This window comes from Dendrobates tinctorius, unplaced genomic scaffold, assembly GCF_039654945.1.
Source record: "Dendrobates tinctorius isolate UK_male_01 unplaced genomic scaffold, ASM3965494v1 ptg000158l, whole genome shotgun sequence".
In the NCBI taxonomy this organism is placed as follows: domain Eukaryota; kingdom Metazoa; phylum Chordata; class Amphibia; order Anura; family Dendrobatidae; genus Dendrobates; species Dendrobates tinctorius.
The window spans coordinates 25,114,547-25,258,725 of NW_027361825.1; the positions used below are offsets into that span (position 1 = coordinate 25,114,547).

The 144,179-nt window shown below is 44.0% G+C and overlaps 1 protein-coding gene and 1 long non-coding RNA gene across 4 annotated transcripts; one reads left to right on the top strand and one right to left on the bottom strand.

The window, feature by feature from the left end:
* The first annotated feature begins 6,288 nt into the window (after positions 1-6,288).
* LOC141051983 (uncharacterized) lies at positions 6,289-36,350 on the top strand. Of its 2 annotated transcripts, none has more exons than XR_012220722.1 (5): positions 6,289-6,341; positions 10,151-10,244; positions 34,603-34,841; positions 35,120-35,178; positions 35,594-36,350. It is a non-coding gene; the product is annotated as an uncharacterized lncRNA (long non-coding RNA). The 2 variants fall into 2 exon arrangements; XR_012220723.1 differs by lacking the exon at positions 6,289-6,341 and adding an exon at positions 8,527-8,681.
* On the bottom strand, positions 11,573-101,868 carry TMEM91 (transmembrane protein 91). 2 transcript variants are annotated; one of them, XM_073549141.1, is made up of 4 exons: positions 101,758-101,868; positions 34,464-35,136; positions 15,038-15,181; positions 11,573-12,117 (listed from the first exon to the last, which is right to left on the bottom strand). In XM_073549141.1, exons 2-4 carry the CDS (start codon positions 34,848-34,850, stop codon positions 11,959-11,961), a joined length of 690 nt encoding a protein of 229 aa, XP_073405242.1. In that variant the 5' UTR covers positions 34,851-35,136; positions 101,758-101,868; the 3' UTR covers positions 11,573-11,958. The 2 variants fall into 2 exon arrangements, with proteins under 2 accessions (XP_073405242.1, XP_073405243.1); XM_073549142.1 differs by having other exon boundaries at positions 101,735-101,815.
* Positions 101,869-144,179: the final 42,311 nt, after the last annotated feature.

Consider the following 144,179-nt stretch of genomic DNA (forward strand, 5'->3'; position numbering starts at 1 on the left):
TTGGAATCACTGAAACTTGGTGGGACAATACACATGATTGGAATACAAGACTAGAAGGATACAACTTATTTGCAAGAAACAGACTTGATAAACGAGGAGGGGGTGTCGCATTGTATGTTAGAAACACGTATATCTGCACAGAGATTTAAGCTTCAGAGACTGGGAGTTCTGTGGAAACTGTTTGGGTAAGAATACAAGGACAGAACAATGGAAAGGACACCATTGTAGGCATTTACTACAGGCCGCCTGTGCAAGCTGAAGCTATGGATGAACTCTTTATGCATCAAATGGCCAAGTTCTCCAAAAAATATGACATAGTTGTCATGGGAGATTTCAACTATCCAGACATTTGTTGGGAATCTCTCTCAGGCAAAACTAACAGGTCAAGGAAATTCTTATCCTCTCTTGCTGACAACTTTATCTTCCAAAAGGTAAGGGAGAAAACAAGGGGAACTGCTACCTTGGATCTAATCCTTATAAACAGGGAGGAAATGGTTGAGGAGGTAAAAGTGGCTGGGACCCTAGGAGGTAGCGACCATGCTATTTTAGAATTTTGGATAACTAGAGGCGGAAGACCTGTGAAGACTCAGACGTCAAGGTTAGATTTCAGAAAGGCAGATTTTAAGGGATTCAGAAAGAGAATTGGAGGGATCCAATGGCTGGATATCCTTAAAGACAAAAATGTCCAGGAAGGATGGGAAATCTTGAAAAATGAAATTCTCAAAGCACAGTTGTTAACAATTCCGAAAAGAGGGAAGAATAGGAAGCAGTTAAGGAAACCAGGATGGATGAACACAGAACTTAAGCACATGCTAAAAAGGAAGAAAAAAATGTTTATAAAATGGAAAGAGGGAGGCATATCTAAAGAAGAATATAATGCTGTCTGCAGAACCTGCAGGGCACAAATCAGATTATCTAAAGCTGAAAATGAATTGAGGCTTGCAAGAGATGTCAAAAGCAATAATAAAGGATTTTGGGGATATGTCAAAAGTAAAAGAAAAGTCAAAGATGCTATAGGATTTTTACAGGATGAAAATGATGAAATGGTAAGACAGGATGTTGAGAAGGCTGAACTTTTAAATTCCTATTTTGCATCTGTTTTCTCTCAGAAAGGAAATGTAACATCAACTGTTATTCACTGTCCTATTAAGGGAATAGAAGAATCCAGGATATCTATAAACAGAAAGATAGTGAGGAAACACTTAGCTAGCCTAAATGAATTCAAGTCTCCAGGTCCAGATGAATTACATCCCAGAGTACTGAAGGAGATAGCAGAAGAAATTTTTGAACCCCTCTCTATAATCTTTGAAAATTCTTGGAGAACAGGAGAAGTGCCAGAAGACTGGAGAAGAGCAAATGTTGTTCCTATCTTCAAAAAGGGGAAGAAGGTGGACCCAGGTAACTATAGGCCGGTGAGTCTGACTTCTATACCAGGAAAGATCTTTGAACAAATTATTAAACAACATGTATGTCAATACCTGGATAAGAATGAAGTGATTAAACAGAGTCAGCATGGGTTTGTAACTAATAAGTCATGTCAGACTAACTTAATTTCCTTCTATGACGGTATCACTGATTGGGTGGATCAAGGAAATGCTGTAGATATAGTATATCTTGACTTCAGCAAAGCATTTGACAAAGTCTCTCATACAATCCTTATTGAAAAAATGATTAAGTATGGAATGGACAAGGCAACTGTTAGGTGGATTCATAACTGGCTTAGTGATCGGACCCAAAGAGTGGTCGTAAATGGCTGCACATCCAGTTGGAAGAATGTCTCAAGTGGGGTACCACAGGGCTCTGTCCTGGGCCCTGTTTTGTTCAACATCTTTATCAACGATTTAGATGAAGGAATTGAAGGTAAACTGATTAAATTTGCTGATGACACAAAGCTAGGAGGGATAGCTAATACTAGAGAAGAGAGAGAGAGGATTCAAAAAGATTTAAATAAACTGGAGAAGTGGGCAGCAACTAACAGAATGGTTTTTAACAGGGAGAAATGCAAAGTACTACATCTGGGCAATAAAAATGGAAAAAGCATATATAGAATGGGAGGAATAGGGCTAAGTGACAGCACATGTGAAAAAGACTTGGGTATACTAATAGATCACAGACTGAATATGAGTCAACAGTGTGATGCAGCAGCAAAAAAGGCAAATGCAATTCTAGGATGTATTAACAGAAGCATACAGTCTAGATCACGTGAAGTCATTATTTCCCTCTACTCCTCTTTGGTCAGACCTCATCTGGAATATTGTGTCCAGTTTTGGGCACCACATTTTAAAAAAGACATCAACAAACTGGAGCAAGTTCAGAAAAGAGCGACCAGAATGGTGACCGGTCTGCAAACCCTGTCTTATGAGGAAAGGTTGCAGGATTTGGGAATGTTTAGTTTGCAAAAGAGAAGACTGAGAGGAGACTTAATAGCTGTCTACAAATATCTAAAGGGCTGTCACATTGTAGAAGGATCAACTTTATTCTCATTTGCACAAGGAAAGACTAGAAGCAATGGGATGAAACTGAATGGGAGGAGACACAGATTAGATATTAGAAAAAACTTTTTGACAGTTAGAGTGATCAATGAGTGGAACAGGCTGCCACGAGAAGTGGTGAGTTCTCCTTCAATGGAAGTCTTCAAACAGAGGCTGGACAGACATCTGACTGGGATGATTTAGCGAATCCTGCTTTGAGCAGGGGGTTGGACCAGATGGCCCAGGAGGTCCCTTCCAACTCTACGATTCTATGATTCTATGATTCTATGTGTGATGGCTACTGTATATGGGCACTGGACTATGGGATTCAGGATGTGTGATGGGTATATGGGCCCTGGACTATGGGATTCAGGATGTGTGATGGGTATATGGACACTGGACTATGGGATGGAGGATATTTATGATGGGTATATGGGCACGGTACTATAGGATGGAGGATGTGTGATGGGTATATGGGCACTGGACTGTGGGATGGAGGATGTGTGATGGGTATATGGGCACTGGACTGTGGGATAGAGAATGTGTGGGTATATGGGCACGGGACTATGGGATGGAGGATATGTATGATGGGTATATGAGCACTGGACTATGGGATGGAGGATGTGTGATGGGTATATGGGCATGGGACTATGGGATGGAGGATGCGTGATGGGAATATGGGCACTGGGCTATGGTATAGAGGATGGGTATATGGGCATGGGACTATGGGATGGAGGAGGATATGTATGATGGGTATATGGACACTGCACTATGGGATAGAGGATGTGTGATGGGTATATGGGCACTGGACTATGGGATGGAGGATGTGTGATGGGTATATGGACACTGGACTATGGGATGATGTGTGATGGGTATATGGGCACTAGACTATGGGATGGAGGATATGTATGATGGGTATATGGGCATGGGCCTATGGGATGGAGGATGTGTATGATTGGTATATGGGCACGGGACTGTGGGATGGAGAATGTGTGATGGGTATATGGGCACTGGACTATCTAATATATCTATTTCATAGGCACATCTTCTTGACCACAACAGATTAAACTGCCTGTGTTGCCCATAGCAACCAATCACTAAGCATTTTTCATTTCACCAGAGCTGTTTAAAAGATGTAAGCTAAGATGTGATTGGTTGCTATATATATATGAGCAACAGTTTTCCGGCCCTTTAACACCTCAGCAGACACTGACCGGATGGGAAAAATCTAGCATCCCCAGGAACATACGCTCCCAACCATTGTCTGCCCCCCATAAAGGAGCAGAGATCACATGACAGAAATGAATCATCCCCTCCTCTATTACTGCCAGGCTCCATTGTTACTGGCGTACAAAATCCCATCATCAGCGGCCGCACGCAGAGCCGCACTGCCAGGTTACATAACAGCATATCTCCAGGAACTCCCTGCTCAGTGCCACCCGGCTTGGGACTATGGGATGGAGGATGTGTGATGGGTAAATGGGCACAGGACTATGGGATAGAAGATGTGTGATGGGTATATGGGCACTGGACTATGGGATAGATGATGTGTGATGGCTACTGTATATGGGCACTGGACTATAGGATGGAGGATGTGTGATGGGTATATGGGCACTGGACTGTGGGATGAAGGATGTGTGATGGTTATATGGGCACTGGACTGTGGGATAGAGAATGTGTGGGTATATGGGCACGGGACTATGGGATGGAGGATACATATGATGGGTATATGGGCATGGGACTATGGATAGAGGATGTGTGATGGGTACATGAGCACTGGACTATGGGATGGAGGATGTGTGATGGGTATATGGGCATGGGACTAAGGGATGGAGGATGCGTGATGGGAATATGGGCACTGGGCTATGGTATAGAGGATGCGTGATGGGTATATGGGCACGGGACTATGGGATGGAGGAGGATATGTATGATGGGTATATGGACACTGCACTATGGGATAGAGGACGTGTGATGGGTATATAGGCACTGGACTATGGGATGGAGGATGTGTGATGGGTATATGGACACTGGACTATGGGATGATGTGTGATGGGTATATGGGCACTAGACTATGGGATGGAGGATGTGTGATGGGTATATGGGCATGGGACTATGGGATGGAGGATTTGTATGATGGGTATATGGACACTGGACTATGGGATAGAGGATGTGTGATTGGTATATGGGCACAGGACTGTGGGATGGAGGATGTGTGATGGGTATATGGGCACTGGACTATGGGATAAAGGATGTATGATGGGTATATGGACACGGGACTATGGGATGGAGGATATGTATGATGGATATATGGACACTGGACTATGGTATGGAGGATATGTATGATGTGTATATGGGCAATGGACTATGGGATGGAGGATGTGTGATGGTACATGGGCACTGGACTATGGGATAGAAGATGTGTGATGGGTATATGGGCATGGAACTATGGGATGGAGGATATGTATGATGGGTATATGGGCATAGGACTATGAGATGGAGGATGTGTGATAGGTATACGGGCACTGGTCTATGGATGGAGGATATGTATGATGGGTATATGGGCACTGGACTATGGGATGGAGGATAATCATTATAATTTGTTATACTGTAACTAACCACAGTTAGTTACTATGCGCGGACAACAGCGGGCTCTTCAGCTAGTAATATATAGATAGATAAATAGATAATAGATAGAAAATAGAAAAGAAGGCAGCACTTCATATGTCTTAGGTGAAAATAAGGTGGATTTTATTCAGACCCATGTGGGTCTGAATAAAATCCACCGTTTTTTCACCTAAGACATATGAAGTGCTGCCTTCTTTTCTCTTTTTTATGGACTTGGGCAAGTATTGGATGAACTCCTGGGAAGGCATGTGCACCTGCTTATGTGATTTTTGTGCTGTTCCACTTTTTTCTATTAGATAGATACATGGATAGATAGGTAATAGACAGATAGATAGATAACAGATAAATAGATAATAGATAGATGGATAATAGATAGACAATCTATATATATATATATAAAATTACCTTGTAATATCTTCACATCCTGTTCCGTCCAGATGTGTACGGATCCCAGAATTCCAAACGGTGGACAGGGCGGGACTGGGACTAAAATTCAGCCCTGGCATTTGAAGTTACACAGGCCCACTAGTCACATGGTGACTATATAATATTTTTGTACAGTTGTAGTTTACAAGAAGTGAGAGGAGATTAACACGACTATATAACATGTAGTCAGAGCTGTGCCCAGGATTTCAGCTCAGTCCTATTTATTGCTTTTAGTTGCAGTACTCCTCCCTCCCAAAGCTCTGTCCCCTTTTGTACGCACGGTGACAGAATTCTTGGCAGAACTGCTATCCATTGGGCAACCAGACCCCCTGGTCATAGCTGCCCCTATCATACCTCCAAACTTTTGAAGAAGGGAAAGAGGGACAAAGACTGCGTCGCGGCTCTGTTCCATACATCTCGTACACGCGGCTCTGTTCCGTACACCTCATACACACACAGCTCCTCTCCATACACCTCGCACACACACGGCTCCACTCCGTACACCTCGTACACACACGGCTCCGCTCCGTACACCTCATACACACACAGCTCTGCTACATCTACCCTGTAAACCCCTCCTGACCCCACACATACTTACCTCATCCAGCACCATGACAACAGCACAGCAGAGTCTTGCAGACACCAAGAGGCAAGGCTGAGCACACAGGACCTGTGATGAGATCACAGGAGGGGCGGAGTCAGGGGTCACATGATCAGGGGTCTGGACAAAGGCTCCTGATCATGTGACCCCTGACTCCTCCCCTCCTGTGACCTCATCACAGGTCCTACGAACAGAGAAGAGAGCAGGCAAGCGATGCTGTGAGTGGCTGGGGGGGTCTGATGCTACATTGAGGATGGGGTGTGTGAGGGGGGGCTTGGCGGCTTATCTCCCTGCATTGCGGGTGGGTTGGAAACTATAACTGCCGTGCCCACAGAGGGCCGGCGGCAGGAGCAACAGCCAGGCCAGTGGCCGCATCAGCTGGCAAGTGGCCAGATGATCGGGCGCTGCCGTCTTCGTCCCACTTGACAGCGGCCCAGCGGGAAAATGCCCGGTTGTTTATATTACCAATCCGGGCCTGGCGGTGGAAGTTCACCGACCGCCATATTGGGACACCCAAGTGATGGGTGTCTCAACATGGAAACTGCTGGTGGTACCAGCCTCTTGCACGTTACCACCAGCGGAACACCAACACACACACGCTCTGTATATGCCATACACAACACACACACATTGTATACGCCGTATGCAGCCTCTTGCGCTGTACCACAAGTGGAACACCATTGCAAACACACCGCCGCCAGGATCAGCCGAATGATTCACTGACCGCTGCCATCTTTGTACAGGAGGAGGACATGAGCAGTTTTAATGTGACCACCACTATCTGTCTGCGCAAAGATGGCGGCGGTCTGATTTACTGCGCCTGCGCGAATTCCGTGCAGGCACAGTGAATCATTCGGCTGATCCCGGCGGCCAATGCGAGACGTGTCTACAGGCAGAGGAAGACGGTCACATTAAAGGGGTTTTCCCATGAACAAAAGTTCATTTTAAACATTGTCTGTGTCTGACCGTGTACGGAGCATACCACATCTCCTGGGCAGGGGAGGAAGCAAAAGACAATACTGACATTACAGCAGGGGATCACAGAGGATTCATTTTGTGAGGTAAAATATTTCACTGACTGTTTTTAAACAATATTTTACCTCACAAAATGTATCCTCTGCGATCTCCTGCTGTAATGTCAGTGAAGGAGAGAGACAGCAGACAAGGGGGATTGCACATGGGGTAGACAGGTCAAAGAAGAGAGCACAGAAGGGAGAAGTCAGCACATGGGGAAAGAGAGAGTGGATAGGTGGGTGAGCACATGGCGGGGGGAGATTCTCAACGCTGCAAAGCCTGTCCCCATCGTGACATTACTGCCCTCCCAATGCAATAGTATCTGGCCTCCATCTAGTAGATAGATAATGCATAATAGATAGATAATAGATAGATAGATGATAGATAGATGATAATACATAGATAGATAGATAGATAGATAGATGATAGATAGATAATAGATAGATGATAATACATAGATAGATGATAGATAGATAATAGATAGATAATAGATAGATAGATGATAGATAGATAGATAGATAGATAGATAGATAGATAGATAGATAATAAGAGTAACATTTCACATTCCAGCAATAGTTTTTGTTGTGCCTTCACAGATGAACCAGTGAACAGTTATCCTGATAATTATCCTTTCCAGCACAGTTATGTGACTGCACCACGGCTGTACCCCACTGCTGCACCTGACAACCCGGCAGTTACTTTTTTTCCAGGACCCCTAAAAACCAGTAAATACCCAGACTGGGCCCCAATGCCTATAAGTATTCTCCTGCACGTCCCCAGCCTGCAGTGTTCTGCTCTGTTGCACTGTGTGCTACAATTACCGAGCTCTGTACTGAGAATTATGGGTCAGCGCAGAGCAAATCACCGACATTGTAGATGCATTTCCATATAGGAGGTTGTGCTGGCGGTGGTCGCAGGCTGCTTATTACCACTCAGGTTCCAGAGATCTGAGTGTTTTTGTGTGATAAACCCTTTTAAGTTATAACTGCTCTGGTGTGACGTGGAGGAACATTCTCATTTAATTTTTTCCTGCCTGAATGGGTTAATTGACAGCTATAAATGTGAGCGCCATCCATCAGGTAGATGGGAAGTGTTCACCCATTATCGCCCCAGCCTACTCCAAAAGTGTGGAAGCTGTAGACGTCTCATAGACTGTGACCCATGACATTTCTTCTGCATGGCCTGACAAGTCTACTGACGCTTCCTACATAAATACAGCACAAACAATGGGAAGACAGAAAATACATTAAAGAGGACCTGTCACTTGTCAAGAATATGTATTTTTTTTAACCCGGTGTAAACGCCGCTGTTCTCCTGAATCTGGCAATGTTGTTCCTGCACCTCTCCTTTCCTGAGATATGACCTCATCTTCCCTGTCTATAATTCTAGTGCTTTTATCCAAGTGGGCGTGACCTTCAAATCTCTCCTGCAGGCGCCTCACACCCACTAATAAGAGTTGCCTTACATATAAGCCCGTATCTTAGGAATCGAGAGGCGCAGGAACAAAAGAAAAACATTCAGGAGAACAGCGGTATTTACACCAGGTAAATAAAATACATATTTTTAACAAGTGACAGGTTCTCTTTAAATGTGCATATAATGTTTAGTATGTGGTCAGTTAATCTGCTTTACTCCTGTTCAAAACTGCTTTTAGCATGGACCTCCAGCCTTGGCTAAAAGAAAGTAAACATGCACTTATGGGGGGTCCTAGTACCCATCAACTCTCACACTCTGTGGTGTGGGTAGTTGGAACTATAGAGTAAGAAAAGGGCTGTCATCTTTCCTGACAGGTATCTCCTGACCTAGACTAAATATTCTGGAGCACCTTTTTGCATAAATTGTGCCTTTCCTCTGTTATTTCTTAGAAAACTAGCGAGGAAATTGACAATTGGGTGTTACCATTTGTCCTTTTCAAAGAGGTGTGTCCTAGAATGTGGTAATTGCAGCACTGCTTGGACAGTGTGAACCTATATTGGGCTGACAACCTCCCTGCTGGTAAAACCCAGAAGACAATTAATTTATAGATTTCCAGGAAGAATAACAGAGGAACTGCACAACACAGGTCAACATGATAGAAGAGTTGACAGAACCTTTACAAATGCTTATTTTTTTTCTGCAGTTAGTCACCACTAGGGGGCTCACATTGTACACATTTATGTAGATCTTCAATGAGAGCGGTATGCATTTGTATACAGTGAGCTCCCCCTAGTGGTGAATGCAAGCAGAAAAAAAATCTGATTTAATGAGATGTTTATAACCTGATAAGCACAACATTTTAGTGAAGAATTACAGGAGCGACACTCTTGTGCATCGGGCGTTGGCTATATGTGATGTTGCGGCTGAACTGCAATACCGAATACAGACTGTTGACCAGATTGGCGCTATTTCTTAAAGAAAACATAAATTCTGTGCAGATGAATATTGATACGGCCACCTATATCAGTCACTGACGGCTGGAGGGTAGGGGGGCACTACTGCCCTGCGCTCACTGCACTAATGCCGATTAAGCATTTTGTCATCCAGATAATCAGGGACAAACCGCGGATTGTTCGTTATATCTACTCAAGGGCACGGGGAGAATGGAAAGTGTTAGTAAGATGTCTCTGTGCGAGTTCATTATCCTTGAAAGTGTCATGCTAAGATGCCGGCAGGAAGGACACGTCAGACCGGAGGCTCGGATAGCAATGTCATCAGTCTGCGGAATGTCGTAAAATATTAATATCGGTTCAGTAATTAGCACAATGTATCGTGTACAATGTATGAAATGTTCCGAGTGTTCAGAATGCCGGCAAAGAAATCCAACAGTACATGGCACTGTCAGGGGCCAAGAGAAATAAGGGGTCCATTCTCACCCATGGGCCGCCAGGTACGCAACCCGCCAGCTAAAGATACAGGGACCTATTCATAGGTAATAAGGGGCAAAACTGGCTCCTAATACTGGTTCCCTTTATTTCACAAAAAAATGTACGGTAAATATTTAGGTCCAATTAATGTTCTGTTTTCTTCCCTGTAGATCCACTGAATATACGTCATGGGCCTGCAAAGCTGCATTAAAGGGTTATTACTATTTTACAAAGTGTAATCGCTGGGATTTGCCATCACTTAAGGTAATATGTCACCAGAAAACCTATTTGTTAAATTAATGTTTTTTGTCAAATGTATTTTTTTAAAATGTTTGGTAATTTTTTTTTAGTTTTCCACATCACTATTTATAATTTAAAGAAAAATTCACACAAGGCATTAGAATTTAAGAGTTTTCAGCAGTCTTATTATCATCACAGACAGGATTACAATGGCTGATAACACCTCTATATACAGTAGATAATACAGGATCCACCATTCACAATAGGTGATGTCACAGCTCACCTCCTCCTGTACAATGACAGATAACACCTCTAAGTACAGAAGATAACACAGGATCCACCATCCACAATAGGTGGTGTCACAGTTCACCTCCTCCTGTACAATGACTGATAACACCTGTATATACAGTAGATAACACGGGATCCACCATTCCCAATAGGTGATGTCACAGCTCACATTCTCCTCCTGTACAATGACAGATAACACCTCTATATACAGTAGATAACACAGAATCCACCATTCATAATAGGTGATGTCACAGCTCACCTCCTCCTGTATAATGACTAATAAGACCACTATATACAGTAGATAACACATAATCCACCATTCATAATAGGTGATGTCACAGCTCACCTCCTCCTGTATAATGACTGATAAGACCTCTATATACAGTAGATAACACAGGATCGACCATTTACAATAGGTGATGTCACAACTCACCTCCTTCTCCTGTGCAATTACTGATAACACCTCCATATACAACAGATAACACAGGATCCACCATTCACAACAGGTGATATCACAGCTCACCTCCTCCTATACAATGACAATTGCCTCGATGAGTGCATGCTCATTAAATACTGTTCAGTCTGAGTCAGTCTATTACTGCCTTTGTCCATGCTCGCAGCATAAGGTAGGAGTCTAATATTAGGCCTAGTGGCTACTGAGTAAATTACAAATTTTTAACATTTATTTTTAATACAGTCATATGAAAAAATGGAACAAAAGTACAAAATCTGATGTAAAGAATATTTTTTTTCTGATGACACATTCCCTTTGATGATTGCTGTAGGATCAGTCTCTGGGCCACCCACCAATCATGAAGGGGCAGCAGCGCCAAACCAACAGTGCAATAGCGCTACTCCTGCCCATGGGCTGTGTCCGGTATTGCAGTTCATTCAAGTGAAAGGAGCAGAGTTGCAATACCAGACATATCCTATCGACAAAGGTGGCGCTGTTTTTTTTAAAGATTTTTTTGTTTATCTAATCCCTTTGATTTTGTACAATCTCTGATAACTCAGTATTTTAATCAGCTACTTACAAGAAGAAACACAAATAAAGCTCTTCCCAATTTTTGTTTTTCTGGAAGATATGAATTTAATAAGGTTATTCCTGTACACATAGTGAAATAACATAGAAATTATCAGGCAGCAATGTCATTATCATCCAACTTACAATCATTGCAAAATAATGAAATAATATGTTTAATCCCGCTCCTTCCTAGTGGTCAATTTCCAGGTGATCGGGTCTCGTGAATGAACGGACATGTCTGGACATGATCCGATACAGGACAGGATAAATAAGACAAGGATGGTCCGCCTGGGTCATGAATGATGAAAGTGCGTCCAATGGAACACTCTGTGTATGAGCCCCAATGGGCATCCAGTGTAGGCGATCGGTGGTCCGTTCCTACAGATGGTTTTATGTAGAGCAGCGATGTTCTTAGGGAAATATGTCCTAGGTTGGTGCTCTGTTAGACAGATATGCAATGAGGGCCACCACCGCACCCACGTAGGTGCAAATGCCAAGGAAGATAGACAGAACGGCCAGCAGAAAAGTTTGTCTGGAAGCCACACTTGCCCCATGGTAGTCACCTTGAGCTGAGGCCTTGTTGGTCTGTAGAGAAAGGTGAGAATCCATTACTAGAATGTAAAGTAATGACAGAAAAAGTGTTCATAGTACCCCAAGTACATCGACAAAATTTGGTTTTCAATGAACACACCATTTTCAGTCCATACCCCATCAAACTTCTAACTTCCATATCTCTACCATGCCTCTTACATACCTCCTTCACACCTCTACCATGTCTCTTACACACCTCCTTCACACCTCTACCATGTCTCTTACACACCTCCTTCAGACCTCCATCATGCCTCTTTCACACCTCCTTCACACCTCCAGCATGCCTCTTACACACCTCCTTCAGACCTCCAACCATACTTCCTTCACACCTCCACCATACCTCTTACACACCTCCTTTACATTTCTACCAAGCCTCCAACAAACCCCCTTCACCCCTCTGCCATGACTCTTACAGACCTCCTTCACCCCTCTATCATACCTCTTACACACCTTCTTCACACCACTACTGTGCCTCATACACAGCTCCTCTCTCATTCACACCTCTACCACGCCTCCTTCACACCACCTTTACACCTCTAAAATGACTCTTACACATCTCCTTCACACCTCTACCAAGGCTTTTACAAACCTCTTTCATATCTCTACCAAGCCTCTTACACACCTCTAGCACGCCTCTTACCTCCTTTACACCTTTACCAAGCCTCTTACACAGGTCTACCACACCTGTTACCCCCTTCACACCTCTACCACGCCTGTTACCGCCTTCAGCCTTTGCACCTCTACTACGCCTGTTACTTCTATCACACCTCTACCAAGCCTCTTACACACCTCTACCACGCCTGTTACCTACTCTACACTTCTACCAAGCCTCTTACACACGTCTACCACGCCTGTTACCTCCTTCACACCTCTACCATGCCTGTTACCGCCTTCAGCTTTCGCACCTCTTCTACGCCTGTTACCTCTATCACACCTCTACTAAGCCTCTTACACACTTCTACCATGCCTGTTACCTACTCTACACTTCTACCAAGCCTCTTACACACGTCTACCACGCCTGTTACCTCCTTCACACCTCTACCATGCCTGTTACCGCCTTCAGCTTTCGCACCTCTTCTACGCCTGTTACCTCTATCACACCTCTACTAAGCCTCTTACACACCTCTACCATGCCTGTTACCTACTCTACACTTCTACCAAGCCTCTTACACACGTCTACCACGCCTGTTACCTCCACACCTCTACCACGCCTGTTACCTCCTTTACACCTCCACCAAGCCTCTTACACAACTCTACCATGCCTATTACCTCCTTCACACCTCTACCACGCCTGTTACCGCCTTCACACCTCTAGCATGCCTGTTAACCTCTATCAGACCTCTACCAAGCCTCTTACACACCTTTACGACGCCTGTTACCTCCTTCACACCTCTACGACGCCTGTTACCTCCTTCACACCTCTACCACGCCTGTTACTTCCTTAAACATCTCTCAAGTCTCTTACACACCTCCTTCACATCTTTACCACACCTGTTACCTCCTTCACCACCTCTACCACGCCTCATACACACCTCCTCCATGCCCCTACCGGCCCCCTGAATTTGCATTTGTGCACACACCAAAAACCTTGCAGCACCATGGAGATTTGCCAGCTCCTCTTTCTAAAGAATTTCTTATCATGATCTATCAAGATTTCTTTCATATCCTTTACGGGATGAAGGTAGCCATAGCTTAAGTAGCTACTGACCTAATGCTCGTTGGGCCGATTACTCCATACACATGCACTCTCAGTTTGTTAGAGCATGCATGTGTTCTGAATGGAGAGACAATGGAATTTTGAAAGGACTGGGTATGAAAGATTCAACATGTCTGATCCTTCTTTCTCGACATTATCTGACAGGTGTGAGTTGGTGAGGCCGTCATGCACAATAGAGTTGGCAGGTCCTCCTGAAATTAGTGTGTTTAGCCACATACGGACCATGAAATACGCCCGTGTGACCCTGATCTTAGTCAGGTGGATGATTGGTCATATAAACGCTATCCTATGGCAATAGGAGCCTAAAGATCATCACAAGGAAAGTTATGAAGCGCTGAATGTAGATGATAGCTACTCATATAACGTAAAACGGCACTATAAAATCAACTTATGCTTTCAAGACCATTCCCTCTCATTATATTTTTATGCATAGATGTACATAGCCTTCCAGAATCCCCCCTGGCTACAGCGTGGGCGACATTCATTATGTATGTGGTGAACTACCGCCTGGTCCATAGCGTGCAGGATGAAGTGAGTTTACTCAGCGGGAAGAAAATTTTAAGCGCAGCCTTTGACCTTGAAAGAGAATCATCGGCTGAAGTCACGATAAACATATAGGCAGCAATTATTGCCATGAAAACCGGCTTTGTGGGCAGTCATGGAGTTGTATGGCTTTTTTCACAGTCTTCTCTGTGTGTCCTGATATTTTGAAAATTCCTATGAATTTGGAAAACCGCGGAGGGTGTAAAAAGTTTGAACATTTCTTGGTCTATGGCCACCAAGAGCTTTCCTATATGTAAACCATGTACCTTTCGCATAGCCTTGGCGAGGACAGATCATATGGGGTGGTCCTACATTGGAAATCCAACCCAAAAGTCATGAGCAGCTTAGGATGGACCTATAATGATGGGGTCACTATTTCTAACCAATTTGGGGGTCTCCATAGCTCCAAAAACTGCAATGTTATTGAAGGCCCCAATGGTCAAGTGGAGAAGAGGAAATCTGTGCCAGGCTCTTGGAGGATGTCGGGGTCCTGCTATAGACCCCTACTCCTGGGAATGTGCACAAGCTTAGGAAAGCACCAAGCCATTGTTTTCTTTACCCCAAACCTTTTATATTTCTTTCTTGTTTTTCTCTTATTCCACATTTTCCAGATCAAACAGCAGTAACAAAAAAATCACTATCATCGGTTCTTACCTTTTGTGATAGGAAGAAAGCAGCAATGCCCAGGGGCCAGAAACAGCACAACATGGAGAAGACAGCGAGTCCCAGGTAATCCTGGGGCAGGAGCAGAGAGAAGTGACTCTCACTGTCTGTGTCGCTGTCACTGGATGAATCGTTCTGTGAAGATAGACAGGGAAGATGACCAGACACATATAATAACAGAATATCCACTTATGTGCACACAACCTAACGGATATCTCAAGGCATATATATAACGAAACGGCAAAAATTGCAATTAAATGGGTTTATTGTTCATATCCCTTGCAGTCTAGGGGTTAATGGCGATATCACTGGTGGCGTAAAGTGAAGGAGTCAATAGTCCTTCCCTTGTTGGTCTAGTGTAGTGAAAAAAAGTAATATAGTCATCTCTTGTGGCCTCGGTTACAAAGTGGGTTAATTTTTATATCCCTGGTGGTCTAGGTTGGTGAAGGGGTTGAAGAAATCCCTGGGAAAACTTCCTGGTGGTATAAAGTAGTAAACGGGTTAATGGTTTGTATTTTGGTGGTCTAGGGTAGCGAAGAGGTTAATGTAATCATCTCTAAGCTCATAATGAGTTTAATGTTTATATCCCTGGTTGTCTAGGGTGGTGAAGGAGTTGATGTAGTGAATACGTTAATATTCCCATTCTTGTTCGTGTAGGATAGTGAAAGGGTTACTCTAGTCACCTTTGGTGGTTTACACTGTTGATTATATCTCTGGTGGTCTAGGGTGGTGAAGGAGTTAATGTAGTTATCCCTGCTGGTATAAAGTAGTGAATACATTAATATTCCCAGCCTTGTTCTTCATGGGTAGTGAAAGGGATTTTTCTAGTCACCATTGGTGGTTTACACTGTTGATTATATCCCTGGTGGTCTAGGGTGGTGATTAATGGAAAAAGTCCTGGTGGAATAATGTAGTAAACGCGTAACTGGTACCTCCCTTGGTGGATAGTAATGGGGATAATGTAATAATTTCTTGTGGCCTAGTATGTCATGGGGTTAATGTTTATATCCATGGAGGTCTATGAAGATGATAATGGGATTTATCTTTCGTTGTATAAAGAAGTAACCTAACTTGGTGGTCTAGGTTAGTACTGGGATAATGTAGTCATCTCTGGTGGTCTGGTGAAGAATTTCATCTTTATTTCCCTGGTGGGCTAAGGGGTGAAGGAGTTAATAGTGCCCTATATCAATGATGGGATTATTAATAAAATTCTGGTGGTCTAGGGTAACAAAGGACGGAGTGGGGGTGAACCATAAAACCCCCAGAATTTGGCAAATATCCCTCTTTTGCTGGGAGAAAGGAATGGAGGTGGGATTCTTGGTCCTACTTGTTTGTTTTCTTGGAGATATACCCCACATGTCATACTGAATGGTGAACATATGTTCTACCTCTGCGCTGTGCTTGCTATATAAGTCTCGAGTCTACAGCAGCGAGGATAATCCCCCCGATGGCATCTATGCACCACAATACCTGACAGCTGTGCTCGCTGACTGACGCCCTCTCACCGTAATTAAATGATTGATTCGTTTCATTAGTTTCATTCCTGACTAAGTGAGAAAATTAAAATACCGTGTGAAGGGTTTCATTCTGGGCTTCTGATGCCCAATAGGCTTTTAAATGTATGGCCAGCCCGGCAGGGATTTTACATAAACCATTCTACAGATCAATATTATTTGATTAGTCGGCCATTGATAAACACTCATGATGCCAGAAGATGAACTAGCAGGTGATCAGGTATTGGATCCTGCATTTAATTTACTGCTTTTTTTTGTAGCATAAGACAAACGAATGATCAGATAGTCAAAAGCCGTGAACTGAATTGCTGCCCAGCATTGGCAACTAGATTACGACTGTGGCCACTTACCACAGAAAGATACATGGGTGCATATAACTAAGTGTTAGAAAGGCATATGTGGCCAGCGCACACTGTTATAGGGCATTTGTGGCCATGATGGAGGCATTTCAGCATTCATAGGAAAATAAGGGCAATAATAAACAATACAAAAAATGTGCATGGCGTACTCGGAGCATGGCATGGGGCCCTGCACATCAACCAGTAGGGTTGCTTCTTTCTTTTATTACTCCAAGAAAGACACGGCAATTCTTCAATGATTTATGAATCAATTGCCTTAGCTTATTTATGTGAAAAGGCTGCTGAAGACAGACATACACACAATAATGGTAATTACACCCTTGTGCACTCAAAGTACTAAGTACATTACAGAACAGCATCTCGTCAACAGTTTCCCTATTAGCAACCTTTATTTGTAAAACTTCCTAGAGATGATGAAACTGATCCTGATAGACCTTACTGACTATATGGGTTGCGAGCTCTGAAGTATGTACTATGTACAGTATTACTGGCTTATTTCTGTGGAGGAGAAAACTGCAATTTTTAACTCCCAAAAGTGGCTGTCACTGTTTAGAAAATGTCAGCCATTGGTCCGACTAATTATCTAAACTATGTAAATCTTTACGAGCACTAAGAACTATAATACTGCCCTCTACGGACAGAACTATCAACACGTTGGAGAATTTTGTCATTTAAGGAAAGTCATCTTTTGCAATTATGGTATTTGAAAACTTATGTGTTAAGAATTTTTCATTCTTATCATCCCCTCCACCTGGTCTACAACGGTGAATGATCAATCGTGGAGCCTGAGGCATGTTGCATACAAAACTCCTCGGCACATTTTTTTTAAGATATGGGATTTGCTAACAAAAAAAAGTTAAAAGCGGCTCGTTTGTTAAGGAATATACTATAGAATTCACTTTGAAAAAGGCGACATCCATCCAAGCCTGATAATATGAAAGGCGGGCCCAACACCTAAATAACACGGGCTCGATGCTTTACAGACCCATCCTCATAGGACAGTATTCAGATAGTGAAGAGGGAGGTAAGTAGCTGCCAGTCACCACTTATGTCATGGAGGAACAGAGAATCCCTGCTTCCCCCACATCTGCTGCCGGGGTCGTCCAGAGGCCCCAATAAATATAGGATTCTCATCCAAATTCCCCAACATTTAACTAATGTTTATAGGAAGCTTAAAAACCCAAAAAATGCATTACTACACATGGGGAAGTGTCTGATAGGTAAGGGTCCCACCTCTGGAGAGCATGAGGGTCTCCACATCTGTCTATCTATCTACAGTAGGGAAAAGAGTATTTAGTCAGCCACCAATTGTGCAAGTTCTCCCACTTAAAAAGATGAGAGAGGCCTGTAATTGACATCATAGGTAGACCACAACTATGAGAGTCAAAATGAGAAAACAAATCCAGAAAATCACCTTGTCTGATTTGGCAAGATTTATTTTGCAAATTATGGTGGAAAATAACTATTTGGTCACCTAAAAACATGCAAGATTTCTGGCTCTCACAGACCTGTAACTTCTCTGTCCTCCGCTCACTACCTGCAGTAATGGCAACTGTTGGAATTTCTTATCAGTATAAAAGACACCTGTCCACAACCTCAAACAGTCACACTCCAAACTCCACTATGGTGAACACCAAAGAGCTGTCGAAGGACATCAGAAACAAAATTGTAGCCCTGCGCCAGGCTAGGAAGACTGAATCTGCAATAGGCAAACAGCTTGGTGTGATGAAATCAATTGTGGGAGCAATAATAAGAAAATGGAAGACATACAAGACCACTGATAATCTCTCTCGATCTAGGGCTCCATGAAAGATCTCCCCCTGTGGGGTCAAAAGGATCACAAAAACAGTGAGCAAAAATCTCAGAACCACATGGGGGGAACTAGTGAATGACCTGCATAGAGCTGGGACCACCGTAAGAAAGGCTACCATCAGTAACACACTATGCCACCAGGGACTCAGATCCTGCAGTGCGAGATGGGTCCCCCTGCTTAAGCCAGTACATGTCTGGGCCCGTCTGAAGTTTGCTAGAGAGCATTTGGATTATCCAGAAGAGTATTGGGAGAATGTCATATGGTCTGATGAAACCAAAGTAGAACTGTTTGGTAGAAGCAAAACTCGTCGTGTTTGGAGGAGACAGAATGCTGAGTTGCATCCAAAGAACACCAAACCTACTGTGAAGCATGAGGATGGCAACATCATGATTTGGGGCTGTTTCTCTGCAAAGGAACCAGGATGACTGATCTGTGTACATGAAAGAATGAATGGGGCCATGTATCATGAGATTTTGAGTGCAAACCTCCTTCCATCAGCAAGGGCATTGAAGATGAATCATGGATGGGTCTTTCAGCATGATAATGATCCCTAGCACACCGCCAGGGCAACGAATGAGTGGCTTTGTAAGAAGCATATGAAGGTCCTGGAGTGGTCTAGCCAGTCCCCAGATCACAAGCCCATAGAAAACCTTTGGAGGGATTTGACAGTCTGTGTTGCGCAGTGACAGGCCCAAAACATCACTGCTCTAGAGGAGATCTGCATGGAGGAATGGACCAACAGTGTGTGCCAACCTTGTGAAGACTTACAGAAAACGTTTGACCTCTGTCATTGCCAACAAAGAATATATAACAAAATATTGAGATGAACTTTTGTTAATGACCAAATACTTATTTTCCACCATAATTTGCAAAATAAATCTTGCCAAATCAGACAAGGTGATTTTCTGGATTTGTGTTCTCATTTTTACTCTCAGGCTGCGTTCACACGTCCCTGTTTTTTCATTTTCGTGGCGGTTTTTAACACGCGTTTTTGCCGCGAAAATGAAAAAAAAACAGCATCCCATGCAATCCTATGGGATTCCGCAGTGCTGTGCTAATGCTGCGGATTTTCCCGTGGCAGAATCGCATCGCAGAAAAATACGCAGCATGCTCATTAGTTTGCGGAATCGCGGCAATTCCGCCCACATAGGAATGCATTGTTCTGCTTACTTTCCGCATGTGGCTGTGCCCACCATGCGAAAAGTAAACAGAACATTTGCGGATGGTACCCAGGGGGTGGAGGAAAGGAGGAGATTCTCCTCCAGGCTGTGGGTACCATATCCCTGTAAAAAATAGAATTAAAATAAAAAATCGGGTTATATTCACCTTCCAATGTCCCGCGCAGCCTTCCCGGCCCTCAGCGATGCTCCTGTTCCCAGTAATGCCTTGCGAGACCTTTGATGACGTCAAGGTCTCGCGATACTGTAGCGGTCCCTATTCCTCGTGAGACCGTTACAGTATCGCGAGACCTCAACGTCATCAAAGACCTCGCAAGGCATTACTGGGAACGAAAGTATCACTGAGGGCGGGAAGGCTGCGCGGGACATCGGAAGGTGAATATAACCCGATTTTTTATTTTTTTTATTTTTAACATTAGATCTTTTTACTACTGAGGCTGCATAGGCAGCCTCAGTAGTAAAAAGTTGGTCACACTCGTCAAACACTATGTTACACGAGTGTGACCAACCTGTCAATCAGTTCTCCAAGCGATGCTACAGATCACTTGGAAAACGGTAGTATTCTGCAAGCTAATTCCACTTGCAAAACGCTAGTTTTTCCGCAGGAAAATCGCGGGAATTTAAAATGCGATTTTCCCACGGAATGGAATTCCGGAATTCTCACGGTAACTTCCGTGGGAATTCCGCTACGTGTGCACATAGCCTCATAGTTGTGGTCTACCTATGATGTCAGTTACAGGCCTCTCTCATCTTTTTAAGTGGGAGAACTTGCACAATTGGTGGCTGACTAAATACTTATTTTCCCCACTGTATGTATGTGTATATCTATCTATCTAGACAAAAAGGAAAAGGAAGGCAGCACTCCAGTATTCAAAAGTGAAAAAAGTGGAATTTATTCAGACCCACATAGCATGGCGACGTTTCAGCTCATACTGAGCCTTTCTCAAGCCTTTCTCATGATCCGCGATCATGTTACACGGTCACCTATGGCTCGGATTTCCAGCACGCTTGCCGGAAGCGCAAGTTAAATGCCGCTGTCAGAGACTGACAGCGGCATTTAACTAGTTAACAGCTGTGGTTGGATTGCGATTCCACCTGAGGTTGTTAGAAGCACATGTCAGTTGTTCAAAACAGTTGGCATGTGCCGGGAACGATGTGGGCTCACCGCCAGAGACCATATCAAAGAGAGGGAGCCTGTCATCGTCGTACTATTACGCCCGATGTCAGAAAGGAGTTAAGTATCAAAAAACTGATCGTCACATCCAAACAGAAATCAGGTCTGAACAGGTGCTTAGCTAGAGTCGCCAACTCATATACAATCAAACAGATAAGGAAGCACTCTGTAGCGCTACAGCATGCAAACATAAAATATGAAAATTGAATTGCATTACTGCACTAGAAATATGAAAAATTGAGAATTCTTAGCGCATAAATAGGCCGATTCATGTGTACCTGGCAGCCACGTTAAGGCGATTCTCGTTTGCCAGGACCTAATGCCAATCCTCTCTTAGACCGTCTACATCTCTCTGGGACCCTAATGTGAATCCTCTCTTGGATTGAAGTCTATATCTCTGTGGAGGGGTAGGATCCTGCTGCAATTAAAACACCTAAGGCGAAGGGGCGGAGTGCTCAGTGAGAAGGCTAATACATACAAATATCAACAAAAATGTCCATCACATCCAAACATAAATCAGGTCTGAAGAAGTGCTTACCTAGAGTCGCCAACTCACATACAATCAACAGGGGTTAAGAGCTGCTCTCCCTACTGGGTTAGGGAGTTACAGTTATTGTCCACCATCGTTGAGTTCCCACATGCATAAACTTGGGGTAATAACTATTTTAAGGTTTCAGAGCAGGGAAAAGACTTGGATATAAAATAGTCAAATATATGGATGTTGATTCACCATAAATAATGGTTATGTATGCCTTCTCACATAATTACTTTTATTGTTCTCTTGCTCCTTAAATGTAACGTAAATCAACTTTCTATATATTTTTAATTACAAATTTTCTATCATTTTACACCTGCAGAATATCTGTGACTTAGTGCTTTTGCAAAATAGATACAAATCCATCATAGCTTCTGCTTAGTTCTCTCTGATCTCCCCCTCCATTCTCTCAGTGTTAGTGTTATCAGCATAGAGGGCGCTTGTACACAGAACACCGAATGGAGAAGGGAGAAAGCATCTACATTCTCAGGGAGGGTGGAGAAAACAGGCTGTAGAAAAGGAGGAAAGTGCATGAAGAGGAAATAAGTGCAGGAAAGAAACTGTGCTGATACATGAGCTAATTAAGACAGCAGCACCCTGGCTTCTGAGAAAGACATTCCCATAAGAGAAAAAAATGAAACTTGCATCAGGTTGCAAACTGCATATCAAGGGGTCTTAAAATGAATGAAAATTGTAGATTGATACTTATTATTATTATTATTATTATTTATTGTTATAGCGCCATTTATTCCATGGCGCTTTACATGTGAGGGGGGTATACATAAAAACAAGTACAATAGTCTTAAACAATACAAGTCATAACTGGTACAGGAGGAGAGAGGACCCTGCCCGCGAGGGCTCACAATCTTCAAGGGATGGGTGATAATACAGTAGGCGAGGGTAGAGCTGGTCGTGCAGCGGTTTGGTCGATCGGTGGTTACTGCAGGTTATAGGCTTGTCGGAAGAGGTGGGTCTTCAGGCTCTTTTTGAAGGTTTCGATGGTAGGTGAGAGTCTGATATGTTGTGGTAGAGAGTTCCAGAGTAGGGGAGATGCGCGAGAGAAATCTTGTATGCGATTGTGGGAAGAGGAGATAAGAGGGGAGTAGAGAAGGAGATCTTGTGAGGATCGGAGGTTGCGTGCAGGAAAGTACCGGGAGACGAGGTCACAGATGTATGGAGGAGACAAGTTGTGGATGGCTTTGTATGTCATGGTTAGGGTTTTGTAATGGAGTCTCTGGGCAATTGGGAGCCAGTGAAGGGATTGACAGAGGGGAGAAGCTGGGGAATAGCGGGGGGACAGGTGGATTAGTCGGGCAGCAGAGTTTAGAATAGATTGGAGGGGTGCGAGAGTGTTTGAGGGGAGGCCGCAGAGCATGAGGTTGCAGTAGTCAAGGCGAGAGATGATGAGGGCATGGACTAGGGTTTTTGCAGATTCTTGGGTGAGGAATGAACGGATGCGTGAAATATTTTTGAGTTGAAGTCGGCAGGAAGTGGAAAGGGTTTGGATATGTGGTTTGAAGGAGAGATCAGCATCAAGGATTACTCCGAGGCAGCGAGCTTGTGGGACTGGGGAGAGTGGGCAGTCATTTACTGTAATTGATAGGTTCGTAGGGGGGGTCACGTGAGATGGGGGAAAGATGATGAATTCTGTTTTGTCCATGTTGAGTTTCAGATATCTAGTGGAGAAGAAGGATGAAATAGTGGACAGACATTGAGGGATTCTGGTTAGTAGGGAGGTGATATCTGGTCCAGAGATGTAGATCTGTGTGTCATCAGCATAAAGATGATACTGAAAGCCATGAGATTCTATGAGCTGTCCCAGGCCAAAGGTGTAAATAGAGAACAGCAGGGGCCCTAGGACTGAACCTTGTGGGACTCCGACAGATAGGGGGCGAGGTGAGGAGGTGGTGTGTGAGTGGGAGACGCTGAATGTCCGGTCTGTTAGGTATGATGAGATCCAGGAGAGGGCCAAGTCTGTGATGCCGAGGGATGAGAGGGTCTGTAATAATAGGGAATGGTCCACTGTGTCAAAGGCAGCCGACAGGTCCAGGAGGAGGAGGACAGAGTAGTGTCGCTTGCTCTTGGCAGTTAAGAGGTCATTGGTGACCTTAGTAAGGGCAGTTTCAGTGGAGTGGTGTGACCGGAAGCCAGATTGTAAGCGGTCGAAGAGGGAGCAAGAAGAGAGATGGGAGGACAGTTCAAGGTAGACGTGTTGTTCCAGTAGCTTGGAGGCGTATGGGAGAAGTGATATAGGGCGATAGCTAGATACAGAGGATGGGTCAAGAGAGGGCTTTTTGAGGATAGGTGTGATGGAGGCATGTTTAAAGCTTGAGGGGAAAACACCAGTTGTTAGTGATAGGTTGAAGAGATGGGTTAGGGTTGGGATGAAGACTGTGGTGAGGTTTGGGATGAAGTGGGATGGGATCGGGTCGAGTGCACAGGTGGTGAGATGTGATCTTGAGAGTAGAGTGGAGAGTCGATCTTCTGTAATGGTGGAGAAGTTGGTTTTGAAGGTGGAGGGCTGGGAAGTCGGGAGGAAGGGCTCTGGGGGTTGTTGACCAAAACTGTCCCTGATGTTATCAATTTTCTGCTTGAAAAATGAGGCAAAGTCTTCAGCTGAGATGAGTGGGGAGGGAGGAGGTGCTGGGGGGCGGAGGAGAGAATTGAAGGTGTTGAATAACTGTTTAGGGTTGTGAGACAGGGAGGATATGAGAGATGAGAAGTAGGTTTGTTTAGCTGTGGCGAGTGTGGTCTTGAAAGTAGTGAGGGACTGTTTGAATGCGATGAAATGCTCGTTGGAGTGGGATCTTTTCCATCTGCGCTCAGCAGCCCTGGAAGCTCGCCTCAGCTCTTTGGTCAGGCTGGTGTGCCAGGGCTGTCTGTTGATTTTGCGAGTTTTGGTATGTGTAAGTGGGGCAGCGGATTCCAAAGCTACAGCTATTGTGGTGTTATATAGAGCGGCAGCGTCATCCGCATTGTGTAAGGAACTTATATCTGTAAGAGGGAGGAGGGATTCGGAGAATGAGTGTAGGTCAAGGTGTTTAAGATTCCTGCGAGGGTGTGAAAGTTTGTGGGGTGGGGATTGTAGACATGGAGTGAAGAGGGAAGAGAATGTGAGCAGGTTGTGGTCAGAGAGAGGAAGAGGTGAGTTAGAGAGGTTAGATAGGGAGCAGAGGCGGGTGAAGATGAGGTCCAGTGTGTGGCCATCTTTGTGGGTGGCTGTAGAAGACCATTGAGTGAGGCCGAAGGAGGAAGTGAGAGATAGAAGTTTAGTGGCAGCTGAGAGGGAAGTGTCAATGGGGATGTTGAAGTCGCCCATGATGATAGTAGGGATGTCCGCGGAAAGGAAATGAAGTAACCAGGTGGTGAAGTGGTCAAAGAAGGTGGTGGCTGGCCCTGGGGGGCGGTAGATGACAGCCAGTTGGAGGTTGGAGGGGGAGTAGATGCGCACAGAGTGCACCTCAAAGGAAGGGAGGGTAACAGAGGGTGGCAGTGGGATTGGGGTGAAGGAGCAGGTATCTGACAGGAGAAAACCAACTCCTCCACCATGTTTGCTGCTGGGGCGGGGGGTGTGAGAAAGGTGGAAGCCGCCATACGAAAGTGCAGCAGGAGAGGCTGTGTCAGAAGGGGTGAGCCAGGTTTCGGTGATGGCGAGGAAGGAGAGTTTGGTAGTAACGAAAAGATCATGGATGTAGGAAAGCTTGTTGCAGACAGAGCGAGCGTTCCACAGAGCTCCTGTTAGTGGGACTGGGGAAGCGGGGGCTGGGTGAATGGGTATAAGGTTGGAGAGGTTACGGAAGGTTGTGATAGAGCGTGGATGGGAGGTAGAAATGACTGTGGGAATGTGGTGAGGAGGACCAGGATTTGGAGAGATATCACCAGCAGTGAGAAGGAGCAGAGAAAGTGTTAGCAGGTGGGAGCAGGAGAGGGCATGAGGGGGCTGTCTGTGTTTGGAGACAGAGGATTGTATGTTAAGGAACAGTTTTGAGGCGGAGGTGAGGTGGATGGGGAGGATTGAAGAAGAGATGAACAGTTCCTTACTAGGAGTAGGGATTAGGGGAATTAGCAGAAAGTGAAGGATTATTGGGGTGAAAGTGAAAACAAACAGAAACATTGTTTACAGTGACTGTGTCCAGTTACCTTCAGTTCCCTTCTGGTTCATTTCTGGTTTTAATTCTTAAATTAATCTTCACACTTCTAGCACACACTTATAGCAATCACAATGCAGACTGAAGTCTATGCAGACTTGTACTCTGCAATATATGTACAACTAAGTGCAGTCAGGTGTGAAGCAGAGAGGAGTGGTCTCTGCTCATCTTGGCCAGACAATTAAGAGTGGACCAGATGTATATGATCAAGCCAGAGTAAACAAGGTCATAAATAACACTGGGGTAAGCTGGGGTTAGCTGAAAGGCATACCATGTGAATGCTAGGTGCAGAGGCAAGTCTATGTGCAAAGCTGGGTGACGCACTGTGTGTCCTTCATAGACAGACAGCAGGAGAGCTGGGTGGATGGACATACCATGTGAATGCTAGGTGCAGAGGCAAGTCTATGTGCAAAGCTGGGTGACGCACTGTGTGTCCTTCATAGACAGACAGCAGGAGAGCTGGGTGGATGGACATACCATGTGAATGCTAGGTGCAGAGGCAAGTCTATGTGCAAAGCTGGGTGACGCACTGTGTGTCCTTCATAGACAGACAGCAGGAGAGCTGGGTGGATGGACATACCATGTGAATGATATGATACTTAGTGATATTTTATTAAATAAAGGTAACTGATAACATATGTAAAAAAAAAAATCCACTTTTCTGCCTCTAAAATATCCATAACCTGTTAACTTAATGACTGATAACAGCAACATCATATAGAAAGTAGAGGTGTCTAGCCCATTTAGGTGGCGCACTGCTGCAATTGTATATAGGTGCACTCGGCCGGGGAATCTCACGAGTACACACTCTCATTTGCAAAGAGATGGAGAAAAACGGTGTTGATGCTCCATACTGATCGCTTGGTTTCCTTTCGTGGCAGAAATTGTTTGAGAACGTACAAATTTGCATACAGTTGTGTTCCTGCATTGCTAAGACGTACATATATCCCACAGAACAGCATTAAACATGGGGGTGGCACTGCAGAGACTAGAAACCATCAGTGTATAGGAGAAATCCTAAACCGCACCAACCTCTGAATATTTTACGTGAAGATGTCAACGAAGATGGTTAAGATGGAGGAGAGGCATCCCTACCTCCACCACCCCCTCCATCTGTGCTCCCACTGTCCCCAGCTCGCTTCCTATCAGATTGTAAATGACCTGACAATTGTAGGGCAGCCAAGCGTGCAGCCACTGTCTGTCAGACACAATGCAAATAACACCACCATGCTGAGCACAACACTAGTACCCAAACGGATACAGCGACAAACAGTTAAAAAATAAAGCTCCTGGGCCCCATGAAAAATCTTAAACTGGGGCCACAGATGATATATGTCATTCACAATACTAGTGTCCTCATATTTTGATAAATGTGTATTTGGACCTCTCAAACTCCAGATGTCAGATTCGACTGCTACCTTACACCCTTTATTGCCATGTCCCTGGCAACAAAGCCAATGGCGAAATTAAAATAAAGAAACTTATCAAAACTGGTGCAAATGAAAAAAAAAATCAAGCGGTTTCTTGCAGCAAATAATGGTGGTTTTAATCACAACAAAGTCTTACCTACGCATACAAATGTAGACTATCAGCCCACTTTAGGTTAGGTTCCCAGCAAAGAAGATCACCTTGTTGTGGCCGCTGGACATACATGAATTGGTCAATTTATAGGCTAAGTATCTTAGTTTTTTCCTATTTTCTAGAGCAGTAAGGAAATTCCAATTTCATATATTTGATGTTTACATGCTATAGCATTACAGAGTACTGCTTTGTTAGTTATATATGGTGATGGGTACTTTTAGTATGCACCTGTTCACACCTGTTCTGTTTGGAAGTGACATTCATTTTAATGATATTTGTTTCTTGTAACAAACAAGTAGCAAGCAATCCCAACACATCTTTCATTCACTAAAGGATCACTGAAGAATGAGAAATGAAACCTGATTGTAACCAATGGAGAAGCCTATAGGCTGTGGGGGCCTTATCTAAATATCTCATGGTACAATTCTAAAGACATCCATCTAGGGTAAGACCAGCAACATACACCCAACAGAATTATCGCCAACATGACAGAAGCAACATAATGCAAATTAACAACAGCTTTAGTATGGAGGAAAGACCCAACGAAAATGGTAGAAGGTCTTGCAACAAAGTCTGTTTCAACCCTCTTATGGTGAGTGCACACGCTGCGGATTCACCTGCGGATTTTTACGCACGGATTTGCAGGTAAAACCACAGGTAAAGTGACCTGCGGATTTGCCAGCGGCTTTCCCCTGCGGTTTGACACCTGGACAATGAAACAGGTGGCAAATTCACGCGGAAAAATCTGCACCGTGGGCACTGCGGTTTTGAAATCCCATTGGCTAACATGGTACTGTACAATGCCTGCGGAACTGCTGCGGATCCGCAGGGCCAAATCTGCTGCGGATCCGCAGCAGAATCCTCAGCGTGTGCACATACCCTGACACGATGGGGTCTTGTTGTCAGTGGTGGATTATTAAATGGGTGGTTTGCTTCTAAAGATTTTGTTGATCCTTTTGCCTCATATTGCATAAAAAATCCATATATTATCTATATGTCTATCGAAATAATCACTGTATTGGTGTCTATGTTTTTTAGAATTTAACTAGAGTTTTCTCTATTCAGCAGCATAGATTTAAGGAGGAGGACAAATTGCCCACATTTTCCCCTTGAAGAACATGTGTATTGTTGCAAAACTATTTTGATAGATAATGTGAACTTTGAAATGTGTTATGGTGTTGGTGTTGTATTCTGCCCAGCAACAGATTGTTAACAGGGACAGTTAGAGTTAAAGGGAATCTGTCACCCTTTTTTGAGATATCATATAATGATATCATTCAATTGTGTGTCACATAAGGATTCTCTTAGTACTTTTGCTTCCCCCTGACCCTGCACCTTTCATGCATAAATACCTTTTTATATCGGTTCAGATGTATGTGAACTGCTGCTGTCCGGTCCGATGGGCGGGGCTTATTCACCTGCTCCCCCCTCCCTGTCTTGCTCTACGCATTTCTTCTTGTGTAGAGCAAGACAGGGAGGGGGGAGCAGTTGAATAAGCCCCGCCCATCGGACCGGACCGTGGCAGTTTACATACATCTGAACCGATATAAAAAAGGTATTTATGCATGAAAGGTTCGGGGTCAGGGGGAAGCAAAAGTACAAAGAGAATCCTTATGTGACACACAATTGAATGATATCATTATATGATATCTCAAAAAAGGGGTGACAGATTCCCTTTAAGTTTGGGACAAGCTCAGAGTGGGATGGGCTAAGCTAAAGGGACAGAGGTAGTTTACTTGTTAGAAAGGTCTCAGAGTGCATAGAAAGAAGACCTAAGGTCTGATGTGAGCAGTGCAGCATGACTTAGGTGTTCGGAACATTAGAGGAGAGAGAGTAGGGAGGAGAGTTAATAGCTCATAAAGGTAACAGACCTTGACAAGACAGAGTACATAAGACAAAGAGATGCAGGAGTTCCAGAATGTCAGAGACAGAGAAGATAAGTACCGGCCATACTAGCAACATAGTTCCCTAGAGAGGAAAGGAGATGGGGGAGCCATGAGTAAAGTAAAGGACTTTTGCTAACTGGACTGTAGTACTGAGCTGGGTTGTGGTGAATTAGAGTGGAACGGTGATGATAGAGGTAAAGTAAAGAGGAATTGAAATTGTGTGGAAAAAGATCCATATTGTGAAGGAAAACATTCATGAAAATTACCACCTATCTACTGTATATAATTCCCACAAAGTTATCGTTAAGAGTTTATTTTGAACTAGTGGTCGCAGAAGGGAAAAGCACTTGGAGGTCTCATGGGCCCAGATGCCGATGGGTCCCCTGCTGACACCAGAAGTGCTCCTCACCCCTTGACGAGCACCCCCTGTCACCAAAGTGCGGTGGATCGCCGGCATAAGGAGAAGGGAGGAGCGAGTACGGGCCCAGCTGAAAGGCTCTGGAAGAAAGGACTTGGTTAGGCATTTGAGAAGGATGGTCCTGTGCTTCAACCGTGAGAAAGGGTACGGTTTTCTGGAAGAGGAGCGTACCAAACACATTGTCTACATCTGTTCTGGTCCTCCCTACTCACAGAGCCTACAACCAAGAGAATGGATGCAATTCTTAAAAGTAGACATTTGAGAGGGTGGTTTGTGGTGAAATCTCCAGAGTGAGAATGGAGCCCGAGAACCAGAGACAGTCGGCGGCAGTGCCACCCCGAATTGAGGTTCCCATCCTAAAGGTCTTGATTTCTCTATGTCCGGGGGCTCGTGTGGAAAAGGAAAGCAGAGCAGCAGGCTTGAGTTCCTGTGGCTCCATAGAAGAATTATGGGCTATGAATGAGTTATCCGCGGGACTTCCTTCGGTGACTGTGAATCCTGCTGTGGTATACATGGGCTCGTGGGTCGCCCTCCCAGGGCTGGTGGGGTACTCGGAGCCGGGCCCGGGGGTTTCAATGGGAGATGTCACGGCAGCTGCGACCCGGTCCGAGGCCCTGGGCGCCCATTGTAACAGGGGTTGAGTGATGGAATAAAGTTTATGAGTGAATGATTCGTGACGCCACCTGTGGTGTTCGGCAATGAAGATGTTAAGCCGACGCTGCAGACAGATCCTCTGGGACAGATGGCGTGGTGCAGCAATGATGTTGTGGCCCTCCACAGGTAGGGCAATAGTCCCAGGGCAGTGTAGGTGAAGAGATAGGGAAGAGACGTAGATGGTACAATGTTAGGCACAAAGATGTAGCAGTGCTGAATGTGTTGGCGCAGGAATAAGTGGAGGACACCAGGGCGTGTAGTTCCAAAGCTTTACTCACAGTCTGTGATGTTACAGGTGCCCGCATCCGTGCCGTGTCCTCCGGGTCAGGAGCTCAACCAACCTCCAGGCAAGATGAAGCACTCCTTTCCAACACTCCGCCAACATATGCCTTTTCTGAACATCTCCCCTTTGTGCCTTTAGTGAAGTACTCACAGTACTGAGTTACACTGGAGTTCCTCCTGTCAGATGTTCCTATGAACTCTACTTGTACGGCAGACAGCTGTAGCCTGCTTCGGGGACTCCTTGCTACCTAGTCCCGGCTCACTCACGTTGCTGTTGTGCCCCCAAGTCTTGTGTGGGAATAAAGTGGTGACAACTTCTATTCCTCCGGTGTCTGCTGCAGGACCATTAGTATCCATACAACCTCGGGGACTGGACCCCGGCCTTGCGCTGTGAACTTGGGAAGGGTTCTGCTCTAACCCTAATCCTTAGTCCTCCTCGCCTTACGTTCCGTACGAATCTTTCTTTCTTATGGAGAGAGTCAGGCTTGCCATCAATGTCCCTTTCCTGTGCCAGCGGACCCAAGTCACTGAGGTCGGCTGCAGCACTTCCTTCATCCATCCCACTCAGGGGATCCTCTCTCTTCCACTGACTCTGTCAGACTGACCAAGTGCTCAACTCTTCCCGCTCTTTTGGTGCTAACTAAACTCCACCCGCCTCCCAGCACGCTTCGTGTTCCAAGCAGGGAGCCACCAAAGGGTGCTTTACTACACTACTATGTTGTGTGGGATGCAGGTGTTGGAGTGTGGTCAGGTGTCTCCACCTTACCTGGATGGTGGAGCACCACACCTCAGGAGGAGGTGCAGTACCTCTGTGGCGACTGGACCCTCAGGGGTGCCACACTCAAACTCAGCTGTGTATATGCAGGAGTCAGGAGCACAGAAGAAGACATTTTGAGCAAAAAGAAAAAAAGAGGATCAAGAAGAGAAAAAATGGAGTAGACCATATGGTGCCGGTTGTACCACCGTTCTTGAAAACTGAAGTATCAGTAAGTGTCCGAGACTCATCCCACGTTAATGGCCACAGATGGCCGATGTGTTTTTCCCCCCAGGTTTGTTGCTCTTGTTGTGCATCTCCTGCTAGATTAAAAGACGTTGCAGCCACTGAAAGTCAAGGATTGAATCTAATCCAGGATGGACGTCATCCCTAAGGGACTGTGTGTGTGCCTGTCTCTTTGGCAGGAGTGGAGTTTAAAGTACTGTGACCCTGTCCTACGGACTGATGGGGAACAATGGACTGTGCCCATGATGAAAAGGACTACCCTTAAAGGGAATAACTGTGTTGGCTGAAGGGCCCTTTTTCAGAGGGGCCAAATTAACCTGAAGGACTTGTGTTGGGTTAGGAGAAAAAATATAAAGGACTCAGATGGCAGTGGTTCCAGGTTCCTAACCGAGTAGGATCAGCTCTGAGTCTCTCAAGTAAAAGAAAAAACTCTATCTGGTCTGGTCTAAGTAATGTGCACAAGTGTTGATGTTTTGCAGGTCCTGGATGGCCAAGGACGACCATTTTTGAAGAAAGGGAAAATATAAAGAGATGGACATATTGCCCACCATCCCCCCTTGAAGAACATGTGTATTGCTGCAAAAGTATTTTTATGTGCAATGTGAACTGTGAAATGTGTTATGGTGTTGGTGTTGTATTCTGCCCAGCAACAGGTTATTAACAGGGACAGTTAGAGTTAAGTTTGGGACTAGCCCACAGTGGGAGGGGTTAAGCTGAAGGGACAGAGGTAGTCTCCTCTCAGAATGTCAGAAAGGGCCCAGAATGCTTAGAAAGAAGACCTAAGGTCTGATGTGTGCAGTGCGGCATTACTTGGGTGTCCTTAACGAGAGAGGAGACAGAGAATAGCAAGATCCTAGTTGAGAGTAAGAAAGAGAAATGACCCAAAGAACAGAGTAATCGATTGGAGATGGTTCCTGGGCCAGGAAGCCTAGTAGTATGGCCCAGAGTTTATAACTCCTAAAAATAATGGGCCTAGACGGGACAGAGTACAAAAGACAAACAGAGTACCATGGGCGGGAGTTCCATAGTGTCAGAGAAAATAAGTATCGGTCATACTGGCAGTATAGTTCCCTAAAGGAGAAAGGAGACATGGAGCCGCGAGTTGAGTAAAGGACTCTTGCTGCCAGAACTAAGCTGGGCTGTGTTGAAGTAGAGAGGAACAGTAAAGATAGAAAACCAGAGAGTAAAATGGAATTTAAATAGTGTGAGGCAAAAGCTCTGTATTGGGAAGGAAACATTCATGAAGATATGTACCCACTACCTTCTGTATATAATTCCCACAAAGTTATCAAAAAGTGAAGAGTTTATTTTGGACTGTTGGTCTCCCTCATTGAAGTGCTTAATATCTGGTCCTGGCCAACCAATGTCATCAGTCACATGCGGCCTGCAAGGGCGTAGAACTCCCACAGCACAAGTCCACATACTCAGCCAGGACCCCCACCTTCACGTAATGTGCCGGGGTGCAGGAGACGAGTACCTTGCCCAGAGCTACCGCCCTGTTAAAAAGATACCGGGGAAGGTTACATCGGAGGGGATTGCCTGGGCCCACTCACATGCTGGGTCCCACCTGGAGCAACCGTCACTTTTAACTGTATCAGTGTGTACAGCAGCCATCACAGTTAATCCCTGTAATCTGCAGGTCACTTTAGCAGCCTACAGAATGGCAAAAGCATGCACAGGCCATCAGCATCCCGGCTCAGAAGGTGTGATGTAACACTGATTCTGCCAGTGGACTCTCCAGTTTCTGGGTTAGGTAAGTATAAAGTGTTTATTTTAGGATTCGGTACTTGTAAGGGAATGTGGGGGCATTATACTGTGCGATTGGGACTACAATGAGGCCATCACGCTATGTGGTATATCATACTGTGTGTGGCAATCGTACTGTGTTGGGACTGCTGAGGTATCCAGTTTTGTGTGGGGATCTGTGTGGGCATAATGCTGTGTATAAGAGGCCATCATACTGTATATGAGGGGCTGTGGGGGTCATCAAAGTGTGTATTCAGAGGGGCCATCTTAATGTGTTGGGGGTTGTGGGAGTATGATACGGTATGGGGGGCTGTGATGGTCATCGTACTTTGAGTGTGTGGGGGATTTGTAGGGGCATCATACTGTTTGGAGACCATTATACTTTGTGGAGGCTGTACGAGCAATCATACTGTGTGTGTTTGGTGGGGGAGGCTGTGGAATCCTCATAATACGGGGGACATCATACTGTGTGTGGGGGTTTGTGGGGACATCATACTGTGTGGGGGGCTGTGGGGACATCATGCTGTGAGGGCCATCATATTGTGTGGAGGGTTTTGGGTCATCAGAGGACATTATTACTTTTTAGGGTCACTCAGTGGACAATATTAAGTGGGCACTTAATAGGCATTATTACTTTCAGGGGCACTCAATATTAGAAAATGTCAAAGGGGCACGTATGAGACATTTTTATGTTCTAGGGAGCAAACTGTGATCATTATTACTTTCTGCAGTGCTTACAGGGAACATTGATGTTTTCTGAAGGCAATTTTACCATCCAGAGGGCACAAAAGTGGACATTATTATGTGGGGCAGTAAGAGGAGCCGATATTGTGCCACACAGCAGGTGCAGTAATAGGAGTAAATACAGAAGGCTCAGCATTGGGGTATCAGTGGTTGTACAGATTCTATATAGCCCTCCTTTAATGGAGGGTCCCATCGGGTTTGTGGTATTTCCAATGGTAAGAACAATGCTGTAGATTGAGATATTTTATCAAGAATGCAGAATAGGGCGACGAAAACCCTGGCACAGCGTTAAACCGCCATGATGATATCATAATGAGTTTTATCAAATGTCAGGGTCAGCCTGGCATATCAGTATGGGCAGAGTTATGCAGAATGGTGCACATACCTCCATATCTAGCACTTCATCGCCCCGCACGTCACAGGACACAGTATGAATGTCTTTTTCTGGGGTGTACTTCTTGCAGATATCTGGGCTCCCCTGAGTATCTACAAATGTAGTCTCTGAATAGTCTTTTCCTTTCCAGACCCGGGGATCAGTTGCCTTCCAAAAAGAGACATCTGCCACCTTCCCACCCCCCGAATCCACAGTCCTCCGGAGGCTCCCTGGATCCAGAAACTGCTGGGGTATTTCTCCGCCTTGATGTGTGCGGTGTGGAAGACATTTCCAGATGAATCCTTCACCCCCACCATCTTTAGAAAGGAGAGGGGTGAGCATGCCCGTCCCCATCGACCTGTCCAGCAGGGGGTGCTGTAACTCATGCAGGTACTCCATTACTTTTCAGTATTACTGTAGTCTCCAGAGGGTTCTGGGAGAAGCCATTGCCCTAAAAACAAAGCTCTGCACTTGGCCTTGTCTTTTCTTAGCTCTTATTTTCAAACTCTTTTTTAATTCTCTGCTACACGTATTAAAAAATGATTCATGATTTCTGTATTGGGTCTCTGTCAGCTCTGAAGACCTAATTGTTTACATGTAGCAGATGCGTCGTAGTAAAAAGAAAGTGCAGGAATCATTCATTGTTTGTATCTTTTCTTTGCCCAAAGATTGAGGACAATATCACCTGTAGACAAAAAGGATGAGAGAAGTAAAAATACAACCCCAGGCAAGACACCAAAGTTCATTTTTAGGATGTAAATGTCACCTCCCTCTTATCCCTCCCCCCCTCCACCTCCCTCTTCCCCCCTCCCCTTCTTTCCTCATGATTTATATCACTGCTGACTTGACTTACTTTTATAAATGCACCTGATTTATTGTTGCAAAATTTAAATAAAAATACTGTAAAAGGATGTAAATGTCACCATCCTGTATACTGCCTGCCCTAACCTTCCTGCCTTTTTACTGCTTGCATTCACCACTCTGACTCCCCACTGCTTCACCACCCTATCTAGTGTCTTTCCTCTTCTCCTTGTCTTTCTACTAGTTGCTCATACCTCCCTGCCTCTCTACTGCCTGCCCTCATTTTCCTGGTTCTCTACTCTGTGATCTTACCTTCTGGCCACTATATTCTTTGATTTCAGCTCGCTGCTTTTCTACTGAGTGATCTCAACTTCCTGCCTCTATAAGGAGGAAGACCGGGATGCGGGTACCTGCATTGAGCCGGGTCTGGAACTGTCGAGGCTGCGTCCCATGTTACCCAGGGAACGGAATAGGGGAGCGGACAGGTCCCATGACCCGGGAAGAGGGGGCGTGTTTAAGCTGGAAACAGAGCTGAAAGCGCGCGAAGCAGCGGTTAGTCTCCCGCCGGCAGCGTGAGCAGAAGGAGGCGTGTGGCATGCTCCACAGGGTGACAGCGTGGAGCCGAGGCCATGGCAGAGATTACGCAAGCACTCCAGACAGACAGTGAGTGTGCAGAGCGCCGCACACCCGGCTAGGCCGAGGGGAGTGTGCCAGGTGCAAGGTCCCAAGGTGCGTCCCCCTTTACCGATAGACGAGCAGCAGCAGCACACGTGTTGGACAGACTCCTGCAGCGCTCCCTACTTTGGCTGCACAGATTTATGGACTAGCGCGCCCGTTGCCGCCAGAAGCTGGACTGTGATTCGCTGGATCCACCTAAGGACACCATGCCGGCCGTTGCCGATACTACAACCTCCATCAGACTGCATTCAAATGAGGACTAGAGAAGATCAGGATAAGTGCCATTTACATATCAGACTGTCGCGCTAACCCTTTGTTTACTCCCCTGGTTACTATTCATTGGTTAATGTTATTAGCTCCCTGCGAGGAGACCATTGCCACCCTTTTCTTTGTTAGCCAATTAAACAACCTTGTTATATAGCCTTGTTCTGCAATCCCTGCTTTACTGCATTCCCGCACCTGCTTACAGCTCTCTACTGCCTTTCCTTTACTCCCTACATTTCTACTGCCTGCTCACACCTGCCTGGCCTCTCTTTACCTGTTTGCATCTTTATTTGTTGACTTCACCTCCCTGCCTACTAACTGCCTGCCTTCACCGTGATCTCACCTCTCTACTGCATGGCCTCTCCTTCCATGTCCCTCTACTGCATTCTCACTTCCCTCTAGTGACTGCCTTTATCTTTCTCTGTAATATTTGTTCACATCTCCCTACTTCTCTACTGTCTGCCCTCACCTCCCTGCTCATTTACTGTCTGTCCTCATCATGATCTCACTGACTATCTACTACCTCTCAAACCTTTCTGTCTTCCTCCTGACTGCCTGTTCTCACTTCCCTGTTTCTTTGCTCCCTGCTAACAACTCCTGCTTCTATACTATCTACCCTCATCTTACTGCCCGCCTTGACCATTCGGTCTTTCTACTGCCTACTAACACTTCCAGTACTCTCCTCTGACAGCTCTCACCTCTTTATCTCCTACTGCCTCCCTTGTGCCTGCCATCACCCCCCTGTCTCTTTTCACTCCTCCCTAAGTCATTGCCTCACTTCCTTTTTTTAATCTCACTTCCCACCTGTCCTTCCCAGCTGGTCCATGTTCATCTTTATTATCTCCTCTGGTTCTGCTCCGGGGTGTCTCCATTTCCAATATTCCCAAAGCATGTCCTCTTGTGCCTTCTTACCCAGCACCACACCACCCTGTCTGCCACCTTGTGTCTACCTTTCTATTTGCTTTCTGATTATACTTCCCTACTTTTCACCTTGTCTTCTTCCCTACCAATCACTCTTCTCCACCTGATGCCAAGTCTCCTCTCTCTGCGTCTCTGCACCAACCACACGCCAATTATTTAAACATTCTTCCATGTAATACATAGTCTGCCAAAGGGGGGAGCTGTTTTGTGTTAGGGGGTCTTCCCTGTGGCTAAGAGTGGGATTTCCTCTGTGATATCCATAAATCCTATTTGTTGAAATGTCTTATGTATATGCCCAAACAGGTTGTTACGGAGGAGCACTACTTTCGAGAAGATTGCCTATAGTTGCCCCTGTTTGGGTCAGCACCTCTCCCTTCTATATATCTTCATGTTTCCCCTCCAGTCCTGTATTCCATCTCCTCCACTTTTTTCTATAGTCAGATGAGAAACGAGACGGTTATATTTAGTAGATAGTGAGATGGAAATCGCCTTCGTACATATGTTAAGTGACGTCTGTCCTCGCTCCCTGCAGCGGGAAAGGAACCGAGGAGAGAGACATGTGAGATTATTATTTGCATTTCATCTACAGTGCTCTTTTCCTGCAATTATTATTCCCATTTCTCGGCTCTAACCCTGTACTGCTGTGAGGATGTATAGATATATCTAACAAGACTAGAAACCAGACCAAGCATACTGTGCAGATGGCCCCCCGCAGTGTAACACCGCAAGGTATGGGGATTTGACCGGAATCATCAATGCAATGGAACAGCAAAATTTTATCTGCAACCAGCAATTATTTTTAATCCTGTATATCCCTCTCTTAGACACAGGAAAACTATAGTTTAGTAAGTGTAGCTGTGAAGGAAAGTGTAAGGACTCGTGCACACTGCCATACAGACAAATCCAGAATTCTTACCCAGTAGTTGGTATTGAGCCCATATTCTACTTCCTGAGTCCCGAGGCACAACAATTTTGGCATACTCATAGCTGTCAACAGTGCCGAATTTGCTGGGACTGTACTAAATTTTAGGACACAATTCCAACAAAGTCGGAGCTATGTCAGGCTGAAAAGGGGGTGGCGTTAATGTAAACTCTGACCTAAAGTGGATAGGTCCTATCGGGTTGGGGGCATTTTGGAGCAAGGTTGTGGAAGTTCCCAAGAGGAGATGGAACTGTAACAAGCCTACATTACCATCCATGTTGGTCATCATGCAGTAGATGCATTTTAGTGCTAATTCTTCTACCATCATGGCCGAAAGTGTTGGCACCCTTGAAATTGTTCCAGAAAATGGAGTATTTCTCCCCCCAAATTATTGCAATTGCACATATTTTGTTATACACATGTTTATTTCCATTGTGTGTTTGGGAACAACACAACAAAACAAGAGATAAAAAGGCAACTTTGACATAATTTCACACAAGACCCCAAAAATGGGCCTGTCAAAATTGATGACACTATCAACTTAATATTTGGTTGCACACCCTTTCGGAATAAATAACTGCAATCAATAGCTTCCTACTGTATAACCATCAGCAAGCTTCTTACACCTCTCAAGTGGAATTTTGGAAATCGCTTCCTTTATAAACTGCTCCAGGTTTCTCATATTTGAAGGCGCCTTCTACCAACAGCAATTTTAAGGTCTCTCTACAGGTGTTCAATGGGTTTTTAGATCTGGATTCATTGCTGCCACTTCAGAACTCTCCAGCTCTTTGTTTCTATCCATTTCTGGGTGCTTCTTAAAGTATGTTTGCAGTCATTGTCCTGCTGGAAGATTCATGACCTAGCACACAAATCCAGCTTTCTGTCGCTGTGTACTATATTGAGACCGAAAATCCTTTGCTAATCTTCAGATTTTATGATGCCTTGCACACAGTCAAGGCACCCAGTGCCAGAGGCAGCAACACAACCCCAAAACACTGTTGAACCTCCACCATATTTGACTGTAGGTACTATGTTCTTTTCTCAGGAGGTCTAATTCCTTTTTTAGTAAACAGTAGAATGATGTGCTTTACCAAAAAGCTCTATCTTGATCTCATCTGTCCAGACGCTTTCCCATAAAGATTTTCGAGAAAAATGCTTTCCCAGAAGTATTTTGGCTTACTCATGTACATTTTAGACAACTGCAGTCTAGCTTTTTTATGCTTGTTTCAGCAGTAGGGTCCTCCTAGTTCTCCTGCCATGGCATTTCATTTCATTCAAATGTCAACAGATAGTTCATACTGATACACTCTGAGCTTGCAGGACAGCTTGAATTTCTTTGCAACTTGATTGGGGTTGCTTATCCACCATCCAGACTGTCCTGTGTTGCAACCTTTCATCAAATTTCTCTTTCACCCAAGTCCAGGGAGATTAGGTACACTGCCATGAGTTGCAAACTTCTTGATTATGTTGCACACCATGGACAAACGAACATTAAGATCTCTGGAGATGGACTTGTAACCTTGAGATTGTTGATATTTTTCAACTGTTTTGGTTCTCAAGTCCTCAGACAGTTCCCTTCTCCTCTTTCTGTTCTCCATTCTTAGTGTGGCACACACAGACACACACTGCAAAGTCAACTTCTTACCTTTTTACCTTCTCCTCTTTTTCACATTGCCTACACTTGTTACTTGCCACAGGTGAGATTGAACGAGCATCCACATTTTTGGAAAGGTGTCAACAATTTTGTCTGGCTCATTTTTGGGGTTTAGTGTGAAATTATGTCCAGTTTGTCTTTTTTTTAGTCTGTTTCTGTTTGCGTTGTTCCAGTACACACAAAGGAAATAAAAATCTGTATAAGAAAACATGGGTAATTGCAATTATTTTCTGGGAGAAATACTTCATTTTCTGGAACAATTTTAATGATGGCAACACTTTTGGCCTTTTTTACTATTTTACCTTAGTAAAACACAATATGGTGGCAAACAAACGTTACAAGTTTAGAACAGATAAAAAGCTAAATTTTTAGGGCAAAATTTTTAGGGCAGATGAAAGTCACCCAAATCCGCCAACTTTGTAGGGACTGACCGATCCTCTGTTAAGTATGCTTAGTCCCGACTCTCCCTCAACAGATAGTGTCAAAGGAGAGAAGCATTTTGGCTCATTAGGATTTTCAATGGTCGATCCTTTTGTTTTAAGGGATATACTCGGCTGCCATAAACCTTTCTCCTCTCTCCCCATGAAACCAAGAGTTAAGTCCTCAACTCAGATACACTGGAAAAGTGACGAAGGCAAAAGTCTAATAAAATATCACCAACTGAAAAAAGGGAAACAGAAATTGTATAGTAATAGTAGATGTCATAGTAACATATGTTACATGGCAGAATTTTAAAGGTCATTAAATATAATATACTAAATTGTCCCATTGCCTTGTAGCCCAAAGAGTAAAGCATGTAGAAATCAGTAAAGTGCTTACGGGCGCTATCGGTTATCCACGTGTCCCTTCTGCGCGTTTCGCAGACTCAGTGCAGCTGCAGAACTCTCAGGAGTATGCAGGTGCTGAACTGACCCTTTCACTGCCAGCATCGGTACTTTAAATAAGTACATTCTGATATCAGAGCAACCGATGACAGGAAAGTAGATTGGGGAAAAGCAGGAGTTTGGAAGTCACTTAAGGGCATGTCACACTAAGAGATATCGCTAGCAATATCGCTATAACTAGTGACGTTATAGCGATATTGCTAGCGATATCTCTGTGTCTGATACTTACCAGCGACCGGCTCCCCCGCTGGTTATCGCTGATCGCGCGAGAACGTTCAGGACTGTTTCTCGTCGTCAGCTTCCTGCGGCGCTTCCTGCTGTGAGGACGAGCGACGCGTGGAGCCGGGCGGGAGGACGCAGGATCGCCTAGTGTGACAGGTAAGTAGCGACCCCCGTCCCCAGCGATGTCGCTGGTGAGATCTGCCTGTGTGGCAGCTCACTAGCGACCACTTAGCGATGTACCAGCGATCCTGACCGCGTCATATCGCTGGTCGGGATCGCTGGTACATCGCTAAGTGTGACAGTACCTTTACATGTATTTTTTTTTTTTTCAGGGATAAAAATAAATACCTGAATAAAAGCTGTTTGCAGAGTGTTATAACTTTTCCATGCTGGACAAAATAATTAAAAAAATAAAATAAAGGTTTAGTTACTTTTTTAGTATAAGGAATTTTGAAAAACTGAGTTTTAATTAACATGGCTAATGTGCCTATAAAATTATGATTTCAACTGTACAACCCATGGACAGGTGTGACACAGTTTTTGTCTTTTTAATGAAACAGCTACTTTTTTCTTATTCTGGACAACCAGAATCTGTCACCTGATCTGAGCGCAGCATGATGTAGGGGCAGAGACCCTGATTTCAGCTATATATCACTTACTGAGCAGCTTAGTGTAGTTTTTATAAAATCATTGTTTTATCATCAGGAGATTATCACTAGAGGACTAGTAAACCTACTGCTATGTAGTCCTCCCTCTTCATGAGTTCTGTAAGACTCCGCCCCACCACTGATTGGCAGCTTTCTGCCTATGCACAGTGTACACTGCTGTTAATCAGTTGTGTGGGTGAGGTTATATAGAGCTCAGCATTCAGAGAACTGCTAGATCTGTAACAGATAAAGCAGTATTTAATCAAAACCGGTATCACGGAGCCCAGTAAGTGACACATCATTGGAATCAGCACCTCTGCCCCTATATCCTGCTGCTCTCAGAATAGGTAGCAGAAATCTGGTGACAGATTCCCTTTAATTCCTACTATAATAATATGGCAACCAGATGTATTCCAGGTTCTAGAGCAGTACACACATCTATTCTAAAATTTGAAGGTTCCCTAGGGCAGCCCCCGTTATGGGAGTGAGCGTACATGATAATGTGTCAGTGGCAGGCAGTGCAGGGGAGCATAAAGAGCAAGCAAACCATGTAATAAAATATTAATAGGCTTTTAAGGCAGCTGTCGGAGTGATGGAAGCCCAGGCTGCTTCGCTCTCTCAGTGCGTGGAACTGCAAGTGGGCATATAACATCTATCTCACTGCTGGAACATGACAGAGCCAGGCAGGAGGGGATACTGGGGGTGCGCAGGCCTCCAGTGCCCCTATCTCTAATACTGTGACATGCAATAATTCAGCATTCACAGTCTCACTTTAGATTCTCTTTGTTTTGTCAGTAGCATTTATTGCTTCGCACATCTCCTCTTCGGCTGCATTACATATTTAAAACCACCCAAGTCTTCTCTGCGTGGGCAGGAAATATTCACCGGGTCCGCTCTGTGTGACTCACAAAGGTCCAGAGATTTTCGCTCTTGGCAATGCCCGCCTGGAAGTTATAATTATAATGGCACAATTACGAGAGGAGATTTTTAGTCACTCATGAATCCGTAGTGCCGATGCCCCGTAGTGTGATTAACGATGGGAGGAATGGATGGATTAATGGCCACTTATTGATGGCTAATTTATCATGTCAGTTGGTAACAGCACCATCAGACCACATAATACTACCATGACCAGAAGGTCTCATACTAAGGTGCATATTACGGCCACATATATCCTCGTGCAGAGCTGTAAAGGTGGATTCACGTGTGGAAGCCAAGTGGATTCTGTAGAGGCTTTGTCCATGTCATAAAATACCATCATGTGTGAGTCCACCCTAATGAAGGCCTACTCTGACTTCATATGTATGAATGTGAATCTAAAAACATGGAGGCATGTTCCACTGGAAGTACAAAGCTATTTGAACCTAGAAGAAAACATTCTTAAAATGGTGCCATATGAACGGCCATGAGGCACCAATAGGAGTACCTCTAACGTCATGTGTCTCCATAAACCTCCATCTACACAGTTCTTCTTTTGCATGACACCTTACAGCCTCAGGACATAACCAAGGCTCTCAAAAAGGAGAAACTTATGGGCTTAAATAAGAGTTGGTACCGTAATTCTCCTGTACAACACACAAGCCTCCTGCTACCTCCAAAAAAGCAGTGTTCCCTGCATTGCATAGCACCAGGGAAAGTTGACAATGGGGTAACTTACTGATCAAAGTGTTGTACGGCCAATGGAAATCCAAGGATCCCGAGATTTGGGCTCTGCATTGTCCAACTTTGGATGGAGTGGAAGGGCCTGAACTTGAACATTGGTCCATTCAATGTCTTTGGGAACTTTGGAGAAGGCCGAGTACAGTGCTCAGCTTCTTCTAGCAGTCCCAGCTCGAGCACCTACTGGGTCGCCCCTCACACCCAGAGCAGTGGGGTACTCGGTACCGGGCCGGTGTCAGGGGGAATGTGTGTCACAGCAGCGATGACCTGGTCTGTGGCCCTGGGCACCCAATATCAATGGCGGTGATGTTAAAGGTGAAATAGTTTATTTGGATAGTTCGTGACGCCACCTGTGGTGTTTGGCAAGTGGGATGTTGAGCCTATGCTGCATGCAGATCCACTGGGACTGATGGTGTGGTGCAGCAAAGATGGTGTAGCTCCCCACAGGTGGAGCTGTAGTCCCAGGGCAGTGTAGGTGCAATGGATGAGGAGAGGCGCAGAATGGTATAGAGGCTGGTACCCAGGTGTAGCGGTGCTGGAATAACTGGAGGACACCAGAGTATGCGGTTCCAAAGCTTTACTCACTGTTTGCAGTTCACACAAATGCCTGCCTCCGCACTGTGTTCTTCAGGTCAGGGCCCCAGTCAACCTCCAGGCAGGATAGGATTCTCCCCTCCACACTCCGCCAATATGTACCTTACTGAACGACTCCTCCAATGCACCTTTAGGTGCGAAGCAGCGAAGCACTCCAGTACTTAGTTACCCTGGAATGCCTCTCTCTAGGTGCTCCTAGTCTCTACTTGTATGACAGACAGCTGTAGCCTGCTTCGGGGACTCCTCTCTGCGTCCCGGCTCACTATCCAGTTGCTGTTGTGTCCCAAGTCTATGATGGGAGTAAGGCGTTAGTGGCTCACTACTCCTCCGGTGTCTGTTGCCGGACATAAAGATGCAATCAACCTCGGGGACCGGGACCGGCCTTTGCGCTCTGGACTGGAAGGGTTCTCTCTCTTTCTCAACCTGCTTCCCACCGTCCTTCTATTCTCCTTCGTTCCGATCTGTTCTATCTCTCTTATGGAATCTGTAGTCTCCAGTCTACGTCTCTTTCTCCTTCTCTTCCTTCCCCGTGCCAGCTGGCTCAGGTCACTGAGGCAGCTGCAGCACTCCTTCCTCCATCCCTCTTCCAGGGATCCTCACTCCTGTCTGAGTGACTTCCTTTCTCTCTCACCCTCTGTCAGACTGACTGACTGACCTGAAATCCTACACCTTCCCTCTCTTTTATATCTAACTCCACCCGCCTCCCCAGCACCTCCCGAGTTACGAAGCCAGGGACCACAAAAGGCATCCTATGACCTTTCCAGCATAAAGCATGGATGGGTCCCTGCTGAACTATCCTGTGTGTGGGGTGTAGGTGTTGGAATGTGAAAGGGAGTTCCCACCCTACCTGGATGGTGGGGTACCACACCTTAGGAGAAGGTGCAGTACCTCTGTGGCGACTGAAGCCTCAGGGGCGCCACACTACACTTCCAGATGGGGCTACGCAGACCCCAGTTCTCATGTTTTCCGGAGTTCTTTTCTCGGTATCGCAAGGGATTCGTGCTGTCAGACCAACACTGATCAATAAGTTATGTCTTATCCCAACGATAGGTGATGACTTACCATTTGGGGCATGACCCTTTTATGCACTTTCATTAGTAGTTTCAGTCCAAAGTAATGACAGTCCCAATCATCACTACGTTATCTTATATATTTACATTTTGGAGAACCACCACGCAACCGTATTACAGATCCAGAGCACGGAGACTTTCAAATCTACGATCCTGTACTGTTCCATCCTTTACTCAGGGGCTCGTTTTATCATGTTCTTTTGCATTCCTTATTATGAAGATGTTTAACAATATGGAACTGTAAGGATATCATGAGCCACCTGTATGAGGATATGCAGTTTATCACAAAAGTGAGTACATCCCTCATATTTTTGGAAATATTTTATCATATTCTTTCATCGGACAACACTGAATATATGACACCTTGATACAATGTAAAGTAGTCAGTGTACAGCTCATATAAGTGTGTAAATTTGGTGCCCTCTAAATAACTCAACACGGAGCCATTAATGTCTAAACCACAGGCAACAAAAGTGAGTACACCACTAAATGAAAATGGCCAAAATGTGCTTAAAGTGTGTGTGTGTTGGTCTGTGTTTGTGTAGCCTGGCCCTGGAGGAGATGGGTGTGTGTGTGTGTGTGTGTGTGTGTTGGTCTGTGTTTGTGTAGCCTGGCCCTGGAGGAGATGGGGACATGAGGAGAAGGCCATGAGGGGAATGATGGGGTGAAGGCAATGATGGAGAGACAGCAGTGATGGGGAGAGGGGAGTGATGGGGTGAAGGCAATGATGGGGAGAGGGGAGTGATGGGGTGAAGGCAATGATGGGAGAGGGGAGTGATGGGGTGAAGGCAATGAAGGGGAGACAGCAGTGATGGGGTGAAGGCAATGATGGAGAGACGGCAGTGATGGGGTGAAGGCAATGATGGGGAGAAGGGAGTGATGGGGTGAAGGCAATGATGGGGAGAAGGGAGTGATGGGGTGAAGGCAATGATGGGAGAGGGGAGTGATGGGGTGAAGGCAATGAAGGGGAGACAACAGTGATGGGGTGAAGGCAATGATGGAGAGACGGCAGTGATGGGGTGAAGGCAATGATGGGGAGAAGGGAGTGATGGGGTGAAGGCAATGATGGGGAGACAGCAGTGATGGGGTGAAGGCAATGATGGAGAGATGGCAGTGATGGGGTGAAGGCAATGATGGGGAGAAGGGAGTGATGGGGTGAAGGCAATGATGGGGAGAAGGCGGTGATGGAGCACTCATTCAAAACCTATGGTGAGTTGAGTCACATTATAAATGTTATTTAATTATAAGTATGCACTGCTACACTACAACCGTGTCCATAGCCCCGCCCCCTTATGACCAAAGCCCCGCCCCTGCCACACCTCCATCCCCGCCCTGCCGGGCCATGGAAGAATGGTCTTGCTTGAAACTGGTCCCTGGTGCAAAAAAGGTTGGGGACCACTGGTCTAGGAGGTGTGTTTGGGGTCGCTACCATGGCGGAATTCTGCCCTGCAGCCCAGTTTCCAAAGGGAGGAGATCATGCTCTGCTTAAGTATGGCACAGTACATGTTGACATTCATAGTGCCCTCAATGAACTGTATCTCATAACAGTCGGCAGCACTCATGCAGCTTCAAACCATGACACTCCCACCAACATGCTTGACTGTAGGAAGGACACACTTGTCTTTGTACTCCTCACCTGGTTGATGCCACACATGCTTGACAAAAGCGAAACCAAATAAGTTTATCATTGCCTCATCAGACCACAGAACATAGTTCCAGTAATCCATGTCCTTAATCTGCTTGTTTTCAGCAAACTGTTTGCGGGCATTTTTATGATTCATCTTTAGAAGAGGCTTCCTTTGAGGATGACAGCCATGCAGACCAATGTGATGCAGTGTGTGGTGTATGGTCTGAGCACTAACAGGCGGACCCCCACACCTGTAACCTCTGCAGGAATGCTAGCAGCACTCGTATATCTATTTTGAAAGGACAACCTGTGGATATGAAGCTGAGCATGTGCACTCAACTTCTTTGGTCGACCATGGCGAGGCTGGTTGAGTGGAACCTGTCTTGTTAAACCGTTTTATGGTCTTGGCCACCATGCTGCAGCTCAGTATCAGGGTGTTGGCAATCTTCTTATAGCCTTGGCCATCTTTATGTAGAGCAACAATTATTTTTTTCAGATGCTCAGAGAGTTATTTTCCATGAGGAGGAACCATGTTGAATGTCCAGTGACCAGTATAAGAGAGTGTGAGAACGATAACACCTAATTTACTACCCCCTGATCCCCACTCACACCTGAGACCTTATAACACTAATAAGTCACATGACGCAATGAGGAAATGGCTAATTGGGCACAATTTGGCCATTTTTGCCTAGGGGTGTGCTCAGTTTTAGACATTTAGACATTAATGGCTGTGTTGAGTTATTTTGGGGCACCAGATTTACATACTTATACAAGCTGCACACTGACTACTCTACTTAAAATGTCAGATCCTGACTGTCGTCCCATGAAAAGATATAATAAAATATTTACAAAAATGTGAGGGGTCTACTCACTTTTGTGATATACTGTACATCCATATTTGTGATTGCTATTAGTAGCCTTTTTATAAGGTTTCTGTTTTAAGTAGAGCGCTGAATGCTCTTTTAATAAATTTGTAAAACTTGGTGATCAGCTCCCACCAAGAAATGGAGGCACTAAAACACATTAGGCCCCATTTATCAAAAAATGTCTAACATAAACGGACTTGGTTACTCCTAGCAACCAATCAGGTCTCAGCTGTCATTTTTTAAACAGCTCAGTTGACATGAAAGCTGCGTTGTGATTGGTTGCTATGGGCAAAAAAAAAAACAGGTTTCATTTTAGACAGTTTTGATAAATAAGCCCCAGTAAAAAAAAAAAAAAAAAAAATCGCCACAAATTGCTCAAAAATGTTAGAAAATTCCGTGTAAAAACACTGGTCACAAAAGTGTGTATGTGAAGGAAGAGAGGGTAGGTAGGCCTTACAGTGTGGATAAACGCTTGTGAAAAAAAAAAACATTTTTTCTCCATGTCACATTCTTTCTTGAACTGTCTTGTTCCACATGAGCCACATACAGGAGGAATGAAATACAATTTCCACCGAAGTGGAAAAATCTATGTAGACAGTCATGCAGAAGCCCTGGGGGGATCCTATTAATATAGATAACCTGTCGATAAAGCACCCGTGCTGGAGATATATAGGTCACTCCGTCTCCTCACTATCATTAACCTCTTGGGATCCATAAAATATTCACACCCGGAATGTAATTATTTTCTTATATCAGATATACTAGGGATGGATTTTCTGATGCACAGCTGCCAGAGATGAAGTGTGAAGCTCTCGTTCACACATGTAAATGCTTTCCTAGGGCCGCAGAAAAGGGGAGCACTTTGAAATCATCACATTTGCGAGAATCCACTCTGTAGAGGGTTGATATATAGAATTGTGGCACCAACACGCAGACAGAGGAGTAACAATACTGTAGTGGCAAGGGTTGCATTCGCACCCAGGATTTGAGACCATGGGGCTCAGAAGTCACCCTTTAGCCCACACATGTCAAATTCTGGCCCGTGGGCCAAATTTGACCCTCAGGGTGATTATATTTGTCCTGCGACTCTGGCATTGTTCTCCCTCAGCATCGCATCTTCAACTGTGTCGGCATTCAATGAAGAGCTGCAGAAGACACGCTGCAATGGGGGACCAGGGTAGAGGGTTTTTTTTCTATGTGGGGCCCATTATACTGTATGGAGGACTATGTTGGGCTCATTATTCTATATGGAGGACTATGTGGAGGCCATTATTCTGTAGGGAGGACTATGTGGAGGCCATTATTCTGTATGGAGGACTGTGGGGCCAATTATACTGTATGAAGGACTATGTGGGGCCCATTATCCTGTATTAGTGACTATGTGAGGCTATTATTCTGTACTAGATGGAGGCCCGATACTATCGCATCGGAAGGGAGGTAATGTCACGATGGGGGCAGGCTTTGCAGTGTTCAGAATCTCTCCCCCCATGTGCTCACCCACCTATCCACTCTCTCTTCCCCATGTGCTGACTTCTCCCATCTGTGCTCTCTTTTTTGACCTGTCTACCCCATGTGCTATCCCCCTTGTCTGCTGTCTCTCTCCTTCCTGTGCTGTGTTCTCCCCTCATGTGCTGTCCCATTTGAGCTGTCTCCCCCCCTGTTCTCTGTCTCTCTCACCCCTGTGTCTGACTGTGTACAGAACATACCACAGCTCCTGGGCAGGGGAGGAAGCAAAAGACAATACTGACATTACAGCAGGAGATCGCAGAGGATACATTTTGTGAGGTAAAATATTGTTTAAAAACATTCAGTGAAATATTTTACCTGAGAAAATGAATCCTCTGTGATCCCCTGAGGTAATGTCAGTATTGTCTTTTGCTTCCTCCCCTGCCCAGGAGATGTGGTATGCTCCGTACACGGTCAGACACAGACAATTTTTAAAATGAACTTTTGTTCTTTGGAAAACCCCTTTAATGTGACCGGCTTCCTCTGCCTGTAGACACGTCGCGCATCTGCTGCCGGGATCAGCCGAATGATTCACTGCTCCTGCGCGGAATTCGCGCAGGCGCAGTGCGATGGTGTTCTGCTGGTGGTACCACGCAAGAGGCTGTGTGAGTGTGAGTGAGTGTCAGGACTCTGAACATTTTTACCTTTTTGCATTACTGCCCTTTTCCAAGATGGTGTCCTTGGTCTCATGTGCATTGTGTCCTCCTGCTATAAAACTCCACCCCAGCCTTCAGTCTGTGCTTGAGTATTCGGCCTTGCATCCACCTCCTGACCGCTGATTACTCCCTGGCTATATACCGTCTCCTGTGAACCTGTGTGGTGATCCTGCTGCTCTGCTCTGAGTTCCTGCTGCATAGTCCAGTTTCCAAAAACTCTTCTTCCTCTGCTGCTCGTGTTTCACTTCCATCTGCATTTGCTGGACATGTAAGCTGTTCCTACTCTGCAAGAGCCTGAGACTATTTTCCAGGCCTCCCTGGTCAAGCTAAGATAATAATAATAATAATCTTTATTTATATAGCGCCAACATATTCCGCAGCGCTTTACAGTTTAACAGTTTCAAAACACAAGTCATAAGTAACAACGCTAACAATACAATAATTAAAGCAAAATAAGATAAGATTTGAACTGCCTTTTAAGCTTACCTATCTGTGTCTGGACTAAGACAAGGATTTATTCATGCCAAGTATCCTCAAGAATAACTGTGCTTCATAGACTTTTTGCTTGATTGCATTTTCCTCTGAAGTTCCTATAGACTGCTAAGCTGCTTCTTATATTTTCTCCAAGTGTTGTGGACTTGAGTTTCTTTCTGCATCTGTTGTATCACTGTGTGTTAATATAGACTTTACCACTTATAAAGCTGTGTCCTGTAGTCATCTTGTTCCACGCACAGAGTCTCCTGAGTTATCCCCTATAATTATTACAGGATACTCAAGCCCTATAAAAAGGAGACTGCTGGAACAATGACTGCAGAAAGCAGACTAGAGCAGGTGTTTTCCATAATTAGATCACTGCAGAAAGATGTGGAAGGTCTACAAAAGAAGTTTGGAAGCTTTGAACAACAAGTGTTTGGACAGACTTTGCAGGACTTAAGCAACCGCATGGCAGCCCAGGAAAACAAACTTGCTGGCATAGAGTCCCAGGACGGGCTTTTCAGGACATAAGCACGCAAATAGCTGCACAAGTAACTTTACCCGCTGGGCAACTGACACCAGCTAGCCCACCCAAGTTGCCCCCATTCAGATTTAATGGTGATCGCGACAAATTTCGTGGCTTTGTGAATCAATGTATACTATATTTTGATGTGCATGCCGACCGTTTTCCTACTGATCGATCCAAGGTATTGTGTGTAATAATGCTACTGACCTCACGAGCGCTCGCCTGGGCGAATCCAATGATTGAGTCTCGTGACCCACGGTTAAATAACTTGGATGATTTCTTGGCCGCTATGGCATTAATGTTTGATGACCCTAATCGCCGTGCAACCGCCGAATCTGCTTTGTTGTCTTTACGCCAGGCTAAACGTTCTGTTATTGAGTATGCCACTGAATTCAGGAGATTAGCGGTAGATACCAATTGGGACAGTTATGCACAATTGCCTATTTTTAAGAGGGGTCTGTCTAGTGTTGTAAAGGATGAACTAGCTCGCTCTGAGTCACCACAAGAGCTAGAGACATTTATACAGCATTGTGTGCGCATAGACATTCGCCTTACTGAGCGTAGGCAGGAGAAATTTGCTGCATATAACCGTATTTCTAACTTTTCCCTTCCTTCCAAAGAGCCTGCAGGTAAAACCTCTCGGGAGGGGGAGGAGGTGCCCATGCAAATTGATTCCGTTCAGAGGCGCGAGAGTAATGAGCGCCGGGAGCATCGCCTTCGTGAGAGTCTATGTTTCTACTGCGGTCAGTCTGACCACTTTTTAATCAACTGTCCCAAGTGTCCCAAGCGGCCTAATAAGGTGCTAGCAGCAGTAGGAGAATATGACAACTGTGATGATGAATCTGACATCTCTGAATGTAGCCTACCTCTAAACGCTGTATTTCATTCACTTTCTATGACTTCACCCCCCAAGGAGCTGAAGGAGAAGAACTCTCACTGTTCTCTCCCTATTAAGATCCTGTGTTCAGGACAGTGGATTTCCAGTGCAGCTATGATTGACTCTGGTGCAGGTGGCAATTTCATGGATATCGCATTTGCCAAGGAACATGGTATTAAAATTCAGCAAAGAGCCTCTCCACTTACCATGGAAACAGTGGATGGGTCACCTTTAATCTCTGGGCCTGTGGATCAGGAGACCGTACCCCTGGAAATTTTGTTGGAGCCTAGTCATCAGGAGCAACTTTCTTTCTTGCTAATTTCTTCTCCTCATTTTCTTGTGATTTTAGGCATTCCTTGGTTGTGTTCTCAGAACCCAAGTATCAACTGGGAAACCAAGGAGATCATCTTTCCAACAAGGAGCAACGCAGCATTAACAGAAGCTGTCCCTGAGTCCACGGCCATAGAACCACATGTACAGGTATTTACTTTACCTTCAGCATATAAAGAGTTCTCTGACATCTGTGACAAGAAGAATGCAGAGCAGCTTTCTCCACACAGGCATTATGACTGTCCCATTGAGCTGCTTCCTGGGGCAGCTATTCCTTTTGGTAACGTATACCCTTTGGCGGCACCTGAGCTTCAAGCCTTAAAGGAGTATACTGATGAAAATCTGGCCAAAGGCTTCATATGTCCTTCCTCACCAGCAGGGGCACCTATATTTTTTTGTAAAGAAGAAGGATGGGACCCTGAGACCCTGTGTTGACTATCGGGAACTTAATAAGGTAACCATACAAAATCGTTACCCTTTGCCTCTGATTACTGGAAAGAGTCCGCCATGCTAAAGTGTTCTCTAAACTGGATCTTTGTGGGGCTTATAATTTGGTGCGTATTCGTCCAGGGGATGAGTGGAAGACAGCATTCAGATGCCGGTATGGACACTTTGAATATCTTGTGATGCCCTTCGGCCTTTGTAACGCCCCTGCAACGTTTCAACACCTTGCTAACGACATTTTCAGAGATTTGTTGGACCAGTTTGTGGTGATCTATTTGGACGATATACTAATCTTTTCTGACTCTCTACAGGAACATGAAATACATGTCAAGATGGTTTTAAGACGTCTGAAAGAGAACCATCTGTATATTAAGCCGGAGAAATGCGAGTTCCATCGTTCTGAGATACAGTTCTTGGGGTATATCATCTCTCCCCAGGGGCTGAACATGGAATCTGGTAAGATTCAGGCTATCCTTGACTGGCCGGTACCCAAGAACGTTAAGGAGGTCCAACGTTTTATTGGTTTTGCAAATTTCTACAGACGCTTCATTTGAAATTTTTCTGATATTGTCCGTCCCATTACTTCCTTGACAAAGAAGGAAAAGCCCTTTAAGTGGTCATCACAGGCTCAAGAAGCTTTCGATCGGCTTAAGATCTGTTTCACCTCAGCACCACTGTTGATACATCCAGATCCAACACTTTCTTTCATTGTGGAGGTGGACGCTTCTGATAATGCTTTGGGGGAGATTCTCTCCCAAAGAACTGGAGAAAAGGGTCTACTACATCCTTGTGCTTTCTTTTCCCGTAGACTAACCTCAGCAGAGAAGAATTACGACATGGGAGACAAGGAATTGCTGGCCATTATTGCGGCTTTCAAAGAATGGAGACATCATCTGCAAGGAGCTGCACAACAGATCATAGTGCTAAGTGACCATCGCAATTTAGAGTTCCTGAGATCCGCTAGATGTCTTTCTCCTCGTCAGGCTCGTTGGAACTTATTTTTAAACCAATTTAACTTTGTTATCTCGTACCGTCCAGGTTCTCGTAATGGGAAGGCTGATGCTTTATCCCGAATCCATGCTGCGGATTCCGTACCTGGAGCCCCGCCCAAGACCACTCTATCGGATGCCAATTTCATCGGAGTTATCCACGACCAGGACTTGTGGAAGGAGTGCAGGGAGGCTTATGACGGTGATGTATTTCTGGCCAACCCATCAGTGGATATTAATCTTGTCTTTAAGGGTGGCATGTGGTTCAGAGATCGACGTATCTACGTCCCTGAGGTCGTCCGTCTGCAGATCCTCAAGTTGGGACATGACTCCAAGTTGGCTGGTCACAGGGGGGTACAGAAGACACAAGAGTTCCTGAGCCGATTCTTCTGGTGGCCAACTTGCCTGAAGGATACCAAGGACTATGTGCTCTGTTGCGAGGTATGTGCTCGTTACAAGACTCCTCATGTGGCACCTACGGGTCTTCTACAACCATTACCTGTTCCGTCTCGCCCTTGGGGGTCTATATCAATGGACTTTATCGTGGAGCTGCCCACATCGGGGGGCATGAATACAATCATGGTGGCAGTTGATCGCCTAACCAAAGCTGCCCATTTTGTTCCGTGCACCGGCCTCCCTTCAGCTAAAGATACAGTGAACTTGGTTATACAGAATGTCTTTCGGTTACATGGGGTCCCGGATGAGATCATCTCTGACCAGGGAGTACAGTTCACTTCAAGATTCTGGAAGGGGTTTTGCTCTGCACTCAATATTAAGGTCTGTCTCTCTTCTGCTTACCATCCCCAGACTAATGGTCAGACTGAACGGACCAACCAGACGCTGGAACAATATCTAAGATGCTATGTCAGCCATCTATTAGCCGAATTTTCATATAACAATTCTCAGAGTGCCTCCACTAAATTTACACCTTTCTTTGCCAATCTGGGTTATCATCCGTGTATCTTACCTAGGTCGCCAATTAATTCTCCGGTTCCGGCAGTAGAGGAAAGACTGACTGCGATGAGGCAAAATCTGGAAGTTCTGAAGGAATCCCTGACCACAGCTCAAGAAAGTTATAAGAAATCGGCTGATAGATTCCGTAAACCTGCACCCATGTTCAAGGTAGGAGATTCCGTGTGGTTAGCAACTAAGAATCTGAAGTTAAACGTTCCTTCACAGAAACTTGGGACAGAAATTCATTGGCCCTTTCAAGATCAACGGTATTGTGAGCTCTGTGGCCTGCCGGCTGAAGCTGCCTAGGACTATGAAGGTACACCCAGTTTTTCATGTATCTTTACTAAAGCCTGTATCTCCTAATACCTTCCAGGGATGTGTTGTGCCACCTCCGCAGCCTGTGGTGATTGATGAGCAAAAACAATTTGTGGTGGAGGAAATTATTCCAGGATTCGCAGGAATCGGCTCCAATATCTGATAAGATGGCAGGTATATTCCCCTGAGGAAGACTCTTGGGAACCTGTGGAAAACATCAATGCCCAACAGAAGATTTCTCATTTTCATCGGAGATTCCCTGAGAAACCAGGTCCAGGATCGTCCTGAGGCCGCTTCTAAGGAGGGAGTAATGTCTGGACTCTGAACATTTTTACCTTTTTGCATTACTGCCCTTTTCCAAGATGGTGTCCTTGGTCTCATGTGCATTGTGTCCTCCTGCTATAAAACTCCACCCCAGCCTTCAGTCTGTGCTTGAGTATTCTGCCTTGCATCCAGCTCCTGACCTCTGATTGCTCCCTGGCTATATACCGTCTCCTGTGAACCTGTGTGGTGATCCTGCTGCTCTGCTCTGAGTTCCTGCTGCATACTTCAGTTTCCAAAAACTCTTCTTCCTCTGCTGCTCGTGTTTCACTTCCATCTGCATTTGTTGGACATGTAAGCTGTTCCTACTCTGCAAGAGCCTGAGACTATTTTACAGGCCTCCCTGGTCAAGCTAAGATAAGATTTGAACTGCCTTTTAAGCTTACCTATCTGTGTCTGGACTAAGACAAGGATTTATTCATGCCAAGTATCCTCAAGAATAACTGTGCTTCATAGACTTTTTGCTTGATTGCATTTTCCTCTGAAGTTCCTATAGACAGCTAAGCTGCTTCTTATATTTTCTCCAAGTGTTGTGGACTTGAGTTTCTTTCTGCATCTGTTGTATCACCGTGTGTTAATATAGACTTTACCACTTATAAAGCTGTGTCCTGTTGTCATCTTGTTCCACGCACAGTCTCCTGAGTTATCCCCTATAATTATTACGGTGAGTGTTTGTGTGGTGCGATGGTGTTCTGCTGGTGGTACCATGCAATAGGTTGGTACCAGCAGCAGTTTCCATTTTGAGACACCCATCACTTGGGTGTCCCATTATGGCAGTCGGTGAACTTCCTCCATGAGTGTGTGAGTCTGAGAGTGTGACTGTGAGTGTGGTGCTTACAGCGTATAGTTTGTGTGGTGCAATGGTGTTCCGCTGGTGGTACCATGCAATAGATTGGTACCAGCAGCAGTTTCCATATTTGGACATCCATCACTTGGGTGTCTCAATACGGCGGTCGGTGAACTACCTCCATGTGTGTGAATCTGAGTGTGTGTGTGTGTGTGTGTGGTGCTTACGGTGTATAGAGTTTGTGTGTGTGGTGCGATGGTGTTCCACTGGTGGTACCGCGCAATAGGGTGGTACCACCAGCAGTTTCCATATTGAGACACCCATCACTTGGGTGTCCCAATATAGCGGTCGGTGAACTTCCTCCGTGAGTGTGTACAGTTGTGGCCAAAAGTATTGACACCCCTGCAATTTTGTCAGATAATACTCCGTTTCTTCCTGAAAATGATTGCAATCACAAATTCTTTGGTATTATCTTCATTTAATTTGTCTTAAATTAAAAAACACAAAAGAGAATGAAGCAAAACATTGATCATTTCACACAAAACTCCAAAAATGGGCCAGACAAAAGTATTGGCACCCTCAGCCTAATACTTGGTTGCACAACCATTAGCCAAAACAACTGCGATCAACCACTTCCGGTAACCATCAATGAGTTTCTTACAATGCTATGCTGGAATTTTAGACCATTCTTCTTTGGCAAACTGCTCCAGGTCCCTGATATTTGAAGGGTGCCTTCTCCAAACTGCCATTTTTAGATCTCTCCACAGGTGTTCTATGGGATTCAGGTCTGGACTCATTGCTGGCCACCTTAGAAGTCTCCAGTGCTTTATCTCAAACCATTTTCTAGTGCTTTTTGAAGTGTGTTTTGGGTCATTGTCCTGCTGGAAGACCCATGACCTCTGAGGGAGACCCAGCTTTCTCACACTGGGCCCTACATTATGCTGCAAAATTTGTTGGTAGTCTTCAGACTTCATAAAGCCATGCACACGGTCAAGCAGTCCAGTGCCAGAGGCAGCAAAGCAACCCCAAAACATCAGGGAACCTCCGCCATGTTTGACTGTAGGGACCGTGTTTTTTCTTTGAATGCCTCTTTTTTTTTCTCCTGTAAACTCTATGTTGATGCCTTTTCCCAAAAAGCTCTACTTTTGTCTCATCTGACCAGAGAACATTCTTCCAAAACGTTTTAGGCTTTTTCAGGTAAGTTTTGGCAAACTCCAGCTTGGCTTTTTTATGTCTCGGGGTAAGAAGTGGGGTCTTCCTGGGTCTCCTACCATACAGTCCCTTTTCATTCAGACGCCGACGGATAGTACGGGTTGACACTGTTGTACCCTTAGACTGCAGGGCAGCTTGAACTTGTTTGGATGTTAGTCGAGGTTCTTTATCCAACATCTGCACAATCTTGCGTTGAAATCTCTTGTCAATTTTTCTTTTCCGTCCACATCTAGGGAGGTTAGCCACAGTGCCATGGGCTTTAAACTTTTTGATGACACTGCGCATGGTAGACACACGAACATTCATGTCTTTAGAGATGGACTTGTAGCCTTGAGATTGCTCATGCTTCCTCACAATTTAGTTTCTCAAGTCCTCAGACAGTTCTTTGGTCTTCTTTCTTTTCTCCATGCTCAATGTGGTACACACAAGGGCACAGGACAGAGGTTGAGTCAACTTTAATCCATGTCAACTGGCTGCAAGTGTGATTTAGTTATTGCTAGAGTTGAGCGACTTTTGTTTTTTTAGGGTCGCGTTTCGTTTCGTGAAACCCGACTTTTCCAAAAGTCGGGTCGAGCAAGATCGTCCGATTATAGGGAAAAGTCGGGGTCGTACCGAAACACGAAACCCAATGTAAGTCAATGGGGAATAAAAGTCGGCAGTGAGAGGAGGACAGGAAACACACCAACAGTGCCCATTTGAATGCCAAAAGCATCAATTCTTCTTACTTAAGCTTGTCAACCTTAATTAACTTCATAATACAAGTTACGCACTGAAAAATGGGGGTTATTTGGCTACAGTTGTGGGGGGGGGGAGGGCTGGCTCCAGGTTTAAATGTGCCCTGGGCGAAAGAGCGCCCCTTTAACACATACCACAACTCATCATGCTCTGATACGGCAGAGAAATAGCGGTATAGTACAATGAAAAATACTTCACTTTTTACATCTCATGACGAGGCCCATCTATTTCTCCATACAGAATCATTGGTCCCATATAGTGTTTGAAACAGTATATGATGAGCTCCACATAATGCTACAGTATATGTTGGTCCCCATGGATGAAGCTCCACTGTCTTATGGGCCCAAATAATGCTCCAAACATAATGGGCCCCATTTCTAATGCTCTAGTGTATAATGGGCCCTGTAAATGCTGCTCCAGTGTCTGATGTCCACCTTTGGAATGTTCCAGTGTATGGTGGGCCCCATCTATCATTCTCCAGAGTATAGTGCTCCCCAAAAATTGCTGTCCCAACATTGAAAACAATCAAATAAGTCTCCTCGCTAGGGAATCCCTGTACTTGTCTGGACTCCTCGTCGTCCCCATCTTCCATCTCACTGCACAGTATTTCAACTTTGCAAGTGCTGTGATCCTGAGCAAGCAGGGGGGGCCCACTCGTTGGCGACGGCACTGGCACAGGGCCCCTGATAGTACGGTGGTGTGTCTGATGGCGGGTGGGCCGAACCTGCACTTTCATCTGCAGCTTCCTCTTTGTCACCGTGTAAGATGGAACTGTATATGGGAAGGGTAACCTGAGTTTCATCAGGGTCAGATTCAGGCCGTGTAGCGTGCGAGGGGAATGTAGTGGTCTGGGTCAATGTACCAGCAGATTCATCGAGCAGTGGCTGGGCATCAGTGCACTTGTGTCGCCCCCAGGAGTACGGTCGCCACAGTGGCATTACCTTCTTCCTAGGGAGTGTGATGTCATGCTTGGGAGCAACGAACGATCTCTCTAGCAGGTTAACTGATTGGGCGGCGTTATTCCCACGAGTCATGACCCTCCAAACAGCGTTCATGAAGGCAAAGTGTTTGTTTTACGTGGGAAGTATGGTTGCAAAGCTGAACCTTAAAGGAATGTCCAGAAGGGCACCACGAGGAGTGGAGCCTACGGTTAAATTCGACTCCACCTGGGAAACCTCAACCATGCCAGCTACAGAACAGATGCACACATTGCAAGCTTAATTCCGTTAACGAACGAGACTCCGTCATGCCCCGCGGTCCGAGTCCAGCTTACTAGAGGGACACGTGAGGCTCTGGCACATGAGATTGGCCAATAACTGGTGTGTCATGCCCTTACATGTCCGTGGCTGCATGTGCGCTACACTGAAAAGGCCAGCGTTTGTCGCTTACAGGTGCAGATAACCCGCTGAACAACGTTAGTGATGGGGATCACTGATTACAATTATTACCCGCGAACAATGATTTCCCAGTAAGTGCAGGTCAACCGCAGTTCCGGAATTAGGCCTAACCGTCATTCCTGAAAAAATGAAAAACTTACGTATGCAAACCACAGGTGCTGTAGCTTGCTTAACAGCTCGCCAGCCGTTCTCACGCACAGTGATTGCACAAAGGTGAGAAAGGGTACCGTATCCCCAGATAACATGTATGGATAGCGTACACATTCAAAATATATGTCTATACATCAGGAGGCAGGCTCAGACGGTGTTAGGCCCAGTATGGATTGCACGTGATTGCACAAAGGTTAGAAAGGGTACCGTATCCCCAGATAACATGTATGGATAGCGTACACATTCAAAATATATGTCTATACATCAGGAGGCAGGCTCAGACGTGTTAGGCCCAGTATGGATTGCACGTGATTGCACAAAGGTTAGAAAGGGTACCGTATCCCCAGATAACATGTATGGATAGCGTACACATTCAAAATATATGTCTATACATCAGGAGGCAGGCTCAGACGGTGTTAGGCCCAGTATGGATTGCACGTGATTGCACAAAGGTTAGAAAGGGTACCGTATCCCCAGATAACATGTATGGATAGCGTACACATTCAAAATATATGTCTATATATCAGGAGGCAGGCTCAGACGGTGTTAGGCCCAGTATGGATTGCACGTGATTGCACAAAGGTTAGAAAGGGTACCGTATCCCCAGATAACATGTATGGATAGCGTACACATTCAAAATATATGTCTATACATCAGGAGGCAGGCTCAGACGGTGTTAGGCCCAGTATGGATTGCACGTGATTGCACAAAGGTTAGAAAGGGTACCGTATCCCCAGATAACATGTATGGATAGCGTACACATTCAAAATATATGTCTATACATCAGGAGGCAGGCTCAGACGGTGTTAGGCCCAGTATGGATTGCACGTGATTGCACAAAGGTTAGAAAGGGTACCGTATCCCCAGATAACATGTATGGATAGCGTACACATTCAAAATATATGTCTATACATCAGGAGGCAGGCTCAGACGGTGTTAGGCCCAGTATGGATTGCACGTGATTGCACAAAGGTGAGAAAGGGTACCGTATCCCCAGATAACATGTATGGATAGCGTACACATTCAAAATATATGTCTATACATCAGGAGGCAGGCTCAGACGGTGTTAGGCCCAGTATGGATTGCACGTGATTGCACAAAGGTGAGAAAGGGTACCGTATCCCCAGATAACATGTATGGATAGCGTACACATTCAAAATATATGTCTATACATCAGGAGGCAGGCTCAAACGGTGTCAGGCACAGTATGGATTTGACGGCCCAGACTGCACAGCGGAGGAGCAGGGAGAGGTAAAGATTGCAAATACTGGGGCCCTGCCCAAGCAAGGGGGGCCCACTCGTGGGCGTCGGTACTGGCACTGGGCACCTCATAGTACGGCGGTGTGTCTGACGGCGAGTGTGCACCACCACCGTCAGAGACACTTGATTGCACTATGAGGGACCCTGTGCCAGTGCCCGCGCCCAAGAGTCGGCCTACCCACCTGTCCAGGGCAACGGCACTCGCACGGTGTCGTGCGCTAGGTGGTGACCCCGGCCATGGGAGGGGGAGGCAGCACAGTTAGGGAGTTTTAGAAAGTGGCATATGTTGATGTTGGACATTCAGCTGATGCAAAAGGTGAAATAGGTCAAGTCCCAGGAAGAGGTGGACCAAAGCAAGCCATTTTTCTGTCACCCTATGTGTCATCAGGGGAAGGTGGGACAAAATCCTTGGAAACCCATGCGTGGTTCATTTTAATGAAGGTTAGATCATCCACATTTTGGGTTGACAGACGGGTCCTTTTTTCTGTCAGGATTGATCCAGCTGCACTGAAGACTCTTTCCGATAGCACACTTGCAGCTGGGCAAGCGAGCTCCTGTAAGGCATATTGTGCCAATTCAGGCCAGGTGTCCAGTTTAGCGGCCCAATAGTCAAAGGGGAATGACCTGTGTGGGAGAACATCGATATGGGAGGAAAAGTAGTTTGTAACCATAGTTGACAACTGCTGTCTCCTGTCACTTTCCATCGATGCAGTATTACCAGTTGTGTGAGCGGTACTTGAAAAATCAGTCCACAACATTGTCATGAAACCCCTGTCTTCAACGCCACTTCTGCTGTGTGCACCACGAACACCTCTGCCAAGCTGCCCCCGGCCCGTACGGCTCGTGTGAGAACCATCACCGCTGCTGTGTGCTGGGAATGCCTCAAGCAACCGAATTACCAGAGTTGCTTGTTTATTAGCCAGTATTAGGTCAAGGTTCTCCTGTGGCATGATGTTTTGTAATTTGCCTTTATAGCGTGGATCCAGGATGCTGGCCAACCAGTAGTCGTCATCGTTCATCATTTTGGCAATGCGGGGGTCCCTTTTTAGGATCTGCAAGGCATAATCTGACATGTGGGCCAATGTTCCCGGTGTCAATGATGCACTGCGAGTGCTGGTTGGAGGAGCACTTTCTGGCAAATCCACATCCCTCCAGTCACGCACAAACCCTGTACCAGACCTTGCCACGCCAACATTTTCACTTGCCCCACGAGATGCATCCTCCTCCCCTAAGTAATCATCCCCATCATCCTCCTCCTCCTCCTCTTCTTCCTCCACCTCGTCCAGGAGAGGTCCCTGAGCAGACAATGGCTGAATGTCATCAAGGATTCCCTCCTCCTCTTCCTTCTCATCAACATTGGCTGCAGAAGCCTGCTCCTTAAGGTGCGTCAAAGTTTGCATGAGCAGACGCATAAGTGGGATGCTCATGCTTAGGATGGCGTCGTCTGCGCTTACCAGCCGTGTGCATTCCTCAAAACACTGAAGGACTTTACAGACGTCTTTCAGCTTCGACCACTGCACACCTGTCAACTCCATGTCTGCTCTCAAAGTGCCTGGCCGCGTATCCTCCCACAAATGCATTATGGCCTGCCTTTGCTCGCACAGCCGCTCCACCATGTGCAGGGTGGAGTTCCACCTTGTTGCAATGTCGATAATGAGGCGGTGGTTGGGAAGGTGGAGCAATCGCTGCAGCTTCTGCATACGAACGGAGTGTACAGGCGACCGGCGGATGTGCGCGCACAGTCTTCGCACCTTCTGGAGCAGGGCTGTTAACTCCGGATAATTTTTGAGGAAGCACTGCACCACCAGGTTCAAGGTGTGAGCCAAGCAAGGTATGTGGCTGAGTTTTGAAAGGGCTATGGCTGCCACAAAATTACGGCCGTTATCACTAACTACCTTGCCTGCCTCAAGATGTACACTGCCCAGCCATGACTCAGTTTGTCGCTTCAAGTATTCGGCCAGCACCTCGGCGGTGTGTCTGTCGCCCAAACACATCATCTGCAACACAGCCTGCTGACGCTTTCCACTAGCTGCTCGATAGGGGGACACCTCGTGTGCAACAGTGGCAGCTGCAGATGGAGTGCTCGTACGACTGCGCTCTGTGGACGAGCTTTCGCTTCTGGAGGAGGAGGAGGAGGAGGGTGGAACGCCTACAGCCAACTGTTTCCTATACCGTGGGCTAGGCAGCACTGTCCCACCACCGCTGTCCCGTGGACCCTGCATCCACCACATTAACCCAGTGCGCAGTGATGGACACGTAACGGCCCTGGCCATGCCGACTGGACCATGCATCAGTTGTGAGGTGCTCCTTTCCGCTCACTGACTGCTTGAGTGCATGCACAATGCGGTCTTTTACATGATGGTGGAGGGCTGGGATGGCTTTGCGAGAGAAGTGGCGACTGGGTAGGTCATAGCGTGGTACTGCATAGGCCATGAGTTCGCGGAAAGCTGCGCTTTCCACCAACCGAAAGGGCATCATCTCAAACGAGATTAGTTTGGCAATGTGGGCGTTCAAACCCAGTGTACGCGGATGAGAGACTGAGTACTTTCTTGACCTACTCATAGTGTCTGGGAGGGTGAGCTGGACTTGAGAGCTGCATATGGTGGAAGTAGCGGTGGACAGGGCGGACTGAGAGAGGGTTGATGATGGTGATGGAGTTGGTGTTCTTTCTGATGGCCTAGAATCAGTCTTTCGTTGATATAACAGTGGGATTCCCTGACTGCTGTGGCCTTGCAACGACACCTCAACATTTGCTGCTGTGCTAACCGGTGGGCTTACAGTGGGGGAAACAATGTAGCGTTGCTGACTACCTTCGTTGTGATCAGTTGCACATGTGGCACTTGAGGTTTGGTGTTGTGTCCACGCTTGCAAGTGCATGGTGTTTAAATGTCTAAGCATGCAACTGGTATTCAAATTTTTCAGATTTTTCCCTCGGCTAAAGGTCTTTGCGCACTTCATACAGATAACCTTGGCCTGATCATGAGGATTTTGTTCAAAAAAGTGCCACACTGCACTCTTCCTACTTTGGCAGACATTTTGCGGCCTAGCACGCTGTGATCTTTTGACCCTCTGGACAAGCTGTCCAGCAACTCTTTTGATTTTTGGAACCTGTCTTTGGAGTGCTCCGGGCCTGCCAGATAACAGCTGTTGCGATGTCGATGTCTGCTGTGGATGCTCCTCATCTGAGCTATTGGAAGCAGCACCCTCTTCCCCCAATGGATGCCAATCTGGGTCAACAACTGGGTCATCCATCACCTCCTCTTCAATGTCATGTGCACCTTCCTCTGTGTCACCGTGTATGGTGGTATAGTGTGCGGGAAGGGGCACCTGAGTCTCATCAGGGTCAGAATCTGGCTCTGTACACTGCGAGGACAATGTAGTGCTCTGAGTGAATGTACCAGCAGAATCATCCATCAGCGGCTGTGCATCAGTGCACTCCATGTCAGATTCATCTTGGCCTGGGTAATTCACCATTTGACTTGATAATCCAGGCATGGTATGTGAAAACAGCTCCATGGAGTAATCAGTAGTATGGCCTGCGTCATCCTTCAATCTTGGTTGGGGTGAAGGACACAAGGAAAGGTGTGGTTCATGAACTTGAGCCTCCAATGACGACTCAGTGCTTTTACTTTTTACAACTGAAGAAGAGGAGGCGATAGAGCTGGAGGCTGAGTCAGCAATGTAAGACAAAACTTTTTCCTGATGCTCTGGCTTTAAAAGCGGTTTGCCAACTCCTAGAAAACTAAGCCTTCGAAGCCTTATGGAGCCAGATGATGACGCAGGCTCAACACCTCCTGCATTCGGTCCTATTTTGCTCTTGCCACTACCATCAGATCCACCACCAACACTATCATTACCAGCTGCCAACCCCCGCCCAATTCCACGGCCTCTTCCACCAGCCTTCCTCATTTTTGGTAGAAATGTAGACAAAATCCAACAAACTATATAGTAATGTAAAACAAGGTACAAGGTGTCTATAGGACAGGGGAGATTTTGAATTTCTGCTCACACTAGTGGACACAGGCTCGATGGCACAGCTGTGACCAAAGTGACTAGAGGATAAGTGAGATTTTGAATTTCTGCAGACACTTGTGGACACTGGACACTTTTGGATTGTGTGAGGCCCACTGAATATCTGAGCGCTATGTCACAGGCTCGATGACACAGCTGTGACCAAAGTGACTAGAGGATAAGTGAGATTTTGAATTTCTGCAGACACTTGTGGACACTGGACACTTTTGGATTGTGTGAGGCCCACTGAATATCTGAGCGCTATGTCACAGGCTCGATGGCACAGCTGTGACCAAAGTGACTAGAGGATAAGTGAGATTTTGAATTTCTGCAGACACTTGTGGACACTGGACACTTTTGGATTGTGTGAGGCCCACTGAATATCTGAGCGCTATGTCACAGCCTCGATGGCACAACTGTGACCAAAGTGAATTAGAGGATAAGTGAGATTTTGAATTTCTGCTCACACTAGTGGACACTGGACACTTTTGGATTGTGTGAGGCCCACTGAATATCTGAGCACTATGTCACAGGCTCGATGGCACAGCTGTGACCAAAGTGACTAGAGGATAAGTGAGATTTTGAATTTCTGCTCACACTAGTGGACACTGGACACTTTTGGATTGTGTGAGGCCCACTGAATATCTGAGCGCTATGTCACAGGCTCGATGGCACAGCTGTGACCAAAGTGACTAGAGGATAAGTGAGATTTTGAATTTCTGCAGACACTTGTGGACACTGGACACTTTTGGATTGTGTGAGGCCCACTGAATATCTGAGCGCTATGTCACAGGCTCGATGGCACAGCTGTGACCAAAGTGACTAGAGGATAAGTGAGATTTTGAATTTCTGCAGACACTTGTGGACACTGGAGAATTTTGGATTGTGTGAAGCCCACTGAATATCTGAGCGCTATGTCACAGGCTCGATGGCACAGCTGTGACCAAAGTGACTAGAGGATAAGTGAGATTTTGAATTTCTGCAGAAACTTGTGGACACTGGATACTTTTGGATTGTGTGAGGCCCACTGAATATCTGAGCGCTATGTCACAGGCTCGATGGCACAGCTGTGACCAAAGTGACTAGAGGATAAGTGAGATTTTGAATTTCTGCTCACACTAGTGGACACTGGACACTTTTGGATTGTGTGAGGCCCACTGAATATCTGAGCGCTATGTCACAGGCTCGATGACACAGCTGTGACCAAAGTGACTAGAGGATAAGTGAGATTTTGAATTTCTGCAGACACTTGTGGACACTGGACACTTTTGGATTGTGTGAGGCCCACTGAATATCTGAGCGCTATGTCACAGGCTCGATGGCACAGCTGTGACCAAAGTGACTAGAGGATAAGTGAGATTTTGAATTTCTGCAGACACTTGTGGACACTGGACACTTTTGGATTGTGTGAGGCCCACTGAATATCTGAGCGCTATGTCACAGGCTCGATGGCACAGCTGTGACCAAAGTGACTAGAGGATAAGTGAGATTTTGAATTTCTGCAGACACTTGTGGACACTGGACACTTTTGGATTGTGTGAGGCCCACTGAATATCTGAGCGCTATGTCACAGGCTCGATGACACAGCTGTGACCAAAGTGACTAGAGGATAAGTGAGATTTTGAATTTCTGCAGACACTTGTGGACACTGGACACTTTTGGATTGTGTGAGGCCCACTGAATATCTGAGCGCTATGTCACAGGCTCGATGGCACAGCTGTGACCAAAGTGACTAGAGGATAAGTGAGATTTTGAATTTCTGCAGACACTTGTGGACACTGGACACTTTTTGGATTGTGTGAGGCCCACTGAATATCTGAGCGCTATGTCACAGGCTCGATGGCACAGCTGTGACCAAAGTGACTAGAGGATAAGTGAGATTTTGAATTTCTGCTCACACTAGTGCACACTGGACACTTTTGGATTGTGTGAGGCCCACTGAATATCTGAGCGCTATGTCACAGGCTCGATGGCACAGCTGTGACCAAAGTGACTAGAGGATAAGTGAGATTTTGAATTTCTGCAGACACTTGTGGACACTGGACACTTTTGGATTGTGTGAGGCCCACTGAATATCTGAGCGCTATGTCACAGACTCGATGGCACAGCTGTGACCAAAGTGACTAGAGGATAAGTGAGATTTTGAATTTCTGCAGACACTTGTGGACACTGGAGAATTTTGGATTGTGTGAAGCCCACTGAATATCTGAGCGCTATGTCACAGGCTCGATGGCACAGCTGTGACCAAGGTGACTAGAGGATAAGTGAGATTTTGAATTTCTGCAGAAACTTGTGGACACTGGATACTTTTGGATTGTGTGAGGCCCACTGAATATCTGAGCGCTATGTCACAGGCTCGATGGCACAGCTGTGACCAAAGTGACTAGAGGATAAGTGAGATTTTGAATTTCTGCTCACACTAGTGGACACTGGACACTTTTGGATTGTGTGAGGCCCACTGAATATCTGAGCGCTATGTCACAGGCTCGATGACACAGCTGTGACCAAAGTGACTAGAGGATAAGTGAGATTTTGAATTTCTGCAGACACTTGTGGACACTGGACACTTTTGGATTGTGTGAGGCCCACTGAATATCTGAGCGCTATGTCACAGGCTCGATGGCACAGCTGTGACCAAAGTGACTAGAGGATAAGTGAGATTTTGAATTTCTGCAGACACTTGTGGACACTGGACACTTTTGGATTGTGTGAGGCCCACTGAATATCTGAGCGCTATGTCACAGGCTCGATGGCACAGCTGTGACCAAAGTGACTAGAGGATAAGTGAGATTTTGAATTTCTGCAGACACTTGTGGACACTGGACACTTTTGGATTGTGTGAGGCCCACTGAATATCTGAGCGCTATGTCACAGGCTCGATGGCACAGCTGTGACCAAAGTGACTAGAGGATAAGTGAGATTTTGAATTTCTGCAGACACTTGTGGACACTGGAGAATTTTGGATTGTGTGAGGCCCACTGAATATCTGAGCGCTATGTCACAGGCTCGATGGCACAGCTGTGACCAAAGTGACTAGAGGATAAGTGAGATTTTGAATTTCTGCAGAAACTTGTGGACACTGGATACTTTTGGATTGTGTGAGGCCCACTGAATATCTGAGCGCTATGTCACAGGCTCGATGGCACAGCTGTGACCAAAGTGACTAGAGGATAAGTGAGATTTTGAATTTCTGCTCACACTAGTGGACACTGGACACTTTTGGATTGTGTGAGGCCCACTGAATATCTGAGCGCTATGTCACAGGCTCGATGACACAGCTGTGACCAAAGTGACTAGAGGATAAGTGAGATTTTGAATTTCTGCAGACACTTGTGGACACTGGACACTTTTGGATTGTGTGAGGCCCACTGAATATCTGAGCGCTATGTCACAGGCTCGATGGCACAGCTGTGACCAAAGTGACTAGAGGATAAGTGAGATTTTGAATTTCTGCAGACACTTGTGGACACTGGACACTTTTGGATTGTGTGAGGCCCACTGAATATCTGAGCGCTATGTCACAGGCTCGATGGCACAGCTGTGACCAAAGTGACTAGAGGATAAGTGAGATTTTGAATTTCTGCTCACACTAGTGGACACTGGACACTTTTGGATTGTGTGAGGCCCACTGAATATCTGAGCGCTATGTCACAGGCTCGATGGCACAGCTGTGACCAAAGTGACTAGAGGATAAGTGAGATTTTGAATTTCTGCAGACACTTGTGGACACTGGACACTTTTGGATTGTGTGAGGCCCACTGAATATCTGAGCGCTATGTCACAGGCTCGATGGCACAGCTGTGACCAAAGTGACTAGAGGATAAGTGAGATTTTGAATTTCTGCAGACACTTGTGGACACTGGACACTTTTGGATTGTGTGAGGCCCACTGAATATCTGAGCGCTATGTCACAGGCTCGATGGCACAGCTGTGACCAAAGTGACTAGAGGATAAGTGAGATTTTGAATTTCTGCAGACACTTGTGGACACTGGACACTTTTGGATTGTGTGAGGCCCACTGAATATCTGAGCGCTATGTCACAGGCTCGATGGCACAGCTGTGACCAAAGTGACTAGAGGATAAGTGAGATTTTGAATTTCTGCAGACACTGGACACTTTTGGATTGTGTGAGGCCCACTGAATATCTGAGCGCTATGTCACAGGCTCGATGGCACAGCTGTGACCAAAGTGACTAGAGGATAAGTGAGATTTTGAATTTCTGCAGACACTTGTGGACACTGGACACTTTTGGATTGTGTGAGGCCCACTGAATATCTGAGCGCTATGTCACAGGCTCGATGGCACAGCTGTGACCAAAGTGACTAGAGGATAAGTGAGATTTTGAATTTCTGCAGACACTTGTGGACACTGGACACTTTTGGATTGTGTGAGGCCCACTGAATATCTGAGCGCTATGTCACAGGCTCGATGGCACAGCTGTGACCAAAGTGACTAGAGGATAAGTGAGATTTTGAATTTCTGCAGACACTTGTGGACACTGGAGAATTTTGGATTGTGTGAGGCCCACTGAATATCTGAGCGCTATGTCACAGGCTCGATGGCACAGCTGTGACCAAAGTGACTAGAGGATAAGTGAGATTTTGAATTTCTGCAGAAACTTGTGGACACTGGATACTTTTGGATTGTGTGAGGCCCACTGAATATCTGAGCGCTATGTCACAGGCTCGATGGCACAGCTGTGACCAAAGTGACTAGAGGATAAGTGAGATTTTGAATTTCTGCTCACACTAGTGGACACTGGACACTTTTGGATTGTGTGAGGCCCACTGAATATCTGAGCGCTATGTCACAGGCTCGATGACACAGCTGTGACCAAAGTGACTAGAGGATAAGTGAGATTTTGAATTTCTGCAGACACTTGTGGACACTGGACACTTTTGGATTGTGTGAGGCCCACTGAATATCTGAGCGCTATGTCACAGGCTCGATGGCACAGCTGTGACCAAAGTGACTAGAGGATAAGTGAGATTTTGAATTTCTGCAGACACTTGTGGACACTGGACACTTTTGGATTGTGTGAGGCCCACTGAATATCTGAGCGCTATGTCACAGGCTCGATGGCACAGCTGTGACCAAAGTGACTAGAGGATAAGTGAGATTTTGAATTTCTGCTCACACTAGTGGACACTGGACACTTTTGGATTGTGTGAGGCCCACTGAATATCTGAGCGCTATGTCACAGGCTCGATGGCACAGCTGTGACCAAAGTGACTAGAGGATAAGTGAGATTTTGAATTTCTGCAGACACTTGTGGACACTGGACACTTTTGGATTGTGTGAGGCCCACTGAATATCTGAGCGCTATGTCACAGGCTCGATGGCACAGCTGTGACCAAAGTGACTAGAGGATAAGTGAGATTTTGAATTTCTGCAGACACTTGTGGACACTGGACACTTTTGGATTGTGTGAGGCCCACTGAATATCTGAGCGCTATGTCACAGGCTCGATGGCACAGCTGTGACCAAAGTGACTAGAGGATAAGTGAGATTTTGAATTTCTGCAGACACTTGTGGACACTGGACACTTTTGGATTGTGTGAGGCCCACTGAATATCTGAGCGCTATGTCACAGGCTCGATGGCACAGCTGTGACCAAAGTGACTAGAGGATAAGTGAGATTTTGAATTTCTGCAGACACTGGACACTTTTGGATTGTGTGAGGCCCACTAAATATCTGAGCGCTATGTCACAGGCTCGATGGCACAGCTGTGACCAAAGTGACTAGAGGATAAGGGAGATTTTGAATTTCTGCAGACACTTGTGGACACTGGACACTTTTGGATTGTGTGAGGCCCACTGAATATCACAGCGCTATGTCACAGGCAGAAATTGGCTAGTGTATCACAAACTACAAGGTGTATGTAGAATTGGGCAGAGTAGGAATCTCCCTAGAGTGCAGGTCTGTAAGAACGGAACATGTCCTCGACTTATTCTCACAGAGTGACACAGATAGCTTCACTGTGGCTGTGATAACAGCCATTACACGGTACTGTGTGAGGAGCGTACACCACTGTATGGTGTGAAAAAATGCACGCTCAGTGCCTCAGCAGGACAAAAAAAAAAAATTGGGATTGCTTTTAAAAAAGCAGTTTGCAGCTCAGTACCTCAGCAGGACAAAAAAAAAAAATTGGGATTGCTTTTAAAAAAGCAGTTTGCAGAGCAGTGGGTAAACAGCAATGCAGCTGTCAGGAAGCCTTAGAAGGCAGCCCAACAACCAACACCACTGATACACCACAATATAGCCTCCCCTTGCACTGCACACACAGTGACTGGTGTGTTGTACAGGCACAATCGCTAGCAGCAGAAGCAGTTTTTTTTTCTTCTTCCCTGCCTAACAGTCTCCCTACAGAATCAGCAGCAACCTCTCCCTATGCTAAGATCGGCAGAAGTAAGATGGCGGTCGGCGTGCACGCCCTTTTATACCCCCTGTGACGCCCACCAAAGCAAGCCAATCACTTGCATGCCCTTCTGAAAGATGGTGGTGACCCGTGCCTATGTCATCACGTTGCCCACAGTGTCCGTGGATCCTGATTGGCTGAAAAAGAGCGCAAAACAAACTTTTGAAACGCGACTTTGGCGCGTAAGTCGCCGACCTCGTGGCCGACCTCATCCTAGGGTCGGGTTTCGTTTCATGAAACCCGACTTTGCCAAAAGTCGGCGACTTTTGAAATTTTTTGACCCGTTTCGCTCAACTCTAGTTATTGCCAACTCCTATTAGGGGCCACAGGTAAGTTACAGGTGCTGTTAATTACACAAATTAGAGAAGCATCACATGATTTTTTTGAACAGTGCCAATACTTTTGTCCACCCTCTTTTTTATGTTTGGTGTGGATTTATATCCAATTTGGCTTTAGGACAATTCTTTTTGTGTTTTTTCATTTAAGACAAATTAAATGAAGATAATAATAACAAAGAATTTGTGTTTGCAATCATTTTCAGGAAGAAACTGAGTATTATCTGACAAAATTGCAGGGGTGTCAATACTTTTGGCCACAACTGTAATTGTGTGTGTTCTGCGTATGGCGTATAGAGTTTGTGTGTGTGGTGCGACAGTGTTCTGCTGGTGGTACCACGCAAGAGGTTGGTACCAGCAGCAGTTTCCATATTGAGACACCCATCACTTGGGTGTCCCAATATGGCGGTCGGTGAACTTCCTCTGCTTGGAATTCTGGGATACGGTGACATCTGGACAGAATAGGAAATGAAAACATTACAAGGCAATTATATAAATAGATGGAGGACTATGTGGCTCACATTATCCTGTATGGAGGACTATATGGGGCCCATTATTCTGCATAGAGGACAATGTGGGGCCCATTATCCTGTATGGAGGACTATATGTGGCCCATTTTTCTGTATGAAGGACTATGTGGGGCCCACTATGGAGCAATTTATGGAGCTCATTATTCTGTAGGGAGGGCTATGTGAGAACTATTATTACTGTGTGGAAGACTATGTCGAATGATTATACTATATGGAGGACTATATGGGACCCATTATTCTGTAAAGAATGATAAGGAAAAATGTCCTCAATTGCAGACATTTTTTAATAAATAACAAGGTTGGCCCACATCTTTGTCCAAGTTTTTAATTTTGGCCCTCTGTGTACCTGAGTTTGACAGCCCTGCTTTTGCTCCTACTAAAGACCCGTGATCACCTTACGCCACAGCACACAGTCATATCATGGCTGACTTCTTTACAGGACTCTAATGGGATTTCTGATTTCATACAAAGGCACTGAGGTTCATGACCTGTATTAGGAAGCCTTGTGTCTAAGGAGGCATTACACATGGAGCATACTAGTCAACAGCCCTGGTTTTGCTGCGCTCTCCTTGAACCCAATAAATCATTAGGATTATAAGTGATCCATGACTACAGCCCATAATTCTGATTTGAAGACCTCAGCTACAAACTGTAAAATAATGTTAATTACTGTTAAATTAATCTGTATAACTTTCTTCAGCTTAAAAAAATCATGGATGCCTTAATTTTTTTTCAAGGACAGTGCAAAAAAAAGTGCCCAATTTTTATGGACTGTCCTGGAATTTCTGGACAGTTGGCAATCCTGCCGAAACAGATACACAAAAATTAAGCAATTTTCGTAAACATAAGAATTGGTGCAAATCGATTTCCAAGAACTGGTCCAGTGGCCACGTCAATAATCTGCGGCAGGTGGATGTGACCGCAAAGCACCGCTTTTTACCTAATGGCATCTGCCGCTCTTCTTTTGTTTAGACTGACTGGTACGACATTACATGTGTGTTATGCCGCAACATTGACGTTGTGCCAGGACGGCTAATCAAAAGAGCAATTAGTGATGCTTTTAGCTACTAGGTGGTTCTCATGGCTCTTGTTCAGCAGCCATGCATTACTGATATGGCCACTAGGTCGGATCCTGCTTAATCGATTCTCACCAACTCCAATTGAAAAACATCTTTCTCATGTGCAATGTTTTCAATTGATGGGCAGGTCTGCTCACATGCTCCTCTCACTGACGGCATTCTCTCAGTAACAGAAGAGAGGGGAGGGGTAGTACACAGATCTCCACAGTGTGGACAGGGGAGAAAGCATATACTGTCTCAGGGATGGCAGTGAAAACAAATGCGCAAATCAACTCACACCAACTAAGCCTTAATGGCGTTGCATAGAAGCCATATGGCTGTGTGCACTTCAGTGCAGGCTTTAATACTCTGCCTATGATGCCTCCAAATATAATAGTGAATTTTGCATTTCAATGTGATGGGGCCTTATTTGACCCTTCTTTCGGTCCTACTGTACCAAAGCAAGATTTTGATTGGATATGAATGCATACAGAATAAGAGAGCAAACTATGTAGAATTCAGATTTAGCATGTACGCACCAAAGTCCCTCTATACACCGTTATCCTAGGTATTATCCTACTATAATACCCCGCTGTCCTCTTCTACATTATTAGGATTTTGTATGACCTATTAAACCTTAATAGGATAAGCCCTAGTATGTTCTTATAACATGAGGGAATCAATATAGATTGATCTCAGCAAGGAAGACAAAGCCTCGAGTTCCCGCAGCGGTCCTGAGCATAAAGGCTGCGGAGGCGGCAGGGTAGATATATACAAGTCTCTTTTAATGCCTCATTTTGTGATAATCTGCGCAAATGGGTCTTTTGTCAGAGTTTTCGGATAACGTGAACTTAGTCCTATGGCCGCGAACTCATGCGTCGTCGGAGTATAAGCCTCATTTTATTCTATATTTCTGTAGCTACTTCGTGTAGTAAAAAAAAAAGAAAAAAAATCCAATTTATTGTTACTATTCTTAACCGCGCATCTGCGGGGGATTGGTGAACGATGAAGGCGCGGAGGATGTATAGAGAGCTGACCTCTCGGCTTTCTGCTTCATTACAGATAATCCATTAGTTGAGTTTCTCTGCTCAGGAATACAGATGTGTGCGAGACCGCAGTGCCTCACATCTACATTTCTGCAATGTCTCAGTATTACGCTTCCAGCGCTGGGCAATCAATAGCAATTCCATTATATGGCAAGAGCCTATTATTGCATGTGATAACCCATCTCCCAAGTGCTTTATTGCTCTGCTGCATATTGATATGAGGGGAGGAAAAATAATCATCTCCTTAGTTCCTTATTGCACCTACACTGATCAGTGGAGGAGGTTCACTTTACGACTAAAACGGGTCAATGCCCAAATGACCACCACAGCCATAAGATAGCGGCTAACAAGGAGATAGTAGAAGTTTCATGGGCTGGAAAATTACTCTGAGTTGAAACTCTTGTAACTCAAGCAGCAGGTTCAGGTCCTGCATGCCCCTTTCTAAAGAGGACCTATCACTTGATATTAATTTTGCATTTGCGTTTTTTGGTAAAAACGCCGCTGTTCTCCTGAATCTGGCGATGTCCTTCTTTTCTTCCTGCGCGTCTCCTTTCCAGAGCTATGGCCGTCTAAAACTTGCATATAAATGTAGTCTTATTAACAAGTGGGCGTGGTCCCTCACGCATTTGTGGGTGTGTTCTTGAATATAACTCCCACTTGGCTAGCAAGACTAGATTTATATACAGGAAAAAGGAGGCCATATGTCAGGAATAGAGAGGCGCAGGAACAAAAGAAAAACATCACCGGATTCAGGAGAACAGCGGCATTTACACCGGGCAAAAAAAATTATGTATTTATAGCAAGTGACAGTTCCTCTTTAAAGAAGATCAGTCATTATTTTTTCTTTGCACTCTAAATGTTCAGTACCACAAAATCAGTATTTATGTACAAGCATTGCCCGGCGAAAAAGCCTCCTTACCTTGGCATGCCAGAGCCGATATGTCACTCTCCACAAGGAGAAACTTTCCCCCTAAGACCTCAGTCCACCTAGCCAAATCAGTTCTCATACTTTGCACTGATTAGTGGCAATACCCCGAAACACCGGGTCTGCAAATTGGGATAATTATTAATAGCCTATTCAATTTCTCACTGTGTCTGCTTCAGCCGCCCATGTCATTCTTACATTGATGACCATTACAGCTGCAGTAAGTCACTGACCTCAGCAGACGTGGTTGCATGTGCAGCATAGGACTACTCAAGTGATTGGCTGCAGGGTCATGAGATTGATGGATATGACATCACCACTGCATGATCAGCAGTGATCTCTGGGGAGGCAGCTCTGGACAGACAGGAGATTGAATAGTTTAGGATTAGTATTTTATTATTTTAAAACATTTAATTAAACGTCCTTAAAAAATATGCTTTACGAAAATACTGTATGTCACCAAATTTTTGCACCCTGATTCCAGCAATGTGTAATTTAATGGGCTGTTTGATGTAGTTTAGATGAAATTCCTGTTTTTCAGCAGGAGATGATCACTAAAGGACTAATAAACCTGCCATGTAATACTCCAATTTCAGGAGCTATGAATAATCCCTCCTCCACCACTGATTGACAACTTTCTGCCTATGCACAGTGTACACCGAAAGCTGTCAGTCAGTGGTGTTGGCAGGGTTATAAGGAGATCAGCATTCAGAGAATTGCTAGATCTGCAGCAGATCATAACTGTGAAAAACTTCAGCAATCAGCTCAGTAAGTGACACATGGAATGAAACCAGGGTCTCTACCTCTACAACATGCTGCTCTCGGAGTGGTGGCAAAAACCTTTTGATAGCGCGTACAAGCAATATACTAGAGATAAGTGAATTTTTGTTTAAATTTGAATTTGCGAGCTTGGGTAAATTTTCCAAAAAATTCAATTTGCCGCAAATCAAAAATACGGAAGTGCTTCCAAGTGCCCTGGGAAAAATTATATTACACTGTACTCTTTTCCGCGCACGCTAATCTTCATCACTGCTGTGCCATCACACACTAGGTACAGTTTCCTCATTGTTTGTGGCTTTTTCTCCCCATATCCATGGTTAAGCTCTGACATCTTCTTACTATCCAGATTTATCACAAAAATGACTGCTGAATTCCTTGCCTCTGCTTTTATACTGGCTCCTGATTGGCTTGGTTGTTATACTAGGTGTTGTGATTGCTGTAAGGCATTTTGCAGAAGCCTTTTCAGCTGAGCTCGAGGTCATGTGATCCCGCTTGGGCTGATGTAATCTTTTGTAATGTTTAAAATGGGGGTAGCCATTTTATAGAGTGGGTCGGGTCATATGCCCTTCCATCAGCGCCCATTTTTGAGACAGAAGGTGGTGCTATCTGGGGTGAAAATATGGGTAAGGAGGGTACAGAACAGAGACCGGGAATGAGTATCTGCAAATAACTAAAAGAAATGTATTTTTTTTATTACGGCAATAAATATATATTGAGCTCTACCTTTCATCTTTGATAAATGATAGTAATGATTCTGGTAATTGACAATGATAATTCTGGCAGCCACCACTAGATGGAGCTGTATAAGGATTTCTATAGCTAGGACTAACTCCATGTATACATCTGTATGCAGTGAGCTCCCCCTAGTGGCAGTGCCAGGTAGCCACTTTGACAGTGTCAGGGCAAACAGGAGCAGCTTAGTGTTGGGCCCCATAGCAGTCGCATGTCCTAAATGTTTCTCTATGGTTGTTTCACAAGGACATATCTGAGATTTCTGTTTTCATCTTTGCGTATTACCGGAGTAAAACTGCAGCATTTAGGATGAGAAGATCAGGACAAAGCTTACGCACTGGATTTTAGGTTCTTCCCATCTGTTACATTCGGAGCTATAACAGTTGAGAACCGAGTATGCCAGAAGAAAAGCTGTGGGGACACCAATCGCTGCATTTTATCATTTATCACCAGCTGTGGAAATTCTATAAGGATTTTTTTTTTTGCTGAATTGAAAAAAAAAAATTATGGAAGTTTCATTTAAAATGTATGTTTACTCCAAAGCTTGAAACGACCATGATGCATTTAAGGGGGTTGTCCAAAACCGGACCACTTCTTTGTTATCACGTGTTAAAATGTAGGTCCCCAACCCAGGCCGCTTCTCTATTGGCCAAAGCAAAGAAGCACCCATTTATTAGACGTACTGCTACGTCTCAGCGCCTGGAGCTCCAGGGCCGTCACTGGAGGCGACTTCTTTTACTGTATATGAAGACCTTAAAGGGAAAGTGTAATCAGAAAATTAACTAACATGTTAACTGCAAAAATGTTTTTTTTTTTTGTTTGTTACATTTTGCAATGTTTTTCCATATCTTAATCTGTGTTAAAAATGCAAATGAGAAATCTTGCAATTTTCTCACTGGTCACTCAGGTTTGCTTAGACTCATACTTCCTACTGTTTCCGGAAAGTCACATGTACATTAGCTGCAATGAACAGACTTATATAATTGCTATTAAAGCATCTAATGAGCGTGTGCAGAGCTCATTGTGAAGAGAGAGGGAGCTGTGACATCACTTGTTGTGATTGGTGGACCCTTTTGTTATGAGATGAGCATAGAAATGTTACCTGTCATTGTAATCCTGCCTCTGATGATAAGGAGCCTACTAAAAACTCTTCCTAAAAGAACAGGAAGTTTGAGCCTAAAAAAGCCACAGTGGCCAGTGTGAAAATTGCAAGATTGCTATTCAGTTTCTGATTAAGCCAACTACAGACCCATCTTATCACAATGCGATTCCTTGCTGGTCCCTGCTAACTCCATGCAGAGATGTGCATATGGTTACTCCAGCCTTGGAATCACCGTCACATGCACATGTTCTCATGGCCAGCAGGGGATTGGCAAGGTAAGTATAGGTTTAATCTTCTTTTTTAGAAACTGGTTTTCTTAAAATTCCATTAAAGAAAACATTTAATAAATTATTACAATTATTATCTGCAGTTTATCAATAACCCTAATAAAACCTCCAATCTAAACTGGTAGATAAAAACATAAAGGCTCCGATGTCTGCAGCTTTTGAAAGCACGATATGCCCAATTCATGCCATGTAGGCAGCGGAAAAGTATTTGGAAGGACTTTTACGAATGTGCAGGTAACTAATGCAGAGGACCACCCTTGCTAGTGGTTAACGCTAAGGACTGAGCCCAGCATAGCGCTTGGCAAAGAGAAAAAACAATTGGATCTGCAGGATCTAAGGTTCTCCAAAATCGGAAACCCCATTTTACTTCTGTGCATATTTGCAGCTGATATGGTGGATGCAACTTAAATGTTCGGAAGAACAAGTGTAAGTCACAATTTTTCTTTCACTTTCTTAGGTGTTAAGAAACAGAGTAAAATTATCTGCCAACATACACCATACTTGCCAACTCTCCCTGAACATCCATGAGGCTCACGGGAAAATGGAAGGCATCCAATACTCCCAGAGGGTTTGACAACACTCCTGAGTCTGCCGTCAACACCAAGTTTTTTTGTGTCCCAGTATCCAATTATCCATCTGGAGAGATGGCCATCAAGAGATGGAGATGGCAGAAAATGGGTTTGGAGGGGTGTTGGATCTAACAGGGTCATGTCTCTAGGGAGTCTGATGTATGGGGTTGCTACTACTGATGAGCAAACGTGCTAAGATATTCGAGCATGCTCAGGCGTTATTCGAGTATCTAGGCATGCTCGTATATTATTATCAAGTCCCCGTGGCTGCATGTCTCGCGGCTGTTAGCCTCAACGCATGCGGGGATTCCCTAACAAACACATGTGTTGAGGCTGTCTAACAGACGCGAGACATGCAGCTGTGGGGACTCGAACATAATATATGAGCACGCCTAGGATAACACCCGAGCATGCTTGGATAAGACATCATCCAAACACGTTCGCTCATCACTAGTCGCTACCTCTACTAGCTGGCACTTGCAAGATAGTTTGTTTCTTCTTGGATCATCTAATTTGCATCCTTTTTTTCCCAAGGATCATTGCTAATAAGAATCTACTCATTTATTTTCCATATGAAGAGCAAAACTTTCAAAACCTGCATCAAGGAAAATTCTAATTTAGCCATATCAACTTTTACTCTACTTACTCTACCCCGAAACAGTTGTCTGTATATGGATAACTGATTTGGTGAAAGTATTATTAAAGAAAGATTCCAAAAGTTATGGGGTAGCTACCTCTTAATAGCTGGTAGTCGCAAGTTGTTTTCTCATAGAGAGCTAATTTGCATACATTTCCCACTGAGCATTGCCATCAAAATTCCATACTCAACAGATGTGCTTAAAGAGGACATTTCACCAAGTCAAAAGCGCCAAGCTTTTGTCCTTATTTTATTCCTGCCGCTCCCCTGAGTATTCTGCTTTTTGTTTCTTTTAAATCCGCCATACGGTTTCAGAGATATGGAGGTTTTTACTTAGTGCTTTTTTGTAGTCTTTACTAAGGGGGTGCGACTCACAGGATCCTCTGGGGCGTGTCTTTAGACTGCTCTGCATCATTACCCTTGTGAGCCACACCCCCTAGGTATAGACCATAAAAATGTGCACTAAATACAAACTTCCATATCTCTAGAACCGTATGTCGGATTTAAAGGAAACCAAAAAGGAAATACTCAGGAGATTAGCGGGAACAAAACAGAGCAAAAGCTGGATACTTTATACCTTTTTAAGGAGGGAGCATCCTGCTTCTCAAGCTCCATACTCATTCTAATTTCATTATAGGAGAAATGGATGGTAAGATCCTATTATATTGCTCATTAATGTTACAGGTCATATAGAGGTGCCCAATTGCTGCTTTCCCCATACATAGGAATGAGATGATATCATTTGAGCGTGACCCTTCATAAGCCCCAGATAGGCTGCAAGTATGATGCAAATTCTCAGAAATTCTACAAAATTCACAATGTAACCTAAAGCTCCAGGGCCCAATATAAAATCTGTTCCAAGGCTCTCACGCTTCTGTGTATCTACAGTAAAGGTATATTGATCCAATCATTGTAAAGAAACCCACGGGCTCGGGTGCTGGATGTAATGTTGCTCCTCGTTCCTTCCTCTCATTCACATTCACTAATGATAAAGCATCAAACCATGAGGTTCCCTGTAGTTTTACAGATGTATTATTTTCCATAGAGAGGTATTTTAAAAGCCAAGTATCCTGTAATCTCTGGATATGCAGTACGTCGTCTGGATCATCCTCCAGGCAAGGTAAGATACTAAACTACCATTCAAAACAGAGGCAGATGAAGCGGTTTTCTTTGGTTTAGCCGAGCAAAGATTTGAATTAAAGTGAAACTACTAAAGGATAGCATTTCATTTTATATATCACTTATATCATGTAATGTAATCGGGAGTCCGACGCAGAATTACAGAATGGTGTGGAAACAAATTAGGAAATATTAAAATGTGACTGCTTGGAGATTGGAGACTTTTATATAAATCCATCCTAAGGCTATGGTCACACATTGTGTTTTTGCAGCGTTTTCTTTTTCAGCGCAAATTAATATCTGCATTTTACAGTACCAGCAAAAGCTGTGGGATATCAAAAATCTCATGCACACATTTGTTTTTTTTTTTTGGTTGACTGAATTATAAAACTGCAGTGTTTTTTAAATCTGCAGCATGTCAATTCTTTCAGTGTTATTGCACCATTCTTGCAGCAAGAGAAAGTACAAAAACTTTGCAAAGAAATTCAACCATGTGTTTTTGCTGCATTTTGGTGAGTAAATTACGGCAGTCAAGTGTGCGATATACATACTCCTGGTCAGAATCTGTCTAGTGCACGAAGCCTCACTTCATACACTTTGTATTGAGCGAGGCAGCGCCCTGTCTAGTCTATTGGGCACTGCCATCTAGTGGGTGCAGCATCCCTCCATACACTTGTATGGCGCAAGGCAGTGCCCTGTCTAGACTAGTGGGCACGGCCATCTCGTGGACGCGGCCTCCCGTTATACACTTGTATGGAGCGAGGCAGTGCCCCGTCTAGTCTAGTGGGCGGGCACAGCCGTCTAGTGGACGTGACCTCCCGTCATACTTTTGTATGGAGCGAGGCAATACCCCGTCTAGACTAGTGGGCATGACCGTCTATTGGGTGCGACCTCCCTTCATACACTTGTATGGAACAAGGCAGTGCCCCGTCTAGTCTAGTGGGCATGACCGTCTATTTGGTGTGGCCTCCCTTCATACACTTGTATGGAGCAAGGCAGTGCTCCATCTAGTCTAGTGGGCACAGCCGTCTAGTGGATGCGTCCTCCCGTCATACTTTTCTATGGAGAGAGGCAATGCCCCGTCTAGACTAGTGGGCATGACCGTCTATTGGGTGCGACCTCCCTTCATACACTTGTATGGAACAAGGCAGTGCCCCGTCTAGTCTAGTGGGCATGACCGTCTATTTGGTGTGGCCTCCCTTCATACACTTGTATGGAGCAAGGCAGTGCTCCGTCTAGTCTAGTGGGCACAGCCGTCTAGTGGACGCGACCTCCCGTCATTCTTTTGTGTGGAGCGAGGCAATGCCCCGTCTAGACTAGTGGGCATGACCGTCTATTGGGTGCGACCTCCCTTCATACACTTGTATGGAACAAGGCAGTGCCCCGTCTAGTCTAGTGGGCACGACCGTCTAGTGGGCGCAGCCTCCCTCCATTCACTTTTGTGGAGCGAGGCAGAGCTCTGTCTAATTATTATTATTATTTATTATTATAGCACCATTTATTCCATGGCACTTTACATGTGAGGAGGGGTATACATAGTACATACAAGTACAGTAATCTTAAACAATACAAGTCACGACTGGTACATGAGAGAGGTCCCTGCCTGCGAGGGCTCACAATCTACAACGGGATGGGTGAGGATACAGTAGGCGAGGGTAGAGCTGGTCGTGCAGCGGTTTGGTGGATCGGTGGTTACTGCAAGTTGTAGACTTGTTGGAAGGGGTAGGTCTTCAAGTTCTTTTTGAAGGTTTCCATGGTATGTGAGAGTCTGATATGTTGTGGTAGAGAGTTCCAGAGTAGAGGGGATGCACAGGAGAAATCTTGTATGCGATTGTGGGAAGAGGAGATAAGAGGGGAGTACAGAAGGAGATCTTGTGAGGATCGGAGGTTTCGTGCAGGTAAGTACCGGGAGACTAGGTCACAGATGTACGGAGGACTCAGGTTGTGGATGGCTTTGTATGTCATGGTTAGGGTTTTGAACTGGAGTCTTTGGGTAATGGGGTGCCAGTGCAGGGACAGGTGGATTAGTCGGGCAGCAGAGTTAAGAATAGATTGTTAGAGGGGTGGCCACAGAGCAGGAGGTTGCAGTAGTCAAGGCGGGAGATGATGAGGGCATGGACTAGGAATACTAGGATCTAGTGGATATGGCCTTGCGCAATACAAGTGTAATGAGGGAGGCCGCGCACACTAGATGGGTTCTGGTGCGAAATACGCACCTCACATACTTGACCACAATTCCCGACAGAGACACCGGCGAATCCTCACAGAGCACAGCGCTTGCATTGCGAGGATTCACAAGTCTGCAGTCACACAGAGTAACGACAGACATATCATTCTAGAACAGACAACCCCATCAATGATATTCCCATGTTAGAATCTGAAGGCATATCGCTGGTGAGACCATCACTTAATGACTGGAGCTTCTAACTACTGATTTTGTCAGGACAATCCTGGAAACTGCAGCAGAGAAAGGGGTATAAAAGATACACGAACACCAGATATAATGTAGTATTATATGAAATATCTCTCTATATATCCAAAAATATATCAACAATAGAGATAAATTATAAATTTATCTATATATACTACCACCAGTGTTCAGTAAAATTAGTGGTTTACCCACTAGTTAGAAAGACCAATTCCCAATTAACCGAAGGACCCATAGACAGGAAAGACTAAGCAGGATATAGTTAGTCAAATAATTTTTATTATATCGGTGGCGTAACAATAAAACCAATTTAAAAACAATGTGCACGAATAGGGACAACTTTACCATAGTTGTTAAGTAATAATATGGACCCAATTATATATCCTATATTCACATATGCATTCCTTTTAAAAAATACAAAGACATTTTTGTGCAAGCAATGAAATAAAAAATATCTAAAAAATTGATGAAGGGGGATGAAGGAAATACTCTGAAACGTGCGTCGGGGTGCAGACTAGTGGGACGCGGTGACCCATATAAAGGTATATTAACTATTTCCCTGCATTCCTTCCTGGCACGGCACTTTATGGAAAAGTCATTATGACTTTTTTTTGCACAACAATGCTTATGGTTGTCTTTTTGCACAAGCACACTGCACTTGATTATGCAGTATAGGTTGGCTTAATATTTTTTGCACATTGCACTTTAATACTGCAGCTAAACAATTGATTTAGTATTTGAAAAATTTTTTTTTTTTGGATTATTTAACCTCACATATATATTTTTATATACTTGGTAATTTTTTAGATATTTTTTATTTCATTGCTTGCACAAAAATGTATTTGTATTTTTTAAAAGGAATGCATATGTGAATATAGGATATATAATTGGGTCCATATTATTACTTTACAACTGTGGTAAAGTTGTCCCTATTCGTGCACATTGATTTTAAATTGGTTTTATTGTTACGCCATCGATATAATAGTAAAAAATATTTGATTAACTATATCCTGCTTGGTCTTTCCTGTCTTTGGGTCCTTCGGTGAATTGGGAATTGGTCAGCAGAAAAAGGGGGTAAGGCTTTGGCAAATTGCTCCAAAAAGTTGGCATTCTTGGATGTTTGTTTGGGGGCTTATTTGATTTCAATTGGTGGGGTTTAAATGCTATTTATAACTTTGACATGGAATTTTTTTTGTGTTTTTTCTTTTCAAATGTTAGTGCCCATATTTAGATAGTAAAATTGCACTAAATTTCAGCTACAAAATATGCATTTCTTTATGCATTTTCAGGTTCCCCTAACATGCAGTTTGCTGTCTAATACACATTTCAGATTTTTCTCTTGTTGGGAGTATCTCTCTTAGTAATATAGGCTGGATGTGATTTCTGTGTGTATTCAGGGTGTAGATATCTTAATTAGCTCTTATATAAGCACGTCTTCTATCCTGAATTTATTTTCTCTTCATGTGCTTATCTCCTTATCTTTTTTCTCTGCCATCCCTGAACCTATACATGCTTTCTCCCCTGCTAACACTATGGAGATCTGTGTACAACTCCTTCCCCTCTCTGCTGGTATTCTTAACACTGAGAGAAGGGAGAAGAGAGCCATCAGGACCAGGAGCATTTGATTAGACATGGCCATCTGCCTCCTCCATTTGAAAAACACTTCACATGGGAAAGTTGGAGGATGCTGGTGAAGAGTAGAGTTGGTGTGAATCGATTCGCATGACAGGATCCATCGGCCACGTCAGCAATCTATGTCCGCTGGACAGGGAGCTCTTATTGTCACGTAGTGACTGACCCTGTGTGATACGACCCAACAATCGGTCGGTCACTAAACGGTAAAACAAACAAGGGAACACCGGGGACACAATTACAACGATGGGCCCTGTGATAGGGAATGGGGAAATGGACACCTCCTGCACTCTCTCCTGAGGATGTGCCCTGCTCTACTAGCATCCCTATACAAGTTCTTTCAACCTGTCGCCGAGCAGGATACCTTAGCCCTCACTTGCCCTGCACCTATCCCTGAGTAGGGAATTGGCAAGTGAAGACACTGGTCCCACCACTGCACTAATACAACACAAGGTAAGAATAGACAGACAGCAAAAGGAACAGGGTAACAAAAGCCACACTTAGCTTTCTCTGCTGCAATGCACCACACAGCAGAGTAAGGCACCAGATCACAGCATTCAGCTGAATCAACACTGAACCAGCAACCTCCTGTCTTCAGCATGGTTGGTATCCAAAGGAACCTGTATAACCAACAGTCAGCTGATGCGTCAGGTGACCTTTTAAAGGATGGTGGGAGTGGTCACCACCTGCATCAGTAAACTCACAAGCAATGTAATTACACCAGCAGCCACCGGGGGAGAAAAACAGACATTAACCCCCAATGGTCAGAAAGGAAAAAAGTTTATATGTGAGAATCCAGATCTGCCACAGATACAAAAAATGGATTGTGACACTTATCTTTTTTCTCTGCCATCCCTGAACCTATACATGCTTTCTTGCCTGCTAACACTATGGAGATCTGTGTACAACTCCTTCCCCCTCTCTGCTAGTATTCTAAACACTGAGAGAAGGGAGCAGAGCAGAGAGATCCTTCAGATCCAGGAGCTTGTGATTAGACATGGCCATCCGCCTCCTCTGATTGAAAAACACTGCACGTGGTAAAGTTGGAATAGGCTGATGAAAGTAGAGTTGGTGTGAATCGATTTGAAAGACAGGGTCCATCGATCACGTCAATACTCTCTGGCCGTTGGATGGAACCCTGGAAACCGCTTCCTATCTTTTGTCATCAGCTGCTTTTCTTTTGATTGACTGGCACAAGGTTGGCATTATAGAGTGCAGCAAGTACTATAAAGCCAAGTCCCTGACTGTTAAAATCAAGATAATGTGGACAACCCCTTGAAGATATACAAAAACAGAGGAACGGCGCTCCATCCACGTGTAGTATCAAAAAAGAAAAAACTTTATTCCTCCATGGTGTGATACAACGTTTCGATCAAATAGATCTTTGTAAAGTAGATCTATTTGATCGAAACGTTGTATCATACCATGGCGGAATAATGTTCTTTTTTGATACTACACGTGGATGGAGCGCTTGTGCCTCTGTTTTTGTATTGCTGGGATTTTCCAAGAGGGTTCCTTGGATTTTGAGCGGACGCCCCAATACTGTGAGTGCTGTCAGCTTCTCTTTTCTATTGAACCAATTGAAGATAGTCAATCTGCAGTAAAATCATACAATCTTGTTTTGGAAAACAGATTGATCAGTTTGCCATGTAGTTTATTTGCTTTTAGTTAATCAATTACTACATGAAACTCCTAAAAATCACAAAATCAAGTCCAAAGTCTACATTATCTAAATATGTCTGTTTTAGGATTATTCATCATTTTGATAATTCCATACAGCTAGTCAGCTATATACAGCTCTGGCAAAAATTAAGAGACCACCACATCAAAACCCTGTCATGGGCAGCCCAGTCTCTAGACCTGAACCCATTGAAAACCTCTGGAATGTAATCAAGAGGATGATGGATCGTCACAAGCCATCAAACAAAGAAGAACTGCTTACATTTTTGCGCCGGCAGCAGTGTGAAAGACTGGTGGCAAACAGGCTGTGATTAAAAATCATGGTTATTCCACAAAATATTGATTTCTGAACTCTTCCTGAGTTAAAACATTAGTATTGTTGTTTCTAAATGATTAGGAACTTGTTTTCTCTGCATTATCTGAGGTCTGAAAGCACTGTTTTGTTTTTAATTTTGACCATTTTTCTTTGTCAGAAAAAAATACAAAATTTATTGCTTGGAAATTCGGAGACATGTTGTCAGAAGTTTATAGACTAAAAGAGCAATTTACATTTTACTCAAAAATATACCTATAGAGAAAAATCAGACAAACTGAACATTTGGAAGTGGTCTCTTAATTTTTGCCAGATCTGTATAGGGTCGGCCGGGGTCCAGGAGACCCCTACGTGCCATCACTTACTGAGGTGGGAGGATTTCTCATACTTGTTTGTAAACATTTCAGCAGAATATAGGTAGCCATTTATGGCAGCCTGTAGTCTGGCATGAAACAGATTGTGTCTGCTGGCAGGGAAAATATAAAAAATCCTCCTAATCCAGGCTACACTACATCCCTAATAGCAATTACACCTAATTTTACCCTAAAATTTGCATAGCACAAGTCTTTGAGCTGCCAAAATATTCATTCCATCATTCCTATGTTATATATCAGCTCTCTTCCGGGAAAGATGACAGCTAATGTTTCATGACTGCTCCCTCAGGGGTTGTCACTCAGCTTTTCTAGAAGTCTGAACAGCAAATCTGTCCAATTATACAATGATATATCGCCTTTATCCTCCGCGAGTTTGGGAAAGCAGGGTGACAACTGTAATGGTGACTGTAAAAGTTTCCCAAAAATCAGATTTTTTTTTTACCAGTCAGAAGTAGACGACTCACGATTAATACCTATGTACATGTGATCAACACGCCCCCTTGTACTTCCAGGCTAATTTGCAAAATTATTCTGAAAGGTTCAAATGTAATCTCATATATATATATCCCCTAAAAATGATACTTTATTAGTTAAAAACCACAAGTGTGGTAAACACCAACGAAGTGACAAGAAATAAACAAAAATAGAAAAGTGTTCAAGCAGAGACCACTCTAAGGTGACACCTAGGAATCCCTGATGTGATCCTGAGCTTGAGTCTACCTGTCCGCGGAGGTTGGCACCCTAGGGGGGAACGTTGTGGCGCCCCCGCTCAACGATGACTATCCCTAGGGGCCCTAGTATACCCTACAGCCACTAGTGGTCACCTCTACCCGATAATAAAGGGAACCTCTATTACTAGACAGAGACCCATCTGCTCTAAAGAGGGCCCTGTGTCCCAAAGAAAGAGGTTAAAAATAGAGAACAAACATGGCATCAGGTGGTATAATTAGATACTCATTTGCATAATGATACCCCACATCCAATATCAACAGTGAGGTATCATATACACATTAATGGGAGTCATAAATCGGACACTTTAGATACATTCCATGTTGCCACGATCTCACAGCTATACGATCTCTTCATATAGAGAGAAAAAGTGTATACAAAGCTGGCAATTTAACCAGTGTAGCACAGGATAGAGGATAGTGTCCCATTATTAAATCAATTAACATCCCAATAGCAAAATAAACACAGAGCTGCCACAGCGATACTCATCTGTGTTTATCGCCACCAGCCATCAAATGGTTAACGCCTCAACGCGTTTCGCCTGAGTAGGCTCATCAGGAGGCCCGATAATGCAATATCTTGTGTCCCATAACGGTGCAGAAGCCAACCGATGCTCATCCCAGTTCCTCTTTTTAAACCCACCGCTAAAACCGCATATGCTCCGCCCACTCACGTGACATAGCAACGCTAAGCGCCTATTACAGTGTCCCTACTACATTATCAAACAGCACTAGCCAGACCCAGGTGTTCCGATTGGCTGTCAGGACTCACATACAACGTCACTCAAGGATAACCAATCGGGTCTCTTCAAGCATCACAGCACTATCCAATCACTGGAGCTGAGACAAATTACATGGTCTGACGTGCGCAGCGTCACTCCTGGAGAACAAACAGGCAGTCTCACCGCTCTCTCCAATCGCTGCGGCTGAGACACACTGCCAAGTCTGACGTGCAGCGCCCGCACATGTGATCCATAGAGAATGTTGCACGCCCCCATCTTGAAAAGATGCGCCACAAATGATACAGCATCAGGTGTACAGTTCACCATTATGTACATATATTATATTCAGTGGCCAAGTTGCACTCTTCAATAGCATAACAGTTGCGTCTTATCACACAATGTATATACACTGTGCACTAACAGTTCAAATATGCATACAAATAAACCGCAGCTGACGCTGACTAGTGTGACCAAGCGTCAGAATGGGTAAATCCATCAGAGACATGTTGGTCCATAGTCAATACAGGAGGCCAGCGGTTGGTGGCACGTGGCTGGATAGGAGACCTTGTGGTTTCTTCAAGTGTGGGGATTGCAGTTTCTGTAAATATATGAGACCGGGGAAGTCCTTCTGTAGTGCAAGCACTGGCAAGACTTTTTATCAACGAGACTTTTCTAACTGCAAGACCACAGGGGTTATCTATATGGCCACTTGCTCATGCCCTAAAAATTATATAGGGAAGACTAGGAGAGGAACACATGGGTGATATTAGAAATCAAAGAGAGACCCCACTTGCTAAACACATGTGGATGTGTCATAAAGGTGACCCCGGTGAAATCAAATTCTGTATTATAGAAGTTGTGAATGTGAACCCCAGAGGAGGGAATGTGGATAAGAATATTCTAAGGAGAGAATGTGAATGGATATTCAGGATGGAGTCCCTGGAGCCGAGGGGGCTGAATGACCAATTGTCGTTTGCCTGTTTCTTATAAGCCATAATTGAATAATGTGATCTCCTCTTTTGAGGATATTGACCTTCTAGATTTTGTCTTTTGCTTCCCGTTTATTTGTGATTCCCATGTATTGCCATGGATCATTACATATATAAATGTTCCCTTCTTACTGCCCTACGCTAACTCACTCCCCACTGGACTCTGAGCAACCTCAGTTAATTTATAATACCAGTTGATATATACAAAAAAGCGTCTTTTAATTATATGTATTTGACAATGAAGACGCATTCTGACGCTTGGTCACACTAGTCAGCGTCAGCTGCGGTTTATTTGTATGCATATCCGAACTGTTAGTGCACAGTGTATATACATTGTGTGATAAGACGCAACTGCTATGCTACTGAAGAGTGCAATTTGGCCACTGAATATAATATATGTACATAATGGTGAACTGTACACCTGATGCTGTATCATTTGTGGCGCATCTTTTCAAGATGGGGGAGTGCAACATTCTCTATGGATCGCATGTGCGGGCGCTGCACGTCAGACTTGGCAGTGTGTCTCAGCCGCAGCGATTGGAGAGAGCGGTGAGACTGCCTGTTTGTTCTCCAGGAGTGACGCTGCGCACGTCAGACCATGTAATTTGTCTCAGCTCCAGTGATTGGATAGTGCTGTGATGCTTGAAGAGACCCGATTGGTTATCCTTGAGTGACGTTGTATGTGAGTCCTGACAGCCAATCGGAACACCTGGGTCTGGCTAGTGCTGTTTGATAATGTAGTAGGGACACTGTAATAGGCGCTTAGCGTTGCTATGTCACGTGAGTGGGCGGAGCATATGCGGTCTTAGCGGTGGGTTTAAAAAGAGGAACTGGGATGAGCATCGGTTGGCTTCTGCACCGTTATGGGACACAAGATATTGCATTATCGGGCCTCCTGATGAGCCTACTCAGGCGAAACGCGTTGAGGCGTTAACCATTTGATGGCTGGTGGCGATAAACACAGATGAGTATCGCTGTGGCAGCTCTGTGTTTATTTTGCTATTGGGATGTTAATTGATTTAATAATGGGACACTATCCTCTATCCTGTGCTACACTGGTTAAATTGCCAGCTTTGTATACACTTTTTCTCTCTATATGAAGAGATCGTATAGCTGTGAGATCGTGGCAACATGGAATGTATCTAAAGTGTCCGGTTTATGACTCCCATTAATGTGTATATGATACCTCACTGTTGATATTGGATGTGGGGCATCATTATGCAAATGAGTATCTAATTACACCACCTGATGCCATGTGTGTTCTCTATTTTTAACCTCTTTCTTTGGGACACAGGGCCCTCTTTAGAGCAGATTGGTCTCTGTCTAGCAGTAGAGGTTCCCTTTATTATCGGGTAGAGGTGACCACTAGTGGCTGTAGGGTATACTAGGGCCCCTAGGGATAGTCATCGTTGAGCGGGGGCGCCACAACGTTCCCCCCTAGGGTGCCAACCTCCGCGGACAGGTAGACTCAAGCTCAGGATCACATCAGGGATTCCTAGGTGTCACCTTAGAGTGGTCTCTGCTTGAACACTTTTCTATTTTTGTTTATTTCTTGTCACTTCGTTGGTGTTTACCACACTTGTGGTTTTTAACTAATAAAGTATCATTTTTAGGGGATACATATATATATATATATGAGATTACATTTGACCCTTTCTATTATTGTATGAGAGATATTCTGAAAGGTTCCCCTAAAAGGGGTTGTCTGCTTTAGAAAACCTATCTTCGAAAGCCTTATTTGAGCATTCTGATTTAAAGGAGTTGGCTACATTGTTTTTTTATTGCTCAAATGTATGTATTTGGAGATAAAAAACAAAACAAAACATTTTTGCTATTGGGTCTCTTTTAAAAATTTGCTCCATTTGGCTTGTACCGGCTCTTTGTTTCTCTGCACATTGAACTTTGATGTGGTCTGAGGTCATAAATCAACTGAGAGGAGCTCAGAAAAAAAAAACAAATAAAAGAGTTACAAATTTATTAGAACATCAGATCAGAACCTCACTGATGGATCCTCAGTTAACTCTTTCTGCAGCCAGCAATAGACAGTGCAGCACATAGGCTATAGAAGACAAATGATGCAAAGTTATTGTTTTTTTATACAGGAAAGATATATATCTTTGTGCTGTGTTAGCCAGTAGATAGAAGAATATTTAGAAATGAGAGTCCTCAGTGGTTGATACCTTTTAATGGCTAACTGAAAAGATGGTAACAAATTGCAAGCTTTCCAGACTACTCAGGTCTCTTCATCAGGCTAGACTAATACAAAATCTGAAGAATCACATATTTAAACACAAGACAGCACAGAAATAACGCAATAGCTAAGACAAGTGATGTGAAGCGGAATAGTCATTATGGGAGAGGGATAAGCATAAATATTGGAGCAGTTCATAGATAAGCAGAGTGAAGGTTTTATTGCCCTCTGATTGCGGTCTGGTTCTGTGTTGTGATGACCCCAGAAGGTCTGAGGAGCAAATTCTTTAATTGATGTAAAAAGACATAAATCCATGCGACACATTCATACCTGCACTGAATGTGTCGAACGTTTTCATAAATTTGTACTCAGAGATTCTTCTCTCTCTCTGAGACTTGAAGTTACCTTTTAATACAAGTAATTTAATGTCCATCATGCTATGACCAGGGATACAAAAATGTTTTGCCACAGGTAGATCCTTTCTTTATTCTCTTATTGTGTGACAATGAGAATTCATCGTTGTTCTCAGTTTTTGCTCTGTCTCCCCCACATACAGATGTGGGGTAAACCGGGCAAAAACTGAGAACAGTGAAGAAAGTGCAGTGTCAGATGGCGATGTGGATTTCGAGGGCTTTAGTAGCAGCGACAGTGATAGCTCAGAAATGAGCAGTGATTCTGGTCCATCTTCACACACAAGGACCAGTACAACAAGAAGGACAAATAGCGCTTCTGGAGAAACGTCTCCAACTCAGGGAACAATGCCCAGTACTAGCGCTGTCCCTAGTGCTCGTGAATTGGCGCACTTCAGTGTCCAAGGGGCTTTGCCTCTTGATGTAGCATTTCCCAGATGGGAGGCTTCAGATTCGGCTACTCCATTCATCCCTAATTTTAATGCCATTCCTGGTATAAATGTGGAGGTGGAAAATTTTGGACCAATTAATTTTTTTAATTTGTTTATGACAGATAGCTTGCTAGAGCATATTGTCCTACAAATTTATATGCGTCCCAATTCATCAGCCAGAATCCACGATCCTATTATGCTAGGTCAAATTTATGGACACCAACTAATGTCTTAGAAATGAAAAAGTTTTTAGGACTTACATTCGCTATGGGGCTTGTAAAAAAAAGAGCATTCGGTCCTATTGGTCCAACCGCCCTGTTCAAGCCACCCCTATGTTTTCTGCAGTTCTTCCTAGGACCCGTTATGAAATGCTCATGAGGTTTTGGCATTTTAACGACAATAGTCAATCCCTGCCCAGAGATGCCTCAGAACATGACAGACTATTCAAAATCAGACCCATCATCAAAGACTTAACAGAAAAGTTCTTGAGGCTCTACACCCCAACAGAAAACATTTCCATTGATGAGTCCCTTGTAAAATTCAAAGGAAGACTGCACCTCAAGCAATTTATTCCTTCTAAGAGAGCAAGGTTCGGAATAAAGCTCTATAAAATGTGAGAGAGTTCAACCGGATACACAGCTGCTTTTCGCATTTATGAGGGGAAAGATAGCAAACTAAACCCACCAGGATGCCCTACTTATCTGGGGACATCTGGAAAAATTGTTTGGGAGCTGATAACTCCATTTTTACAAAAAGGCTATAATCTGTATGTTGACAACTACTACACCAGCATACCCCTATTTAAAAGTCTGGTTGACCATAACATAGGGGCTTGTGGGACCATTCGCAAAAACCGTCAGGGGTTTCCACAATCGTTGGTCAACGAAAAGTTCCGAAAGGGGCAGTCAGGGACTTTACGCAATGGAGAGCTGCTTGCCCTTAAGTATAAGGATAAAAAAGATATTTTTATCCTGAGCTCGATCCACACAGATGCCACAAAGGCCATTGCAGACCATCAGGGATCCACTACTCCAAAACCTGTGTCTGTCATTGACTACAACAAATATATGGGGGGTGTGGACCTTGCAGATCAGGTTCTACAGCCATACCAGGTATCAAGAAAATCATATACCTGGTATAAGAAGTTAGTCATTTATTTGTTTCAGGTGGCCACATATAATTCCTTTGTGTTGTACAGAAAAGCCGGAAATACAGATACTTTCCTTGATTATCAGGAAAAGGTCATTGAACATCTTGTTTTTGAAAATTTTGTCCCCGCCAATCCTTTAGAATCTGAAGATGTTAGAAGACTCACTGAGCGACATTTTATTGCACTCATTCCAGCAACTGAAACAAGAAAGAACCCCCAGAGAAGATGTCGTGTATGTTCCAAGAGAGGAATGAGGCATGATACCCGCTATTATTGCCCACAATGCCCATCATTGCTAGCCTTATGCCTCCATGACTGCTTTAAAATCTTCCATACAGAACCACGTTTTTAAACTTTTTTGACATTCAATGCAGTCACTTTTGGGGGCTTATGCTGTTCTGGCACCTCAGGGGCTCTGACAATGTGACATGACATCCTCAAAACATTCCAGCAAAATCTGAACTCCAATATGGCGCTCCTTCCCTTCCAAGCTCTGACATGCGCCCAAACAGTGGTTTATCCCCACATATGGGGTGTCATCATACTCATGACAACTTGCACAACAACTGTTGGGGTCTAATTTCTCTGGTTACCCTTTGGAAAAAAAATTGAGGGCGAAAAGGTAATTTTTTGTGGAAAAAATATGATTTTTTTTATTTTCACGGCTCTTCGTTATTAACTTCTGTGAAGCACTTGGGCGTTCAAAGTGCCCACTACGCATCTAGATAAGTTCCATGGGGGGGTCTAGGTTCCAAAATGGGGTCACTTATTGGGGGTTTCCACTGTTTAGGCACGTCAAGGGCTCTGACAATGTGACAGGTCACCCACAAACAATTCCAGCAAAATCTGCTCTCCAATATGGCACTCCTCCCCTTCCAAGCTCTGCCGTGCGCCCAAACAGTAGTATTCTCCCACATATGGGGTATCGGCATGCTCAGGAGAAATTGCTCAACAAATTGTATGGAGCAATTTCTCATGTTACCCTTATGAAAATGAAAAATATGAAGCTAAAACAATTTATTTGTGAAAAATGTTGCTTTTTTTTATTTCCACGGCTCTATGTTATAAACTTCTGTGAAGCACCTGTGGGTTCAAGGTGCTCAATACACATCTAGATAAGTTCCCTAAGGGGTCTAGTTTCCAAAATGGGGTCACTTATTGGGGGTTTCCACTGTTTAGGCACGTCAAGGGCTCTGACAATGTGACAGGTCACCCACAAACAATTCCAGCAAAATCTGCTCTCCAATATGGCACTCCTCCCCTTCCAAGCTCTGCCATGCGCCCAAACAGTAGTATTCTCCCACATATGGGGTATCGGCATGCTCAGGAGAAATTGCTCAACAAATTGTATGGAGCAATTTCTCCTGTTACCCTTATAAAAATGCAAAATATGAAGCTAAAACAATTTATATGTGAAAAACGTTGCTTTTTTTTATTTCCACGGCTCTATGTTATAAACTTCTGTGAAGCACCTGTGGGTTCAAGGTGCTCAATACACATCTAGATAAGTTCCCTAAGGGGTCTAGTTTCCAAAATGGGGTCACTTGTTGGGGGTTTCCACTATTTAGGCATGTCAGGGGTTCTCCAAACGCAACATGGTGTCCGCTATCGATTCCAGGTAATTTTGCATTCCAAAAGTCAAGTGGTGCTCCTTCCCTTTCAAGCCCTGCCATGCGCCCAAACAGTATTATTCTCCCACATATGGGGTATCGGCATGCTCAGGAGAAATTACTCAACAAATTGTATGGAGCAATTTCTCCTGTTACCCTTATGAAAATGCAAAATATGAAGCTAAAACAATTTATTTGTGAAAAATGTTACTTTTTTTATTTCCATGGCTCTATGTTATAAACTTCTGTGAAGCACCTGTGGGTTCAAGGTGCTCAATACACATCTAGATAAGTTCCCTAAGGGGTCTAGTTTCCAAAATGGGGTCACTTGTTGGGGGTTTCCACTATTTAGGCATGTCAGGGGCTCTCCAAACGCAACATGGTGTCCGCTATCGATTCCAGGTAATTTTGCATTCCAAAAGTCAAGTGGTGCTCCTTCCCTTTCAAGCCCTGCCATGCACCCAAACAGTATTATTCTCCCACATATGGGGTATCGGCGTGCTCAGGAGAAATTGCTAAACAAATTGTATGGAGCAATTTCTCCTGTTACCCTTATGAAAATGCAAAATATGAAGCTAAAACAATTTATTTGTGAAAAATGTTGCTTTTTTTTATTTCCATGGCTCTATGTTATAAACTTCTGTGAAGCACCTGTGGGTTCAAGGTGCTCAATACACATCTAGATAAGTTCCCTAAGGGGTCTAGTTTCCAAAATGGGGTCACTTATTGGGGGTTTCCACTGTTTAGGCACGTCAAGGGCTCTGACAATGCGACAGGTCACCCACAAACAATTCCAGCAAAATCTGCTTTCCAATATGGCACTCCTCCCCTTCCAAGCTCTGCCATGCACCCAAACAGTAGTATTCTCCCACATATGGGGTATCGGCATGCTCAGGAGAAATTTCTCAACAAATTGTATGGAGCAATTTCTCCTGTTACCCTTATAAAAATGCAAAATATGAAGCTAAAACAATTTATATGTGAAAAATGTTGCTTTTTTTTATTTCCACGGCTCTATGTTATAAACTTCTGTGAAGCACCTGTGGGTTCAAGGTGCTCAATACACATCTAGATAAGTTCCCTAAGGGGTCTAGTTTCCAAAATGGGGTCACTTGTTGGGGGTTTCCACTATTTAGGCATGTCAGGGGCTCTCCAAACGCAACATGGTGTCCGCTATCGATTCCAGGTAATTTTGCATTCCAAAAGTCAAGTGGTGCTCCTTCCCTTTCAAGCCCTGCCATGCGCCCAAACAGTATTATTCTCCCACATATGGGGTATCGGCATGCTCAGGAGAAATTACTCAACAAATTGTATGGAGCAATTTCTCCTGTTACCCTTATGAAAATGCAAAATATGAAGCTAAAACAATTTATTTGTGAAAAATGTTGCTTTTTTTATTTCCACGGCTCTATGTTATAAACTTCTGTGAAGCACCTGTGGGTTCAAGGTGCTCAATACACATCTAGATAAGTTCCCTAAGGGGTCTAGTTTCCAAAATGGGGTCACTTGTTGGGGGTTTCCACTATTTAGGCATGTCAGGGGCTCTCCAAACGCAACATGGTGTCCGCTATCGATTCCAGGTAATTTTGCATTCCAAAAATCAAGTGGTGCTCCTTCCCTTTCAAGCCCTGCCATGCACCCAAACAGTATTATTCTCCCACATATGGGGTATCGGCGTGCTCAGGAGAAATTGCTAAACAAATTGTATGGAGCAATTTCTCCTGTTACCCTTATGAAAATGCAAAATATGAAGCTAAAACAATTTATTTGTGAAAAATGTTGCTTTTTTTTATTTCCATGGCTCTATGTTATAAACTTCTGTGAAGCACCTGTGGGTTCAAGGTGCTCAATACACATCTAGATAAGTTCCCTAAGGGGTCTAGTTTCCAAAATGGGGTCATTTGTTGGGGGTTTCCACTATTTAGGCATGTCAGGGGCTCTCCAAACGCAACATGGTGTCCGCTATCGATTCCAGGTAATTTTGCATTCCAAAAGTCAAGTGGTGCTCCTTCCCTTTCAAGCCCTGCCATGCGCCCAAACAGTATTATTCTCCCACATATGGGGTATCGGCATGCTCAGGAGAAATTACTCAACAAATTGTATGGAGCAATTTCTCCTGTTACCCTTATGAAAATGCAAAATATGAAGCTAAAACAATTTATTTGTGAAAAATGTTGCTTTTTTTATTTCCACGGCTCTATGTTATAAACTTCTGTGAAGCACCTGTGGGTTCAAGGTGCTCAATACACATCTAGATAAGTTCCCTAAGGGGTCTAGTTTCCAAAATGGGGTCACTTATTGGGGGTTTCCACTGTTTAGGCATGTCAGGGGCTCTCCAAATGCAACATGGTGTCCGCTATCGATTCCAGCCAATTTTGCATTCCAAAAGTCAAGTGGTGCTCCTTCCCTTTTAATCTCTGCTGTGCGCCCAAACAGTATTATTCTCTCACATATGGGGTATCGGCATGCTCAGGAGAAATTGAAAAGCAAAATGTATAGACCATTTTCTTCTGTTACCCTTGCGAAAGTAAAGAAAAAAAAGTCTAAAGGAAAATTTTTGTGAAAGAAAAGGAAATGTTTATTTTTCCCTCCACATTCCATTCATTCCTGTGAAGCACCTGAAGGGTTAATAAACTTCTTGAATGTGGTTTTGAGTACCTTGAGGGGTGCAGTTTTTAGAATGGTGTCACTTTTGGGTATTTTCTGTCATATTGACCCCCCAAACTCACTTCAAGTGTGAGGTGGTCCCTAAAAAAAATGGTTTTGCAAATTTTGTTGTAAAAATGAGAAATCGCTGGTCAACTTTTAACTCTTATAACTTCCTAACAAAAAAAAATTTTGATTCCAAAATTGTGCAGATGTAAAGTAGACATGTGGGAAATATTATGTATTAACTATTTTGTGCGATATAACTCTCTGATCTAAGGGCATAAAAATTAAACATTTGAAAATTGCAAAATTTTCAAAATTTTCACCAAATTTGCATATTTTTAACAAATAAACGCAAGTCATAGCAAAGAAATTTTACCACTGTCATGAAGTACAATATATCACGAGAAAACAATGTCAGAATCAGCAGGATCCGTTGAAGCGTTCTAGAGTTATGACCTCATAAAGTGACACTGGTCAGAATTGAAAAAATTGGCCCGGTCACGAAGGCAAAAACAGGCTCGGGTGCGAAGGGGTTAAAGAATTTGCTCCTCAGACCTTCTGGGGTCATCACAACACAGAACCAGACCGCAATCAGAGGGCAATAAAGCCTTCACTCTGCTTATCTATGAACTGCTCCAATATTTATGCTTATCCCGCTCCCATAATGACTATTCCACTTCACATCACTTGTCTTAGCTATTGCGTTATTTCTGTGCTGTCTTGCGTATAAATATGTGATTCTTCAGATTTTGTATTAGTCTAGCCTGATGAAGAGACCTGAGTAGTCTGGAAAGCTTGCAATTTGTTACCATCTTTTCAGTTAGCCATTAAAAGGTATCAACCACTGAGGACTCTCAATTCTAAATATTTTTGTTTTTTTTATGACACCCAATTGTAAAATATATTTTTATCCCAAAATATATGCATTTAGGTAAAAAAAATGTACACATAAGAGGGGTAAGAAGGTCTTTGCACAGGATCTCCTATCAATTATCCGGATCTGCTGTATAAAGCACCTTCCTCTCTGGAAGACCCTGCTTTTCTGTGCATTACATGGATAAGTCATTGATTTCAATGGCCACCGTGTAATACTTCATGTGTCCACCGGTGGTGCTGCTGGGAAATTGTATACTTGCTGCCACGTTCCTACTACAGCCGATCGCTAGAGTTCACAGGAGCAAAAGACCCTGGGATCATCTGCCTATTTTTAAAGGATCATTATAACAGACAGGCACTGTAGAAAAAAAAATAGATGATCCCTATAAATTAGTAAATATAATTGGATTTCAGCAAGGCTTTATCATTACTGATCCAAGACTGTCATTGTGAGCAGGTAGAAATGAAATTTGACTGCTGAGCAGAGAAAGAGCGAGGGGGGATAATGCTCATGAGAATAAGAGAGAGAGGAAATAAAGTCTATACAACCTGATATTTGTAGGAGACAGAACAAGAAACAGAGTGACAGCTGACACCCTGTAATAAGACAGAGCGCTTGCTCCTTGCTGTGATGTCACACCTGAGTGGAGGGTGACAGGTGCTATGCATAGGACACAGATGTATCGGCAGATGGTAGCTCCATGTCACCGGGAGATTTCTAATAGCATGACTGTGATTTATTTCACACGCCTTAATAGAGAGAACAAATTGCTAGCTCTGCAGTCCGTAGAAACAGATAAGCTTTGTATATGTGTATAAGATGTCTTCGTTCAGTCATATAAACAACATCTTAAGCCTAAGATTTTACCTAATGCCATATTTTAGAATTTGAATTAGATCAAATGTAATGGGGCATTCTTAGAATTAGAACAAAATCTTAGAATCAGAACTAGATCAAATGTATGGAGACAGACTAAGAATTAAAACTAGAGCAAATGTTTGGGAAGATTCATAGAATTAGAACTAGATCACATGTGGGCAGATATTCTTAGACGTGGAACTAGATATTAGAATCAGAACTAGATCAAATGTAAGGACACATTCTTAGAACTAGATTTTAGAATTAGAACAAATGTATGTACACATCCTTAGAACTAGATCTTAGAATCAGAACTAGATCAAATGCATGGGGACATTCCAAGAATTAAAACTAGATTTTAGAATTAGAACAATATCAAATGTATGGAGACAGTCTAAGAATTAAAACTAGATCAAATGTTTGGGAAGATTCATAGAATTAGAACTAGATCACATATAGGTAAACATTCTTAGAATTGGAACTGGATTGTAGAATCAGAACCAGATCAAATGTACAGAGACATTCTTATAATTAGATTTTAGAATTAAATCAAATATATGGGGACATTCTTAGAATTAGAACTAGATTAAATGTATCTAACACATTGTTAGAACTAGATCAAATGTATGGGGACAGTCTTACAATTAAAACTAGATTTTAGAATTAGAACCAGATCAAATAAGTCAGACGTTGAAGAACCTTTGTTGATGTAGATGTATAAAAAAACAGTAAATGGGAGGAAAAATTGCTAAAGAACAAACATAATAAGACAGTTATGGGTGAGTTGAGGTGAATGGAGGTGGCGTTGAGCTGAGTTCAGGAGAAGCCCTTGGCTAGGAGAAGACATGAGGTCATGCTCAGTAAATAGAAGACAATTGAATACTGAGGAAATAATGTTCAATGAAATACATAGTGAGGTGAAGGTTAGGAGATGATGGCTCAGAAGATTGGAAAGTATAAGGTACTAGCTGAAGAGCCCGGCGCTGCCCATGCATAGTAACTAACTACGGTTAGTTATAACAAATTATAATAATTATATATATATATATATAAAGCTGAATGTAGAGCCCGGCCCACTCCGCATAGCCACATTCACTATAATATCCCACATCATCCCGTCAGCCAGAGCCACCGGACTACTACCCATAATATCCCACATCATCCCGTCAGCCAGAGCCACCGGACTACTACCCATAATATCCCACATCATCCCGTCAGCCAGAGCCACCGGACTACTACCCCTAATATCCCACCATTATTTGAGAGGAATTGTGGAGACATGTACAGGGCTAGGAGAAGACACAAAAAATGAAATTTGAGAACATAACCTTGAGGGACAACTGAGAAGACGTCTTGTAAAAGCTGACTGATCTACTGAGGGATCAATGGGAATGTAAATAAAAGCACCACTGGTGGAGAAAGGGGTCTGGAGACACTTAGGAGAGCGGTGGATTAGGATAAAACACTCAACTAGAGAAGTCGTGAGTTGATATATACAGAGATGGCGATTGAGAACAAACACAGTGGTCTGGTAGAGAATGTGAGAAGACTCTTAGGAAAAGGGAAGGAGGCAAACATCATAAGGAATGGGGTTGAGTAATCACACTCAACGATGAAGAAGGAAGCTGGGAACTGAGTCGCTGAGATTTAATTAATGCTATCATTGTCATATAACACGAAAAAAAACAAAGCATAAAGTACAGACTTTATATAGCAGCATCTTTGAAGCGCCTCTAAGCATATGACTATAAGACAACAGCCAGTACCAGAACGCGTGGTCATAAAATAGATCACTATTCCATGAAACAGGATATTAAAAAAAGATAAAAAAGAAATATTTGTTACCCTGTCTGAAAGAAGACACAAGTCCATCACGTTCAGCCTATAGCCTAACATGTTGATCAGAGGAAGGTAAAAACCATAATGAGGCAGATGCAAACTGTCCCATATTAGTGGAAAATGTATTTTAAGAAAAGTATACTTGACTATATGAGTTTTCTAAATCCAGAGTTGGCAATTAGTCATCCGACCATATGAGTCATTAGCCAACAGCTTATCCTCATCATTAGAAGGAGCCAAAGTAGCAAATAGTCCAAAGTAACATAAAAATAATAAAATAAATTCTGTATATCACCACTATAATTGATTTGTGTAGACTAGATATTTAACAGATCTATATTATCATGAAACAGAGGCAACAACATGGATGTAAAACCATGATCTTGCTGTAGCCCAACAGTAACGTTCCACCATTACCTCCCTGTGACCTTGGACATGATAAAATGAGAATAAACTATAATACTGCCGTCAGGACGGACGACCGTAAGTCAGGTTGGTATGATATAAATCATATTTCGTAGTCATTTATAAAAGTATGGAAAGTGGAGAAAATCAAGCTGAGTCTAGAAGCAAAAATCTATGGGTTTAGTTTAGGGGATTTGTTAAAAAAAACTGAATGATAATGAGGTGAGGATAGGGGTCGGTATGGTTATAGGTTTCGTTCCATCAAGCAAGATTCCAAAAATTGGATTCTTGCAGCCACCTGTTCCGAGGTTCCACAAAGCTGCCTACACATAAAACCAGGATGTAGAACCTGCGGGATGCGTGGGGCTACCTAGCCGTATCGGATCTATAGGTCAGATACACAAGAGTAGGATATCCCTGGATTCAAAGTACAGAGCCTACAGAAGTGATCTTAGAATCAAGTTTAGAGACAGTATAAGATCTAATCTTAATGTCTAGTCTAAACTTAATGATGAAGACCTTACTGGCCAGGTGCAGACAGAAGAGATCGGAGTTGGATACGGAATGTTGACTTCACGACTCAGGGTCAAGAAGTGTAGGGGTAAAGAACTATTTGATATAAAGGGGAGTATCTCAATGCCAGCTTCCTATACTAAGGTGACCCAGTCTTATGCATGCCCATAGATCCCTGGTACCTTCACCTTTTGGGGTGGAGATCAAATACCTGGATGCCCAGAGTGGCAGTGTGCTCTGTCCTCCGCTCTGAATGCTTCTGATTCTCTGCTTGGAAAGAAGGGAGGGAGCATTGAATGCTGTGCTTGTGCTGCTGTAACCCATTCAATGCCACCGTGCTGTACGGCAGCTGACAAACAAGCATGCAAAAGAGACCCGGCTATTATACTGCAACTACATATTAAATGACTCAGAGCCGCAGAAAGAATTAGACCTTATCAATCATCAGCTCGCCATGAACCCACGAGAGCCAAACGGGAGGCAGGAACGAGAAAAGAAACTATCAACGATGTGGTCTTGAAAAAGTCAAAGCTACTATTTAATAATTATATCAATATTAAAGTGGTAGATTGGAACACCAAGTTTTAATCTTGCACATACAAATCCCCTCTATTTAATCCCTTGTAATCCACATGTCAGGCAGTGGATCCCCCTCTGGACAGATGTGCGACATTTACCAAGTGTCCTCGCTTAACATCATTATTGGTAATGCCCCCCTAGCCCCTCCTGCAAAGTCGGTGCCACATGACTATACAGGGCGTATTCAGGGTAATGGCACTCAAATCATCTCAACTACTTTATTGATATCCATTGCATACAACCACATATGTAGATATCACATAGCTTAAATGGGTTAATTTCCAATATTGGCGACCGAGCTGGTAAACACAAACCAATATGAAAAATACAGGGACGGCAGAGCTGCTGGCCTGGGCGACATCCAAAAATGAAGCATTTGGCCGAGTATCTGTTTCTACACTCCTCAATATTGAAATTGCAATACCAAGAAGGAAAGGTTGTGGAATTATGAAAATCATAGGATAGATAGACATGTAAGTGATCTGCAAATGCTGAAAAAAATGGAAGCAAATTTTTCAAAACATCTTGATGTATTCAGTATTAAGTATGAACGTCACAAGCAGAAATCATTGTAGTTACAGCCTCGGCTGTTATTAGTGAGGTTATTAATGGTCGTCTGAGGAATGGTCTGCTGCATTGAATGCACATGGACAAACCATCAAGATCCACTGCTGGCAGCAGAAGAGCAACATGCAGCCTGGTGTTGTTTTGTTGAAAAATGGTTCCTGGGACAAATTGGAGAAAGTGTTGTGAAGAGGCCAGAGTGGTAGTTATGGCGAAGGGCTGTTGCGTCACCACACCCTGGCACCCCACAAAAGAAAAACACAAAGTCCTGTCTGCTGTGTGTGATATGTACACACAGAAATAGAACACTGACATTAGATTCCGGGGTTCCTTTAGATTCTGCAATCCCAGCTCTAGATTCCTGGTTCACACGAACAACTCCAGACTCCATGTCCATATTCAACAGTTCAACATTACTTGAAAACAGGGTTCTCGATACAGAAGTAGCACAGTTCACATACATGGGCATTACTTGAGCTCTCCCTGTCTTTTCTAACACAGCTTCCATCCTGAAGGCACTTGTATCCCTGTCCCTTCCGACAGCTCCTGTCCCGCAGATACTACTTTTTCGGCGTCCGTGCCCTTAGGTCCACCAACTTCCTCCTATTTCACCTATCCGGTTTCAATAGGAAAAGGTAAAAGGCGTGCTCAGCTCTGCTTAGTCCCTTATGCTAACTATGGTTGTGCTGGCACTCTCATTCCCTTTCTCTAGTGTGCCCCACTAATCTATGCCCACTATTGTCCTATTCTACTGGTACCCTTCTATTCTATACCTTTCCCTAACCCTTTACAAAATACATGTAAAGTACATACATATTAAAATAACAGTAAACGCACTCTTTAATGTGAACACTGCTCAAGGAGGGGAGGCATATGACAGCCTCTGTCTCCCCCCTTACAGTGTCACCACTGGAACCACTGGTTCTAAGAATAAATCAATAACGACTAGTTGATAATGTACCTGAAATGAAGACTGGAAGGGTTCAGCTTCTCTACATTATGCCATCCCACACCATAATTCCAGGAGTAGAACTGGTGTGACATTCCTTCTTGAAGTCTTCTTCATGGCGTTGTCCAAGTTGGCTATCTCTGTCTTCAAGACAAAAGCTAGCCTTCATTGATACATTCAAGTCTCTATTGGGAGAACACATGAGCAATGCCATGAAGAGTCCTACTACCGGGATTATGGTGTCGGGTGGCATAATGTTCAGTAGCCGGACACCTCCTTCTCGGTGTTGATAAAGATCTCCTGTTGCCTGGAAGCCATCAACAAGCAGAGTAAACTAATGGTTTTAGATCTCTAACCATAACTTTTGGAAATACCTTATCTGGTCCTCATGTGGTATTAGCATTGGCTTCCCCTTTTCACCATATACTATAGTCTACCACCACATCCTGATCTGTAAAATCATGTGACTTCTTCTGAGACCAATAAATGAATTCATCCCTGAAATAATAAAATGGAGAACAACTTTCCTGTTTGTGTCTCAGTTCTTTTTGGAGGAGCAATAAGAAACGCACTGAGAAGGTCAATGATGGGAAAAGATTATGGTCATGATTTGTAGATATGATACATCCTTTTAAGACGACAATCCTCTTATTCAGTTTTCCTGACAGGTTTCAGTTCCATCATATATTATGTATACTGGCCATCTTATTTGAGAAGACCATCTCCTAGGAGCCCACTTTTCATTGCAATTTTGGGTGTTCATCACAAAGAGGTTTCACTACTTTGTCAAGGGACTATGAATAGAATGTAACATTTAGTATACAAGACATAATACGAAAGAGAGACTAGCCTCAAGGTTATACAGAAAGTTACGTGAAAATGATTGCTGAGCGTTGGGAGTAAAAAAAATAAAAGAGTCCAAGGGCAGTAGGAGATAAAATGAACACATGAAGGAAATAACCAAGAGGGAAGATTATCAAAAGAATGGAGGTCCCATCATTAGCAATGAGATGAAAGGGAACATGGTATTTAGGTTAAACAGAATGATCACCTAATTTACTAATTAAAAGTATAAAATACTCCTATTGCTTATGTTTATTTTCTTAGTCCATTACAACATAAGGGAACAACTTATTGAATTTTGTGGATCATTGTGGTGGGCATGATCTATGACATGACTATGGGAGTAAGATCTGTACTGTGCCCATTATGAACTTCCGATAGTGAAAACTGCAGTATCTTAAAGGGAACCTTTCTGGATGTTATTACATATGACAGTAGTGGTATGGCTGTATGGGTGCTGGTCTTCTAGTAAAAGTGATTACTTTTTTGTAAAGATATGATGTGCTAGTAATGAGAAATTTGGCATACAAGTCATAGGCCAATCCAGCAGGAGGTAAACTGTGGGGTGTGTCAGTGTACTGTGAATAAGTAGTCCAAGACCCGCCCCCAGCCTGATTTGCATATAGCTTCTACACTAGATTTTTCACGACTGGCAAATCTGATCTCTACAAAAAATATATCATTTTTAATAGGGGACAAGTACCTATACGGTCATAAGACTACTTTCAGATGTATAGGTCCCTTTATGATAGATTAAGACATTTTAAAAAAGTATAAACATTTTTTTTTATTAACACCCTTTAATTTTAGGTCTGCATGTATACTTGATAGCATGGACCACCAAAGATATTACAAAATGTAAGTACACCTTCAGGACTGAGCATGAGTCCGTGTCCCTCTATCCCTCTGATCAGGATACATTATCTCTCATTACATACATTACACGGTGGCTTGTGAACGTTAGTGATAAGACACATTATCCATAGCCGGCTTCCCTAGAGATGGTGCTATGCTCGACGCAGCTGTATGTGTTGTTTGGAGGATGCGGTATCTACAGAGGTGTAAAATGAGCACAGAGTTTCCATCCATCCTCTCTGCCCCCATCCATCTGCCCTCAGCTGTTGCAGAAGGTCTTCATATAAGACACTATGGCACCCAGGACTTGTGTCATGAAGATGAACGTTGGGAGAGAAGATCAGGGATGAGGGTTGGTGGCTTCTGATGGAAGCATACTGTTGTCATGGCAGCCAAAGTTCAAGGACATTTCTAAAGGGCACTACTAAGCCTTCAATTTATGTTTATTTGTAAGAACAGAGGAGGCGGACGAGAAATAATAATGAGAAGTGGAAAGACTGAAACAAGGGGGATTGTGTCTACTGTGGAGGATGGAGGGATGAAGATAAGAAGGACACACAGGACATGTTTATTACAGGGAGGTGACACTAGAGATATCACAAAGAACATTATAAAAGAGAAGATAAGGGACATGTATTAAAAGTAGTACTTCCATATTAAATTCAGTAATAGTCTCCATTCTCCCATACATTCTCCCTCGTCTGGTGGAAGCTTATCTCCCCTGAAGACAAAAGGATTGGACAATGAAATTCCAACTGACAGAACCTTCTCTCCTTTGACTTTCAGTGGGAAATCAGGAGGCCTCCATACACGTGAGATGGACAGCCGGTCCTACTAAAATCAGCACGCTTGGCTTACTATAATGTATATAGATACATTATAATAAGCCAAGCATCCCTCCATCCTCTGCAGTAGACACAATCCCCTTTGTTTCAGTCTTTCCACTTCTCATTATTATTTCGTGGCCGCCTCCTCTGTTCTTACAAATGGGATTCAGAATACCCCACCACCCTTTAACCCTGGAGTTCAGCTGTTGGATGGACATATATTGCCCACAAGTCCCTAAATACTTTACACTGAACATTTCCTTCCACCTCATTCTCTCGCCCTAATCTGCACCAATCAGGTGGTGATCCATTCATGTTGTTTTATGGATGGACCGATATTTATGTGGACCTCTAGGCATTAGAGGACTTTTCTGTGGTCCATTTCCAACTGTAAATACTGTGATACCCTTGGTGTGGTCTAGAGGGGTTCTCTGTTTCCTATGAGCATAGGTTTGGTTAACCTTTATAAAAGTGGGTAAAAGCTTTCTTTTACAGAAAATAACCTTTTTTATATATATATATATAAATTTAAAAATTTTTTTATAACATCTAGCTTTAACAAAATCCTTAAATCTTGCAGTTTTCACTCTGGTCACTGAGCTTTACCGAAGGCTGACACTTCCTATTCTCAGAGATTACTTTTCAGAAGTCTCATTATCATCACAGACCTGATTACAATGAAAGATATTTCTATTATACACCTGGAAGCAGAAAACACAGAACCTAACAATTAAAAGTGATGGGGACAGTTCATCGTTTCCTTTCCTTTCTCCCTCTGCCCATGTACACAGAACACCCTGCCCAGCCAAAACTACAACCATGTCCAGTGTTGGAAGGGACTAAGCATGAGTAATGTACTTTCTATGCAGGCCTTTTAATGATTGACCAGTGCATCAAAGAGGGTGTGTAGCAGATGGTGGAGCCAGCAAAAATGTTTTGCCTAAACTTACCTTTATAAAGGCTACATCAATTTCCTACTATTTCCCACTCCACGAAAGTAGGTCTGGATGTTGGAGGTTTGACTAATGAAGCATCCCAGTAAAATGCCCAGGAAACGTATGTCAGGAGGTCTTGTAACTCCTCTAGGAGCCCAGGAGGTCTTTATGGGAGAGTTGGAAAGTATCTATAAGGCATTTTAATGTATCTGAGTGACCAGTTGAAAAATTCTATGGGAAAAAAAATAATTGAACAATATGCTAGTAATAAATGCAGCTATAGATGAGAAAAAACAGACAGATGGAGCAGCAGAACCTGGAGAGACAACACAGTGAGAGAGAGGAGATTAAATCTGCTTTTTTGAATGTTCCTTGGTAAAGTTTTGTACACTATGTTCTGGGCTGTACGCAGCGCGGATAAATAGCTGGCACGCCATGCATGAAGATGAAGGGAAAAAAAGGCAATAAATAACATGAATCATCAAACAAATGGAGAGGATCTCCAAATATATCACACTATAAATAGACCATTCAGCCTTACCTTCTATCGATAAGATAGGGGATAATTTTTTGACCCAAAGCCCCGTCAGAATGGAGCTAAGGCTGAGCATGCGCATCGAAATCGGTAAGCTTAGTGACTTGGTACAGCCCCTTTAATGATCTGGCCGGACGGTAGAATATAGCCGGCGACCAAAGTGACCAATTATGTTTGAATACGCAATTTATCAGAGGCAGATCTGATTGGATGTTTTTGGCTTCTCCTTTCTTACTCTAATTTTTCTTAATATTTCCCATTTTGGCCAAGTTAGACAAGCGCAGAAAAAGTATAAAGAGACAAAGAAAATAGAATTAGGGTTAACCCCAAACCTTTGGAATATAGAGTGTGTCTGTAAAGTCATGGTGCACTTTTTGACCAGTCGCTGGAAAGCAACAAAAGACGATAGAACTGTGAAATCTGCACCAAATAAAAGGAAAACTCTCCCGGTTTCATACCTATTCAGTGCAGTTTGATGTGGGCTCCATTTGTTGCCCTATACACATCCAAACCATAGTGAAGTTCTTGCCACACGCGGGTAAGGACGTCTGGTGTAACTGAGTGAATAACGTCTGTGATTCTCTGTTTTCAGTGATTAAAGTCGTTGATACGTTCAATGTACAGATGTTGCTTCACATAACCCCAAAAGTAAAAGCCTAAGGGCGACAGATCTGGGGATCGTGGTATACTTGTATACTTTCCTGTGACTGGTCAAAAGTGCACCATGACTTTACGGACACACTGTATAAACATGGTTAATATCCTACTTCGGAGGTTGCACTACCGAAAGATTTTGATGACACCGTGACCACTTCTGTCGTCTGATACAGTGTTGTTATAGAAACCTTTTGTGGAACTAAATCATCAAGTATAATGCCGATAGCCAAGGATTTTTTAACACAGAGACAGTACTGAAAATTCTGTCTGAACAGTGAATACATCAATAATAATGAATCAGGTTCTGCCGGCTGCTACCAGTGGCAGAACGTCTTTTCTAGTCTAAACTTTATATTTAACATTATAATTTATATATGACATAATATACAGCCACCTCAATTGAGGGGCTCCCCACTTTGGATCATCCCAAATGTTAGAATGGTCACTTGACAATAAGATAATTAAACAATGGTTTCCCTGCCGAGAAGACCACCTGTTGAAATCTTAGGGGAAACCTAGCAATAAGTGTTTCCTATGCCTGCAGTGCCCCTAAAGGGGATGTTAGGCATTACACATCATCCATTAAAATCTGTAGGGTGTAATACAGGACACAACTAGACCTCCAGAATGAGAGATGCTCTACGATCTGGCCTAGAGATGAAGATCCAGAACAGAGGACTACCTCTATTTTTTTTAATAGTAGTAGTTTAAAATGTGTTTTCTTAAGTAGACAACCCTTTTAACCCTTGCACACAAGATTAGATAAATATCTTGCTAATAGTCATATTATGTACATATGTAGAAAGTGGAAAGTATATGAGCTGAGATAGGTAGGCACAAAAACGGGAAATAGATGAATATGTAGTATTATAGTGGCCAGAAATGCTAGAAAATAGCATTGTAGCTGTGTGTTCAGACTCTAAGTTAGATTACAGGATCATCAGTGAGGCAAATTGAAGGGTTCGGCCCTCTAAGTCTCGAACGCTTGGAAAAAAGAAATACACACCATTGTGAGTATAAAGAATTCTGTTTATTAGACATGTGAGCAAGATTCTTATACCATTTACAGACAAATGTAGTTACCATTGGTAATTTCCATCAGCTTCCCTCTTCTCACAAACATGTTATTAGATTTTGTTATACACTCACTGGCCACTTTATTAGGTACACCATGCTAGTAACGGGTTGGACCCCCTTTTGCCTTCAGAACTGCCTCAATTCTTCGTGGCAGAGATTCAACAAGGTGCTGGAAGCATTCCTCAGAGTTTTTGGACCATATTGACATGATGGCATCACACAGTTGGCGCAGATTTGTCGGCTGCACATCCCTGATGCGAATCTTCCGTTCCACCACATCCCAAAGATGCTCTATTGGATTGAGATCTGGTGACTGAGGAGGCCATTTGAGTACAGTGAACTCATTGTCATGTTCAAGAAACCAATCTGAGATGATTCGAGCTTTATGACATGGCGCATTATCCTGCTGAAAGTAGCCATCAGATGTTGGGTACATTGTGGTCATAAAGGGATGGACATGGTCAGCAACAATACTCAGGTAGGCTGTGGCGTTGCAACGATGCTCAATTGGTACCAAGGGGCCCAAAGAGTGCCAAGAAAAAATTCCCCACACCATGACACCACCACCACCAGCCTGAACCGTTGATACAAGGCAGGATGGATCCATGCTTTCATGTTGTTTACGCCAAATTCTGACCCTACCATCCGAATGTCGCAGCAGAAATCGAGACTCATCAGACCAGGCAACGTTTTTCCAATCTTCTACTGTCCAATTTCGATGAGCTTGTGCAAATTGTAGCCTCAGTTTCCTGTTCTTAGCTGAGAGGAGTGGTACCCAGTGTGGTCTTCTGCTGCTGTAGCCCATCTGCCTCAAAGTTCGACGCACTGTGCGTTCAGAGATGCTCTTCTGCCTACCTTGGTTGTAACGGGTGGCAATTTGAGTCACTGTTGCCTTTCTATCAGCTCGAACCAGTCTGCCCATTCTCCTCTGACCTCTGGCATCAACAAGGCATTTCCGGCCACAGAACTGCCGCTCACTGGATTTTTTTTCTTTTTCGGACCATTCTCTGTAAACCCTAGAGATGGTTGTGCGTGAAAATCCCAGTAGATCAGCAGTTTCTGAAATACTCAGACCAGCCCTTCTGGCACCAACAATCTTGCCACGTTCAAAGGCACTCAAATCACCTTTCTTCCCCATACTGATGCTCGGTTTGAACTGCAGGAGATTGTCTTGACCATGTCTACATGCCTAAATGCACTGAGTTGCCGCCATGTGATTGGCTGATTAGAAATTAAGTCTTAACACACAGTTGGACAGGTGTACCTAATAAAGTGGCCAGTGAGTGTATATTGTCTTTCTCTGTGTACTACCCATTACACACAGTTTTCTCAAAACATTGCATATGAGATAATAAAATTTTAGACAAAATATGAAACCTTATGAAAAAAAAAGAAGAGATGTTACTAAAGATGCTTTAAAATTGTATAGAAAAGATGTGACTAGATGTGCTGTATTATGGTATAGAAGAGGTATGTGTTTACTCCTGAAGAAGCTTTGCGAAACATGCATTGGAGTGTGTGGCAAAGTAACAGCGCGAATCACAACACCATCCCTATAGCTTTGTATATTTTCTTGATTACTAGTGCTTAGACTCTTCGTGTGTCGTTATTTTTATACTTTTTGGATATTAATAAAAATATACATATATTTAATTTGCATATCTCTTTGTTTACTTGAACCTGAATAGTTGCCTTTTGAGTTTTTTTTAATAGTTTATAATGGGTTTCAATATCATTGGCTGAATCTATATTTCAAGTACATCCTTATAGAACATAGATATAGAAAAATGAGCTCCAGGCCGCTGAAAGGTGTGAAAAGATGCCAATGCCACTTTCCCACAATGATGTCTATCACAAAGTTTTGAGCATTCACTTGTGTTATGTAAATAGAATGCTAATGATAGGTTCGCTTAAAGCGCTAGTGACATCCGGTCCTTTGTTGCAGCAAATGGAACTAGCAACCATTTTACAATCTCTTCATATGGAATCAATTTGTGGCTAATAAGCTCTTTGTAGATTCTGCACTGCACCATGACATCAAAAGGCAAAAAGACTTCAGCAGGCAAAAAAAACAAAAAAAAACCCGTTGAAAACATGACATGAAATAAAAGCGGCAGTGACTTATGACGAAAGGTGTGAAGCGAGAAATGTAAATCTCTCATACATGGATAATTCCATTCCGGTATAGTGCATCAGACTGTTAAATAAATGGTTGCGTTCAATCGAATGAAGTCCTGCTGAACGCTCATGGATGTAGCAAGAAGGGAAAAGGTACACAAGTAAAATGTGTTGTAAAACAGGTGCGAAGCGCATAGCCGGGAGAATGAATGAGCGGTTCACTGACGCGTCTCAGTACAGCCTTACATTCTATTACTTATTTCTTTCCTCAACCTTTACTGTCAGAGAATTGTAATTATGCAACCTGTAATTAAAATGAGGAACATTCACAACATTGTAAACAGCTTTAGTATTACCAAAGTAGTAAAAAAAAAAAGCGAAATAAAAGAGTTTAGCAAGCTGCATGGATAAACTCCGAAAAAGGTATATATCCAGTATACAATAAACTTCCTAATGATATCTAAACCTTAAAGGGAACCTGTCATCATTATTTAGGCATGGAAATAATGACAGTTTTATACTGATTTAATAGATCCCTATAAGGAAGAAATCCGCATCCTGGTTCTTGTTTAATTCACATTAGATGTTTTGGTGCAATATCAACTTCGTGCATCGGGGCGGGACTGTGGGGCGGGACTTTGAAGCAGGATTGTGGGGCGGGACTGTAGGTAGGGTGTTTGGCTTTTTCGCAACCCTTCTGCATTTGTATGAGCCTCCTTTTTTAAAGTTCATGCTAGTGCCGCCTTTGCCATTCACGGCACTAGCGCACATTCATCTCCCAGTGGTCTTCTGCAAAATGCCGGTGGCGGTGCATGCTCAGATTCACACCTTGGCTCAATGATGAGCCGAGATCTCAATCTGCTCATGCGCCGCCACCAACTCTAGATTGGGCCTTCAGCTCTCCTACGACCCCTCTGTGTTTGTACATGCTTCCGTTTTTAAAGTTCTCACTATCGTCACCCCTGCCGCTAGCGGCCTTTGCGCACATTAATCCCCCAGTGGTCTTAAGCCGGTGGCGGTGCATGAGCAGATTGAGATCTCGGCTCGTCATTGAGCCGAGGTCTGAATATGCGCATGTGCTGCTACTGGAACCATTTTGCTGAAGACCACTGGGAGATGAATGTGCACAAGCGCTGTCAACAGCAAAGGCAGCACTGGCACAAACTTTAAACAAGGAGGCTCATACAAATGCAGAAGGGTCGCAGAAAAGCCGAAGACCCTACCCACAGTTCCACCCCAAAGTCCCACCTTGATGCACAAAGAGGGTATTGCACCAAAATATTGTGAATTAAACTAGAATCGGGATGCAGATTTCTTCCTATGGCGAGATCTTGCTTCCCGAGATCTCGTTGCCGAGATCTCAATCTGAGCATGCACTGCCCCTGACGGCCATATTTACAGAGGCCACCGCATCTTAGTAATGGATATGCGGGGGGCTCCAGGCTTTCACAAAATGCCGGTGAAGCCACCCGGCACCACATGGCACCGCAGCCATTTTCACCCATAGCGGCGCACATCGGACCACTCTTCCATCCCAGCTTGAGACCTGCAGCTAAGCGCCACTATTGCCTCTTCCAGCAGCGACCCTGGGACCCTGCTCCACTGTGATCGGTAAGGTATATCCGCATTATAAGATGCACCCCCATTTTCCCCCCAAATTTGGGGGGAAAAAGTGTGTTTTATAATCCGAAAAATACAGTATCTATATGCACCTTCCTAGCCTTAGCCAAGAATACTCTTCTCCTTTTCATTAATCATATCTTGGAAACAACTATTATCTGTGCCAGGGAATCTGTCATCAGGTTTTTCCTATTCCTGCAATTCCTACAAAAGATGGAAGTATACGCCCAGTATAACTAAATCATAATCCATCTTTATTCAAAGATATATAATTAAAATCGGACAATGAAGATACATATGCAAAAAATAGGACTACTAACCACAAATCATATTCTAGTACAATTTTCTCTATATTTCAGAATTTTGAAAATTAATAGAAGTACTTAAAAAATTCTTCTCTGTTGTAAATAGATACATGTGACTAAATAGCAGTCTACACTAGAAATACATTTTTCCAAAAAAACAATCAAAAAAAGCTGAAGAACATGTAGGTGTCTATACAATGAATAAATAAGTTCGGATAGGTATCCAGATAAATACTTTACAAAAAAACTTCCTTGCAAAAATACACCAATATATATCAACAGCAATTTCATAGGAAAAAATCCTTAGTAAACTATTGAACTCAATAAAGTGCAATAGTGCAAGCCAGCAAAAAAGCTTTTTTATATATAATCATTGCAAATGCCATATACTGAATCCATCTGTAGAATACAATAGTGTATAACACCTATACAGTGCAGCAAAGTTCAATAGGCTTTAAATCAATTTACATAGTAAAAGCATGCCTGCAAAGTGCAAATAGTGCATAACAGCTTGAATAGATATATGGAGATTTAGCTCACTGAACACATCATTGTGTAGGAAATCACACCCGATAAATTGTACCTGACCTGTGAGTAGTCCTGGTGCCCCGACGCGCGTTTCGCGTTTAGCTTCTTCTAAGCTAAACTTTTACTATGTAAATTGAATTAAAGCCTTTTGAACTTTGCTGCACTGTATAGGTGTTATACACTATTGTATTCTACAGATGGATTCAGTATATGGCATTTGCAAAAATTATATATAAAAAAAGCTTTTTTGCTGGCTTGCACTATTGCACTTTATTGAGTTCAATAGTTTACTAAGGATTTTTTCCTATGAAATTGCTGTTGATATATATTGGTGTATTTTTGCAAGGAAGTTTTTTGGTAAAGTATTTATCTGGATACCTATCCGAACGTATTTATTCATTGTATAGACACCTACATGTTCTTCAGGTTTTTTTTTCTAGTGTAAACTGCTATTTAGTCACATGTATCTATTTACATTAGAGGAGAATTTTTTAAGTACTTCTATTAATTTTCAAAATTCTGAAATATAGAGATAATTGTACTAGAATATGATTTGTGGTTAGTAGTCCTATTTTTTGCATATGTATCTCCATTGTCCGATTTTAATTATATATGTTTGAATAAAGATGGATTGTGATTTATCTATACTGGGCGTATACTTCCATTTTTTGTAGGAATTGTTTATATATGGGAAGTGCCATTGCTAGGCCTTTGGAATTCTTTTTTGGTAATTTTCCTATTTCTGTTTAATCTGAGAGTATCATAAGCTAGGAAAAGAGAGCCTATTCCATAGATGTGAAATAGTCAGAGTGAGACAGATATATGGAGCGCCAGGCTGACAGGTCTCAGGGCGCTGGTAATAGTAATCCGATGCTGCTCCTGTCGGGTGCCTCTAGAGAGGATATAAACATGAGAAGCAGGGTAACCCGATCGCAGGGAGCGCAAAGGAAAGGGATAAGCTTGAAAGGTTTTCTTCCTTATTAAGTTCCACTACGCGTTTCAACAGATAACCTCCGTCTTCATCAGGTGGCAAAAACACCTGATGCCACCTGATGAAGACGGAGGTTATCCGATGAAACGCGTAGTGGAACTTAATAAAGAAGAAAACCTTTCAAGCTTCTCCCTTTCCTTTGCGCTCCCCTGCGATCGGGTTACCCTGCTTCTCATATTCCAGAGATGTGTCACTAGGCTATGTGCTGTAGTTTCAGTAGAATCAGTGTTTTCTCAGCAGGAGATTATTACTACAGGACTAGGTCTCAAGAGCAGACCAGTCCTGCTAATTTTTGTAACCCCACCCTGACCACAGATTGGCAGCTTGGTAACAATACATAGTGTACACAGGAAGCTGTCAATCAGGGATGTGGGTGGGGCTCAGCATTCATAGCACTGCCACATCGACATCAGAGAAAACAGGGATTCTATCAAACACTCCAGTAAGCGATACTCTGCTTATGCTCAATGATAATCTTAGTGACTCTGCTCCTTTCTTTCAGCAATCAGTCTCAGGACCTTGAGCTTCGCAGATCAAAATTGGCTACAACATATCAAAACTTTTTAAAGGTTTAGGCATCTTTATACTGAATGGTTTTGTTAAAGAAATCAATAAAATATCAAACATGGGAGTCTCTTTATCTCTTTACATAACGTCTCAATGTAATAATACGGCCGGGGGGTTGACACATCAGCTGTCTGCTGCTTCTTCCCTGGTGCGTCCCACATTCTTCCTGGAGTTCAGAGGACTGGAGGCAGAGCCCAGGATAACTTCAAACAATAAAGATTTATTCTCTTCAGGACACAGCACATCCAATACACCTTTAGCACACTTGATATGCTACCAGCAATACATTTTCTTCAGCTTTCCCTAGCTTCTTCTGCTTCACCAGAATGGACCACAAAGTTACAACGGGACGAGGAGCCCTGTGAAAACGGCACTTCAACATATCTCCATGGAACCGACTTCAGCCCAGACACAGAAATAATCATCTACTAGGTCATCCACCCCCTTTTGGTTATCCTGATCGCGTACTCGCTGGTGGCCCACTCTACTACTTCTTCAGCACCCAGACTTCTGCTGACATTTCATCAGTAAATTCTTCACTGACTTCTTCACTACGTTGCTGCAGATACCATACACTTTACTCTTCTTTGCTCTTCTCAATTCTCCCACATCTACTATGGATGGCTAGGGACTCCACTTCACGTGTTGTGTGGCAGTTAAACAGCTCAGGCACAGGATCATCTGAGCAGCACCAGGGATCTACCCCCGAATGACTATAACCAGGAAATCTGTCCAGCTAATTCCCAGCTACCACTCAAACAATTAACCTCTAAAGTGTCTTACAACTATGGCTCACTGTGCAGTGTACTCAGTGCCCCCATCTAGTGGCCATTTCCCTAACTGCACTGTCCCTAATTTACATATAATACACAGATACGTAAATACGTCACAATTATATATATGCATGACACATACAAATATGGCAATCATATACAGGTAACTAGTAGCAACAACATTTACAAGGCTAGGCCCTGAACCTCTTACATCAACTCACGTCAACTTACCACGAGAAAAAAATTTGCCATGACCCTACTCAGCCATTATTTTTGTACTTCCACCTTAGCCATGACTCAACTTAGTCATTATTTTGGGACTTCCACCCAGTACAAAAATAATTTCTACTACATGGATTATTTTCTTTGGAGCGTGATCTACTAAAATATTACTAGATACGACTTTTGGATTAAGTCTTTAGAATACGAATTTTGCAAACCATAGACCTTTTTTTACATGTATGGAAGGTCTCAGCTCTATTCTAGAAAGCACATATTTTCTTCTAAAAATGTCCACAGTGTTGAAATTTTATTTTTTCTCCGCAATTTGCATTAGTGACAAATATTATAAATGACTTGAATACAGTGTACCTGTAACGGGCACTGGAGGGTTTACTGCTTCTTATGGAAATAAAGAAAAATAATGGTGTCACTTCAACAAGCTCCTGTTTTCGCCTGGATGTTGACGCTACAACCATATTGCCCAGAGAGTGGTTGCTTTTCAAGGGAGAAGTTTAACTAATGAAACCAGAGACTAAAAGACAGATGGAAAGAAACACACGTAGCAAAAGGATGAGAGTTTTCTCGAGCAGAAGCTGGCCGGCTTGTAGCTCATTATGTAGATAAGTGACATATTTATCCTATAAGAGTAGGATCAGACTGCCGGAGGATTGATTAATAACCTGATAGGCTCTGAGGCTGGTAATCATTGCCGTCAACAGGCTTGAACAGCTGGGAGGGTTCTTATCATAATCTATAAATCATAGTGTTCTGCAAGAGAAGGTTTGAGAGGATGGAGAATAGAGAACATGGAGAGCAGGAAACCAGCCTGGGGAATAATGAAAAGGTTATAGGAATGCAAAATCGCAAAGATTTTCTAAAACAAAAAAAGGACCTATATGTACAGTACATTCGGAAACGACGTTGAAATGGGAGAAGAAGGTAAATGTCCTTGGGTCATGGCGAAAGAGCCATATCAAGTAGGAAGGTAAGGTGCCATCTTGAGGCATAGCTAAAGGTTCATCTCAAGGAGTGGACCCCTAACCAGGTAACCCTGATTACTGTTAGGGCTAGCGGAACGCACCAAATAATAAAATAATAGTAAGGTGCGTTCGCAGCTCGGGGTCCACCGTGCAGGAGTGGTAAACTGCTGCTTAGTAATGGCGGAAGTATAAAGCGGTATACAAAAGTTCACCCAGTGTGAACAGAAGCGAACTCTGTTAACTCACAGAGCCTCGCTACTGCAGAACATAAGTGCCGGAGCCTGTTTAGCTCACAGAGCCCGGCCACGGAGCGCACAGAATGCGGTCACAGAACTCTGCCTCAAGGACACGGGGTCAGAGTCCCTCTAGACCTTCTGAGCGCGCGGCGTCGCACATGCGGACGCCACTATAGACGCTGACTATGGAGTGTCGAGAACGTGCACAGTGGTCTGACTCTGTCATATCTACACCTAAGCCTGGGCGCTTAACAGGCTAGGCTGCACAACACATGCGTACCAAGGGTAGGGGTTTCTTAATGAGTCATTCACAAGAGACATTCATACATGCATACGACACTCACTCCTCATAGTCTGACAATGCAGTCTATACTAGCGCATGGCCGAGCGGCCATGCAAACCTTTTATAGCCGCGTCCTTCCGGGACCTTCCTGACCTTTCTGATGGTCCAATCCGAGCTGGAGAAAGACCTGAGCATGTGACCTCCGAACTCCAATGAGAGATCGTCCCACGGGCATGCTCAGTGGACCGAAAGGAGGACTTAGTCCCTGGAGTAGCTCGCTGCTGACCAGCACGCGTTGCTATAGCTGGGCCAGAGGTGGCAGCAGCAACCAAACACACAGAGCTGGTCTTGGGCAGAGCGCTGGGATCAGCGAGTCTGCTGAGTAGGTTCCTCTGCGGCTGAAGAGGAATGGGAGACTGCCGGATGCAAGGCTTGGGATTCCTGCTGTGCAGCGACAGGAACCCGACGCCTAACATTACAACTATGGTGGCAGACCCTAATTGTGGTAATACAGGAACCTCAGCAGATGACCACACCGTTACTGAAAACAAATCTCTATACAAAGACCAACACTGATATTTCCGCCATATAGTGACCGTATAGTGGTAGATACCAGTCCTGCACAACATGTAAGAGATTACAATACAGCTATAGATGGTGAATTTTACAGATGACGTGCTTTCTGATGAAGTCATTCACTCTTCTATTCTTTTCCATCCGGCCCAGACCACCATAACATCTTTTCTCACATTTCCTCTACCATCCCCATCTATTGCCAACCTGCACAACCTCCTCAACCTGCCTCAATGCAGAGCCGCTGCTGCCATATGTGACCCTATTACTGCATATACTGCACAATAGCAGTGCTCCTTTCTGCCCCACATAGTAATGCCCACCACTGTGCCCCTTACAAATTAAAATGCCTCCTTTGTGCCCTTTAGATCAGGGTTCCCCAGCTCCAATCCTCAAGGCCCACCAACAGGTCATGTTTTCAGGATTTCCTTAGTATTGCCCAGGTGATAATTGCATCACCTGTACAATACAAGGGAAATCCTGAAAACATGACCTGTTGGTGGGCCTTAAGGACTGGAGTTGGGGAACCCTGCTTTAGATGATAAAATTGCTCCCTAGAAAATTACAAAATATTAATGCCCTGTGCAAGTGCCCTACAAAACAATGTCCAAATTTTGCCCCATGAAAGTGATAATGCCCCTTGTGCACCTTTGACAGTCACAGTATTCTGAGTGTCTCAATAATGCTTCTTAAGTGCCCATTTAACATTTAATATTGCCCAGGGTCCCCCCATGTTCAGCTCTCTTATACACAGTATGGTGGACCCACAGTTCCCCTATACACAGTATGATGGGCTCGCAGCTACTATCTACACAGTATGATGGGTCCACAGCTCCCCTATACATAGTATGGTGGGCCAACAGCTCCCTTAAACACAGTACAATGGTCCCACAGCTCCCCTATACAGAGTATGGTGGACCCACAGCTCTCCTATACACAGTATGATGGGTTCACAGCTCCTATACACAGTATGATGGGTCCACAGCTCACCTATACACAGTACGATGGGCGTACAGCTCTCCTATACATAGAGTAATGGGTCCACAGCTCGACCAAACACAGTATAATGAACCCCACAGTAGTCTTCACACTTTATAAAGGCCCCAGCATTAGGTCTTACACTATATAATTGCCCCCACAGTAGTCCCCACACCATGTGATGGCCCCCACAGTAGGCCCTAAATTTTATAATGGCACAAACATTAGCGGCACAATATATAATGGCCCCCACACGTTTTGGAGGCCCCCACAGTAGTTTTAAAAACGGCTCACATAAGGACATAAATTCAAGTAAAATTTCACAAAGAAAAAGAAAATGCCTTACCAACACCAGGTCAGATCAATTGCCAATGCACTAGCAGGATGCAGCAGTCCCCATGATAAAGGAGGGGGCAGCATATTAGCAAAATACTGATGAAACAACCACTCACACGCCCACCATTCATGGAGGGGGTAATTGTCTAGTATTAAAAATGCACACAGATGAGGCTAGGGGATCTGCAGTTCCATGCCCTCTGGATTTAGCTGCTGGGACTGTTGTACCTGTGCAGCCACGGACTCCGGCGTCTGGTTCTAGCACTCAGCGCTGGGGTGAGCTTGGTCACAGCTCCACTCCCCAGCTTTTCTTTCACTTTTCTCCTTCTCTCACTCTCTCTCACAGACTGACTAACCCCGCCTCCAGGCCAGAACTAATAGGGAAGCTTCCCTCAAACCGGGTTTTGAGCTCCCCCTCCTGGTCTGGAGCCAGAAAAAGTGTTGAATGTTGATGTTACCTGACCAGGGAACTCCTCCTTGCTTCCAGGCATGACATCACTCCCTGTGAGGGAGGCAAGGCCACAGTGGCAACCGGACTCCTGGGGTGCCACGGTTGCTCTGTCACACCCTGGTCTCCCGCCACATACACACAACGTCTCAGTGGTAGCATACCTGTTTGTCCACTTTCCCATCCGTCTGGATCCTCTCTGGTCCACTGTGGGTTCTGTTATGAATGAGTCACCATAGGAGGCAAAAACAGAAATGCTAGCTAAGTCCAGAAAACCAGAGAAGTTGGCAGCTATCGGATTGCAGACCCCTGAACCTATCAACACAACTAGCAGTAGCTGTGGGGGGTTCCTACGATGACCTAGACCCCTCGATCACAGCTGGAGAACTGCCTAGCCTAAAGACAGAAAGGGAAATCTAAACTGCCCCAGAGCAGACCCCAAAACAAAAGGCAGCCCCCAACAAATAATGACGGTGAGGCAAGAAGAAAGAACACTAACACAGACAGAAAGATAGACTGAGCAAAGACGGGGCCCAAGCTAACTAGATAGGAAAGGACAGGAAGGCTGCTGTCTGCAATCCGTGAAAAACCCTACAAAAATAAGAGCCAACAAACTGACAGTGAAAAAAGGCCCTGAAGACTCTAAGCTTCAAAAAGCTATGTCAGTACTCAGGAATATTCTGAAGACAGAGCAACAGGCAAAAGGAGATTCAGCTCACCCCAGCAGGGAATGGCAGAATCCAGAAAAGAAAGGCAAACAAAAAACAAAACACAAATGCTAACAGGCAAAGCAGAAAACTTAGCTTTAGAGGAGCAGTAATCAGACTGGTCTCAAAGAAGTCCACAGAGAAATCACTCACAGGGCAGAAGGGCGTCGGCAGCCTTATATCCAGTCCGTGACTCCACTCAGCCAGTCATCATCATTAGACTCAGGTGCCTGATAATCAGGCTCATTACCTTCCTTTACCAGAATAGGGAGTTCACCAGACCTCAGTGACGAAGGGGAAAATGAACTCACAACAGTACCTCCCCCTTGAGGAAGGGTCACCGAACCCTCATCCACGCCACCAGGGCGACCAGGGTGAGCCCGATGAAAGGCACGCACCAATCTTTTGGCATGAATATCAGAGGCAGAGACCCAGGAATTATCCTCCTGACCATAACCCTTCCACTTAACCAAATACTGGAGTCTCCGTCTAGCCAGACGGGAATCCAGTATTTTCTCTACCTCATATTCCATGTTACCTTCAACCAATACAGGGTCCGGAGGTGCCACCCCAGGAACAACTGGTTCAACAAACCTCTTCAACAAGGACTTATGGAACACATTATGGATCTTAAATGTGACAGGAAGAGCCAAACGAAAAGAGACCGGATTAATAATCTCCAAAATCTTGTAAGGTCCAATAAATCTGGGCTTAAACTTAGGAGAAGCCACCTTCATAGCAATATTTTTTGATGATAACCACACCATATCACCAATCTTAAACTGGTGACCAATGGTCCTATGTCAATTGGAAAACCGCTGGGCCTTTTCCTGGGAGAGAGATAACTTATCCACCACTTGGTCCCAGATCTGGTGCATTCTCTCCACCACAGTGTCAACACCTGGGCAGGCAGAAGGCTCCACCTGCCCTGAAGAAAATCGAGGATGAAACCCAAAGTTACAAAAAAAAGGTGACATCAAAGTGGCAGAACTAGCTCTATTATTTAAAGCAAATTCGGCCAAGGGCAAAAATGAAACCCAATCATCCTGATCAGCGGAAATAAAACATCTCAAATACGACTCCAAGGTCTGGTTTGTTCTCTCTGTCTGCCCATTGGTCTGAGGGTGAAAAGCAGAGGAGAAGGACAACTGAATTCCCAGCTTGGAACAGAAAGTCCTCCAAAATCTAGACACAAACTGAACTCCTCTGTCAGATACAATGTTCTCAGGAATCCCGTGCAAGCGAACCACCTGTTGCAAAAACAGGGGCACCAACTCAGAGGAAGACGGCAACTTAGGGAGTGGTACAAGATGAACCATGTTAGAGAACCTATCACAAATCACCCAAATAACAGTCATTCTTTGAGAGACCGGCATATCAGAGATGAATTCCATTGAAATATGGGTCCATGGCCTCCTGGGGACCGGCAAAGGCATCAACAACCCACTAGAGCGAGAACAAGATTTAGACCGGGAGCAAGTCCCACAGGACTGCACAAAATTCCTGACATCATGAGACAAAGTGGGCCACCAAAAAGAGCGACCCACCAGATCTCTAGTACCAAAAATACCTGGATGACCAGCCAATGCAGAGCAATGAACCTCAGACATCACTCTCTTCTTCCACTGGTCAGGAACATACAACTTTCCACTGGGACAACGCTCAGGTTTGTCCTCCTGGAACTCTTGCAGAGCAAGTCTCAAATCGGGCGAGATGGCAGAAAGAACTACCCCTTCGCCTAAGATGGTAGCAGGCTTGGTCACCACAGGAGAATCAGCAAAGAAGCTCCTAGAGAGGGTGACTGCCTTGACATTCTTAGTTCCAGGAAGAAAAGAGACCACAAAATCAAAACGTGTAAAAAACAAGGCCCACCTAGCCTGTCTAGGGTTCAAGCGTTTAGCCGACTCTAGGTAAATCAAATTCTTGTGGTCAGTGAGGACCACAACTTGATGTTTAGCTCCCTCCAACCAATGTCTCCACTCCTCAAATGCCCATTTTATGGCCAACAGTTCCCGATTCCCCACATCATAGTTACGTTCAGATGGAGAGAACTTTTGGGAAAAGAAAGCACAGGGATTCATTTTAGATGTTACAGGATCCTTTTGGGACAAAACAGCTCCTGCACCAATCTCAGAAGCATCCACCTCTACCTGGAACGGGAGTGAGACATCAGGTTGCCGCAAAACCGGGGCGGAGGTGGATCTTCGCTTCAGCTCCTGAAAGGAAGCAACAGCCTCCGGAGACCAATTCAACACATCAGCACCCTTCTTAGTCAGATCAGTCAATGGCTTGGCAATACTAGAAAATTTTGCTATAAATTTCCGAAAAAAATTAGCAAAACCCAAAAACTTCTGGAGGGCCTTCAAAGAAGTGGGCTGAACCCAATCATAAATGGCCTGTACCTTGGCCGGGTCCATTTCAATAGTTGACGGAGACAAATTAAATCCCAAAAATGAAATCCTCTGTACTCCAAAAAGGCATTTCGATCCTTTGACATACAGGGAATTCTCCCTCAAGATCTGGAACACAGTCCGAATATGTTCCACATGAGAATCCCAATCCTTGGAGAAGATCAAAATACCATCCAGATAGATAATCAAAAATTTATCGACAAAGTCTCGGAAAATATCGTTCATGAAGCACTGGAAGACAGAAGGGGCATTAGTGAGCCCAAAAGGCATCACCAGGTACTCAAAATGTCCCTCCGGAGTATTAAACGCCATCTTCCATTCATCCCCCTGTTTAATGCGGATAAGATTATACGCCCCCCTGAGGTCAAGCTTGGTAAACCTGCAAGCACCTCTAACTCTAGAGAATAGATCCGAAATCAGGGGTAACGGATACTGATATTTAATAGTAATTTTGTTGAGGGCACGATAATCAATACAAGGCCTTAAAGAACCATCCTTTTTGGCCACAAAAAAAAACCGGCACCTAAGGGTGAAGAGGATGGTCTAATATGACCCTTCTCCAACGCCTCCTTAATATAGGATCGCATAGCCTCGTGCTCGGGTACAGATAAATTGAAGAGCCGACCCTTGGGAAATTTACACCCCGGGCTCAGTTCAATTGCACAGTCATAACTCCAATGAGGAGGCAAGGACGCAGACTCATTCTCACTAAATACATCATAAAAGTCCGCCAAATAGTCAGGAACATCATGCGACTGAGGAGAGGTGGAAAAAACCGGAGCCTCACTAAAGGCACACCGACAACCCCAACTCACCACAGACACAGATTTCCAATCCAAAACTGGATTATGAATTTGCAACCAGGGAAACCCCAGAACAACGGCATCATGCAGACCATGCAACACCAAAAATCTGCAATCTTCTTGATGGTCTGGGGCGACCCGCATGACCACCTGGGTCCAAAACTGAGGTTTATTTTTCGCCAAAGGAGTAGCATCAATCCCCCTCAAAGGGATAGGCGTCTGCAGAGGTGTCATCGGAAATCCACAACGTTTGGCAAAATCCAAGTCAATTAGGTTTAGCGCTGCTCCTGAATCCACAAAAGCCTTGGCGGAAAATGTGGACAGGGAGCAGATCAGAGTAATTGCCAGAAGAAACTTAGGTTGAACACAACCAACAGAAAATGTGTGTGCAAAGCGTTTCTCTCGTTTAGGACAAACAGAAATAATATGCGAGGCATCTCCACAGAAAAAACACAGCTTATTACGCCTTCTGAACTCCTGACATTGCGCCCTAGACAAAACTCTATCACATTGCATAGGTTCAGACGTCTGTTCAACCGGTGGAAACACCTCTCGTGCAATCCTGCGTTCACGTAAACGCCGATCAACCTGAATGGCTAATGACATAGAATCGTCCAGATCAGAGGGAACAGGAAATCCCACCATAGTATCTTTTACGGCTTCTGACAAACCCTTCCGAAAGAAAGCAGCCAAGGCATTATCATTCCAGGTAATAAGGACCGCCCACTTTCAGAACTTTTGACAGTACAACTCTGCAGAATCTCGACCCAGGTTCAATGCCAACAGGGTCTTTTCAGCCTGATCAATAGCATTAGGTTCGTCATACAACAACCCCAAGGCTTGAAAGAATGCGTTCACATTAGTCAGAATAGGATCATCTGGTTTCAAAGAAAACGCCCAATCCTGGGGATCGCCACGCAGCAAAGAGATGACAATTTTAACCTGCTGCGCGGAGCTCCCTGACGAGTTAGGCTTCAAGGCAAAAAATAATTTACAATTATTTTTGAAACTCAAAAATATAGATCGATCCCCAAAAAATACATCAGGTGTAGGGATCTTTGGTTCAACAGCATGCGAACAAGCAAGGTAGGCGGAAATTCCCCGCACTTCCGCAGCAAGCTGCTCCACATGATCAGACAATTGCTTTATCTCCATTGAGAGAAAAAAAAAATTCCCCCTACGGCCTCAGAGATATAGAGGAAAGAATATACACACTTTTTTTTTTTTTTTTAACACAATTCTTTCCTGCTATTGAGTACCCTAGGATCTGCGGTATGGCAGGTGATTCTGTTATGAATGAGTCACTGTAGGAGGCAAAAACAGAAATGCTAGCTAAGTCCAGAAAACCAGAGAAGTTGGCAGCTATCGGATTGCAGACCCCTGAACCTATCAACACAACTAGCAGTAGCCGTGGGGGGTTCCTACGATGACCTAGACCCCTCGATCACAGCCGGAGAACTGCCTAGCCTAAAGACAGAAAGGGAAATCTAAACTGCCCCAGAGCAGACCCCAAAGCAAAAGGCAGCCCCCAACAAATAATGACGGTGAGGCAAGAAGAAAGAACACTAACACAGACAGAAAGATAGACTGAGCAAAGACGGGGCCCAAGCTAACTAGATAGGAAAGGACAGGAAGGCTGCTGTCTGCAATCCGTGAAAAACCCTACAAAAGTAAGAGCCAACAAACTGACAGTGAAAAAAGGCCCTGAAGACGCTAAGCTTCAAAAAGCTATGTCAGTACTCAGGAATATTCTGAAGACAGAGCAACAGGCGAGGAGATTCAGCTCACCCCAGCAGGGAATGGCAGAATCCAGAAAAGAAAGGCAAACAAAAAACAAGACACAAATGCTAACAGGCAAAGCAGAAAACTTAGCTTTAGAGGAGCAGTAATCAGACTGGTCTCAAAGAAGTCCACAGAGAAATCACCCGCAGGGCAGAAGGGCGTCGGCAGCCTTATATCCAGTCCGCGACTCCACTCAGCCAGTCATCATCATTAGACTCAAGTGCCTGATAATCAGGCTCATTACCTTCCTTTACCAGAATAGGGAGTTCACCAGACCTCAGTGACGAAGGGGAAAATGAACTCACAACAGGGTTCCTTCCTTGGGGTTTCACACAAGTAAAAACAGAGTCAAATTGCAGCTTAAAACAAATGTACAGCACAAGTTACTTCACAAGACATGACATTTTCTGTCCCTGTGCTGTCCCTCACTTCTTCAGGAATATCGCAGGGTCGCACCATTGTCCCCTGTACTGTAGCATTCAGTCTGACCAGTCTGACTAACTGTAGGAGTTCGCGGTCCGTTTCACCCCAGACACGAAGGCGTCTTCCTAAGTAGCCGACCGCCTTCATGACAAAGCTGCCCTGTATTCCTTGCCTTCACTAGCAACTGTCACTCCTAGGCCCTGGATGAGCTGGGCTCCTTTACTTGAACATAACGTTATGGGGCTCAACTGTCCTGTCCGGGCTCCCAGGCCCTAGTAACTGAAATGGGGGAAATGGGGGAAACTCACTGACTTACCCACAGTTGGCCAGTACTATGTTAACTATTTCCTAACCTATACTATGTGTGCTAATGTGTCCCCCTCTAGTGGGCTAACTTCATCACTACACTTTCTCTACATACAATCACATGGTCATTGTATTACGCATAACTATATATAATATATATATATGTACAGTATATATACTGTATACATATGTCAGACATATATACCAGCTGAAACCAGGATGTACTTAAGGGGGTGGGGCATAAACCAGTCTCTGTAAGACTTCACACATAGGCCACCAGTAACACATATACATGAGATGCACAGTGTCTGGTGTTGGTAAGGCATTTTCTTATTTTGTGAAATTATTCCCCTATAGTAGCCCCACACTGTATGAGGTCAGCCCTTAGTAGCCTCCATGTTGTATGAGGTCCCCAATACAGTAGCCCCCACATTGTATGAAGTCCTCTAACAGTAGCTCTCACACTGTATGAGGTTCCCCCACAGTAACTCCCACACTGTATGAGGGTCTTCATAGTAGTCTCCACACCATATGATTTCCCCGTTAAATCCATGATATATAATGGCCTTCACACTTTATGGAAGCCCAAATAGTAGTCCCTACAATGTGTGAAGGGCCCCCAGAGTGGTCACTACAATGTACTAGGGGCCCACCCACTTTTTGATGCCCCCATAGTTACATGATGCTCCCATACTTTTTGATGCCCCCACACTTTATGATATCTCAACACTTTGGCTCATCATTGAGCCAAGATCTTAATCTGCGCATGCGCTACCATCAACGCCATTTTCCCGAAGACTGCCAGAAGATCAATCTGTGCATGTGTTGTTACGGCTCCATTTTATTGAAATCCATCGAATGATCAATCTGTGCAAGTTTCGCCCATGGCTAGGACAGCGCCAGCACAAAATTTATATAAGGAAGAAGATAGATAGCAGAGGGGCCATGGCACAGCTGAAGACACTACCCACAGGCCCTCCATCTAATGATGATTTTCCAAAAGGGACCATTGTACAGGATGGGGGCTAATGCGGGGCAATTATACAGTTTGGGGGGCTAATGTGAGGGCTATTATATAGTTTGAGGCTTACTGTTTGGGCCATTACACAGTGTGGGAGCTAATGCATGGGGCCATTATACAGTTTGAGGGCTAGTGCGGGGACTGCTGTGGGGGCCATTATTCAGTGTGTGTTCTACCGTGGTTGCCATTATAGAGTGTGAGGGCTTCTGTGGGGATCATTATATTGTGTTTTGGGGGAAGTAAAACCCTGCCTTCTTCTTTTCCCACATATACTTGTTAACTCTGTTGGAATATGTTTGGTGCGACAACTCCATTCCTGTCTACAAGTGTTTAGCTGCTAGATTTGTATGCTGTTTATAAAGTTTTAAAAAAAACTTCCAAAGGTTCACACAGGGAGAGCAGGTGACTGTATTTCCTGTTTTTCCTGTGTCTGTGTATGAGAGAAGCAGCCTGCTGTAGATGCTGCACAGATAGAGACACACAAATGATTTATTCCTGATCTATTAAGCTTATCATATATTGTTCCTGAATAAAGAAGCTTGGTTGTCACACGCTTGGAGAGTATCCTGTATAATCCGCTGCCAACAAACTCCTTATTGTACTTCTGTTTTCAGTGTATACTGTATGACTACATCATGGTGCGAATTATTTTTTAGTGATATATCTTTTTTCTGTACAAACAGTAGGATTTACATCAGTATTTACTATGTATCAGCTATAAAAATCTTTTTAAAGGTTTTTCTGACAAGAAAATGTTTTTGAAATTTTTTTGACATTAAGATTTTTTAAATATATTTTTTACATTGTTTTTACTTTGTTATTTTCATTTGTTGTCATCTAGGGTTTTACCTATGTGACTACAATTTATTTGCATTTACTATCATTACCATTTTTTGGTCCTCCATTTTTTCCTTTACTATATGTTTTTATTACCCTACTTATTATTGATCCTATATTCCAAGTACAGGCTCATTTCTGTTATAGTGCTACCGATTACCATTTCTGTTTAATAAAGATATTTTTATTAAAAACATAATTTAGTCCTTGTACTTCCCTTTTAGACCATAAGTTTGAGGTTCTCTTTGTTCGGTTTCCTGTGTTTTGGGGGGAGCAATGGGGACATCATACTATAAACATATGAATAGAGAAGCATCATATTGTGTACACAGTAGGGAGCTGTGGGCCCATCATACTGTGTATAAAGGGACTGTACATTGGGGGACTCAGTGGACACTATAAAATGTTATTATAGGGCACTCAAAGAGTCAATTTTAACATCTAGAGGGCAAAAAGGAGGCATTATTATTATGCAAGGGGCACAGTGGTGGGTATTATTCTGTGGGACAGTAAGAGGAGCCGATGTTGTACAACACAGTAGGTGCAGTAATAGGGACACATACAGTGGGGGAAATAAGTATTTGATCCCTTGCTGATTTTGTAAGTTTGCCCATTGACAAATACATAAACAGTCTATAATTTTAAGGGGAGGTTAATTTTAACATTGAGAGATAGAATATCAAAGATAAAATCCAGAAAATCACATTGTGTCATATAAATTTATTTGCATTTTGCAGTGATAAATAAGTATTTGATCCCCTACCAATCACTAAGAGTTCTGGCTCCTACAGACCAGTTAGACACTCCTAATCAACTTGTTACCTGCATTAAAGACAGAGGTCTTTGGCATTAACTCAACTCGCCGTGTTTGGAGGAAAAAAAATGATGCCTTTGATCCAAAGAACACCGTCCCCACTGTCACGCATGGAGGTGGAATTATTATGTTTTGGGGGTGTTTCTCTGCTAAGGGTACAGGACTACTTCACCGCATGAATGGGAGAATGGATAGAGCTATGAACTGTAAAATCCTGAGTTTCAACCTCCTTCCTTCCGCCAGGATATTAAAAATGGGTCGTGTCTGGGTCTTCCAGCTAGACAATGACCCAAAACATATAGCCAAGGCAACAAAAAAGTGGCTCAAAAAAAAGCACATTATGGTCATGGAGTGGCCTAGTCAGTCTCCAGACCTTAATCACATAAAAAAAACTTATGGAGGAAGTTGAAGCTCCGAGTTGCAAAGCGACAGCTTCAAAATCTTAATGATTTAGAGATGATCTGCAAAAAAGAGTGGACCAAAATATCTGACTGAATTACTTATATGATGGACTACTTGCTAGAGATGGGGTGCACCTTACGAAGACTGGAAAGCATGTATTTGGAAGTCGCCTTGCTACACTTGTAAGGAGAGCTTTAAACTAGAACAACATGGGAAGGGAAGCAAAAGACCAGAAAAAGCCTTACACCTGACAAATGGTATTGAGAACTCTGCTATTAGAAGTGGAAAGGAAGAACAAAGACAAAAGAATCTAATTAATAAAAATATTGGAGAAAGAGAAACCAATCACAAACTAAAATGTTTCTATACTAATGCACAAAGCATTGGCAACAAACAAGGAGAATTGGAACTACTAACACAGGAAAAGAAATATGATGTCATCGGAATCACTGAAACTGGGTGGGACAATACACATGATTGGAATACAAGACTAGAAGGATACAACTTATTTGCAAGAAACAGACTTGATAAACGAGGAGGGGGTGTCGCATTGTATGTTAGAAACGCGTATATCTGCACAGAGATTGAAGCTTCAGAGACTGGGAGTTCTGTGGAAACTGTTTGGGTAAGAATACAAGGACAGAACAATGGAAAGGACACCATTGTAGGCATTTACTACAGGCCGCCTGTGCAAGCTGAAGATATGGATGAACTCTTTATGCATCAAATGGCCAAGTTCTCCAAAAAATATGACATAGTTGTCATGGGAGATTTCAACTATCCAGACATTTGTTGGGAATCTCTCTCAGGCAAAGCTAACAGGTCAAGGAAATTCTTATCCTCTCTTGCTGACAACTTTATCTTCCAAAAGGTAGGGGAGAAAACAAGGGGAACTGCTACCTTGGATCTAATCCTTATAAACAGGGAGGAAATGGTTGAGGAGGTAAAAGTGGCTGGGACCTTAGGAGGTAGCGACCATGCTATTTTAGAATTTTGGATAACTAGAGGCGGAAGACCTGTGAAGACTCAGACGTCAAGGTTAGATTTCAGAAAGGCAGATTTTAAGGGATTCAGAAAGAGAATTGGAGGGATCCAATGGCTGGATATCCTTAAAGACAAAAATGTCCAGGAAGGATGGGAAATCTTGAAAAATGAAATTCTCAAAGCACAGTTGTTAACAATTCCGAAAAGAGGGAAGAATAGGAAGCATTTAAGGAAACCAGGATGGATGAACACAGAACTTAAGCACATGCTAAAAAGGAAGAAAGAAATGTTTATAAAATGGAAAGAGGGAGGCATATCTAAAGAAGAATATAATGCTGTCTGCAGAACCTGCAGGGCACAAATCAGATTAGCTAAAGCTGAAAATGAATTGAGGCTTGCAAGAGATGTCAAAAGCAATAATAAAGGATTTTGGGGATATGTCAAAAGTAAAAGAAAAGTCAAAGATGCTATAGGATTTTTACAGGATGAAAATGATGAAATGGTAAGACAGGATGTTGAGAAGGCTGAACTTTTAAATTCCTATTTTGCATCTGTTTTCTCTCAGAAAGGAAATGTAACATCAACTGTTCTTCACTGTCCTATTAAGGGAATAGAAGAATCCAGGATATCTATAAACAGAAAGATAGTGAGGAAACACTTAGCTAACCTAAATTAATTCAAGTCTCCAGGTCCAGATGAATTACACCCCAGAGTACTGAAGGAGATATCAGAAGAAATTTTTGAACCCCTCTCCATAATCTTTGAAAATTCTTGGAGAACAGGAGAAGTGCCAGAAGACTGGAGAAGAGCAAATGTTGTTCCTATCTTCAAAAAGGGGAAGAAGGTGGACCCAGGCAACTATAGGCCGGTGAGTCTGACTTCTATACCAGGAAAGATCTTTGAACAAATTATTAAACAACATGTATGTCAATACCTGGATAAGAATGAAGTGATTAAACAGAGTCAGCATGGGTTTGTAACTAATAAGTCTTGTCAGACTAACTTAATTTCCTTCTACGACGGTATGATTGATTGGGTGGATCAAGGAAATGCTGTAGATATAGTATATCTTGACTTCAGCAAAGCATTTGACAAAGTCTCTCATACAATCCTTATTGAAAAAATGACTAAGTATGGAATGGACAAGGCAACTGTTAGGTGGATTCATAACTGGCTTAGTGATCGGACCCAAAGAGTGGTCGTAAATGGCTGCACATCCAGTTGGAAGAATGTCTCAAGTGGGGTACCACAGGGCTCTGTCCTGGGCCCTGTATTGTTCAACATCTTTATCAACGATTTAGATGAAGGAATTGAAGGTAAACTGATTAAATTTGCTGATGACACTAAGCTAGGAGGGATAGCTAATACTAGAGAAGAGAGAGAGGATTCAAAAAGATTTAAATAAACTGGAGAAGTGGGCAGCAACTAACAGAATGGTTTTTAACAGGGAGAAATGCAAAGTACTACATCTGGGCAATAAAAATGAAAAAAGCATATACAGAATGGGAGGAATAGGGCTAAGTGACAGCACATGTGAAAAAGACTTGGGTATACTAATAGATCACAGACTGAATATGAGTCAACAGTGTGATGCAGCAGCAAAAAAGGCAAATGCAATTCTAGGATGTATTAACAGAAGCATACAGTCTAGATCACGTGAAGTCATTATTTCCCTCTACTCCTCTTTGGTCAGACCTCATCTGGAATATTGTGTCCAGTTTTGGGCACCACATTTTAAAAAAGACATCAACAAACTGGAGCAAGTTCAGAAAAGAGCGACCAGAATGGTGACCGGTCTGCAAACCCTGTCTTATGAGGAAAGGTTGCAGGATTTGGGAATGTTTAGTTTGCAAAAGAGAAGACTGAGAGGAGACTTAATAGCTGTCTACAAATATCTAAAGGGCTGTCACATTGTAGAAGGATCAACTTTATTCTCATTTGCACAAGGAAAGACTAGAAGCAATGGGATGAAACTGAATGGGAGGAGACACAGATTAGATATTAGAAAAAACTTTTTGACAGTTAGAGTGATCAATGAGTGGAACAGGCTGCCACGAGAAGTGGTGAGTTCTCCTTCAATGGAAGTCTTCAAACAGAGGCTGGACAGACATCTGACTGGGATGATTTAGCGAATCCTGCTTTGAGCAGGGGGTTGGACCAGATGGCCCAGGAGGTCCCTTCCAACTCTACGATTCTATGATTCTATGATTCTATGACTGCTGCGCTTGCCAACAAGGGTTTTGCTGTAGGGTCGGTGGGCCAAGCTGGGTGGTGGTCCCCCTTCTTACCGCGCAGAGACGAAACAGAGACAAGATGGAGGCAGATTCTGGGTGCAACAGGTCCAAGTTTATTTCACTCGCCGTCCGACTGACGGCCTCAGAGCACACCGCACTTTCTTTACCTCACGGCCCTCTGTTTCCAGGGCCGCTTCTTACACACCGTACTCTGTACTGGGGACGCGTGTGCGTACACCGTCCCCTCTTCACTCGTCGACGCTCCTGACAGGTCCGTCACTGTGGCCGCCTTAGGCCCGTAAACCAACAGCGCTTCCACTGATCAGTCGTCGTGTCAAATATGGTGTCTCACACCCAATGCCTCGTCCCTTCTGCGGTCCTTCCTGTCAGGACCACCCCCTGACGTTCTCTCTCCTCAGTCCCCCTGGTTTAGATTCTCCTCACAGCGCACAGACTGTCGCAGTCCTCCTGTCACTGGAGCTCCCCCTGGGGACTGGAACCTTCTAGAACCCTCCCTCAGTATTTAGAGCTCTCCCGGTCCCCTGTCACTGTAACTCCGCCCCCCATGACCAACGGTTTCTAAAGCCCTAAGCTGTTGTCAAGTCCTTTGCTCACACTCCTCCCTGCCATCTAATGGTCAACCCAAGGTACTGCACGTCCACTACACTTTCCTAGCTGTTTTCCCCACTGTAATAACTGACACCTACCTACACTGTGCAAACCTATCTTTCTCTATGCTGACACGTCCGTCCGTCAGGTCACCTTCCCTACACTGCCACCAAGTATTATGTCTTGTTTGCCACAGGGATCAAATGTGTATTTCTCACTGCAAAATGCAAATAAATTTATATAATTTATACAATGTGATTTTCTGGATTTTATTTTTGATATTCTATGTCTCACTGTTAAAATTAAAGGGGTTGTCGGGGCTTTTCACATAATCTCAGTGCATATCTGGGCTGCAGAATTATGACAATAAGTAATTTACTTTATGTCACCAGTTTGCACGGTTTTCTAGATATTCTGAACAGAACGTCCAAGGGGGGGTGTGTTATGGCATTGAAATGAGAACTGGTCGATCCCTCCTACTCTACTAAAAACATGCCGTCTGTAGCAACAACCCTACCCTCCATAGCAACAGGCCCTCCCCGTCCACATAAAGAAGCACTCCTCACACAGTAACAAATCCTCCCCGCCGCTCCATTCCCCCCTTTCCCCCCCCGGCGCCATTCCCCCCCCTCCCTGCCGCTGCATTCCCCCCCACCACGCCGGTCCGTCTCACACGGTCTTCACATTGCCGGTGAAAGCTGCAGTAGTGAAGGAGCGGGTCATGTGACAGGCTCTGTGCACGTCACTTCAGCCCGCCTGTCACATGACCCGCTCCTTCACTGCTGCAGCTTTCACCGGCAATGTGAAGACCAGGTAAGACGGATCAGCGTGGTGGGGGGGAATGGAGCGGCGGGGGGGGGGAATGGCGCCAGGGGGAAGGGGGGGAATGGAACAGAGGGGAGGATTTGTTACTGTGTGAGGAGGGCTTCTTTATGTGGACGGGGAGGGCTTGTAGCTATGGAGGGTGGGGTTGTTGCTACAGACGGCATGTTTTTAGTAGAGTAGGAGGAAACGACCAGTTCTCATTTCAATGACAGTCAATCCATGCATACAACACAGTTTCACTCCTGACCAGCAGGGGGAGCTCTGACCCAGGTTTGAGGGGAGGACTGATCCCTGAAGGCCAGGAGGAAGTAGAGTTAGTTAGTCTGCGGAGGGTGAAGTGTGCAGACGGGAGAATACGAAGCTGGAGGTTGAGCTGCACCAGGCAAGCTCCCTCAGCTTGAGAGCGCACAGAACTGGAGTCGGGTCTCCACGGTGGTACGGGTACTAACGGCCCTGCCACAGATACCCGAGGAGTAGGAGGCTGTAGATGCCCTGCTCCCACCAAAGACTTGAGGCACAACAGCGAACCGGATAGAGAGCCGGGGATTCAGAGAGTGAGAGGAGTCCCAGAGAGAGAGGCTACAGCTGTCTGCCATGCAAGGAGAGTTCTAGGAACATCTGATAGGAGGAACTTCAGCGTAACTAAGGACTGGAGTACTTCACACACACAGCGCTATTAAGGAGACTGCACAGCCCGTCTGTGAGAGAGAATTCCTGAGTTGCTTCCAGGCTAGCCTGCTCAATACCATCTGTAATCAGGACCCTGGACTGCAGTTACCAAGTAAAGGTACTGAAATTGCACCCCGCTGTGTTGTGTCTGCTTCCTAACCTGTCGGCACTGCTACATCACCGTGCCCATCACTTATACACTGCCCTGGGGTTACAGCTTCACCTGTGGGGAGCTACACCATCTAAGCTGCAACACACCATCAGCCCCAGAGGATCTGCACGCAGCGTTGGCTAACATCTCACTTGCCAAATACCATGGGTGGCATCACGAACCTTACATTACAAACAAACACCACCGCCATTGATATTGGGCGCCCGCTGCTGTGACACATTCCCCTGACACCGGCCCGGTACCAAGTACCCCACAGCCCTGGGAGGGCGACCCATCTTAGAGACAGTACATGGTCTCTCCACTAGGGGTCATTTTTTCGGGATTTGTGTGTGTTTGTGTTTTTTTTTTGTGTATCCTCTTCGTCGACTAGGGTTGTACAGGGTGCTATTAGGGTCACCGACGTTGAGCGGGGGCGCCATATCGCATATATTAGGGTGCCAACCTCCGCGGCAAGGAAGGGACGCACTAGGGCCTATTAGGGCGAGTGTAGTGCCCTGATATATTGCACAATTTGTATGTTCAAAATATTATGTACCCTGCTCCCTATATTGGTACTATCCAGGTTTTTAATATTGGAATAAAAGTTAATTTTTAGGGTCAAATTCTTTTTGCTCTCGTGGTTTTTTCAGAATATTTGATCCAATAATCGTTTGAGGTTTTTTCAGGGCGACCCATCTTCCCTTACAGCGGTGCTAGACTCCGCCCACCTCCTCTGACTCTCTGTCACGTGACCGCAGGTCCAGTCTGCCTTCTCCTGCGAGCAACTAGCTGCCTCAGCATCGCTAGTACCGCTCGTGTTCGCTGCTCCTTGGTGCCATGGGCTTACCCCCGGCACCAGACATCCAGGTCAGCCTCCTGCGCTGCCTCCGGTGAGTTCACGTCGGGCAGTGGGTCCTGACAAGTGGGTTGGAGGGGGTGGGCATGAGGTTCAGTGGGGTGGGGGTATGCTAACTCAAGAGGTATTTCAGGCCAGGTATGGGGGGTGGTACCTCAGTTCCCGCTCCTGAATTCAGCCAGAAAAGTCCGGCCGTGTGGTTTGGCATTGTTTTTTCAGGGGATTATTTGTTTGCTACTTAGTTGGGTCATGGTTGCTGTTTTGCATTTTGGGGGGTCCTTGAAGTTGGTGCCAAATTGGTCTTTTGGATCCTTGGGGTCATGGATTCCTCAATTGTTATTGTACGGTCTTTTTGGTCCAGTGATCTTTGTGGGGATTCAGCAGAGGTTTGTCGGATTCCCAAGGTTTAAGGACAGTGGAACCCAGTAAAAGTATTGGTGCTCCCGAGCCAGTGGGGTAACGGCTGGGAGTAATCTAAGGTTTTGGTTATTTGTCCACACAATTGTTGGTATGTTTGATCACCAGATTTTGGGAGCTTCAAGGACCCTCCAAATCTTAGTTACATTAATGTTAAATATTTGTATGTATTAAAATAAAGGCTGCTGTGTCTATTACTATCCAATTTTGTGTCTTTGTCTTAATTTGATTGGGGTTGGGGGGTGAGAGTTTTTATGATTGAGAGTATCCTAAGGGGTAAGAGCTCACTGGAACATCGACAATGCCAATGTCATGTGTTACCAACTTATAGAGGGGAGTAAGTGGCTGCCATACACCTTTGGTTGTAGCTTATGTATCCTAAGAATAAAAGGATCTATCATTATATCGAACCCCAATAGTTGTACTCGCCATCAAGTTTTCTTTTTATTACGCCAAGAAAACTTGATGAAGAATACAAATAATGGAATTAAATATAGTGCTGGAAGATGCACCCCTAGGTCGGAACGGAAGCCTTTCAACGAGCTACTGGGGAAGAGCCGATGCTCGACCTGAGTATGATCAATGCTCATGATGAGCCAGGATCAAAGGCGCAAGGACGTCTTGGTCAAAAGGGAAATCAAAAGATGAAGACCAGCTACCCTATGGCTTGATACTATCAATATAACAGTAGAGAAGACCCTGGTGGACCTATCTAGGATTGCACAAGATCCATCTTCCTATAGAGTGATCATTCGTCAAGTAGCCACGGCTCGGGATCGTTAAATAATAATAGTATTGAAATTCCAGTTAGAAAAATCCTTCCGTCCTCCAATGTGATCTGCCATGAGGTAGCAATCGGAAGATCCCCAAACAAGGTAACCGTTTTGGTAGACTTTGCTTAGGCTAGGTTCACATCGCGTTAGTGCCATCCGTTTAACGTATGCGTTAAATGGATGCGCTAACGCTGATGTCCTTTTTGTCTTTTTTTGACCGATTGCGCTAACACATGCGCTAACGTATGGTAGCATTGCATTAGCATTCGTTAGCAATAGAGGTCTATGCACAGTGAACGCGTCTGTTCGCTGTGCGTTATACCTAACACACCTGAAAACGCGGTAGACTGCGTTCGAAGATGCGTCACAAAGTAACGCATCATCACTAACGCATGCCGATTTGGACATGCGTTAGGATGCGTTACCATAATAGATGCTAATAGGTGAGTTAACGGATCCGTTACATTGTGTTAGTGCCGCATAATAATGGATCCGTTAAACGAATGGCACCTAACGCAATGTGAACCCAGCTTTTATGTATGCACATCTTTATGGCTCAGGGCCAGGTGCTATCTCTGCACCACCTATGGCGCTCTATAATTGGCTGAATTGGCCAGTGATACAAGGATGCACAGAAATCTTTATTTACCCGACAATGAAGCAGTAGCTTAGAGAACACCACAAAGAAATTAATTTAACTCAGTCTGTCACTAATTGCCTATTAAACAAGGTCACTCGGCATCTGCCCTGCGCGTAGGTCGGAGTAGAAATAATTAGCGCAGGACGGTTGGGGAATGAGTGAGATTGGGTTGCTCTGATTGCTCGCACTGCATTCTGATTGCTGTAGGACATGTTGACTTATCTAGTAGAAATGTGTTTATCCAGCTGTAGGAAAATACACGTTGAATAGATACAAGCATAACTATACGGGTGGTATCTCCAGGGCTTGTTACTAGTAGGCTGGAATGTCATTGTTTCAGTGGTCAATTATGGGTACACTATGGGTACATCATCACCGTTATGTATCCAGAGCGATCCTACCCACATCTACAGCTTAATATTTGGCATGGACAATTATGCTCTGAAAGACCACTAACTATGGAGATCTGCGAATGTAAACTAATTTCAATTGGAACCTTCTAGGCCATTTTCCCGGCTGCACAAAAATAAGCAGTTTCCAAAAAAAATAGTATTGCCTTCATGGTTCCTCCAATAATAAATGTCAACTGTGGATTGGAAGGCTAAAATCCTAATTCTTTTGACACCATGGAATGACAATGGATTTCAGAGTTTTGGTCAATTATACAAAACACAGAAATGTAAACCAGAAGAAACGAGTACAATGAAAGCAAGGGTGGATTTATGTAAATGTTCATAGCAATTCCAAAAGTAGAAAATTAACCAGAATAACATAGAATAACTTGCAAGTGTAAGAAGAAAGGGGAAAATGATGGGAAGAAAGAAAGGATAAAGGCTTTGGAAAGAAAAAGGAATTTGTATCAGAGGTAGGAAGGAAATGAAAAGTGAGCTGGATGTTGGATGACATTTCAATGGCCTTTTAAAAATAGTCTTTCGACTCATGCTAATCTTCATGGCACATTCATAAGAAGAATATAGACCAGAATATTCTTCATGTGTAAGAAGGAAGGAAGGGAAAATAATGGAAAATAAAGGGAAAGAATGAAAACTAAGGAGGGAGAAAGGGAAGAAAGGGAGAAGTTAAAAATAAAGAAATGAAAATGAGAGCAATAAAGAGTAGGAGAGAAGGAAGGAATGAGGAATGTAGGAAAGAAAGAAAGGAAAAAAAGAGATGAAAAAAGACAAGGAGAGAAAAACAGGAAGTAAAAAATAAAAGGGAGTGGGGTATGTTTCCACGGAAACACTGCGTGTTTGATGCTGTGTACAGCCGAAGTGTCAAAACCGCAGCGTCCAGATGTTACAGCATAGTGGAGGGGATTTCATGAAATCCCGTCTCCACTATGTGTTAAAAGACGCAGGTGACAGGCCAATTTCCAGAACGTAGCATGTCTGTTTACGATGCGGCGACGCTCCATCGCCGCACCGTAAATTTACCATAGACTATCATTAGATGTGGTAAACCTGCATCTGTTGAGTAGTCACATGCGTACTTACTGCGTAAATGCAGCTTACTATGCATGTCTACTAATTTAAATAAAGTTCTTACCTGTCCTGCCACCGGAAGTCCGCGTCCACTGCAGTTCTCGCAATAACTTAGCTTATTGCGAGAACTGCCATGTTTTCCCGAGAACTGCCGTACACGTGACCGAGGGTTATCTCTGGTCACTAGGCTAGTTCTCACAGTCAGCTGACTGTGAGAACTACAGTGTAGATGATCGCCGGAGATCTCCGGTGGACATCTACAAGCTCTACTATATCTGGATGTCATGCATCCAGAAGTAGCAGAGCTGGACTCGTCGTGGGACACTCGTGATTAAATGGACTACGTCGGAACAGGAAGTATTTGTGTTGATTTATTTATTTTTTTCAGGAGATCGAGGGCTTCGCTTGGATTTGGGCGTGCAATAAAAATATGGAAAACTGTGTAGCCTTTTATTTCATTAAAATACTTTTTTCTGTCTGTGTCTTTTTTTAACCCTTTAACTATAGGATTAATAATGGAGAGGTGTCTTATTGACAACTCTCCATTATTATCTGAGCTTAATGTCACCTTACAATCAAAGGTAACATTAACCCCTTATTACCCCATATGCCACTGCTACACGGCAGTGGGAAGAGAGAGGCTAAGCACCAGAATTGGCGCATCTTAGAGATGTGCCATTTCTTGGGCGGCTGTGAGCTGGTGTTTGTAGCCAGGGGGGGTCCAATATCCATGGACCCTCTCTAGGCTATGAATATCAGCCTGCAGTCTGCATAGCCTTTCTGGCTAAAGTGGAAAGAAAGATAGAAAAAAAAGGGAGAAAGAAAGACGAGAAAGAGTATGAAAGAAAAACAGAGAAAATAATGAGAAAAAGAAAGATATAGAAAAAGAAGGAAAGTTAAAGAAAGAAAAGAAGAGAAGTTGAGAGAGAAGTACACTGACGGGCAAAAGGGTAACAGTGTTTGGAACTTTTGACTTTCAGGCTCCATATCTCACCATCCACTACTGCTTTGATCGTTAGAGACTACCATCATTTTATAGACAACCATCTTGGCTATCTCATACATATATTTGACTTAACATATTAGCCTATGAGATGCCTAGCCTCTTTCCCCTGATGACACTGCAAGGCGAAACATGTTAGGAAGGCTAATGGCTGCTATCTTTTAACAACATGCACTAGATTCTGAACAGGGGTAGGATTATAGGCTGGCAGTCCTATTATATAGGTATAGGCACCCCATAGGCTAAGAATTGAAGGAGGAGTCAGTGGATAAGCTAATGAACCAATGGCAGAGCCATTGATAATGAGCCTGTTGATCTTATAAAGCTAGTACAAATGAATGCAGATACCATAGGTTTTATCCATACTAGCAACAGCTTAATATCAGAGTTATTAGCAAACTGCATGCATGATTGGAGCGACCGTGACCCTGACACTGCACGTTACTGTCAGACCAACAATGAGATAAGTATAAGCACTTTAATGAATTAATTATTGACTGTCCTTATCTAATGTAATGTGTTTTTAAAGAGTTTTTCGTTATTTACTATCATAATAATTAAAAGTTAAGTTTTATTTTGGGTCTTTATTAGGGATCTTTATTTGCCTTTATTTGCCTTATGATTACACAGTGAACGATGATCTGATTATAATTTATTGATATGCCCCTCATAAATATGGAAGGGCTGCTCGGGGAATATTTCTCTGTTGGATGAGTTTTATCATGTTGTTAACTTGTTTTTTTGCTCTGTACTATGCAGAGTGCTTGGTAAATACGAGCGGAGCATTCATTTTTAATATTGTTACTAATCCATGAACTCATACTCTTTTGGAACATTGAGGTCTCACCACTCACCGGGGACCTAATGAGTACAAAATAAGATTTATTGGTGAATATTCAGGAAAAGAGTGGAGAAAATAATTTGGGAAATAATCTTAATTTTGACTATCCCATATTTCTGACTCTATACTGTCACAGGTCCATAAGTTATACACATGTAGTTATAATGAATGTCTGCCCATTTGCCCAAATGGTAAAAAACAAATTTTCTCAGTAATTTCCCTGTTTGTTCCATTTCCTTGAGCATGGCTTTTGTGCCCCAGAGCAGCTTTACCTGGTAGAAGTTAATACAGGAAATTTTAACCATAGTCAACCATTTTTGTATATAAGGAACTGAGTTTGGTTACTAGGCTCTCACCAATATATGCTCTCTACGTCCAGTAGTCCAGTAGGTGGTCTTGTTTGGTGATTGACAGCAATCATTGTATAATCACTCATAAAAGGGCAAGCATCACTGAGTAGTGCCGCCCACTGAACTCCTAAGCATAAAAAGAGCAGGTATTTAAACAATAAAATACATGTTCGACTGAGGTTTTTCCCATAAAACGACTAATCAATCTGATTAGGTTCTGTTCTGTAAGATGATGCTGGCAGGTCAGACAATGTGTTGGGTGTGACAGGATCCCTTTACTTGCTTTCTACCAGTTTTACCTACAGATTATAACAAATTGCTTTTGGTTCCAGCAGTGGGGGGGACACTTAAAGGGAACATCCAGGACTGTAAAAAAAAATTGCCTAAGCACTAACAGGCAAGTAGTAGCTATCTACCTCCTATTGTGCCCGGTGCCATTCTTCACTGGCATAGAGCGGTCCCAGACCGCTCGTGCTAGCGATTCACCTTTCTCTGCTGATGTCACGTTGAGAGATGAGGCTTCTCTTCATCTCTGACCTGTATACAGGGTAGGACTGCTGACGTCATTCTGACTGAGAGCCGGATTCCTGCTGCCTAACTGGGGGAGCCGGCTGTCAATTAGAATATTGTTTCAGTCACGCCCCGTCAACAGAACAGAATGGAAAAGAAGATGTTGCTCTGTCGATGTGATGTCAGCAGAGGCAGCTGAATCGCCAGCTAAGAGGTCTGTGACCGCTCTGTTCTAGTCAAGAATGGTACCTAGAGGCCACAGAACCAGGAGGGCGGATTTAGGAAATAGCAGGCCTGAAATTCACACACAGGTGTAGTTGATGTGAACAGACCCTAATAACAGTTCAGGATGTTCACAGCAGGATAAACGGCAGCAGATGTGTGGCGCCCCTGAGGGTCCAGTCTCCACAGAGGTAAGCACCTCATCCAGAGGTGTGGTATCCCACCCTCGGGTAAGGAGGGGACACCACACAGGACTCCTATCACTTGCACCCAATACACACCAGACTGGCCAGGAAAGGGTGTTGGGAGGCAAGTGGGAAAGGTAGGTAGAGGGGGAGGAGCTTAGGTAGTGGAGTGATAGTTGGGCATCCAATCAGATTGAGAAATGTGACAGTTGGTGGGAGGAGCTAGGTCTGAGGTAAAGAGGTCCTTCCAGAAACTAGTCAGTCGGTGACAGGACAGCGGAGTAGGACTGACGTAGTGAGAGTCCGAGTCGGAGAGAGAACCTTCTAGAAGGAAGCTCCTAAGAGAAGAGAAGGGGTCCTTGGGGCACGGATAGTGCGTTAAGCCAACCGTGGGGCCCGAATCCTGGAAAGGGAGGACCAGGCCGCAGTAAGGAAGCCGGCCCCTCAGACTAGTGAAGCACTACAAAGCTCAGCTAGAAAGCCAGAGGTTGAGGTAATTTTAAGTGCCTCAGCCACAACTGCATACATTCCAGGCAAATGTGGCTGCAGAGGATCCCGGGGCCTGACCCACGTCGCTCAGTGAGATCCGTGGCTGCCGGCCTGGGGACACTGTGCGCGAAAGCACAGGGCAGGAGAGAGAGGAGAGAACAGCGCAGAGAGACGGCCTAGAAAGGTTAACACAAAGAGGAGTCCTAAACCGGTGTCACCAATTTACCTGGGAGTTGGCTGGACCCCTCACCCAGAGGACACACTACCAAGCGGGTCATCGTGTATCAAGAAGCGTGAGTAAAGACCTTGAAACTGCACCCGACTGTGTCCTTTGTCTTATTACATCTCTCCTGCCATACACCGCACTCACCATCTCCATCACCGGCTCAACTGCCCTGGGACACAGCTCTGCCCGTGGAGAGCTTCACCATCACAGCTGCAGCCACACCACCGTCCCAGAGGATCTGACTTGCAGCGTCAGCTACCCTAGCCGAATACCATGGGTGTCGTCACGATTCCCCTTTTCCCTATTAATTTTCCTATCATCTTCCCCCTAAATCTGAACTTCCATCATCTACATTGGACACCCAGGGCCACGGACCGGGTCACCATCACCACCGTGACACACTTCCCCTCTGAAAGAGCCTGACCGGCCCGCTACCGAGTACCCCCGGCCCTGGGGGGCGTTCCAGATGCAGGTATTGTGAACAGACGCTAAATAACAGTTCGAGAAGCTTACGGCAAGCATGAGTTAACCAGCTGACATTGCGTTGATGTCTGAGGAGATAACAGGAAGTAACATCTTATATATAGTCAGAATACAAAGGAGATGATGTCATGGAGACATGATGGGCCACTTGTTAAAGCCAACGTGGAGCACAGCACAAGGCAGAGTCAACAGGGGAAGAAAGCAGAGCCCAACCTAGCACAGACAGGTACATAACAGGAGTAGGGTGAAATCTACAGACAATTCCTCAACTAACACATATGCATTCTGTCTGAAGATTTCTTGAAAACTTCTGCCCAAACTCACAGCAGAAATTCTTCACAGCGTGTGAACCTGCTGCACATAACAGAATGTATTGCAGTAGGGTTTATGAATAATACAC

Bases quoted from the DNA above. Each gene is read 5' to 3' on its own strand.
- TMEM91 (XM_073549141.1), bottom strand. From the start codon at position 34,850: ATGGAGTACCTGCATGAGTTACAGCACCCCCTGCTGGACAGGTCGATG. The intron at 15,182-34,463 runs GTATGTGCACCA...CTATCTTCACAG, and splicing joins ATGAAGTGCTAGATATGGAG to AACGATTCATCCAGTGACAG. The intron at 12,118-15,037 runs GTAAGAACCGAT...CTTTCTCTACAG, and splicing joins CTTTCTTCCTATCACAAAAG to ACCAACAAGGCCTCAGCTCA.